The sequence below is a fragment of the Oncorhynchus kisutch genome, linkage group LG3 (assembly GCF_002021735.2).
Source record: "Oncorhynchus kisutch isolate 150728-3 linkage group LG3, Okis_V2, whole genome shotgun sequence".
Lineage (NCBI taxonomy): Eukaryota > Metazoa > Chordata > Actinopteri > Salmoniformes > Salmonidae > Oncorhynchus > Oncorhynchus kisutch.
Window position 1 is genome coordinate 55,910,781 of NC_034176.2, and position 121,896 is coordinate 56,032,676.

At 42.8% G+C, this 121,896-nt stretch overlaps 1 protein-coding gene across 4 annotated transcripts; it reads left to right on the top strand.

Moving 5' to 3' along the window:
- The first annotated feature begins 17,114 nt into the window (after positions 1–17,114).
- ambra1a (autophagy/beclin-1 regulator 1a) lies at positions 17,115–119,852 on the top strand. Of its 4 annotated transcripts, none has more exons than XM_020477178.2 (19): positions 17,115–17,519; positions 18,184–18,381; positions 18,475–18,533; positions 18,645–18,828; positions 20,654–20,826; positions 20,976–21,042; positions 21,128–22,641; positions 27,873–27,959; positions 38,097–38,279; positions 41,985–42,065; positions 42,742–42,845; positions 57,746–57,856; positions 75,815–76,003; positions 79,334–79,488; positions 85,641–85,780; positions 98,388–98,498; positions 98,815–99,014; positions 108,204–108,338; positions 112,578–113,265. In XM_020477178.2, the coding sequence occupies exons 2-19, from the start codon at positions 18,250–18,252 to the stop codon at positions 113,210–113,212; spliced, it is 4,260 nt and encodes a 1,419-aa protein (XP_020332767.1). In that variant the 5' UTR covers positions 17,115–17,519; positions 18,184–18,249; the 3' UTR covers positions 113,213–113,265. The 4 variants fall into 4 exon arrangements, with proteins under 4 accessions (XP_020332767.1, XP_031664661.1, XP_031664682.1 ...); XM_031808801.1 differs by having other exon boundaries at positions 17,118–17,519; positions 21,125–22,641; positions 112,578–119,852; XM_031808809.1 differs by lacking the exon at positions 17,115–17,519 and having other exon boundaries at positions 17,529–18,381; positions 21,125–22,641.
- The last annotated feature ends 2,044 nt before the right edge of the window (positions 119,853–121,896 follow it).

Below are 121,896 nucleotides of genomic sequence, written 5' to 3' on the forward strand. Positions count from 1 at the left end.
ACTCAATGATAAGCAATGAAAGAAACAGTCTCTCTTGAGGATTGTCCAATAGTGTGCTCCATCATTCTTGCCAATGCAGATTAGACAAACAAGTTTGAGTTTAGTGTTGTAATACTGTAGCAACTATTTGACAGAAGGTTGTACGAATGGGGCTTTAGAGTAGAGACATGGTAAGTAGTTAAACCATGCCCTCTCAACCCTCCTGTCCAAAGTCCTCCGTGAACTTCCTGACCTTGAACACGTCCGCCATGTTGACTGTGGGCCTCATGGAGGATAGTGAGCGCAGCATGTCAGTCTGGAGTGCAGAGGGACACACCGAGAGGACGAACAAAATCATGAGCATGGTTCAGCAATTACACAAATGTGAGAGTCAGTTTGCAATACCTGGACGTGTATATTGAAACAGCATGTTCTAGTATGTTTGTGAGCAGTGAATGTGAGTGAACATGTTAAGTGTGTCTGTGCTGTGAGTGTGAGATTATCACCATGCAGATAATGGGCATCAGCAGCTTGTCGCATGGCACATCCATCCAGGTCAATTCTATGGCAGCCGGGTCCCCAGGCGAGCACCGGGTCAGTCATCCACTATCAATTGACTGTTGGCACGGGATGGCCCTCACCTAGAGTACCATCACACAAACAAACTCTCCTCAATAGTAGAGAAAGCGATACACCTTTAGTGTGGTGTACAAGAGTCAACTACAATAGAGTTCCTACATCATGTGTATAAGTTACCTTTTTGAAGTGTGTGACTGCACTTTCCTGACAGGCTGCATGAGCGCATCTCATACAAATGATGCTAATGTCAGCCCCAGGGTAGCCTGTTGTCTTTTTGGCGAGCTTACACAGGCCTGCGTCACTCAGGCTGTGGGTCAGGATGCCCAGGTGCAGCCGGGAAACATCTGGGTCCTTGTGGGCTCCTCTGGGTGAGGGATGTAGATACGCTTCTCAAACCTGACAGTGACATAATGCACTGACGAGAATGATGTATTGTGATGGAGACGGAGGGGATGGCTGCCGTCTAATTGGCTCTTAACCAACCATGCTATTTTGTTCGTTTTTTTTCACATTGGTCGTGACTTTTACATAATGTTGCTGCTACCGTCTCTTATGACGGTAGCAGCATCAGAACTGGGACATCAGAACTAGGATTACTCATCTCAGATTAGAAGAAGAGTGTTTCCTCATTGAGTCGGATGGGAGGGAGACCCGACACCGGACCAGGGCCCAGATCCCCGTCATTCACTGGAGAAGGAAACTGAGATTTGGCGGAAAAAGATCAGGATGCCTTGTAAGGATCAGGTGACGAGTGGCAAATACGAGAGGAGGGAGGGGGGGGGTGCATACAAAGCTCTCCCTCGCCTTCTGTTTGGCAAATCTGACCATAACTCTATTCCCCTGAGTCCTGCTTACAAGCTAAAATTAAAGCAGGAAGCACCAGTGACTGGATCTATTAAAAAAAAGTGGTCAGACGAAGCAGAAGCTAAACTACAGGACTGTTTTGTTAGCAGACTGGAATAGGTTGCGGGATTCTTACAATGGCATTGAGGAGTACAGCACATCAGTCATTGGCTTTATCAATAAGTGCATCGAGGACGTCGTCCCACAGTGACCGTCCGTACGTACGTACGTACGTACATACCCCAACCAGAAGCCATGAATTACAGGAAACATTCGCACTGAGCTAAAAAAAGGTAGAGCTGCTGCTTTCAAGGAACAGGGCTAACCCTGAAGCTTAAGAAATCCCACTATTCCCTCCAACAAACCATCAAACAGGCAAAGCGTCAATACAGGACTAAGATCAAATCGAACTACACCGGCCACGACGCTCGTCGCATGTGGCAGGGCTTGTATACTATTACAGACTACAAATGGAAGTACAGACGAGAGCTGCCCATCGACACAAGCCTACCAGACGAGCTAAATAACTTATGCTCGCTTCGAGGCAAGTAACAAGCATGCATGAGAGCATCAGCTGTTCTGTGATCACACTCTCCGCAGCCGATGTGTGTAAAACCTTTAAACAAACAGGTCAACATTCACAAGGTCACAGGGCCAGAAGGATTACCAGGACATGAACTCTGAGCTTGGGCTGATAACTGGCAAGTGTCTTCACTGACATTTTCAACCTCTCTCTGTAAGACCACCATAGGTCACCTTAGTGTTCTTGGGCACAGCGACTGCCTAAATGACAACCGACTGGTATCCCTCGTCTGTAGCCATGAAATGCTTTGAAAGGCTGGTCATGGCACATCAACACCATTACCCCAGAAACCCTAGACCCACTCCAATTTGAATACCGCCCTAACAGATCCACAGATGAAATCTCTACTGCATCCCACACTGCCCTTTCCCACCTGGACAAAAGGAACACCTATGTGACAAATCTATTCATTGACTACAGCTCAGCGTTCTACACCATAGTGTCCTCAAAGCTCATCATTAAGTTAAGAGCCCTGGGACTAAACACCTCACTCTGCAACTGGATCCTGGACTTACTGACTGTCTGCCACCAGGTGGTAAGGGTAGGTAACAACACATCCGCCACGCTGATCCTCAACACGGGGGCCCCTCGGGGGTGCATGCTCAGTCCCCTACTGTACTCCCTTGTTCAGCCATGACTGCACGGCCAGGCATGACTCCAACACCATTATTAAGTCTCCCGATGACACAACAGTGGTAGGCCTGATCACCGACAACGATGAGACAGCCTATAGGACGATCAGAGACCTGGCCGTGTGGTGCCAGGACAACAACTTCTCCCTCAACGTGATCAAGACAAAGGAGATGATTGTGGACTACAAGAAAAAGAGGAACGAGTACGCCCCCATTCTCATCGACAGGGCTGTAGTGGAGCTGGTTGAAAGCTTCTAGTTCCTTGGCGTCCAAATCACCAACAAACTAACATGGTCCAAACATACCAAGATAGTCGTGAAGAGGGCACGAATGAAAAAACCTATTCCCCCCCAGGAGAATGAAAAGATTTGGCATGGGTCCTCAGATCCTCAAAAGGTTCTACATCTGCACCATTGAGAGCATTACCTGGTATGGCAACTGCTCTGCCTCCGAACACGAGGAACTACAGAGGGTAGTGCGAACGGCCCAGAACATCACTGGGGCCAAGCTTCCTGCCATCCAGGACCTCTATACCAGGAGGTGTCAGAGGAAGGTCCTAAAAATCATCAAAGACTCCAGCCCCCTAGTCATAGACTGTTCTCTCTGCTATGGCACGGCAAGCGGGTAATCTAGGTCCAAGAGGCTTCTAAACAGCTTCTACTCCCAAGCCATAAGACTCCTGAACAAATAACCAAATGGCTACCCAGACTATTAGCATTGCCAAAAAAAGAAAGGGAACACTAAAATAACACATTCTAGATCTGAATGAATGAAATATTCTTATTAAATACTTTTTTCTTTACATAGTTGAATGTGCTGACAACAAAATCACACAAAAATTATCAAATGGAAATCAAATTTATCACTTGGAGTCACACTCAAAAGTAAAGTGGAAACCACACTACAGGCTGATCCAACTTTGATGTAATGTCCTTAAAACAAGTCAAAATGAGGCTCAGTAGTGTGTGTGGCCTCCACGTGCCTGTATGACCTCCCTACAACGCCTGGGCATGCTCCTGATGAGGTGGCGGATGGTCTCCTGAGGGATCTCCTCCCAGACCTGGACTAAAGCATCCGCCAACTCCTGGACAGTCTGTGGTGCAACGTGGCGTTGGTGGATGGAGCGAGACATGATGTCCCAGATGTTCTCAATTGGATTCAGGTCTGGAGAACAGGCGGGCCAGTCCATAGCATCAATGCCTTCCTCTTGCAGGAACTGCTGACACACTCCAGCCACATGAGGTCTAGCATTGTCTTGCATTAGGAGGAACCCAGGGCCAACCGCACCAGCATATGGTCTCACAAGGGGTCTGAGGATCTCGGTACCTAATGGCAGTCAGGCTACCTCTGGCGAGCACATGGAGGGCTGTGCGGCCCCCCAAAGAAATGCCACCCCACACCATGACTGACCCACCACCAAACCGGTCATGCTGGAGGATGTTGCAGGCAGCAGAACGTTCTCCACGGCGTCTCCAGACTCTGTCACGTGCTCAGTGTGAACCTGCTTACATCTGTGAAGAGCACAGGGCACCAGTGGTGAATTTGCCAATCTTGGTATTCTCTGGCAAATGCCAAACGTCCTGCACGGTGTTGGGCTGTAAGCAAAAACCCCACCTGTGGACGTCGGGCCCTCATACCACCCTCATGGAGTCTGTTTCTGACCGTTTGAGCAGACACATGCACATGTGGCCTGCTGGAGGTCCTTTTGCAGGGCTCTGGCAGTGCTCCTCCTTGCACAAAGGCGGAGGTAGCGGTCCTGCTGCTGGGTTGTTGCCCTCCTACGGCCTCCTCCATGTCTCCTGATGTACTGGCCTGTCTCCTGGTAGTGCCTCCATGCTCTGGACACTACGCTGGCAGACACAGCAAACCTTCTTGCCACAGCTCGCATTGATGTGCCATCCTGGATGAGCTGCACTACCTGAGCCATGTGTGTGGGTTGTAGACTCCGTCTCATGCTACCACTAGAGTGAAAGCACCGCCAGCATTCAAAAGTGACCAAAACATCAGCCAGGAAGCATAGGAACTGAGAAGTGGTCTGTGGTCACCACCTGCAGAACCACTCCTTTATTGGGGCTGTCTTGCTAATTGCCTATAATTTCCGCCTGTTGTCTATTCCATTTGCACAACAGCATGTGAAATTTGTCAATCAGTGTTGCTTCCTAAGTGGACAGAAGTGTGATTGACTTGGAGTTACATTGTGTTGTTTAAGTGTTCCCTTTATTTTTTTGAGCAGTGTATTATCTATACATAGTCACTAATAACTATACATGTACAGCTTACCTGAACACCGGTGCCCCCGCACATTACCCATGAAATATAGCCCCGCTATTGTTATTTACTTATTATCTTTGTTATTCTTATCTCCTACTTTTTTGATGTTGGTATTTTTGTTTAAACTGCATTGTTGGTTAAGGGTTTGTAAGTAAGCATTTCACTGCAAGGTTAACATGCTGTTGTATTCAGCACATGTGACAAATATATATTTGATATTGACTATTGTATCCTTTCATTTTGTTTTTGCTTGAACAGTACAACACAAAATATTTAATAGCTATTGTTCCAAAAACATTAAGAAATATTTAGCATAGTTAATCAAGAGAAACGTAAATTAACCACCTTCCATGTTCCAACACAACTCTGGAAATCAAAGGTCTGGGTAGTTTTATAAAGATGAATGACAAACCACATGCACACACCCTGCACTCTGTGGTGGAAAGTCTAACTTTGAAAATGACAAGAGACAAAGTCAATAATCAAGCAAGGTATTACTTTTATTAAAGAAATATAGTAAAGGAGGCTGTTGCACCACCCACATAAGTGAAATGGATTGAGAGCCCCTGCACAGAGAGTACAGGAGCATTATACACACACACACTAGTCAAGCTATCCCATGCAAGCATCTGCAAAAACACGTGACCCTATGTGTGTGTGTGTGTGGAGAGACAACTGGGTGAAAAAGTTTGCCTCAGTCTGTTGCAACTGAGTGAGGACAATAGGGGCCAGAATTACAGGAAGTAACTCCAGACATACTTCCTCTAACAGTAGCTCAATGGTTCCCCCAAGTTGGGCAAGCAAGTGCCTTCCACTGTCGGCCCAGATGATGTATGGTCGTACTGTTCACACACAAAACATTAATATTTCGCCCAGAAACAGGCTCCAAACAGAATAGCCCTATCACTGGTGTACAGGAAATAACGTTTACTCTGTCTCCAATCAAGCTAAGAGAAACCAGTTAGTATGTCATTCATGGCTGAGAACCCAGACATCATGGGGTCCTTCGACACACAGCACAATTAGAACAGGCCTTTATAAATGGCACACACTTTATCTTATGTGTTTAAAGAGACTCACAAGCCCAATGTCTAGGCATAAACAATAACTTTAGCACAAGCATTACTAAGGTTTAACAGAAAATTCCCTCACACCTCTGACCCGTGTTTAGTTCTGACCTGCAAGCCAACATTGCTGAAGAGGCGGGTGTCTGCTGCGTTGGCCATCTGCATAAAGGTAGCTCCGCCCCACACGAGAGACTTACTTATAACGAGGGTGAATACGTTGAGAGCCTTCAACCCGAGAAGGCCTGTTGGGTTGATGGTATCCTAACTGAAATGATAAAGTACAGACCACAAATTCCAATTGGCTATACTTAAATTCTTAACATCCGCAGCTCTGGCATATTCCCCAAAATGTAGAAGTAAGGACTGATCACAGCAATCCACAAAAGTGGAGACAAATTTGACCACAACTACTGTGGGATATGCATCAATCTTGGGGAAATACTATGCCTTAACATTACTTGTATATTTCCTCAGCGTAAACAATCTGCTGAGCAAATGTCAAATAGGCTTTTTACCAAATTACCGTAAGACAGAACACGTATTCATGATTTGTTGATTTCAACTCAATTTGGCATGAGGGTCTGCTATACAAATGGATGGAAAGTGGTGTTGGGGGCTTAAACAAAAATCCTTGTAGACAAACAAGTGTACGGTTACAATTGGCAAAAAAAGAACAATACTTCTTCCCACAGGGCCGGGGGGGGGGGGGGGGGGGGGGGGATGCAACTTAAGCCCCACCCTCAACATATATCAATGAATTGGCGAGGGCACAAGTACCGTCTGCAGCACCCGGCCTCACCCTACTAGAATCTGAAGTCAAATGTCTGATGATTTGAGACTTCTGTCCCCAACCAAAGAGGGCCTACAGCAGCACCTAGATCTTCTGCACAGATACGGGGGATTTTCCAGTGCATGGGTTGTGCGTCTCAGAGTGGTGAACAAAATCAATGTGGGCTTGGGGGGAGGCCATTGTGTGTTTGTGTGACTGGGCCATTGTGTGCTTGAGGGAGGCCGTTGCCTAGTCCTGTGATTGTCCTTGGACATGCATTATGAATGCATTATTTGTGTATCGTTGCTATGGTTACGCCACCAATATAATCTATTCCCTGAAGTATGCACCAAGAAGGGGAGGAGACCCAAAGTAAAGCTGGGTGCAGACAGACTAGAAGTAAGATCAGGAAACAATGGCAGCAGAATACCAAAAGATGTGGATCAAAAACAAAGAAGTAAATATGTATGTTGTGTCAAACTGAAATGGTATATAACGTGATCTGAGTCTGGTAGCGGCAGTTGCTCCATGGACCAGCTCGGCTTGTTACTTTGTAATAAAGTCTTGAATTCACAAGCTCTGGTGTCAAATATTTTTAAGAAGTATTTCCACGACAGATTCTGTCAGACCTGACCCGACAGTAAATCTCAGTAAGACAATGGTGTTCCAAAGGTCCAGTTGCCAGGACCACGAATACATATGCCATCTAGACACCATTGCCCTAGGAGACACACACACAAAAAAAACGATACATACCTTGGCCTAAAGATCAGCGCCACAGGTAACTTCCACAAAGCTGTGAACGATCTGAGAGACAAGGCAAGAAGGGCATTCTATGCCATCAAAAGGATCATCAAATTCAATATACCAATTAGGAACTGGCTAAAAAAAAACTTGAATCAGCTATAGAACCCATTTCCCTTTATGGTTGCGAGGTCTGGGGTCTGCTCACCAACCAAAAATGTTGCAATAATATCCTCAGTGTACAACATATAAACACCAAATAATGCATGCAGAATTAAGCCGATATTTGACAATTATCCAAATCCAGAAAAGAGACGTTAAATTCTACAACCACCTAAAAGGAAGAGACTCCCAAACCTTGCATAACAAAGTCATCACATACAGAAGAGCCCCCTAACCAAGCTGGTCCTATGTTCACAAACAGACCCCACAGAGTCCCAAGACAGCAGCACAATTAGATCCAAATAAATCATGAGAAAACAAAGGGAACTACTAGGCACATTGGAAAGAATTTACAACCCAAAAAACCCAGCAAAATCAAAATGCTTGTAACGGAGATGCTGGGAGTCGAGAAGCTGGTGGTGAGTAATGCAAACATGGAACTAGGGATACACAAAAGACCGATATTAGCTAAAAACACCAACATTAGTGTCGGCCGATGTCTAGTTTAACACCAATGTGCAAAACTGATGTCAAATCTGACGTGCATACCTATAATGTACATGACAAAACTCTGTATACTCCACCTCGGCCGCACTGCTAATGCACGCACGTACACACACGACCAGCCCCTAATACAACCACCTAGCTGAATCACAACCATTGATCACTACTACTTTCAAAAGGCTGCAGAACACTGCACATTGTTATAAAACTTCTACAGAACACAAACTGAATTTGTCATGATTGAACTACCTCACATCACATGAAGCCTAGAGTGAAAAGGAGATTCAAAAATATCCACAATACTCACTGAGACATAGAACGGTCTAACTGCTGCTCAGGGTCAGCTGGCTGGCTTCCCTCTGTCAAAGTACTGGACAGCAACATTATAGAGGAAGAAGAGACATTAGATATATAGGAGTAAAATAATGGTAAGGAAGCAAGTTAAGACGAGTCGCAACTCCCTTATCGGAGGAGCAATTCTCTCAACAGCTCGCTTTTCTCTGCAACTCCATCGATCACCATGTCAGTATCCAGGGCCATTAGGATGTCATTCTCGGTGGCCATAAGCATGAAGGCCTCTAGGTGTTCTTGTGAGACAGTGCTCCGGAGTCTGCTCTTGATATACTTTAAGGTAGAGAAACTTCGCTCACAAGTTACTTGGGTAACTGAGAGGGTGAGTAGGAACTTGAATCCAAGGCCAATGATATGGTATGCATCAGTCAGCAGGTTGCACCATCTCAGCATCTGGTAACACAGTGGACATTCTTAGCAGGATGAGCAGCATTTATTTTTCATTTCCACCTCATATTCATTTCCATTAGGGCCATCATTCACTGTCCTGGTCATGTATTCCCCTAATCATGAACTTCTCAGTAATCTTTTCCACTGTACAGCGAGGCTTCTCGGCTATCAAATCGAAGCAAACGTTTGCTGAGCTCTTGAAGGGCTATCTCTGGAAGACCATTGGATGTTATTTGGGAGAGGTTTCTCGGGTCCAGAAGGACTAGGTCAGCATAGTGTCATGTGACAGAAATCACCTGTGGATACTGTGACTGTAGTCATAATTTGATTGTGGACTTGAACTTTATAGGCACTCTCTGCTCCTGTCAAAGCTTCATCTCTCCAGACAGGATTTTTCTTCTTTCTGGCCCTTTTGTGGCAGAGCGGCTTCCATCTCCTCCAGCGCCGTGTCCTCATTCTGTTCTTTAATCTTCTTATTTTGCAAACTGAACAAAACGTGTCTGTAGCTGCCTTAATGGTGTCAAAGTCTCTTGACATGCCTTTCAGGGTTTCCTGTGTATCCACAAGCATTCGATGGGCAGACAGGATGTCCAGCCCACTTGTCTGCAGGTATTTAGACAGCGGTAACGTGTTCTCAAATACCCGAAGAAATATTTGAGCTGTCAGTATCGTCTCATACCAGAGAAGAGCCTCAGTAAATCCTCTTTCCTTCAACCTAACAGTTGTCTTCATGTTGGCCTGTCCTTGTATGGCTGATAGTGTGAGGAGTACTTCAACATAGAGACCCTGGTCTGGTTTTCCAAAGACTTTCATCAAAGCACTATCCTTAGTCCACCAGCATGTTTCTCTGATTGGAGATAGGAGTCTGTGGTCTCGTGTCCTGGCTCTTCTCCCACACATCCATCCTTTGGTAGGATTCACCGAGTAACACAGCAATGTCATTAAGGAGCACAAACAGTCACCCACTTGTTAAGACAATTTCAGTTGTGTCAAAACCAGATTAAGGACATGCGCATAGCACCATGCATGCACTTGATTGAGGTACTTTTGAAGATAACAGAGTAGAGAAGCACATATCTGCCCTGCATACTGGATGCTCCATCCGTAACATTGCCAATGCACTTGCTCATGTCTAATTTTAGTTTATCCACGACATCTGTCAACAACCAAAGTACTGTCCAGTTGATGCCTCACACTTCACAACAGCCACAAGCCTCTCTTGTACGACATCAGTCACATCTCAATGACAGAGCACTGGTATTGAGAAGTTATGTCCTGAGTTGTGTCGATCTGGGCAGAGAACATTCCAGCTTGCTCAATATCACTTAACATGGTCTCTTGGATACTGCTCTGAATTGTGTGAATGAGTGTTGACAGTATTTTTTGAATGGAGTGTGACTAGAGAACCTCTCCCTCTTGCCCCAGACTGATGTAGGTTCTAGCTTTTCTCAATGCATTTGGTGAGATGTTCTTTCAAGCACACAGCATACTTTCCCAGCAGCATTATCATCTCCAAGAAATTACCGTGATCGATACTGGTGTCCTCTAATGTATACGCAGCCTCAGACTGCATCCCCCTGTAACTGAGCCCCCATCTTGCCAATGACTTTCACCATGTCTACGACACGTTCCAGCACCTGCCTTCCACTGCGTACCTGCTCTTTGTGGGCAGACACCTGTCACTGAGCAGACATTGAATGTCTGCTTTGGAGGACCTTAAAACATATGCCTCAGCACTACTTCTGTGCATGTTGCTCTTCTACCCTTTGGGGAACATGTTTCCAATCGGTCATTCCACTCATAAAAATACTGCTGTCAGTAGGCTTCGCAATTGCCATACAAATTGAACAGTAAGGCATAGCTTTCTTTGTATGACAGCCACTTTCGATTGGTACCGTATTTAAAACAGTTTTTTATTTTAACTAGGCAAGTCAGTTAATAAGAACAATGTCAATGATGACCTAGGAACAGTGGGTTAACTGTTCAGGGGCAGTATGACAGATTTGTACCTTGTCAGCTCAGGGGTTCAAACTTGCAACTAGGCTCCCCTGCCACCTCTGTACCACAGAATTTTTTAAATTCCTGCATAGGGTGGAAACTTTTTTTTTTAAGGTCATCGGACTTTGGTCTCTTGAAATAATTGGTCTAGCCTTCCCTGGCTCCCTCTTCCACTGAAACGGACCCATCAACCTGGATATGAATAAAATATAAATTAAATTTAAATATGTTTATTCCATGTGTAACTGTTGTTGTATGTGTCGGATTGCTTTGCTTTAGCTTGGCCAGGTCGCAATTGCAAATGAGAACTTGTTCTCAACTAGCCTACCTGGTTAAAAAGGTGAAATAAAAAAACTAAAAAGGCCCAACTTTGAAAAACTAAAAACACAACAGCAGCCCCACTATTTCATATCAAGTGAATTAATGACAAAACGTTTTTTTTGTGTGACTTTACTCGCCATTTACACCAGACTGTTGGCATGATGAGTTTCAATGCATTGTCTCAAAAGAGGCGAAGTGGTAGGAACCGGTGGCGATGAGGATCATAGTTAGCAAATCACTGTTATCACATTCTCCCCCACAAAATATGAATTTGAAAGGGTAAGGACATGATTGGTTTTACAATATGTACACTATTTGCAACCAATGTTCGCGAAATCTAGGCATCCAGAGCTTTGCTAGGCGTCAAATTGAGTTCTTTACGCTATCCGGTTTGAACACCCGGTTACTGAACGTCTTGACCGCAGTTCTTTCTTGCACATTTACACAGCAGTAGCTGACCAATAGTATTTGCATTCCACTCAAATTCGGATATAACATGCATTTGTAACACATTTAGTGCAGGCGAAGCGGGTAGATATGTGCCCATATTTGGCTTCGCTGTCCTCCGTCTACTCTTCCACCCGCAAACCGGGTTGTGGCATCTTCCTCTTGGCCGGTCAAGCACTTCAATATTAGCGTCTGTGGCACTAGTACTACCACCACCGAATAAGTCGGTTCGTTTTTTTACATTCACTTACTTTTGAGTGAAGACTTGACTCTTAACTTGTCAGCCCCACCCTCACATTTTTCACTCTGCTTTTCCGTTTATTGTAGCTAGTTTTTGAGCTGTCAGTGTTAATGTAAGCGAGACAAAAGGGGCTAAGGTTTGCATAAACGTTCGTTTGGAATCGATCAACGGGCCTGGGGGAAAAGGGTTGGCCAGTGTCGCTCAACCTTTTTCCAACTTGATTAATACATTTATATATTTTACTACTAAAGGCGGCCCACTGGCCCAGAGGTTGACTAGCCCACTGGGAATTCTCCTGGGGCTCAGTCCGCTATTGCTTGGTACCTAGCTAGCTTCATCTGGCTAGCGAGGCACGACCGGACCGGGTTGTGAAGCTGGCCACAATAAGGATAAGGCTCAAATGGAATTTGCTGTTTCCCTTCAAAATAAAAGTATTGTAACGACCCTGCGTTTACTAGCGCGGATATCGACTCCGTATGCTTTTGGGGCACAGTCGATTGCGTGCTGGACTTCGAGCTAGAAAGTCGAGAGTTCGAGGCCTGCTCCCTGCCTGTTTCATTACAGTAAGTAATTGACAGCGATGCAAATATTAGAATTATGCGACACTTATTTTGAACGCTAACCGCACAGTCCACTATTGTGTTTAATCCTTATTGTGGCTAGTTTCACAAATGGGTCAGACACCCATTAATCAAATAACTGTCTTGTAAATTAGGGTTATGACACTTGGCTAACTAAAGCTACTGAAACAGATGTAGTTTTGCTGTGTATTTGGGGAAGAACATTTTTTTTGCAACACATCCATCAGTTTAAACTTTTTCTTTTACGACAAGCACTGTCCAGAGCTTGGGGAAGGGCAGGTGCGCGAGACAACTTTACAAGCATCATAGCATACGTATCGATGAATCGTGAAATACGAGTGATAATTTACGTAGTTACACTAATGAACGTGTTAAATTATTATGTGACGTGCAGTCACAGTCAAGGTCCTGATGATTGGTTCTTTGGTCAACAAGTGTTATTTGACACGCAAACGGAGTTCCATAGAAGTCCTGTTTGAGGATGAAACGACTCTACGAAAACACCAAGTAAGTACAATAAGTAGGTTGATTATGTTTTACTTGCAAGGGGGACATACATAAATGCCAGAAAAATAACTTATTGGTTAGTGGTGTGTGTGTAACCTTTATCTAACTAGGCAATTCAGTTAAGAACAATTTTTTATTTATAATGACAGCCCGAATGATGCTGGGCCAATTGTGCGTTGACCTATGGGAATCACAATCACGGCGGGATGTGATACAGCCTCGATTCAAACAAGAGACTGTAGTGATGCCTCATGCACTGAGATGCAGTGCCTTAGACCGCTGCGTCTGTTTTAACTACACTAGAACACTTTAAAAAAAGCCCAATAAAAAAAATAAAAAAAAATCGGTATCGTTTTTTTTGGCAAGGAAAATATCGGTAATAAGTCACTACATGGAACAGGAGTTGACATAGCGAATAACATCACTCACCAAGGTTGGCCACCAATACTTCTTGGAGATGGAGTACTGCGAGTAAAACCTGGATATCCAGCGACAACGTCACTCCTTGCGGGCGGTTCTGGTTGCCTAGAAAGGAGACAGCTTCCTGATGAAATTGTCACTGCTCTGCCTTGGCTAAGCCAAAAGGCATCAGAGTGACCAGACATCATGCTGAAAGCAGTCTTCCATTCATCTATCTCCCGGGTGAGATTGTATGCACTCCGCAGAGATCCTATTTGTTAAGAACGCGGCCCCGCGGAGCTGTTCGATAGCTGCCGGCACCAACGGGAGTATAACGGGACTTGGTGAGCCACCACACTAGCAGGAGAGGTGGACGTGTGGATGAAACTTTGTTGGATCGCTTCACGGATGTAATCCCCCATGGCCTTAGCCACAGACAGTATAGATGCATCTGCGCCGAGTCCGCAAGCAAGTCAATGGCACAGTCCCAGGGACGATGAGGGAGACTAGTGGCGCGGGTTTTGGGAACCAACTCCCACATGTCCTTGTATACCTCCAGGATGTTGGGCTAAAAGGCAACCACAGGACTCAACCGACATGGAACGGGAAAGCAGGTCATCCAGCAGTCGGGTGCCCAGTCAGTGATTGTCATCCTCCACTAATGAAGGGAAAGTTCTCATGATGGACTCCACGGTGAGTGGTCCCAGATCCTAGTAGATGCACCGATCATCAAGGGCTTGAACTGGAAACAGAGGAGAGCGCCAATTGTGCGCCGCCCTATGGGACTACCAATCACGGCCAGTTGTGATACAGCCTGGATTCGAAGCAGGGTCTGTAGTGACATTTCTAGCACTGAGATGCAGTGCCATAGACCGCTGCGCCACTCAGGAGCCCTCTTGAAACATGAGGGTCAGCCAACTAGTGTGATCGACACACAAAAAAAAGTTTGGTAGATAGCTATGAAAATTGACGACTCACCTCTGCCCCAGGAGGTGGAATATCACATGACCGTCCCTCTGCTCTCGTGGATCCAAAGTAAAAACATACCGGACACTGCTGAAGCTCCCCTTAACGACAACAGGGACAGAGCCCCAGCAGTTTCCGTCACTATGCCGCGGGGAGGTTGTGTGACCCCTACCTCCAAGGGTTCAGGCTCTGATACAGAGTGGTCACTGAGGGAAGGACAGAAGCAGTGGTACCGACGCTCCCAAAGTTAGTTAGACTGATGGCTATCGCAATGAGTGCAGCCAAGGAGGTTGTCATCCCGACATGCAAGTTCCATCTGGACCTCCTCATGCAGTCCTCTTCTGAAAAGCATACAGAGCACTGGCTCATGCCATCTGCTGAATGTTGCTACTGTCTGGAAGGGGAGCGTGTACTCAGCAGCAGTCTTGGCATCCCACCATAGTTGGAGTAGGCACTCGTCACCTCTGCCCTCCAGTGGCTGAGCGAAGATAGCTGTGAATACTGCCATGAACCCCTCATAAGAAGCCAGCGCCTCTTCTCTCCCAGATAGCCGTAGCCTACACCCACCCAGGCATCACTGACCTGGGCAGACTGTTGGATGGGCTGGCTCAACTGGTGGTAGAGTATCATCCACTAGTATCCTCTCAGGTATGTTCGAGATGTTGAAGACCACAAAGAACCTCTTCCATAGCTGTCACCAGTTGCATCAGCTGGTCATGGTGTTGACAAAGTAGTTATCATTGTTCGTCAAACATCAGGGAGATGGCCTGATATTCTGCTGCTTCCCTTTATTGAGGAAGTATTCTGTAACAGAGACACTGGGAGTCAAGAAGCAGGTGGTGAGTTTAATAATGCCGTGACCATTGCACAATACAAACCAAGCATACCATCTGGAAATGAAACACATAACCAATAGTGCCTGGGGGAACAACACTAAGGGAGTGACAGAAATAGGGGAGGTAATCAGTGAAGTGATGGAGTCCAGGTGTGTTTCATGATGAGGCGCAGGTGACCGTAACAATGGTGCCAGGTGTGCGTAATGATGGATGTCAAAGCCTGTAATTAGTAAACCACCCGGAGAGGGGGAGCGGGAGAAGACGTGACAATGCTTTTTGGCCCTAAACAGAGAGTACACAGTGGCAGAATACCTGACCACTGTGACTGATCCAAAATCATGGAAATCTTTGACTATGTGCAAGAGACACATATTTCCCTCATTACACAGACCCACAAAGAATTTGAAAACAAATCCAATTTTTATAAACTCCCATATCTATTGTGTGAAATACCACAGTGTGCAATCACAGCAGCAAGATTTGTGACCTGTTGCCACAAGAGAAGGACAACCAGTGAAGAACAAACCCCGTTGTAAATACAACCTGTTTGTTTAATTTTTTGTTTATTTTAATTCTGTTCATCTATTTCACTTGCTTTGGCAATGTAAACATGTTTCACATGCCAATGAAGCCCTTAAATTGAAATTGAATTGAATTGAGAGAGCCCAGGGGCTCCAAAAGTTTTTGGGGTGTTTTTGAGATGAGGAAGACTGTTTCAGGCCAACCAGAGTTACTCCTAACAATACATTGCTTATCTTTATAGAAAATATTATGATAGAAAATTAACTAATTAGCCTCTTGAATGTCTATATCTGTATACCAGACGTAGTAACCATCTCACATAAAGAAATGCATGTCGGTGTGTGCTTATGTCAAATCAAATCAAATTTATTTATATAGCCCTTCGTACATCAGCTGATATCTCAAAGTGCTGTACAGAAACCCAGCCTAAAACCCCAAACAGCAAGCATTGCAGGTGTAGACAGGTGCTTCTATCTAGCTCTCTGGGGTTAGGCCTAAGCTTCTCTTCTTTCAAATAGGCTATATATATATATTTTTTAATGAAAATGTTAATATTATACAGTGGACACCGTAGCCCCGATACATGTAGTGCTCAAATTTCTGCCAGCTGAACCGTGAGGTAGAAAATTGTTTTTTTGGGGAAGTAGAATAAAAACAAAAAATAGGCTATAAGGTGTGCTGCACATCGAAACACAAGGAATAGTGGTTTTGTCATTTGTTATAGGCAGTTTTTAACGAAACGAAAATGTGGCTCATTTGGCCAAAATCTTCCATGTCATGTTGTCCCGGCGCTAAAATGTTCCGAAACGAAACTCTGAAATCTTGTTTTAAAGAAGATTTTACAATATTCGCAGGAAAATCTGTCGTCAATTGGATGGAAACCCAGCGAGTGTGCTAGTCCAGTGTCACTTTGATCATGTATGCACATCATGGTTCACCAGCAGCCCCAAACATCTAAAGAATAAACTACCAGCCAAACAATCTTGTAAGAATTGTATGTTAACTCCCCTGATACTCATCTGGAGGTTGAGCATTTTTTCATCTCTATCTGTAATTTGTCTGTATCACTGTAATTGTTTATGTATTTATGTTAAAAATAGGGACCAAAATGGAAATAAGTCCCCGACTATATTGTGCAATACCGGTCAATTTTACAAATCTTTGTTTATATGTATTTTTTTAAATGATCAAATCAATCAATCAATCCAAACTGTGCAGAAGCTAAAAATGTTATGCTAGATCAACGTCCAGTGTTTTAGTAGAAAACGTGTTCTCTTTGAGATTAACGTTTTTTCTTATAAATCATTCTAGCACATATGACAAACATAAGGACCATTATTGTATAAACCGTTTGGATGAGGACCAGGATTTTATGGCCCAGATCCCGTTTGGAAAACGCTACGTTGTATAATCATGAACTTATATGTATACATGTTTTCTGTAAAACATATAGAAATAGCGATACATGTAGATTATAAATACATTGCTTACTTTAAAGCAATATTGACCCTTTGTAAGCTAGCTATTTCTTGCACTGCAAAAAAAAAAACTATCGGTTTTGTGGCGCCCACCTATGTTCCTGTGTTCAACTAGTAATGCCTGGTGAGCTGTGGCTGGTCTGGCCAGCTGGCTAATGTTTTGGAGAACATAGCTAATAGCTAGCCTAGCTACACTGCTAGCTTGTTAACCACAGTTGGTCAACACAATATACAAACATCGGAGAAAATATACCATAATTATACGAGATAGTTTCAGTTGCTTGTAAAAGTCGAATATATGTAACTTGCTAAGTCGACAAGAACATTCCAACCGTAGCAGTGGGAAAAGGTAGGGACATGGTCGAGTATCGCTAACGTTAGCTAGTTGTGTTAGGCCAATGCAATGTCTTGATGGGGTTGGTTGTCAACGCCAGTTCTTGCTTGAGTTGGACAAACGCTGGCATGTTAGCTAGCTAGTTAGTTAATTGTGAGACCGGTAGCTACAGATTGTAACACAAGATAATGTGATTTAACCAAAAAATATACTGGTAGTTACAGGCCTGGTTGTACAAAACGTTGTCAGATTTTTCAACTAATAACTAACCTGTTATTGGCGATACTATCTTCGTCCTCCAGTATAATGGCCCACATTTGTTGGGTTAACTAGCATTTTTAAGTTTCATGACAGCCTGTTTTCGTTGTGGTTCTCTGTATTTCGGTTGTTCTTCCAGAACCCACACCACCACAGTTGTTTTGCCATTAACGTTATAATTGTGTAAAACTAACATATGTTCATTATTCATGCCACTTATGGCAACGTTTTCATCAGCACCTCATGGCTGTTAACAAATGAGAACTGCAGTGATTAGGTAACTAATAATAAACATTTTTCTTTTAGCTCGCTAGTTAGCTACAAACATGGTTATGTCATCAACAGCTGGATTTCATCATGCAAGGTAAAGGTGTAGACTACAAGCTAGCCACAGACACACTTTCATATGGCTTTTGCTTAGACCCTTTGGTGACTGAGACCAACAAACACCAGTGTGAAGGAGAGGAATGAAGGCCTGATCTTTGAGATGACTGTCTACCCAAAGAATTCGGTGCGGATCTTATCTGCCCGGGAGCGTGGGGCCCGTGGCCTTGGTTCCCAGCGCCTCCTGCAACAGCTTGTTGAGGAGAAGACCCGGCGGATGAAATGGCAGAGTCAGGTAAGGAGCATCCTTGGTGAGGCATGGATGGAAATCGTGCAATGTAACAAGTTTAACTGACATGAGTGGGTGCTCTTATTTTATTTTCCATAGAAAGTGGAGTTGCCGGACAGCCCTCGTTCTACCTTCCTGTTGGCTTTTAGCCCGGACAGGTCAGAATGTCATCCAATAAAATGTTGTAAACATTTTTTGTCTGGAGGAAATAGAAAGACACCAAGACTGGAAGATTGTATGTTAACTGTTAATGTTTTCCCTTCATATAGGACCTTAATTGCCTCCACTCATGTCAACCACAACATTTATATCACCGAGATTAAGACAGGAAAGTGTGTTCACTCTCTGGTGGGCCATCGCCGCACTCCTTGGTGTCTGACCTTTCACCCTACGATCCCTGGTTTGGTGGCTTCGGGATGTCTGGATGGAGAGGTTCGCATCTGGGACCTGCATGTGAGTGGCTGTCATCTTCTCATGCAAAGGAACCTCAGGGACTACATGTGCTACAATAGACTTAATTAGACGACTCATCTTTGGGATATTCTCCTAGACTCCTCTGTGAACTGGAAACCGATATGTGGTTGAGGACGGTGTCAATTAATTAGTAGGCGAATGGAGGAGTTTGCTCACTTCCTTGATACACAAGAGTATTCCACTCAGCGGCTAGTGCAGAAGTGTTTAAAATCCACCACACCCCCTTTGAATCAGCTGTTTTCTCAAAGGAGAAAGCATGCACACATTTAAAAATTATACGCCACTTATTATTTCATCTGCAAAATGTCTTCCACCTAGCAGTATTTGTTTTTATCACTTTACACATTTATTTTGGGATTTCACCCCTGTAAATGTAATTTGCATTATGGAGCGGAGAGTCTAATTTCATAGAAGCTCATTTGTTTATTCTCGCCGCCGCTCCTCGATTACCTTTGAACATTTTCAAAAGCAGGACAGATGAGTTGAGTAAAACCAAATGAGAATCTCTCATTTTATCTGGCCCATTATGGCACCTGTAAGAGCACGGGTAGCGCCATTGAGGCCATCTCCATTTTGAAGTAGTCTATTTTCATTTATTTTTGTGTTTGAAAATAGCATACAGCGTATATTGGTGTTTTACCGCCACCTGCCGTGCAGGAGTCCTGAACCAAATCTTGTCATTCATTTATTGTGGCCACAAGATGGCGGTGATACAGCTTAAAGCCATTTACAAACCAGGTAATGCGCTGAGCATTGGCTGATCCCTCCCAACCCTTATGAATCCCCATCCAGTTGACTACTTTAAAATGGTGGAAGCCCTCGATAGAGTACCACAATATGAGTCATAATACCCATAAAACCTAGAGGTCAAACAGGGAAATGGTTCCATTTTTTTTTCTCACCATTTCATTTTTAGAAACACTTAAAATAAGGGATGTTTTGTTTAGGCTTTTCCCGGTGTGATGTTTTGATAACTGTAAATCTCTCAAGGACAAAGTGGCTTGTATCAATATATTCGCCTGTATTTATCCCACAAAAATGTAATGCTAATGTGGCTATCATAAAGAACTACAAATGTTATGATGATCTGGACTAGACTGACGAATCGAGGCAAAGGTAAGAATCTCTGGATTAACTATCTAATGTTAGCTAAATCTAGTAATTAATAAATTGGTAAGATTTCTTTCAATTGACAATTCTGTGAACTGTCTTGTGCAAGTTTTACGTTGTCATAATACCTGTTAGCAAAGATGTCCGCTAGAGATAATGTGCAGGAGCTTGCAGGGATTTGTAGTTTTGCATGATGTCTACTTTGATGCTAATTAGCATTTTTTTTCGATTCTGAGCATAAATGTAGCAGAATATATTGATAGAAGTTACCCTGTCTGAGAGCGATTTACACGGTTATCAAAATGTCACACTAGGTAAGCCTACACGAATCACAGCCCTTTAAGTGTTTCTAAAATTCCCTTTGGTCAAAATTAATGGTGGAAAAACATCAGGAACCATTTCCCTGTTTGACTACTAGGTTTTATGGGTACTATGACACCTCCACTGTGAGGCTCTATGGCAGTGTCCATGCAAAAATGGGTTATATCCAACTAGAGATCTCTAACTATCTCTGTGTGTGGTGCTGGTGTAGGTAACCATGTCCTCTCTTGCATCACAAGTTTTATTCCTTACCAATCGATTTCCATGCATTCTCTTAAAAATAGTTGGATGACATTCTGGGTTTTTGTGCATGTGCATAATATTGACACTAATCTTCTTCTTTTGAACATTGTGTGGCCCCTCTGATGCCCAGGGTGGCAGTGAGAGCTGGTTCACTGAGAGCAATGTGGCCATTGCCTCCCTGGCCTTTCACCCTACTGCCCAGCTCCTTCTCATAGCAACAAACAATGAGGTTCACTTCTGGGACTGGAGTAGGAGGGAGCCATTTGCCCTGGTCAAGACTGCCAGCGAGACAGAGAGAGTCAGGTCTGACAAAAGCTCCACCTTCTTGATCTCCCTATCATATTCACAGTGTTCGATTACTTGACTTGTTGAAACTTTGCTGCAATATCTGAATTTGGAAACCGAGTCAAAGCAAAACGTAGCTAATGACACATGCAAATGCTCTGTTGCAGACTGGTGAGGTTTGACCCACTGGGTCATTACCTGTTGACCGCTATAGTGAATCCCTCTAACCAACAGGTGAGACTGTTTAATACTTTACATTATTTAAGGTCAGTTGCATCATATCAAGAACATTGTGTTCCTGTTGTGTGCTTTTCAGCAGAGTGATGATGACTCGGAGGTCCCCATGGATAGCGTGGAGATGCCCCACTTTCGCCATCGATCCTTCCTACAGTCCCAACCGGTCCGCCGTACACCCATTCTCCACAACTTCCTGCACATCCTGTCATCGAGGAACTCCGGCTCACAGTCTGAGGAACAGCATCCTCCTGCACCCGCTGCCAATAGTGCTGCTGACTCTCCTAGTCTTCTCTCTGGACATTATTCTGCCCTGCGGAGTCGCTCCCGACCCCCCTACCAGGGTTGTGTGCAACACCTTGGTATGGTTTGCTTCTGCAGTCGGTGCTCTGCCACCCGAGCCCCTTCACCATCTGGAGAGGACCCCTCTGACCCTGAGAGCCTGGAGGCCCAGTCTCATGCCTCCACCTTCTCCTCTGCTCGCACTGAGCCCCGGCAGCCCTCTGAGCCTCGCTCCTCACACCGTCCCTCTGCCTTCAGCAGTGTGTACGGCAGTGCTAGAGGACACTCTTTACGCACTCCATCTTCAGGCCCTGGCCAGCGCAGCATCCCAGGCCTTATAACCAACCAGGGCCACCAGCAGCCAGGCCTGGAGTGCTCTGGGCGACTGGCAGGAGCAGACTGGATGGGCAGCATGCTCAACATGCGGCCTGAGCGTAGTGGGGGTGTTGGGGTATCTCCACCCAGGACTAGTGCATCCTCTGTCAACCTGCTGTCTGTGCTGAGGCAGCAGGAGGGCTCCTTTCAGTCGCCTGTCTACACCTCTACCACAGAGGGAGGAAGCTTGCCCCCAGCAGTAGTGAGCCCTCACACCAGTGGAAACAGCTCTGTAGATGGACCCAGCACTAGTAGTGGACACCACTCTCTTGGGGAGGGAGGGAGCAACAGCCCCACCTCGATCCGTAACGTGCTGCAGTGCAACTTGAATCGCTACTTCATGGAGTATGATCGCATGCAGGAAATGGAGCAGTCAGGTGGTGCTGGTGGAGAGAGCAGCCAAGAGCAACAGACACGGGAGATGCTCAATAATAACATAGAGTGTGAGCGGCCTGTCACCCCCCATTATCAGCCCCCCAACAGCAGTGATGGTGGTTCTGGTCCCTCCCGCGGCCATATGAACCGCTGCAGGGTCTGCCACAACCTGTTCACGTTTAACCAAGGTACACAGCGCTGGGAACGCACTGGCCAGACCCCATCACAAGAGGAGGGGAGCACCTCATGGCAGCCCCCAAGCCCCAACCCTGCCTTTCACACAATGAGGCCGACGGTGCTACATGTTCCCCAGTCCTCTGACAGGAGACAGTTATTACAGCCACAGCCCAGTGCTGATGAACCTGGAGGGGACACAGCCTTCACTCACCGGGGATCCCCTAGCTCACAGAGAGAACAGGCGGTGGGGTTGGTATATAACCAGGAGACAGGCCAGTGGGAGAGAGTTTACCGACCGTCTGTCAGTCCAAGTCCAGCGGTGAATGTACCACAAGAGGCCTTAAACCAAGAAATGCCTGACGAAAACCACGATGACGATTACCTGAGAAGGTGAGAGAATCAGGTGTTAAGTTCTGTGTTATCGATATTTTGAGCAATTTGTTTAAATGAAAAACATAATTGATGCATAGCTTTTTCCAATATGCTGGAAGTAGCATGAATGGCCTGGTGGCTGAACTCTGACTTTGAGGCAGTACCAGATGCAACATTCAACACATCTTATAAGCTTCCAAGTCTGCCCTACCACAAGACGTACACATCATCCCAAGTCACCCCATGCTTGTCATTAGTCTAATCATACAGGCAGACTTTGCATGTTATGCTTTTGTGCTCATTCAACTGTGCAGCTCACATCAGTATCCCAGATTTTTTTTTTTTATTAAAAAAATATTATATCCCTTATATGGTAATATTTCCCCCTCCTTTTTAAATGCATATTTTTTTTTTTTGATAAAAGGTGTTTTCCAAACTTGTGCAGTCATCAGGGTAATTTTGGACACGCCTTCTCATTCAAGTCTATTTCTTTATTTGTACTATTTTCTACATTGTAGAATAATAGTGAATACATCAAAACTATGAAATGACACACATGGAATCGTGTAGTAACCAAAAAAGTGTTAAACAAATAAACATTTATTTTAGATTCTTCAATGTAGCCACCCTTTGCCTTGATGACAGCTTTGCACATGCTTGGCATTCTCTCAACCAGCTTCACCTGGAATGCTTTTCCAACAGTCTTCAAGGAGTTCCCACATATGCTGAGCACTTGTTGGATGCTTTTCCTTTACTCTGGGGTCCAACTCATCCCAAACCATCTCAATTTGGTTGAGGTTGGGTGAATGAGGAGGCCAGGTCATCTGATGCAGCACTCCATCACTCTCCTTCTTTGTCAAATAACCCTTACACAGCCTGGAGGTGTGTTGGGTCATTATCCTGTTGAAAAACAAATGATAGTCCCACTAAGCGCAAACCAGATGGGTTGGTGTATTGCTGCTGAATGCTGTGGTAGCCATGCTGGTTAAGTGTAGCTTGAATAAAATAAAATAAAATACACTGACAGTGTCACCAGCAAAGCACCATCACACCACCACCTCCATGCTTCACAGTGGGAACCACACATGCCGAGATCTTCCCTTTACCTTCTCTGCGTCTCATAATGACATGGCGGTTGGAACCAAAAATCTCAAATTTACACTCATCAGACCAAAGGACAGATTTCCACCAGTCGAATGTCCATTGCTTGTGTTTCTTGGCCCAAGCAAGTGTCTTCTTATTTTTGGTGTCCTTTAGTAGTGCTTTCTTTGCAGAAATTTGACCATGAAGGCCTGATTCATACAGTCTCCTCAGAACAGTTGATGTTGAGATGTGTCTGTTACTTGAACTCTGTGAAGCATGTATTTGGCCTTCAATTTCTGAGGTTGGTAACTCTAATGAACTTATCCTCTGCAGCAGAGGTAACTCTGGGTCTTCCTTTCCTGTGGCGGTCGTCATGAGAGCTAGTTTAATCATAGCGCATGATGGTTTTTGCGACTGCACTTGAAGAAACTTTCAAAGTTCTTGACATTTTCCACATTGACTGACCTTCATGTCTTAAAGTAACAATGGACTGTCGTTTCTCTTTGCTTATTTGAGCTGTTCTTGCCATAATATTGAATTGGTCTTTTACCAAATAGGACTATCTTCTGCATACCAACCCTACCACCCCCACAACACAATTGATAAGCTCAAAGAAGGAAATAAATCCCACAAATTCACTTTTAACAAGGCACACCTGTGAATTGAAACACATTCCAGGTGACTACCTCATTAAGCTGGTTGAGAGAATGCCAAGAGTGTGCAAAGCTGTTATCAAGGCAAAGGGTGGCTACTTTGAAGAATCTCAAATATAACATATTTTGATTTGTTCAACACCTTTTTTTTTGGTTACTACATGATTCCATATGTATTATTTCATAGTTTTGATGTCTTCACTATTATTCTACAATGTAGAAAATAGTACAAATAAATTAATTAATTAATGAGTAGGTGTGTTCAAACTTTTGCCTGGTACTGTGTGTATGAATTTACTTTTGCAAGATGTCTTTTGTGAAGTTATTACACTGAAAGCCATTGCGTTACGTTTTTGCAAATTGAATACCATTCAAAAAGCCTACAAAAGGCTTTTTTTCCCAAAACTACAAGGTCGACAATGTGTCGCTTTTCATACAGTACTTTTTTTGCGTAGAGATTTCTTTTGGCTGATTGTGATACTTAACAAGTGGGAAGCTCAGACCTCATCTTTCTAAAAGTTTCCAAGTTGGAAATGTCAAAGTTGTGTTGAATGCAGTTGAATTACTCTCAATCCTGTTAATGCTGAGTTCCAAGCAGGGATGCATCGGGTCTCATTTTTAGAGTCTTTGGTGTGACTCGGCCGGGGATCGACTTCCCATCGTTCCAATCAAATGGTGGACACAAGCTAATTTGTAATAGACCTGTAGAAGCAGGACTGTCTCCGTGTTGCTTCAGTTTTCCACTTGGTGGCAGTATGCTACTGACTAAATATTTAGAGATGATTGGCAAGACAACTCTGCCTCTCCTGTGGCAACTACAATTGACAACTTTCTAGAATAGGAGAAGTTAGACCTAGGCTATTAGGATTGGTTTGGGAATTAGCATAGGTATTTGCTGTGAACACTTATAAAAGCTATTTAATGAACAAGCCATTTTATTTGTAGTTGCACAAACTATGAGGATATGATGGGCTCTGCAAAACACGACACAAACTGAATTCTTCCGCTGCTCTATTGTTCGCAACATAATTCAGTCGGAGACTGGTTTTATCTTCATTGATGGCAATGAAGAGTATTAAAGACATTGACGAATTTTCGAAATGCCACTTTACCCATGTGTGCTCTGGCCCAACCCATCAGTTTCTGGAACCAATCAGATGGTCTAGAATGGATTTCCATTCAACAAATCGTCTGGAAGGTACTCAGATCCAGACTCATTGCGGAGAAGAAACTAACATCCTTGAGCGTGGCGTTTGGCTGGAGCAAGGATTTTGGGTACCCAGGCAAGAAAGTAATGCCTATTTTAGGAAACAGTGAAATGGAAAACGTGAAATATTTGATATCTTAATATTTGCATAACATTTAGCTACAGTCATTGAAAACACACACGGTAATGGTTTTTTTCCCCCCTCTCATTTGCCTTCTCGCTTCAATCCCAATCCATCCTCCATGCCCTGGAAGGTTGCAATTAGCCTCTGTTTCAAGGGCAGTGTTGTGAACTTTAACAATGTGAAGTTGCCCTTCCTGCTCAACCCCTCATTATCTAGCCTAATGCTGGGGCTTGTTGTGTGGAGAGCTCTCCAGCACCCTGAGGGTGCTGCTCTACTTTGTCTGACACGAGGCCAAGGCATTGGGTTTAATCTGTAGGCCGTCAAGCGTCTGGAAAGCAAATTACCAAACTGAAGTTTGGTTCTCTGTTATGTTCACGTCTCTTTTAGATTCTAGTCTATCTCATCGACTCACAGCTTCAGGTCACCCTAGATTGAATATGTTCAATGTTTTATGTGACTATATTAATGATATTTGATCTTTAGGCTACTTTGTGTTGTTGAGCCTACATGGGCACAATGGGTTCTTTCTTGTGTCCACATTCTGAAGTTAACCTTCTTTGGGCAAGGCATTGATATAGCAGATTAAAAGTGATTTAACTAAATGAACAGGCCTAGGCTTATATTAGGCTGTATTTATTGCAGTAATTGCTTTTTCTGTCTGGTGTTGGCTACTGTATTCTTAGATATTTTCTGACTTGTTTTGAGCCCAAAAGACTAGAGCGGTTGAGGTTATAATCTAACAATTGAAAATGTAGTGCTTTTTTTGCATACCAAACGTTCCTCAAAACCACTAAAGTATAAAGACCATTGTTATATTAGTTGCCTCACCATCCTCTGTATAGGAATGGCATTCAAGTCCCGGCTCAGTAAAAGACTGGACTAATTTAATGGGTTGTTACACAGGGCTGTGACATTTCACATTACTATAATTCTTTTTACTTGATGTGCTGCCGATAATGGGCAAATGAATGTCCCTTAGGAATTTAATGAGACTTTTTTTAATGACTAAAATGGTGGTTATAAAAGACTATCCTCCAATGAGCAAGCTGGCGAGGATGTAAATAAATGTGAATCTCAAGGAAGGGAATGCTTTGAGTGATTCCAGTAATTTGGCTATTGTATCCCTCACTGTAATGAGCACGTTGTTTTGTGACTTTGGGGTAAGGATTATGGAAGGAGGGTGGGAACTGCATGTTCTGTCTCATTAACATGTCAACCACACAATCATTTACAGACTTGTTTTAATGTTGACAATGTCAGGCTAGCTCTCCAGCCAATCACTTGAAATAGTCTGCACCGCTTGCTTATGTGCTATTTTAGAGCACGTTTTGAATCCAACTATATATATATATATATATATATATATATTAAACTTTGCATTCTAAATCTGAATAAATGATTGCTGCCTTTCCATATTTGGAGTCACTCTTTGTCTTATGGGGCACTAAAATGTCAAATTCAAGATTTGAAATTGTCATGTCTCTGTTGCCACTCACATGTCCCTGAGCTTTTCTATATTCAATCTATTTCAAACGTTTCAGCTTTAATGGCCTGAATAACAACCTAAAGCCAATCTTTCTCTATGATACATCCAGTTTTATCCAAACTCAAAACTGAAAAATAAGAACTGGACTGCTGAATGCAAGTGGTGTGTTGAAATGTTGGCATTGTTCATGGTTTTTGCAACATCCCTAGTATGGGAATACTGGGTCTTGATAAAGGTTCAGCGCGTCGTCGCATGTTTTATTGCCATTATCAAGCATAGTTGATCAGGCTGTTCAGCTGTAGTGCATTGACTCCCATTCTAAATCTATCACCCAAATCAGCTGTCCCCGAACACAGGCGGTTCTAAAGAAGAGCTAGGAGACATTCGTATCCATTGAGGAAGCACCTGATTTGTAGGCTCTCTATGGTGTGTGTGTGTGTTTTTAAATTGTGGAGGTATTCATTCTCTTAATTATACCTCTGAAAAGTAATGAGATAGGAGAGAAACATTGTTTGGTTGCGTCAGTCACAGCTCCTTTTTTCCCGCTGGAAAGCGGTTTAGACTAGTTGGCGATAATGAATATGGAAAATATTTGAGCTGATTATGAAACAACAGGTACAACAACTTTGTTTGTGGTGTTTTCATTAGTGGACATGAAGATCTAACCATCCCTTTTGCTCCGTTTCTCTTTCATAGGAGGCTTTTGGAGTCCTCTCTTATGTCGCAGTCTCGATATGACATATCTGGCTCCCGGGACCATCCTATTTATCCAGATCCTGCCAGGTGAGTCTTGTGGTCAGTGCTATTGATGTCTTACTTGTAATACGTTATTTATGAGAATACAAAAAAAAGTTCCAAGCATACTAGATTAGCATGTAGCACACACTACAAGGACCAACAATAATTTGCCACTTCGATAAATGGGTGTGTCAAACATAGTCGATTTGCCCTCAGGTGATTTGAGTAAAAAGAAATTGAAACTCTGCAGAAATGATATTGGACCTAAATTTATACAATCTCTTCATTTTGTCTTCTGTCTAACAATCACTGAACATAAGGGACACCGTCAGGGAGCATTGACAATTCTAAAAACAATGGATAGAGCACCATTTTATGGCAAATATTGATGCCAAGGAAATATGACACATTTTCAGGTCGGGCCTCGGTGTAGTGCTCTAACAGGTGCAGACAAGCCAGCAAACAAATGGAAAATGGTCCCACTATCAACATCATCCTTTCACTAGCCTCGTAGAGAACCAGGCTTCCCTAATCCTGAAGTCTGGCCTAAATGAGCTTAAAAGGGGTGGAGACTTGGTCTAAATCTGATGCCTCACAACACGTCAAACCAATCCAAGGCCTTGCTTGAGTGGTGCTTAAGACGCAGCACTCCCTCAACAGTCATGTGAGGAGGGTTCTTGGAATGTAACGTCCAATAAAAATGTAGCTACTGGAAGCCAGCGGACCATTCAAACTGTTTCGGCTACTACAAAATTCTTCAGATCTTCAAAGGAGGCGTGACGACAACAACATTTTGGGAGGACTAACATTTCACTAACCTGTGCACACTTGTCTCTGTGTGGTTCTCAGGCAACAGTATGTCATAGCATTGACATTATATACTGTAAGACAAACTAGACAGTTTAGCTTCAAGCATATGATGCTTACATGAAGTATTTGTCAAAGGTAATTTCCCTTTAACATCTGCCAGAAGGCCAACCGTGTAGCAAATATTAACTTATTCTAATGCATGCTGTTCTTTTGAAATTTATTATCACTGCTATAAATGGAATTGTAACTGGTCGTCGTTAAATATAAATGGAACTAGGACATGGTCTTTTCATGGTAATACATTTTTATTCATTGCAGCCCTACACAAGTTGTGATGTTTCTTAGACCTTTGAGCAAAGTGGGGACGTTATCAACATCTATCTGTGTCCCACCTTTCTGATACTGCCTTGCTGAAGAATGATTCATTACACCGGGTCTGCTATGAGCCTGGAGGTTCTGAATTTAGTGTCTGGGATTGAATGCCAGCTGACCTCCAAGGTGGTGCCTTGTGGGGTGGATAGGGCCTAGTCCTCTCAGTAAAACCACATTCATCTAGGGACAGTGCTGCCCTGCTTAGGAACCAAGGTGCTATATAGAAAATCAATGTGTGACCCAGAGCAGGGACATAATGATCAGTACAGCCAATTTTTGTAGAGAGTGGACACTTGACAATTGACTACTCACTCTCTGTCGTCATTTGCTTTGACCTTTGATCTTAAACGCCTTTCTAGTGGCGAGGATAGCGCCGACACTTCCCTCTCACCTCGTTATTCTCTCTCTCATGTATTTATTTCAACTTTATTTAGTCAGGGTGGAGTTCCATTAAGACCAACGTGTCTTTTACAAGGGAGCCATGCATGACTTAACGCTTACACAATCATGTCAGCATAGGCGCATAGAAAGTACAGAACCTTCAAAAACACAATCATAAAAAAACAACCACATTCCTTGGTTAAGAGTTCTTCAATCAGAATTTTCCAAAAGGCATATTCAGACTGAATATAAGGATCCGTTAAAGGTTTTCTACTTTGAAAATCCAAATCTAGTTCCTCTTCCATTTTAATATCCTCAAGCATTCAAGAGTAAGAAGTAGCCTAGGCCTATCTGCAAGAGTAACCGTTACAAATAGTTCCCACATGAAAACATTTCCCATGTGTTCTGGCCATGAACATTTTCTTACATGCTGTCAACCACTCAATACAATGCATTGATACCGCTGAAGTATCGGAGGTGAAAATGGGTCCTTTTTATGGCCAGTTCCTAGAATGCCTTTTCTAGGGAATTACAAAAATAATTTCCATTGAACATTGTGAGAAAGCTAGTGGGGCTTTTTAGGTGCCTTGTCATTTGTAATTTGCCAGTATGGCTTGTATCTAGGACAGAACTACATTAAGAGTAGGTAGTGTCCAAACTCAGATATTCGCTGCTGGTAACCTGTTTCAGCGCTTGACAGTGTCTTTGATAGTGTTTCCTCGTGGGCAGACCCAGATATTCATGGCCACTGCTGTTCACCTCCTGGAGTATTGGGAACTCCATAAAAAATAACACTATGTACCCTGTTACTTTCTCCTCCCTTTGCATTCTGAACTCCAGAGTAGAGATTTATGATTTTAGTTTCTAAGATATCAAAAGATGCTGTAATGGAACCTGCCTCCTTTATTTTGGCCATTTTGAACATGTTTGTCCCCTGTCACATCAAATTCATAACGCTTCAGTGGAATTGATGCCAGATCTGACAAACTCATTTGTAGAGTAAATTTAGTATCACTTTTAATACTTGCCAGGTGTTGATTTATTTCCCTGTACTCGTTTTCATTTCATTTCCAATCCAGTATTTTGAATTGTAATCCAATTACTGACCCTCTGGGTGTCATGCAATAACTTTGATTAATGTTACTCAGGTTTTTCCACCTATTCAAATAATTATCCTGGCAGATAAACTCATTTGTGACATGAATAGCTATACAGAGATTGCATAGCAGGCTACACTATAACTTGAAGAAAAATCATCTTAATACCGAATTATTGCATGCTCCTTGAGCCCTGGTAATACAGTACACTCATTGGGAAAGCTAGACTGAGGTCTGCACACAACTTGACTAGTGATAATTGCATGGATGGGTATTGGTTTTGAAAAACCCTAATCTTCTGCGAGTTAAGTAATCTATTTATATTTGTGGAGTGTCAACATTGACTGTCCCAGACCACCTTGTCGGCAGCAAAAACGAACATATTTACTTTACTGATTTAGCGATATCTCTTCATTCACCTCTTCTGACTCTTGAACTATGTTTACTCAAACCAACATTTTGGATTAAATCTAAATACTGTAGTCTGTGGACCTAGCCCATAACTTTCCAGTTTAGGCTATTATTTATTTAACATCATCAATTTTCCTTGATTTGGGTACTCTGACTAGGCTGTAGATATACCATACAAGCTTTTCAGATTCCCAAACAATTTCTACACAATGTTCGCAGCTTAGCGAAGCCCGATGAAGACAATTGATAGGTTAGCATTTACACTTTACAAAAATGTCTACTACATTTTTACTGAGTCTTTCAATCAGTCAATTGAAGTAAATTAATTAGGCCCTAATCTATGGATTACACATGACTGTGATATATATGCATCTGTTGGTCACAGATACCTTTTAAAAGAAAAAGGGGGGATCAGAAAACCATTCAGTATCTGGTGTAACCTCACGCCTCGTGCAGCGCGACATCTCCTTCGCATTAAGTTGTTGAGTGGAATGTTGTCCCACTCCTCTTCAATGGCTGTGCGAAGTTGCTGGATATTGTCGGGAACTGGAACACGCTGTCGTACACGTCAGTCCAGAGCACCCCTAACAGGCCATGGAAGAACTGGGACATTTTCAGCTTCCAGGAATTTTGCAGAGATCCTTGTGACATGGGATCGTGCATTATCATGTTGAATCATGAGGTGATGGCGGCCAGTTGAGAACAAGTTCTCATTTACAACTGTGACCTGGCCAAGATAAAGCAAAGCAGTGCGACAAAAACAACAACACCGAGTTACACATAAACAAATGTACAGTCAAGAACACAAAAGAAACATAGAAAAATCAATGTACAGTGTGTGCAAATGTAAGGAGGTAGGCAAGAAATAGGCCCTAGAGGTGAAAATAATTACATTTTAGCATTAATACTGGAGTGATAGATGTGCAAGTAGAGCTACTGGGGTGCAAGAGGGTAAGTAATAATATGGGGATGAGGTAGTCGGGAGTGCTATTTACAGATTGGCTGTATACAGGTACAGTGATCGGTAAGCTGCTCTGACAGCTGATACTTAAAGTTAGTGAGGGAGCTATGAGTCTCCAGCTTCAGAGATTTTTGCAATTTGTTCCAGTCATTGGCAGCAGTGAACTGGAAGGAAAGGCGGCCAAAGTAGTGTAGGTGTTAGCTTTGGGGATGACCCGTGCGATATATCTGCTGGAACGCGTGCTACGGGTGGGTGTTGCAATGGTGACCAGTGAGCTGAGATAAGGCGGGGCTTTATCTAGCAAAGACTTACAGATGACCTTGAGCCAGTGGGTTTGGCGACGGATATGTAGCGATGGCCAGCCAACGAGAGCATACAGGTCGCAGTGGTGGGTAGTATATTTATTTAATTTTTTATTTCACCTTTATTTAACCAGGTAGGCTAGTTGAGAACAAGTTCTCATTTACAACTGCGACCTGGCCAAGATAAAGCATAGCAGTGTGAACAGACAACAACACAGAGTTACACATGGAGTAAACAATAAACAAGTCAATAACACAGTAGAAAAAAAGAGAGTCTATATACATTGTGTGCAGAAGGTGTGAGGAGGTAGGCAAATCATTACAATTCAGCAGATTAACACTGGAGTGATAAATAATCAGATGAACATGTGCAAGTAGAGATACTGGTGTGCAAAAGAGCAGAAAAGTAAATAAATAAAAACATGGGGATGAGGTAGGTATATTGGGTGGGCTATTTACCGATGGACTATGTACAGCTGCAGCGATCGGTTAGCTGCTCAGATAGCAGATGTTTAAAGTTGGTGAGGGAAATAAAAGTCTCCAACTTAAGTGATTTTTGCAATTCGTTCCAGTCACAGGCAGCAGAGAACTGGAAGGAACGGTGGCCAAATGAGGTATATGGAGCTTTGGTGATAAAACAGAGAGTTTACAGTCTAACCAGACACCTAGGTATTTGTAGTTGTCCACATTTTAAGTCAGAACCGTCCAGAGTAGTGATGCTAGTCGGGTGGGCGGGTGCAGGCAGCAATCGGTTAAAGAGCATGCACTTAGTTTTACTAGCATTTAAAAGCAATTTCGAGGCCACAAGGGGTGTTGCATGGCGTTGAAGCTCGTTTGGAGGTTTGTTAGCACAGTGTCCAAAGAAGGGCCAGATGTATACAGAATGGTGTCGTCTGCGTAGAGGTGGATCAGAGAATCACCAGCAGCAAGAGCGACATCATTGAGATATATATTTACAGAGAAAAGAGTCGACCTGAGAATTGAACCCTGTGGCACCCCCGTAGAGACTGTCAGAGGTGCGGAGAACAGGCCCATCGATCTGACACACTAAACTCTGAGAAGTATCTGGTGAACCAGGCGAGGCAGTCATTTGAGAAGGCAAGACTATAGAGTCTGCCGATAAGATTGCTGTGATTGAGTTGAAAGCCTTGATCAGGTCGATGAGACGGCTGCACAGTACTGTCTTTTATCGATGGTGGTTCTGATATCCCGATTGCATAGTGGAGAAGGTACGGTGGGATTCGAAATGGTCGGTGATCTGTTTATTAACTTGGCTTTCGAAGATTTTAGAAAGGCAGGTCAGGATGGATATAGGTCTATAACAGTTTGGGTCTAGAGTGTCTCCCTCTTTGAAGAGGGGGATGACCGCGGCAGCTTTCCAATCTTTGGGGATCTCAGACGATAAAAAAGAGAGGTTGAATAGGCTAGTAAATAGGAGTTGCAACCATTTCAGCGGATAATTTTGGAAAGAGAGGGTCCAGATTGTCTATCCCAGTTGATTTGTAGGGATCCAGATTTAGCAGTTCTTTCAGAACATCAGCTGTCTGGATTTGGGGGAAGGGGGGGGTGGGGGCGGATTGGGCAAGTTGCTGCAGGGGGTGCAGAGCTGTTGTCCAGGGCAGGGGGGTAGCCAGGTGGAAAGCATGGCCAGCTGTGGAAAAATGCTAATTGAAATGATTGATTATCGTAGATTTATCGGTGGTGAGAATGTTTCCTATACTCAGTGCAGTGGGCAGCTGGGAGGAGGTGCTCTTATTCTCCGCTTTAGTGTCCCAAACTTTTTGAAATTAGTGCTACAGGAAACAAATTTCTGTTTGAAAAAGCTAGCCTTTGCTTTCCTAACTGACTGAGTTTATTGGTTCTTGACTTCCCTGAAAAGTTGCATATCGCGGAGGCTATGCGATGCTAATGCAAAATGACATGATGTTTTTGTGCTGGTCAAGTCTGGGGTGAACCAAGGGCTATATCTGTTCTTAGTTTTACATTTTTTTGCAATGGGGAGTGCTTATTTAAGATAGAGAGGAAAGCACTACTGAAGAGCAACCAGGCATTCTCTACTGATGGGATGAGGTCAACAACCTTCCAGGATACCCAGGCCAGGTCAATTAGAAAGGCCTGCTTGGTGGTCGTTTGACCGCGGACACATTTCGGACGCAGGCAATGAGGCAGTGATCGCTGAGATCCTGGTTGAAGACCGCAGAGGTGTATTTAGAGGGCAAGTTGGTCAGGATGATATCTAAGAGGGTGCCCATAGTTACGGATTTAGGGTTGTACCTGGTCGGTTCCTTGATCATTTGTGTGAGATTGAGGGCATCTAGTTTAGATTGTAGGACGGCCGGGGTGTTAAGCATGTCCCAGTTTAGGTCACCTAACAGTACGAACTCTGGAGATAGATGGGGGCTAATTCATTCACATATTGTGTCCAGGGCTGAGGAGGATCTATAACAAGAGGCAACGGTGAGAGACTTACAGTGGGGCAAAAAAGTATTTAGTTAGCCACCAATTGTGCAAGTTCTCCCACTTAAAAAGATGAGAGGCCTGTAATTTTCATCATAGGTACACTTCAACTATGACAGACAAAATTAGAAAAAAAATCCACAACCTCAAACAGTCACATTACAAACTCCACTATGGTCAAGACCAAAGAGCTGTCAAAGGACACCAGAAACAAAATTGTAGACCTGCACCAGGCTGGGAAGACTGAATTTGCAATAGGTAAGCAGCTTGGTTTGAAGAAATCAACTGTGGGAGCAATTATTAGGAAATGGAAGACATACAAGACCACTGATACTCTCCCTCGATCTGGGGCTCCACGCAAGATCTCACCCCGTGGGGTCAAAATGATCACAAGAACGGTGAGCAAAAATCCTAGAACTACACGGGGGGACCTAGTGAATGACCTGCAGAGAGCTGGGACCAAAGTAACAAAGCCTACCATCAGTAACACACTATGCCTCCAGGGACTCAAATCCTGCAGTGCCAGACGTGTCCCCCTGCTTAAGCCAGTACATGTCCAGGCCCGTCTGAAGTTTGCTAGAGAGCATTTGGATGATCCAGAAGAAGATTGGGATAATGTCATATGGTCAGATGAAACCAAAATATAACTTTTTGGTAAAAACTCGACTCGTGTTTGGAGAACAAAGAATGCGGAGTTGCATCCAAAGAACACCATATCTACTGTGAAGCATGGGGGTGGAAACATCATGCATTGGGGCTGTTTTTCTGCAAATGGACCAGGACGACTGATCCGTGTAAAGGAAAGAATGAATGGGGCCATGTATTTTGAGTGAAAACCTCCTTCCATCAGCAAGGGCATTGAAGATGAAACGTGGCTGGGTCTTTCAGAATGACAATGATCCCAAACACACCACCCGGGCAACGGAGTGGCTTCGTAAGAAGCATTTCAAGGTCCTGGAGTGGCCTAGCCAGTCTCCAGATCTCAACCCCATAGAAAATCTTTGGAGGGAGTTGAAAGTCCGTGTTGCCCAGCAACACGGACTTTCTAATTTTGTCTGTCATAGTTGAAGTGTACCTATGAACAGCCCCAAAACATCACTGCTCTAGAGGAGATCTGCATGGAGGAATGGGCCAAAATACCAGCAACAGTGTGTGAAAACCTTGTGAAGAAAACATTTGACCTCTGTCATTGCCAACAAAGGGTATATAACAAAGTATTGAGATAAACTTTTGTTATTGACCAAATACTTATTTTCCACCATAATTTGCAAATAAATTCATTAAAAATCCTACAATGTGATTTTCTGGAATTTATTTTCTAATTTTGTCTGTCATAGTTGAAGTGTACCTATGATGAACATTACAGGCCTCATCTTTTTAAGTGGGAGAACTTGCACAATTGGTGGCTGACAAAATACTTTCTGTTTTTCTGTAAAGGGGGATTTTTGAAAGTAGAAGCTTGAATTGTTTGGGCACAGACCTGGATAGTATGACAGGACACTGCAGGTCATCTCTGCAGTAGATTGCAACTATTCCCCCTTTGGCAGTTCTATCTTGTTGGGAAATGTTATAGTTGGGGAAGAAAAATTCTGGATTTTTGGTGGCCTTCCTAAGCCAGGATTCAGATACGGCTAGAACATCCGGGTTGGCTGAGAGTGATAAAGCAGTGACTAAAACAAACTTAGGGAGGAGGCTTCTAATGATAACATGCATGAAAACAAGGCTTTTATGGTTACAGAAGTCAACAAATGAGAGTGCCTGGGGAATGGGAGTGATGCTGGGGGCTGCAGGGCATGGGTTAACTTCTACATCACCAGAGGAAGAGTAGGGTAAGGGTACGGCTAAAGGCTAAAAGAACTGGTCGTCTATTGTGTTCGGAACATAGTGTAAAAGGAGTAGGTTTCTGGGTGCGTAAGAATAAATTCATGGCATAATGTACAGACACGGGTATGGTAGGATGTGAGTACAGTGGAGGTAAGCCTAGGCATTGAGTGACGATGAGAGAGGTTTTGTCTCCAGAGGCACCATTTAAGCCACTGGGCCTCAGGATCTCATCACGGTATCTTTGTGCATTGAAATTGCCATCTTTTTAAAATGCAATGATGTTTGTTGTCTGTAGATTGTGCTTGGCCATACCGTAACCCCACCGCCACTATGGGGCACTCTGTTCCCAGCGTTGACATCAGTAAACCGCTTGCCCGCACAACACCATACACTCTCTCTGCCATCTGCCTGGTACAGTTGAAACCAGGATTCACCCGTGAAGAGCACACACCAGCGTGCCACTGGCCATCAAAGGTGAACATTTGCCCACTGAAGTCGCTTATGACGCCCAACTGCAGTCAGGTCAAGACCCTGGTGAGAACGACGAGCACGCAGATGAGCTTCCCTGAGATTGTTTCTTAGAGTTTGTGCAGAAATCCTTTGGTTGTGCAAACCCACACTTTCATCAGCTGTCCGGGTAACGATCCCACAGGTGACGAAGCCAGATGTGGATGTCCTGGGCTGGCATGGTTACCAGTGGTGGAAAAAGTACCCAATTGTCATACATACATACATACTAAAAGTAAAGATGCCTTAATATAAAATGACTTGAGTTAGTCACCCAGTAAAATACTACTTGAGTAAAAGTCCAAGTTTTTGCTTTTAAATATACTTAAGTATCAAAAGTAAAATTGTTAATAATAAAAAAATCTTAAGTAAACCAGCAAATCATTTTCTTATTTTTTTTTATTACAGTTAGTTAGGTGCATGGTCCAACACTACATATCATTTACAGACGAAGCATGTGCTTATTGAGTCCGCCAGATCAGAGGCAGTAGGGATGACAAGGGTGGTTCTCTTGATAAGTGTGTGAATTTTCCTGTCCTCTTAACATCCAAAATTTGTACAAGTACTTTTGGGTGTCTGGGAAAATATATGGAGTAAAAAGTACTTAAAGAAAATTAGGAATGTAGTGAAGTAAAAGTAGTCAAACATGTAAATAGTGAAGCACAGATACTACTTAAGTAAACATGCTTAAGTACTTTACACCACTGTTGGTTGTGAGGCTGGTTGGACGTACTGCTAAATTCCTAAAATAACGTTAGAAGTGGTTTATTGAACCACACTGTAATTATGGCCATCAGAGTTGCAGTATGGAAGAAGCCTGCTCCATTTTTACCATATGTGGGCTCTGACAATACATGGTCTTGGGTTTGTTGAGGTTTTTCTGGTATTAGGCTTTGCTTGTTTTTATTTGTCAGTTCAAAAAAATACATATCTAGACAATACATACTAAAAGAATGTGACTGGGATAGCACAAAGTCAGACTTATTTCCATTGTGGTCTATTGCTCCTGAGTTATCTGATCACCATTGATTTTAGTTGTGTGTCCTTGCTGTGTTCACAGGTTGTCCCCTGCGGCATATTATGCCCAGCGGATGATTCAGTACTTATCTCGGCGGGACAGCATTCGCCAACGATCACTGCGCTACCAGAGCCGACTGCGGCCTCTCTCATCCACCTCAGATAGCCCAGGAAGCAACCCCTCCCCCTCCGTTGAGAACAACGAGGTGGACTTTGAGGAGTTTGAGTGAGTTGTCATCTACCTACAACATCCAATGCCTTTTGTATCCCGTGACTATTGTTTATGAAGACATTTACAGGACACATTATGATGAAAACATCCTACAATTGTTGAGAGCTTTGGTATTTATTCATGGAACAATTTGCATCAAACCATAACATAGCAGAATGCTGTGATTTCTCTCAGTGGATTTGGTTGTGAAGTTAGTGCCACCATTGCCAATGGTTGAGAGAAATTAATTCCCTGCATTATGCCTCCACACACCCTCGGTATGATCTGGAGTGCATAATGACTAACAAAGCAAACAGCTGAAAAACACTCCTACCACAATAACTTGCGTATCGAATGCCTAATGTGTGACTCTCGAAGGTTGAATTTGTGATGTATTTTTCAAATTGATTTGTTTTTTTTCTTTCCCCCTTCAATATGTAAATGTTAATTGCCTCTGGCCTGACTATGAATGCAGGTGCAGGGGGATGGTGTTGCTTGAGGTCATCAGATTTTGTGCTGTAGCATCTTTGGCCAAATGAGGTCAAAGGAATTCCCCTGGCGCTATTTCCTCTCCAGCATTTGACGACAAACTATTTTATAATGATAAGAACTGTTTGTCAGAATGAACAACTAAGTTATTCGTCGCTCTATCAACTATTTTAGAATGCCTTTTATTGTCCTTTGGGTTGGATTCAGTTACGTCAAAACAGCAAGGACATTTTCCTCGAGCATGTAAACGGTCCAATCACCATTTTGCTAGTTATAACTGGGTCATTGCATTGTGTGGCGTCAGCTCCACATCAGTGCGAGACAGTGTCTATTTTCTTCCGACAAGATTAGACATGTGCTGCCACCCTCTCGTTCATTATTGAACCTGGTGGGATTTAGGGAATTCTAACAAGACGACTTGCCCTTATCTCCAATTCCAGATTTACGCTTCTGCTTACTAATTGTTTTAGATGATTGGCGTGGATCAGAACTTTGCTGCCATAGTGAGTGTAATTAACAGTATGGGGGATGGCTCTATGCATCACAGACACAACGCTGTTGTTAGTTGAAGAGAGGGAGGTCTCAGATTTCTGGGGGTATGACGTTTCTCAACTTTCAATCATGAGTGATTGGCACCATTTTAAAAAACACATTTTGTGGTACTGTATGTCTTTGAGATGTGGAGCCTTGTGCACGTTGGCCGTTTTGCGTTCTGTGCTAGTACCACTGGAAAGATTTTAGGGCATTCAATTTACAGTTAGGTTGATCAATTGCACAGCTAACTATGAGCAATATTTACAGTTAGCGATCTAGCTAATGTGTTTTGATTTCCACTTCCTCAGGTGGTGAATTAGCCCTAAATGAATTAGCCTATTAGCTAGTACACACAATCATGGAGGCAAATGCATCTCAAAACATTTGGTGAAGTCTGGAGCCCTATTGTGAAACTAAAATATAGCAACAATTGCCTAATTGTCAGCTCAAATTTGAATGACAAACTGGTTTGCACATAATTACTTGAATCATGCCTTCCTGCTTGGACATGTTTGAAAAAAACATAGTTTTTAATCACAGCATCTCAACAGTCTATTTTCCTCAATAAAGCACCGCGAATGACTTTAAGATTTACGATTATTTTCTATTGCATTACACAAAGTGTTGGTGCGACCAAATCATTGGGCTGGTGCCACCAACTGAAAAGGTTAGTGGGACCAACACTTTGTCTGAGCTGTGTTATTCTGGAGCAGGATGCTACGCGTGATGAAATAATAATAAATAAATAAAAAAGACCAATTCATTCTTAACACAATACACACTTGATAGGTGTTTTTGTTTGATTTTCACAAAATCATATATTTTAACGTGCAGAATAACTGAGAACAGATTTTCACTTTTTCTTTAAACTGGTCATGATGTGCCAGTTGCACAGTTAAAAGACATGCCCTTATAGCCAGCAAAACCCTATGGTGCTTTTGGAATGATGTAAGAATTCACTCATTGTAATGGAACCAGCAAACAGTGAAAGTAAACCTAGATTACAGTCCTGTGAAAACATATACAGCAGCAGACTCTGACTATAGATGAATCAGGATTATGCTCCCCTTGAACTGCACAGAGTGACAGTATTTGGTATTTTAAAGGGGTGTACTGAAGAAATAATTTTAGAGCTGTGGCCTAATTCTCTTCCAAACGCTCACCTTGTTTTGTAACATGCTGATCAGAGAGAGAGAGTTTAAACATCAGTTTAATAATGACACCACCGATGATGCTCTTGCCACTTTCCACAGAAAGCAGCTGACACTTGACCACTTATTAGCTCTCCTTCTTATCTCCTTTCCCAAATGAATTGTGGCTTAATCTAAATGAGTTATTTTTCTACACTTGCGAAGAATGAGGCTGGACATTTCTTCAACTTACTTATAGGTGCGTCTTGTCCCCATTTTGTTTTTTAGTCTGTTTGCAAGTTTGAAGTCTTCCTAGACAAATTAACTGGTTCCTTATTTGCTGGACATTTATAACATGGCTAGCAAAATAGTTTTACTTTCGACTTGAGCTTCATACATGGAATGAAGTTATACGGCCAGTCGGCCACAGAGTATCATTGCAGTCGAAGCAAACAACATTTTGCCGGTATTAAAATGCAGTTCTGGATGACTGATTTGAGATGGGGCATCTTCAAAGCCAGAATATGACCTCACCGATTTGGTTTATGAATTATTCCGCCAACCTGACTGCCCGACTTAGAAATTAATTGCGGAGGGTATAAGAGTGTTGGCATATTTCATATCAGTTATTAAAATTTATATTTATGAAAGCATCTCTATTTCCGCCTGCTTTCCGATTTAGAATACTTTCAGAGGCTCCACGTTCGTCCGATTTCCTCTCTCTCACATCCTTCACATTGTCACAGTTTTCAGGAAGTGTAAAGCAAATTCTGAATATGAAATGTCCAGTGGATCAGAAATAGGCCGTGTCCTCTCAGCTGATACTCTGATGGAAATATGATGCATATTTAGTTCCTCCTGGGGTCAGTGAATAAATTACAGGAACCAATGTTCCTGTTATGGCACAGTCTTCCTTTGCAAGTTTAGATATTTACATTTTTTGCAGATGCTCTTACCCAGAGCGACTAACAGGAGCAATTAGGGTTAAGTGCCTTGCTCAAGGGCACATCGACAGATTTTTCAGCTAGTCTCCACAGGGATCCGAACGAGCTACCTTTCGGTTACTGGCCCAACGCTCTTCACCGCTAGGTTACATACCGTCCTGATTCTATACAGTGTCTCCTCAGGCTGGAAATATGTTGTCTTTGTTTTTCCTCCTTTTGAATGTGTCCGGACTAGAGTGTTACGATGTTGTAAAAAGGGGCCTACTTATGAGCAGTTTTTCAAACCTGTAAATGGAGAAACATTGGAGCCATAAATAACCATCTTTACCATGAATGACCACCTTTATGCATTGCAGCATTTCAAACTTTTTCAAATCTTCGCTGGAGTTTCTGTTTGGCCGCTTGGTTTTTGAGGCTGCTGGATAATCACAAGCAGTACTGCAACTTTCTCCCTTTTGTCTGGGTCTCAAGCCACTAATAAGTTAGGCTAACATCAAACTTTTAAGTGAGCCTGCACTATATAGTGAGCCCAGCTATAGTCTCTCAGTTAAGCTGAGGCTTTTAATTTGAAGTACTCCTTGTATATGTTTGTCTGTTATCTCCCTCTCTCGCTCTCTTCACAGGGATAACGGGGATCGTGCCAGACACAGAGCTCCACGCAACGCTCGTATGTCTGCCCCCTCGCTTGGCAGATTTGTTCCCCGGTGGGTGGCCCTGATATGATTAATTGATTGATTCTATTAGGAAAAAGATGCACAGAGTACAACCCAAGGGATAACACATTAAAGCGATTCCACTGGTTTCTCTGATGGAATAACACACAATGCAGAGAAAACAAACAAAAACAGCCATCCCTACAATAAAAAAACAGCTTCACACAGCATATAATAAATACTGTAAATACTTAACTAAAAAAAGAAAGATACGGGAAAACAAGAAATAGTCAACCTATCCAGTTGTCCTCCTGGTACTCTGAATACATGACACTTATTGGCTCTTCATATTACAATGGCAGTTTTTTTTTTTGCCAATAATATGAGCTGCCAATGACATAATGGGACTCTGTGTCCCGAGATTTGGATATAGGAAATGTTTGACATATTCTCAAACTTTTTTCATACATTTTTATTTAGAATTTGTCTACCCAAAGCCAGTGGTGAGCATTAGCATAATCATACAGCACAATCATCAATTTGTGCAACAATGTAGAGTCAGTTAAGGCTATTATAAAGACTTGCCTATGCTTTTTAGTCCCATATTTTAGTCCCTTATTACGTGACATGGATGGTCTTCAATTTTCTCATGTCGTCTTCGTTATGGGGTGAGTAAACTCTCAGTTGTGTGATTCTATGCGACTTGATGCTTCTCTGTTTGTTCAAGGAGGTTCCTACTGCCTGAGTACCTGCCATATGCTGGGATCTTCCACCACGAGAGGGGCCAGCCTGGCCTGGCCACCCATTCCTCCGTCAACAGGGTCCTAGCAGGTAGGCAGAGTTATCCCTCGTGTTTTTGTCTCGTTTTCTGTTTTGGTATCTAGGCTGCAAGCAGAGCTGGCCATTCCTATAATATTTCAGATCACGTGGGTGCTTTAGGACCTGGTTGCCCACACAATGTACCATTTTCAGATGGATGAGCAGTTCAGCCACTCATGAGTATTAGTGCAGCAGCACAGGTAAGTGTTTGCGAAGAGGGCCTCTGCGTAATGACTGCCCTGTGCTCTCCACCCACGCTTTTGGAGCACAATCCACATGCTCCAGTGGTATTGATGTGGACGTTGCAGGTAATGAATTCGTCAAAGAGAGTGCTTCAGAACCTCTTTCCCCTGCCGCCCACACTCTTGCAAACATGCTGGAACGCCCACACCAGCCCCAAAGAGCAAACTTACCAAACTATTTTTTTCCCCTGACATGATTCATGTGTAAAAAATGTGAGGTTCTCTGAAGTCGCGTCTCAAGCGTGCTTTTGTATTCTTAATGGTTTCTGACTCCTCATATCCAAAGGTAGAGCACATTCACAGCTCATGTCAAACCAAGCCAAATAGTCCCACTCACCCTTTGCTTCCATTGTCCGACAAGGACCGATAGTCACCGCGAGAAATTAGAGTGCTGCTCTGGCTTCCGTGTTGTTTACGGTGTTGTTTCTGATTGTACTGTATCACTGTCATTGTGCGTGTCTTGCCCACTGCTGAAACCTATGAATATCAAATGTTTTACAATTAGTGTTTCCTTTCAACTTGCATGAAAAGTGTCTCCGTTTGTGTGTGTGTGTGTGTGTGTCGTTGAATTAATCAACGGAGAAATAACACCAAGGTTTCATGCCTATTTAGTCAGGAGAGATGTTCTCCGACCAGCCCTCCATTTGCTTCCTACGCTGATTACTGTGACACCTGTGTTGATGATGGTTTGTAATGTTGCGCTTGAAATGCCACAGCGGTGTATGGGGTGTTTGACTTTAAATGACCTTTCACAGCCATTCAGCATAGCTCCGTTCATAGATGGCCTAGTCTCTTGTTTTTGGATGATGTGTAAATGTAGTGAAAATTGAGAACTGGTATTTTTATATATTAATATTGATCATTTTCACCAGCAGAGGACAGTAGTAACCATATACTTGTATATGTGCCTTTTATGTAAGAGAGAGAAATGCAAATCTTTAATCATTCCAAAAATAGATAATGCTGGTTCACATTTATATAACTGGCAGTTATCTTTTTTTCAATGACAGGGTTTTGTCTTTTAGGGGTTCACTGTTTTAAATTTGTGATCCAAAAAGTGCATTTTAATTTAAACTTGCATAAAGACACGAGGTACAGTGGACATGTCATTCAGAGTTTAAGAGACAGTCTAGACCCGGTTTAGCCTCTCAACTATGTCCCTTCCCATCTTGGTCCCATCAGTGTCTGAGCAGAAAGAGAATCTCTAAATGGAGAAGGTGACCTGCGATGACATGTCATTGTCACCCCAAAGGTTAGGAGAGAAGGGAACAGACAGGGTGATATTATCTGCTCAGTCTGTAACCCTGAGTGTGAACCCACTGCAATTACCAATCCCAGCGGAGAAAAACCGTGGAGAAGGACTGTAATGGAGTGGACAGAGGGGATTACAGGTTCAGTCAGCACACAAAATGGAAATGATCTGATAGAAACACAGACAATGGTTGTTCAGAATATTTTTGGCTCATTTCCCCACGATTTTCATTGTACCAGCAAATCATACATCGTTAGTCTCTACCATCTCCTGTCTATGTCCAACTTCCTTTCGAAAATCTTATTAGCGCCATATTTTTGAAGTGGCAAGTATTGTATTGCGACGCATACTATAGAGAAGCTGCTTTTAGTTCTGCTCTACCTCTCTTGTCACCCTCTGGCGTTTTCTCCTTTGACTGGGCTGGTGGCAGATGTGTCAGCTTTTCCACCCCTCTGTGCATTGACATGTTGGTCGGGGCATTACAGATATGCATGCAACATCGATATTGCTGGAACTGATGGCACCCTTACATAAAGGCCCTCAGCCTTACAGCTTTTAATGCATAACACACAATACTTCACATCTGTACACTGCTATTTCATGCCTCTGTTTTTTGCTTTCTCTATGTGAAAGTTCTGCCCTTTTCGATAAATGTATTATTTTCTTCCGTTTATTGCTCGCAGGCCACAGCTTATAGTCCTGTGAAACTTTGATAATGTGAGATCTTGTTAAATGTTTTGTGGCTGAGTTTGTAACGGCCTATGGCCTGTGACCATAATCTAAATCACATTTTATTGGTCACATACTAATATTTAGCAGATGTTATTGTGGGTGAAGCGAAATGCTTGGGTTCCTAGCTCCAACAGTGCAGTAGTATCTAAAGATTCACAACTATACACACACATCTAAACGTAAAAGAATGGAATTAAGAAATGTATAAATATCAGGACGAGCAATGTCGGAGTCGCATTGACTAAAATACAGTAGAGTAGAATACAGCATATACATATGAGTAAAGCAGTATGTTAACATTATTAAAGTGATAAGTGATTTTTTTGTATATATATATATATATATATATATAGCAGCAGCAGCTTCTAAGGTGCAGGGTTGTGTAACCGGGTGGTAGCTGGCTAGTGATGGCTATTTATTGGCTGCTCTTATATTTTATGAAATTAAAGGCACAGTGTCATCAGCAATAGGGCAGTGGATTTAGCCCAGAGCTTGTATTCTCATCATTGGTTACATGTAGTGCACATTACTCAGAGGTCAAACCACTGGCATGTGTATGATGCAATATGTAATGGTTTGTGCTTTAATCCATACTTTAATACATATGTTATAATTCAATATTATAGTATCAGTCTCGAAGTGCGTGTTCAGATTTGGCAGTGAGAGTATCTGGAGGCATGTTGTATCAGTGAGACAGGAAGTCTTAATTCATTAAGGCAGCTAAGACAGTCCGTCGGTCATGTTGGCTCTTTCCCAGAAGTTGAACAGCAAGGGGCACGATGTTCCTCTTCCCCCACTTGGGTTTGTCTTGGGACTGCCGCCAAACATAAAAATATGAATTTCAGGGAAATCACATGTGCAGCCAAGTGGAGAGAGGATATGCCAGGTGTATTTTATTGTGTGACGCTCCAGCTCTCTGACATACTGTGAATAGAGGGGCTTGTCACTCTCTTGTCACTTTGCCCTGCTTCAGTCCCCTATAACCTCATTCCCCTTCGGGTCTGTGATCAGTCTCTTTCTCACTCGGTTTGCCTTCTCTTCACCCCCCACCCTGTGTCTGCTTCACCCCTCTTCCCTCTCCTCCAACCCTCCGCTGTTGTCTTTCCAGCTTATCCCTACGCTCTTTTTCTCTTCAGTTCCTCCGTCCTAAATCCACCTCTCCTCCAAAGTAAATCTCTTGAGCTTCTCTTCTGTAAGGAGCCACTTCTTGCTGATGTGTAGCAGAAAACAATTCCCTCCTTTTGAATGTTAACCCTTTGAATAAGTCATAATTTATTCTCATGTACCTTGGAATGTGCAGTAGCAGCTCCCATGCTGATAACAGGTGGGAGGGTTGAGAACCGCATTATACATGTTAAAGAGCACTTCGTGTTTTTCTTTGATAGCTTCCTGGCAAAAGTAACAGAGGGCATATTTTGAGATGTAGCTTATGTACACGAGCAAGTCCCAAACTGATGTGTGTACAGTGTACCGCCTCCTCATTTCCAACACCTCTTCCCGATCACTGCTTCAATTGTTTCTCTGCTCAAGTTATTTTCTTTAGCTGTGCAATTGTGGCCCCTCATCAGGAGTTGATATTTGTTTGTGCCTCCCCCCACCACCACCATCCTAAGTTGCCCATCCCTTTTCGAAGTACACCATCACCCAGTTGGCTCATGCTCTGTCAAACCAACTCTAACCGTCATCCCCATGTACATTGTATTGGGAAAGCTGTTGAATATGTATTCCCTGCACTTTGTTAGCCCTCCAAAAATATATGTGTCTAGGCTATCCCCCAAAGCCCAATGGGAAAACTGAGCCTCCGATTAGAAGTTTTTCCTGTTGAAATGCATTAGCGAAGAGTAAACCATACTGTTTAAATGTTCATATAAAATTTAGTTTTTGTCATTTGCATTTTTCACATGCATTTGCTCTTCACAATAACAAGATGCGGTTTGAATCAAAGCGTCCCGGCTGGGGTTACTGAGTGCTTGAGTGGCTGCGTTAGAATATCTTAGCGGGTCCTGACTCCGTAATGCAGTAGTCTCTCTTTATAGATGGAAGGGCAACTACCTTTTTTATTTCCATTATGGGAGCTCTCTTGGAGGCGTTTGACGCTGTGGTTGATGGACACTCAAACAGAGCAGTGTAGTGGTTTTATTTTGGGAGAGCCTGCCAACATCATGCCTGTCATTTTAATAGGTGTAACTGTTGAACCCCCTCTTATAAGGGTGGAGTGGATTGTCATGGTGTTGAGCAGAGATCTCCAGTATGGCTGATTGCATCCCCACTCCTGCTATTTACCTCCTCTCTTTTACGTTTACTGTTTGGGTAACTTTCAGCGGATATAGAAAGTGTGTAATGCATTCGGGTTCCTCTCTGTTGTCTTGTTTCCCATTTACAATTTTTATTGTTCTCTTGTCAATGCTCTTCGGTTTTGCTGAAGTTTTGCAGAGGTTGTCTGATAATGATGTTCCGACTACGGTCAGGGAGGGTTATGTAACAGGATGATAACAATGTTAGAATATCTGAATGTTCTTTTCTGTGATCAGACTGCAGATCGGGCTGTTACTAGCCTAAATGCTGACTGGATACTGACGGCCTGCTGTCTGCTACCCGGTTGTCACCACTGAATGCTTATGTGCACTCACCATAGAAAAGTGGAAGTTTCCAGCTGTCAGCATTAAGCTCAATACATTGGGGATTTAGGAAATGTCCTGCTTTTGGACTAATTTCTCCATTGCCAGACGGGCAACAGATTTTCTGTTGTGCAGTGTGTCATATCCCAGGACGTGTACCCAGCTGAATTCTATGTGCACAGGGCCTGCACAAGATGTTGTACCCTCCTAAAATAACCCTAAAATATCTAGGATATTATTAGACTATCATTTATTCTCAATGTTTCATCAGGATGCAATAAAGCAAGACTTTAGAGCAGGCGGTCTTCAACCTTTTCTTGCCCAGGGACACATGCCTAGGTAAACCTGGCGACCAAGGGACCCCCATCATATGTTAACGCAAAACAAATGTTCTCGTCTTTTCTTATCAGGTGAATAGCAAGGAGAACTAATCAACATTTATACATTTTTGTTGTTTGTATTTTGACCCACTTTTTTTCTCCCAATTTCAATCTTATCTCTGAAACTCCCCAACGGGCTCGGGAGAGGCAAAGGTGAAGTCATGCGTCCTTCGAAACATGACCCGCCTAACCGCACTCCTTAACACCCGCCAGCTTAACACGGAAGCCAGCCGCACCAATGTGCCGGTGGAAACACCGTTCAACTCGCAACCAAGTTCAACTCAACTCAGCCTGCAGGCACCCGGCCTGCCACAAGGAGTCGCTAGGGTGCGATGAGCCAAGTAAAGACTCCACCGGCCAAACCATCCCCTAACCTGGAAGACGCTGGGCCAATTGTTCGCCGTCCTAAGCTGTACCACGGCCGGTTGTATCACAGCCCGGGAATGAACCCGGTTCTGTATTAACTCCTCTAGCACTGTGATGCGATGCCTTCGACCACTGCGCCATTCGAAGGCCAGTAAATCAATATTTTTTAATTAATAGTTTTGATACATTGTTTTTTTATTCTGACCTCCCCATATTATAAATGGAGTAGGAAGTGTGAACTCTAACATAGCCTATTAGATAGAAACGTAACTCCAAACACATTTTCACAAATAGCAGCAGTCAAGAAAGCCTACCAGTGGCACTTGCCGCGACAATATCAGATACTCCAGTTTGTGTATTTGGCTCCAATGAGTGTAATTTGCTCAATATTAGGAGTTGAGAAATAAAGTTTACATCATTTAGAAATTATATTCCCTTTTCTACTGAAGGTATGTAATTCAAAATGTTTATTTTGTTGTTGCTAGCAATATTCATAACATTGAAATACATGCTTTTTAGTTGTTTGTGTATTCTTTTTTTATTGAACCCCCTGCCGTACCTATGGGTCTGTGAACCCCCGGGTTGAATACCCCTGCTTTAGAGGCTATGGTGTATTGTGCATGTTGTCTAGGAGTAGTGTTCAGCTGTGGAGCCAGTGATGGTGGCCATTAATTGAAGATGTTTCTCAACCCTCCTAGATCTTATGAAGGAGTGATATTTTATGGGGATAATTCAGGATGAGCTGAGTCAGGGTCTAATGCAGGAACACACCAGTGCTCCCTCATACTGTTATGGGCTCTTGAAAATCTTGCCTGGAAATTCCCAAAGGATATGCATTTGGATTTTGTAATACTTTTCCTGAGAGCTGTGTCGGACAGCTGGCAGCAGCTTTCTCCTCACCAAATTATTTTTTTAAAAGTACCTACTTACTCCATGAAATATTTTTTTATGAAGTAAGTAAGTGCTAAGTGTCGTCAGAGGCCCAGTGGTTAGAATAGAGTGTGTCTACAGTATTATATTAAGTTATTGTTCAGAGATAAAGTAGCCATACACGATCCCTTTTGAAAAATTCCCTCGACAGAGACCATCTCCTCTCTGCTCTTCGATATTAAAAATGGGTTTCAGGAAGGCATTGGTAGTCACTCTGCTTTGCTTTAGGCTCACTTCCACTTTTGAGTAAAGCACACTGGCAGTGGCAGATAATCCTTTTTTTTTAGTAGACGAATGGTTTGTTGATTTGCAAAACACAGGTAATGCTGGCTCAGTCAAACCTTTACTTGGCGGAGTCTCACAAAATTGAAGAACGCTCAAGCAGCAGTTGGACACTGGACTCTAAAAGCTACAGCTCTTCTGCCGAAAAGTTTTCATGGCCTCTGCATAATTCATTCATCGTTCTGCTGTTTATGGTACCTTCAAAATGTGTACTTGGATGAGCCCGAAAGCACATCTCTTTGCAGGCTGTGCTAACGGCCAGTTACAGCCTATATGGACTTTGAGGATGAATAATGGGTATAGACCTAATAGTTTGTGGTGGAGCTACTCTTTCAGACACATGTTCACATTGACTCAATCATGCACACGCACACACAGATCTAAACCACATTAGGCTCGTTTTGACTATTGTAACATTTTGCTTGCTTTCGGATTCTGTCAGGAATGGCCGACCTAAAGGTATGTGGTTGAAGTTCGAAGTGATTGACTTTTCTACTGGCAAAATTTAAACCGTTTAAACTGTCAACAGAGACTGACTGTCGGTCTGATTCCATTTCTATAATGCCCCATCTTGTTGCATTCCTTACATTATTTCATAGTGTGGCAAATGAGATTATCATTGCTCTTGTATTAGGGCTGTCATAAATATTCCCTGGTTTTATTTGGAGTGTTTTAATCCTGTTTTCACCTTTTAAACATTATTTGAATGATTTTATATTCAACATATCATCTTTGCCTCGTCTCTACATTGTAGATGCACTGTGGATGTAACCACAGCAACCAAATATTTGGTGATTTATTGCTACTTTGATAAGATAGTGATTACTCTGTTGGGCAGTTGTCACACCTCAAACTCTAGCTCCACTTGACGTGCTTCCATACTGCTACAGCACTACATTATGTTTTTCATGTGTTAGTGGACCCACTGTGATTGAGTTTATTTTCGTGTATTGTCCCTATTTTCTCTGCCTTGAACAAATGCACTCACACTGCATAGCTTGAAGCACTTACTGAACAATTGTAGCTCAGCCATAAACAAACACCACTAGCTGTATCCTGACAAAGAAAGCCATAAGCATCTAGCAAGCGAGCTTGCTGGAGAAATGTCATTTTCATGTACAGAACAAGATGTGCAGTAGAGTTTATCTGGTTTATGGGATGTGGGGATATGAGTGGCCAGGAAGGGTCCATTATTTCAGACCTCCCTATGAACCAAATACCAACAGTAGTAGCCATTCAGACCCCAACTGGTATAAAAATAGCTGTGGGGAAAAAGCAACAAGAGACTTGTGCCTCCTTCTCCTTTTTAAAGTGCAAACAAACCCCAGCAGAGACATTTCTAAGTGATGTTGGAAAATGACTGTCCTTATTCTGGCTAGTCTGATCTTACTCTCCTAATAGTACGTAATAAAATGTGTGTTTTCGAAAATGCGTTCATGTACTCGTTTTTCTCATAAGAGACTCATAAGGCCAGTGGTTGCGTACGCATGACTCAATATAACCCAGGGTGCTTGATCCTCATATGGCTGATCCTCTGTGTATTATAGTGTGACTAACAGGGTCTTCTCCCTCTGGTCTAATAGACTGTAGCTACAGTTGAATTCTGAAGTTTACATACATTTAGGTTGGAGTCATTAAAACGACTTTTTCAACTATTCCACAAATTTCTTGTTAACTATAGTTTTGGCAAGTTGGTTCGGGCATCTACTCATGGGGAAATCAGCCAAGATCTCAGTTAACTTGTAGACCTCCCCAAGTCTGGTTCATCCTTGGGCGCAATTTCCAAATGCCTGAAGGTACCACCTTCATCTGTACAAACAGTAGTACACAAGTATAAACGGCATGGAACCATGCAGGCGTCATACTGCTCAGGAAGGAGACTCGTTCTGTCTCCTAACGATGAATGTACTTTGGTGCGAAAAGTGCATATCAATCCCAGAACAACAGCAAAGGACCTTGTGAAGATGCTGGAGGAAACAGGTACAAAAGTATCTATATCCACAGTAAAACGAGTCCTATATCGACATAACCTGAATGGCCACTCAGCAAGGAAGAAGCCCTGCTCCAATCCCCCATTAAAAAAGCCCGACAACGGTTTGCAACTGCACATGGAGACTCTGGTCTGGTGAAACAAAAATAGAACTGTTTGGCCATAATGATCATTGTTATGTTTGGGGGACTTAATAATAAGTACATGTAGGTAGAGTTATTAAAGTGACTATGCATAGATGATAACAGAGTAGCAGTGGTCTAAAAGGGGGAAGGGGGGCAATGCAATAGTCTGGGGAGCCATTTGATTAGCTGTTCATGAGTCTTATGGCTTGGGGGTAGAAGCTGTTTAGAAGCCTCTTGGACCTAGACTTGATTCTCTGGTACTGCTTTCTGTGTGGTAGCAGAGAGAACAGTCTATGACTAGGGTGGCTGGAGTCTTTGACCATTTTTAGGACCTTCCTCTGACACCGCCTGGTATGGAGGTTCTGGATGGCAGGAAGCTTGGCCCAATTGATGTACTGGGCCTCCGACCAGAAGCCTCTTGTGTAATGACTTGCATTCGGAGGCCGAGCAGTTGCTATACCAGGCAGTGATGCAACCAGTCATGCTCTCGATGGTGCAGCTGGAGAACCTTTGAGGATCTGAGGACCCATGCCAAATCTTTTCAGTGCCCTGAGGGGGAATAGGTTTTGTGCCCTGTTCACAACTGTCTTTGTGTTCTTGGACCATGTTAGTTTGTTGGTGATGTTGACACCAAGGAACTTGAAGCTTTCAACCTGCTCGGCTGCTATGCTGTCGACGAGAATGGGGGTGTGCTTGGTCCACCTTTTCCTGTAGTCCACAATCATCAAGCCTTTGTCTTGATCACGTTGAGGGAGAGGTTGTTGTCCTGGCACCACAAGGTCAGGTCTCTGACGACCTCCCTATAGGCTGTCTCGTCATTGTCGTTGATCAGGCCTACCACTGTTGTGTCATCTGCAAACTTCATGATGGTGTTGGAGGCGTGCCTGGCCTTGCAGTCATGAGTGAACAGGGAGTACAGGAGTGGACTGAGCATGTACCCCTGATGGGCCCCTGTGTTGAGGATCAGCTTGGCAGATGTGTTGTTACCTAACCGTACTACCTGGGGGCGGCCGTCAGGAAATCCAGGATCCAGTTGCAGAGGTAGGTGTTTAGTCCCAGGGTCCTTTAGCTTATTGATTAGCTTTGAGGGCACTATCTGTGGATCTGTTGGTGCGGTATGCAAATTGGAGTGGGTCTAGGGTTTCTGGGATAATGGTGTTGTGAGCCATGACCAGTCTTTCAAAGCACTTCATGGCTACAGACGTGAGTGCTATGGGTCGATAGTCATTTAGGTTCTTAGGCACAGGCACTGTGGTGGTCTGCTTGAAACATGTTGGTATTACAGACTCAGACAGGGAGAGGTTGAAAATGTCAGTGAAGACACTTGCCAGTTGGTCAGCGCATGCTCGCAGTACACGTCCTGGTAATCCGTCTGACCCTGCAGCCTTGTGAATATTGACCTGTGTAAAGGTCTTACTCACATTGGCTGCGGAGAGCGTGATCACACAGTCTTCCAGAACCAGCTGGTGCTCTCATGCGTGTTTCAGTGTTATTTGCCTCGAAGCAAGTATAGAGTTAGTTTAGCTCGCCTGGTAGACTTGTGTCACTGGGCAGCTCTTGGCTGTGCTTCCCTTTTGTAGTCTGTAATGGTTTGCAAGCCCTGCCACATCCGGCGAGCGTCAGAGCCGGTGTAGTTCGATCCTATCTTAGTCCTGTACTGATGCTTTGCCTGTTTGATTGTTCGTTGTAGGGCATAGCGGGATTTCTCTTAAGCTTCCGGGTTAGTGTCCCACTCCTTGAAAGCGTCAGCTCTACCCTTTTAGCTTAGTGCAGATATTGCCTGTAATCCATGGCTTCTGGTTGGGGTATGTACATATGATCGCTGTGGGGACGACGTCATCGATGCACTTATTGATGAAGCCAATGACTGATGTGGTGTTCTCCTCAATGCCATCGGACGAATCCCGGAACATATTCCTGTCTGTGCTAGCAAAACAGTCCTGTTGCTTAGCATCTGCTTCATCTGACTACTTTTTTATTGATCTAGTCACTGGTGCTTCCTGCTTTAATTTTTGCTTGTAAGCAGGAATCAGGAGTATAGAGTTATGGTCAGATTTGCCAAATTGAGGGGAAGGGAGAGCTTTGTACGTGTCTCTGTGTGTGGAGTAAAGGTGGTCTAGAATGTTTTCCCTCTGGTTGCACATTTAACATGCTGATAGAAATTAGGTCAAACTGACTGAAGTTTCCCTGCATTAAAGTCACCGGCCACTAGGAGCGCCACCTCTGGACGAGCGTTTGCCTGTTTGCTTTTGGCGGAATATAGCCCCTTATGTGTGGTTTTAGTGCCAGCCTCCGTCTGTGGCGGTATGTAAACAGCTATGAAAAATACAGATGAAAACTCTCTAGGTAAATAGTGTGGTCTATAGCTTTTCATGATGTACTCTACCTCAGGTGAGCAATAGCTCGAGACCTCCTTAGTTGTCGTGTACCAGCTGATATTTACAAAAATACATAATCCGCCGTCCCTTGTCTTAACAGTCTGGGTTTCAACTGCTGTTTGTCATTAACTAGCTAACTACGGTGCTCGTCTTGATACTGTAGTTTGTAATGTTTGCCACGGATGATTCTAAGTGTGATTTTCCAAAGATGATTTATCAGAGTTTCTAAACCCTGAAATTATTAGAAATGTTTAGCTTATTGAGTGCCATCTGCTTTCAAATGTAACTAACATTTGTCATAAAACATGTAAGGGTTGTTCGATCATGCATTATATTTCTTGTGTATAGGCCTAGTACATGTGAAATCCACTCTTTAAGATCCATTTTGTTTCAATCAGTCAAGTGCAGCCAGTGCACTACAGATGGTATCTTTAGTTATAGCTCCCCTCTTCCTCTGAGAATAGGTAGTTCGTTATATATTTATTTTCCTCAATCTAGCAATCATCTGTTGTAGATAATTCTGCCATGAGGTTTTTGGGCATTGTAGACAATGATGCATGGAAATACAGTAAGACGGTGGCTAATTAGATTTTAAAAAATATATAAAACGAAATGGGGTGAATAGAGCATAAGGGCAGATAACTTCCCAGATGAAACATAATCAAATGTAATGTGCTGTATGTAGGGGCCCTTTTAATTGCAAATAAATTCATTAAAAATCCTACAATGTGATTTTCTTTTCTTTTTTTCTCATTTTATCTGTCATAGTTGAAGTGTACCTATGATGAAAATTACAGGCCTCTCTCATATTTTTAAGTGGGAGAACTTGCACAATTGGTGGCTGACTAAATACTTTTTTGCCCCACTATATGCACCTGACTATGTACAAAGCCTGCATGAGTCTAGGCCCCTTCTCCCCCCTCTGACATGAGCCATGATGGGTCTGTCAGAAATTAATGGAACAAGTGCCCCTCTACATGTCATTTGCTCCAAAACTTCAGTGACGTTATAAATGATGCTCTCTTAATGACTTAAATAAGAGCAGATGGCAGACAGCGTACCATATGTAAAGTCCATCATACTGTAGTTCTGTATGGCTGCATTGTTGACCACATACCGTAGAGGCAAATTGCAACTGTGTGTAAGTACAAATTGTAACATTTAAGCTAACCAATCTAAGTTTGCCACATTACAAAGAGGGTAATTTCTTTCACGTTCGTGAAAATGTTAGTTGCTCAGCAAACTTGATGTATTCCTGTAAGAAGGGAAAGTGCAGCCTTGAAAGAGGTTTAGCCCATTACCATGGCGCAGCAGATAAAAACATTAAGCACTTAATCCCTCACACTGCAGTTTCAGTAATTTTTTGATAAAATTGTGTCATGTAAGCGTAGCTAATTATGGCAAACTTGATCGGTTTTTAATCTACTTTGCTTTTTGAACACCTTGAAAGTAGAAGAAACACTCAGTATAAACAGCCATTGTCTCTTGTCTTTATCATTAGTTTATTTTGCAGTCAAGTCAATACAGCAACTTTATTTTGTCTCACAAGCCTGAGGCCTTTATCTCCATTTCAAATTAACTGTGAAAAAATGATTGCGGTTGCAGACAGTTGCAGTTTGTAAGTGGCCTAGACTCTGACTTGGGGAGTGACTTGTACACATTCTGCCACAGACAGAAAATGTGTCAATTGTGTAATAATTTGTGGCATTTTAACATAGCATAAGGGCAGTTTCTATTGATGTTGCTGCCTCTGGGTCAGTTACTACAGACATTTTACAATGTACTGACTGATGTAAGTTTGTTCTGAAATCAAATTAGAACCAGTAAATGCGTTTGCATATATGATTTAGGCCTATACCTCATAATTCATTAGGACCTTGCAATTTGCGATATTGCAGTATTATGAATGCATTTATCATATATTTTACAGCATTTTAGAGCAGTTCTTTGCCTCTTAGGTTTAGACAATCTTATGAATAGTATTTGTACGAGATTGCCCATTTTGGTATAACAGCGTACAGACGCCAGTACCCTTTTTTGATGATTATTAAATGGTTTTAGTCTACTATAGTTTTTCACCAGCACCCTTTTTGATTTGCCATTAGTCCCACACTGACATAAGTGCACCTGGTCAGGATTCCATTATCATCAGCCACGTTTATGTGCGTCCTATTGTAGCGAGGTTCTTATGTACCACAGGAGAACCAAGAAATGAAGAGCGACACCACGGCTGTCTTTTAGGCTTTTATGTTGATCTGCAATAGTATTGTGAAAAGACAGGACAGGAACACATCAGTCTCCAATGCACCATCTGACAAGGTGTTCTCTCTCTCTCTGTGTTTTCTCGGACTCACACAATCACACTCATACATAAAGCCATAATGTATACTATAAAATAATAACCAGTCCTTAATACAAAGAATGTATAATCTTAATTCTTAGACAATAGAACCATACCTGCAATAGTATTGTGAAAAGACAGGACAGGAACACATCAGTCTCCAATGCACCATCTGACAAGTTGTTCTACACAGGAGCATGAAGAAAGGTAAAAACACATATCCTGTTTCACATCACCAATACATAGTTAGGTGCTTTCAGTGTTGACTACCAAAATAGAACAACTCATGTACAAAAACACTGCAACATAAACAAATTACAATGTGAAATCGCCTCTCTTCCATTCAGACCGTTGAGGACCAAACTACATCTCCCATAATGCAACGCCAGCACCGGTCGGCAGCTCAGCTAACCGTCTACATCACAGAAAGGCATGCTAGCTAGCAACAGCAATACTTTTAGCACTCTGTAAACTATATTAATAACAACAATAAAACTCTCAAAGTTACATGTTTCAATAGTCTCACACTCCCTTATAACAATATCTACAGCATTAACCTTGGGATGTTTAATTTATTTCACGTTATGGACTACAAAGGAGTAATCTGCAACACATACCTTTCTCTGTGTTTTCTCGGACTGAGGAGAACGGGAGCTACGGGTAGTACCAGGGTGTTAGTAGGTGACACAAGCACCCAGATGAAATAAAATAAATTTAATGAAACAAAACCCGAAGATGTTATCATTCAGCTACTGTAGCTCTCTACCTAACATCAACAGGCAGCACCAGTAGCGCAACAATTAAAAATAGACACCAAAAGTAAAGTTCCTGGGGATCATAGCGATCTGACTCCCCCCTTCTGTCTGAACTTGGCTTTGGCCACTGACCCTCAACCTGGTTGTTCTGTTCTGCATTGTGTACTATTCTAATAATTTGAAGTTTGATGGAATAACCATTTTAAATCTACTACACTATTAACATAACACTCCAGGAAAGCGTCAACATAATGGACTTCAAAAATATTTTAAAAACAGGGTTTACTGAGAATGACTGGGCAGACAGGAAAAAGCGTGGGCCTGGACCACTGCTGTTATCCCTAATTTTGGATGACCGCTCAACAAAGGCTTGACTGAATTACAAAACTGTATAATAGAAAACACTTTTTCCCCCCATAACCTAAGTACATATTATAGAAATTAAGTGACTTGTGCAGTTTTTTTGTTTTTGCTCAGCGGGATAAAGCTACATGATGACCTTCTCTGTTCTCTTCTCCTAGGTGCGGTTATCGGTGACGGTCAGTCAGCTGTGGCCAGTAACATCGCCAACACCACCTACCGCCTCCAGTGGTGGGACTTCACCAAGTTTGACCTACCTGAAATCAGCAACTGTGAGTGGACCAACATTGTTGAACTTGAACATTGTTGATTTGTTGGGATGGAACGAGAAACTTAGGCCTACTCATACAGATCTGCCCTGCCTTTTTCCATCTTTCATTCCTCTGTGGGGATTGTTTCAGATCCAAGCCTAGCACTATTCTAGGATGCCTTCTCTCTTTCTATCTTGCCTGCCGCTGGTCTTAATGGTCTGGTTCATTTCACAGTAGTCTCCCTGCAGGACCATGCTGAGTGCATTCTACTTTAGTATTTTGAGATTCAGTGGCTCTGTTTATCATCAGGCTCACAGTGTCGTGGTCTGGTTGTTACTCTGCTTCAGGCCAAGTTATTCCTGACGTCAGGTCACAGGACAGAGAACAGAGAACAGAGCACCACCTCTAAATATAAAACCCACTGGGTTATTCTGCTTTAATCCATTCAGTGCCCAACCAAGCACTTTTTCTGGGTTTAGTTTTCTTTAAACATATACTGTGTTTGACAAACTGTTCTTATAGAGGTTGTAATATGATATGTAATAGTGTCTATTTAAATAAAATAATTTGGTCCAGTGACTGTTACTGTAATGTACACCTAGCGGTTCAGTACATCATTATACCCAGCACCTACAATAGACATTGGGGAAGGACATTATCCTCAAACTACGCCATGACTTTTATAGATGATTTCACATTTCTGTGCGTACCTGAAGGTCAGTAACTTTTGAGTGTTGGGTCCCCATGCTAGTCGTCCAAACTTGAGCAATGTCAAAAGATTGTTATTTTGGGGGTAAAACTCATTCCAGAATATAGGAAGCAGAAGCCTATGGTATTCCCTAGACCAGGGATCAACAAAATGTTGCCGCAGGATGTTTTTTGTTGTTGTTGAGAGTCAGAGGGCCAGAACTTAATTACAAATCATTTGTAGACTGAAAATTGACCACAAGAAGCCCAAACGGATATTATATTTGACTAAGTAGTAATAATAATTTCAAACCTTGCTTACAACGATCACATATACAGTGCCTTCAGACAGTATTCATACCCCTTCACTTATTCCACATTTTGTTACAGCCTGAATTCAAAATGGATTAAATACATATTTTTATCACCCATCTACACATAATACCCCATAATAACAAAGTGAAAACATGTTTTTAGAAATGTTTGCAAATGTATTGAAAATGAAATACAGATATCGAATGTACATAAGTATTCAAACCACTGGGTCAATACTTTGCTGAAGCACATTTTGGCAGCGATTACAGCGGGGGTCTTTCTGGGTAAATCTCAAATTGTGCAACATTTTCCCATTTGTATTCTTCAAGCTCTGTCAAATTTGCTTATTGGTCATTGCTAGACAACCATTTTCAGATCTTGTCATAGATTTTCAAGTCGATTTAAGTCAAAATTGTAACTAGGCCACTCAGGAACATTCACTGTCTTCTTGGTAAGCAACTCCAGTGTAGATTTGGTTTTAGGTTATTGTCCTGCTGAAAGGTGAATTTATCTCCCAGTGTCTGGTGGAAAGAAGAATGAATCAGGGTTTCTTCAAGGATTTTGCCTTTGCTTAGCTCCACTCCATTTCTTTCTTATCCTGAATAACTCCCCTTGGCCTTAATGATGACAAGCATACCCATAACAGCCACCACTATGATTGAAAATATGGAGAGTGGTACTCTGTAATGTGTTGTATTGGATATGCCCCAAACACAACTTTTTGTCATGAATACTAAATGTTAATTGCTTTGCCACATTTTTTTACAGTATTACTTTAGTGCCTTGTGGCAAACAGGATGCATCTTTTGAAATATTTTTATTCTGCACAGGCTTCTTTCTTCGCTCTGTCAATTAGGTTAGTGTTGTAGAGTAACTACAATGTTGTTGATCCATCCTCAGTTTTCTCCTATCACAGCCATTAACTCTCAAACTGTTTTATGGTGAAATCCCTGAGTGGTTTATTTAGGCTTGCCATAACAAAGGGGTTGAATACTTATTGACTCAAGACATGTCAGCTTTTCATTTTTCAACAAACAAACACATTTTTTTGTAAGAATGTTAAAGAACATAATTCTACTTTGATATTATGGGGTATTGTGACAATGTCCAGTAACAAAAAATATAAATGTAATACATTTTTAAATTCAGGCTGTAAAACAACAAACTGGAAAAAGTCAAGGAGTGTGAATACCTTCTGAAGGCAAGTCTTTGAATGAATGTGCTTGAGTGGCCCAGCCAGAGCCCGGACTTGAACCTGATCGAACATCTCTGGAGGGAACTGAAAATAGCTGTGCGACAACGCTCCCCATCCAACCTGACAGAGCGTGGGAGGAACTCACAAAATACAGGTGTGCCAAGCTTGTAGTGGCATACCCAAAAAGACTTCAGGCTGTAATCGCTGCCAAATGTGCTTCAACAAATTAAAGGGTATGATTACTTTGGTACTTTTTTCTTATTTCTTTTTTTATATACAGTGGGGGGGTAAAGTATTTAGTCAGTCACCAATTGTGCAATTTCTCCCACTTAAAAAGATGAGAGAGAGGCCTGTCATTTTCATCATAGGTACACTTCAACTATGATAGACAAAATGAGAAAAAAAAATCAAGAAAATCGCATTGTAGGATTTTTAATGAATTTATTTGCAAATTATGGTGGAAAATAAGTATTTGGTCACCTACAAACCATCAAGATTTCTGGCTCTCACACACCTGTAACTTCTTCTTTAAGAGGCTCCTCTGTCCTCCACTCGTTACCTGTATTAATGGCACCTATTTGAACTTGTTATCAGTTTAAAAGACACCTGTCCACAACCTCACACAGTCACACTCCAAACTCCACTATGGCCAAGACCAAATAGCTGTCAAAGGACACCAGAAACAAAATTGTAGACCTGCACCAGGCTGGGAAGACTGAATCTGCAATAGGTAAGCAGGTTGGTTTGAAGAAATCAACTGTGGAAACAATTATTAGGAAATGGAAGACATACAAGACCACTGATAATCTCCCTCGATCTGGGGCTCCACGCAAGATCTCACCCCGTGGGGTCAAAATGATCACAAGAACGGTGAGCAAAAATCCCAGAACCACACGGGGGGGACCTAGTGAATGACCTGCAGAGAGCTCGGACCAAAGTAACAAAGCCTACCATCAGTAACACACTACGCCGCTAGGGACTCAAATCCTGCAGTGCCAGACGTGTCCTCCTACTTAAGCCAGTACATGTCCAGGCCCGTCTGAAGTTTGCTAGAGAGCATTTGGATGATCCAGAAGAAGATTGGGTCATATGGTCAGATGAAAACAAAATATAACTTTTTGGTAAAAACTCAACTCGTCGTGTTTGGAGGACAAAGAATGCTGAGTTGCATCCAAAGAACACCATACCTACTGTGAAGCATGGGGGTGGAAACATCATGCTTTGGGGCTGTTTTTCTGCAAAGGGACCAGGACGACTGATCCGTGTAAAGGAAAGAATGAATGGGGCCACGTATCGTGAGATTTTGAGTGAAAACCTCCTTCCATCAGCAAGGGCATTGAAGATGAAACGTGGCTGGGTCTTTCAGCATGACAATGATCCCAAACACACGCCCGGGCAACGAAGGAGTGGCTTCGTAAGAAGCATTTCAAGGTCCTGGAGTGGCCTAGCCAGTCTCCAGATCTCAACCCCATAGAAAATCTTTGGAGGGAGTTGAAAGTCCGTGTTGCCCAGCAACAGCCCCAAAACATCACTGCTCTAGAGGAGATCTGCATGGAGGAATGGGCCAAAATACCAGCAACAGTGTGTGAAAACCTTAAGACTTACAGAAAACGTTTGACCTCTGTCATTGCCAACAAAGGGTATATAACAAAGTATTTAGATAAACTTTTGTTATTGACCAAATACTTATTTTCCACCATATTTTGCAAATAAATTCATAAAAAATCTTACAATGTGATTTTCTGTATATATACATTTGCAAAAAAACTGTTTTTGCATTGTCATTGGGGGGGACTATGTAATAAATTTTAGAATACGGCTGTAACATGACAAAATGTGGAAAAAGCCAAGGGGTCTGAATACTTTCCGAATGCACTGGGTCTCTCGTGTGGAAATACTTTGGAATAAATTTCCTAAATTAAATCACTTGGAGCTGATTTGCTGGTGTTCTTAATGTTTTTATATCCCAAAAAAATAAATATTATATGTTTTACTCAGAAAACCAAATAAAATCCCTGCCCTAGGCATTATTTTATTTTTTGCCCAGCAATGTACCTCAGGTTGGTGAGATGTGACTCACCTACTCTAAACAACGTGATTTTTAGCTCCGCTGTGTGGGTTTGTATAGCGATTTCGGAGGGCTTGCAACTCTTATCTCCATTTACCAATGATTTGAATTGACAAAGTAAACAGTTTTGGGTTCTATGCTCGTTAATCAATATCTGGTGTTTTTGTTGGAGCATTTTGAGCCTGCAAAGCCTGTTATTGAGTCTTTATACCAAATCAAATTTGATATCTCAAAGTGCTGTAAAGAAACCCAGCCTAAAACCCCAAAGAGCAAGCAATGCAGGTGTAGAAGCACGGTGGCTCGGAAAAACTCCCTAGAATAGCCCAAATCTAGGAAGAAACCTAGAGGAACCAGGCTATGAGGGGTGGCCAGTCCTCTTCTGGCTGTGCCGGATGGAGATTATAACAGAACATGGCCAAGATGTTCAAATGTTCATAAATAATAATAATAATCACAGTAGTTGTCGAGGGTGCAGCAATTCAGCACCTCAGGAGTAAATGTCAGTTGGCTTTTCATAGCTGATCATTAAGAATATCTCTACCACTCCTGCTGTCTCTAGAGAGTTGAAAACATCAGGTCTGGGACAGGTAGCACGTCCGGTGAACAGGTCAGGGTTCCATAGCCGCAGGCAGAACAGTTGAAACTGGAGCAGCAGCACGGCCAGGTGGACTGGGGACAGCAAGAAGTCATGGTCCAAGGGTTCAGGTCCTCTGAGAGAGAGAGAGAAAAAAAAAGGACAGAGAATTAGAGAGAGCATACTTAAATTCACACAGGACACCAGATAAGACAGGAGAAGAACTCCAGATATAACAAACTGACCCTAGCCCCGTGACACATAAACTACTGCAGCATGAATACTGGAGGAGGGGTCAGGAGACAATGTGGCCCCATCCGATGATACCCCCGGACAGGGCCAAACAGGAAGGATATAACCCCACCCACCCACTTTGCCAAAGCACAGCCCCCACACCACTAGAGGGATATCTTCAACCACCAACTTACAATCCTGAGACAAAGCTGAGTATAGCCCACAAAGATCTCCGCCACGGCACAACCCAAGGGGGGGGCGCCAACCCAGATAGGGATGATTTGTCAGATTCCGAGTGTTAAGTAGTCACATGTACAGGGTTGCAGGTGTGATTACAGGGTACAGTGAAAATATTAGGGTCCGAGCTCCAACATGCAGGACTAAGTGAAATAAAATAATGAAAATGGTAATAAAAAAACAGCAATCGAAATAGTGCTATATACATCATAACATTTGTAGGAGTGATGGATAAATAAATGTCCATTGAGGTGGAAGCAGTGTAAAGATTGGAGGGGGTGCAGCATGATCATTGAGGGCGTGTAGGGACCAAGTGAAATAAATACACATTAGCAACAGTGATGAATGTCATTGGAGTTGGGGCAGAGTTAAAGTCAGTGGCTGGGGGGGGATTGGATAGCTGACTAGTGGTAGCTATTCTGCAGCCTGATGGTCTGAGGGTAGAAACTATTTGCCAGTTTTCCGGTTTTTGCCATGATGCATCTGTACTGCCTGCGTCTGAGTGATTTGAAGCGGGGAGAACAGGGCGTGGCTGGGGTCCCTACTGATCTTCTTGGCCTTCCTGTGACACCTGGTGTTATAGGGTTCCTGTAGGACAGGTAGTGTGCACCCAATGGTGCTTTTGGCTGCACGTATCACCCTCTGAAGCGCCCTGCGGTCCACGGCAGTGATGCAGCCCGAAAGTATACTCTCGATGGTGCTCCTGTAGAACACTGTGAGAACCCCCGGGGACAGGCCGACAGAGTCGCTGTCGTGCCTTCTTCACCACGGTGTCCGTCTCGTTAGACCATATCAGCTTCTCTGAGATGTGTACGCCAAGAAATTTGAAGTTATTGACTTTCTCCACGGCAGCCTCACTGATGAAGATGGGGGCATGTCCAGCCTGGGTCCTCCTGAAGTCCACAGTCCGCTCGTTTGTTTTGCTGGTGTTGAGGGAGAGGTTGCTTACCTGGCACCACGTCTTCAGGTGCCTACCACCTTCCTGTCGGCTGTCTCGTCGTTGTTGGTAATCAGGCCTACTACTGTTGTCGTCAGCGAACTGCATGATGGAATTGAAACTGAGAGGCAACGCAGTTGTGGGAAAACAGGAGGGGACTGAGGACGAACCCTTGTGTTGAGAATCCATGTCAAAGAGGTCATGTTGCCTGTCTTCACCACCTGGGGGCGGCCTGTCAGGAAGGTCAGGACCCCAGTTGCATAGGGAGGAGCTCAGACCCAGGGCCGTGAGCCATGTAATGAACTTAAAAGGTCACTGTGGTATTGACATCTGCTCTGAAAAGCTATTTTTAATACTGATACGATATAGAACTCAAGCAAGGATGCCCTGAGTTGAAGTCAACAGTTCTGACCTATGCATTTCTAATAATAGCTCAACACCTACAGTACATTCAGAAAGTATTCAGACCCTTTGACTTTTTACACATTTCATGTTACAGCCTTATTCTATAATGGATTAAATTACTTTTTTTGATCTATCTATACACAATAAAAAACTTTTTTTTTTAAACATTTGCAAATGTATTAAAAATAAAACACCTTATTTACATTTGAACCACCAAGACTCTTCCTAGAGCTGCCCCCCCCCCCCCCCCCCCGGCCAAACTGAGCAAACGGGGGAGAAGGGCCTTGGTCAGGGAGGTGACCAAGAACCCGATGGTCACTCTGACAGAGCTCCAGAGTTCCCCTGTGGAGATGGGAGAACCTTCCAGAAGGACAACCATCTCTGCAGCACTCTGCAAATCAGGCCTTTATGGCAGTGGCCAGACGGAAGGCCCTCCTCAGTAAAAGGCACATGACAGCCCGCTTGGAGTTTTCCAAAACACACCTAAAGGACTGTCAGACCATGACAAAAAAGATTCTCTGGTCTGATGAAATCAAGATTGAACTCTTTGGCCTGCCACGCGTCACGTCTGGAGGAAAGGTTCACCTTCCAGTGACCCTAAGCACACAGCCAAGGCAATGAGAGGCCCAGCTGGAGCCCGAACTTGAACCGATCTCTGGAGAGACCTGAAAATAGCTGTGCAGCGACGCACCCAATCCAACCTGACAGAGCTTGAGAGATTTGCAGAGAACAATGAGAGAAACTCCCCAAACACTGGTGTGCCAAGCTTATAGCGTCATACTCAAGAAGAGGCTGAGGCTGTAATCACTGCCAAAGGTGCTTCAACAAAGGACTGATTAAAGGGTCTGAATACTTGTGTGTGAGATTTCAGTTTTTTTTTATGTATTTGAAAAAATGTCTAAACCTGCTCTGCCATTATGGGGTAGTTTGTTTAGATTGAGGATTTATTTTATTTTGAAAATACATTTTAGAATAAGGCTGTAATGTAACCACAAAATGTGGCAAAAGTGAATGGGTCTGATGGAAAAAACACAAGGTAAATCTCTGGAATGAATGTAAATCATTTAAAAATAATAATAACTCTGCCTCCTGATACGAACTTCATTTCAGAACGCTGGCACAGCAGATGTTCCTCCTCTCTGTGAGAGTAAGTTGTGAACAGTGTGATGTGTCTAGCTCTCCACTAAGCTCCACAGACAGACTTGGCTATGGGCCCTCTCCGGAATGCTGCTCATATATAATTGATGTGGGTGGTGCCTTTAACAATGAACTGTAACAGCTGTTTAGGAAAGAGGAAGAGATGCGTTATCCGGGGTGGGTGTGTGGAGTGAAGTGGAGCTTCTCAGCAATGATTAAAAGCAGAGGGTCTGAAATACAATCGCAAACAATGCAAATGACTCTCCCCATCGTGATCTTGAAGTTCATGCCAAATCGAGACTGACTGATATGCTAATGCACATATTCAGCGAGACTTATTGCAAAGAGAAAGCTGTGCAATTAAAAACAGTGTGGGATGTTTCAATTTAAAAACCTTTGTATTTGAACTTAACTCTACCATAATCTTATTTGTCACATGTGCCGAATACAACCGGTGTAGACCTTACAGTGAAATGCTTACTTACAAGCCGTTAACCAACAATGCAGTTTTAAGAAAACACACAAACACAAAAATATATAAATGAGAATAACAAGTAATTAAGGAGCAGCCGTAAATAACAATAGCGGGGCTATATACAGGGGGAACCGGTACAGAGTCAATGTGCGGGGGGGCACTGGTGTCGAGGTAATTATGTACATGCAGGTAGAGTTATTAAAGTAACTATGCATAGATAATAACAGAGTAGTATCAGCGTGGGGGGGAGGGGGGCGTGCGTGCGTGCAAATTGTCTATGTAGCCATTTATTAGCTGTTCAGGACTCTTATGGCTTGGGGGTATAAGCTGTTTAGAAGCCTCTTGGTCCGAGACTTGGTGCTCCAGTACCGCTTGCCGTGCGGTAGCAGAGAGAACAGTCTATGACTAGGGTGGCTGGAGTCTTTGACCATTTTTAGGGCCTTCCTCTGACACAGCCTGGTATAAAGGTCCTGGATGGCAGGAAGCTTGGCCCAAGCAGTTGCTATACCAGGCAGTGATGCAACCAGTCATGCCAAATCTTTTCAGTCTCCTGAGGGGTATAGGTTTTGTTGTGCCCTCTTCACGACTGTCTTGGTGTAATTGGACCATGTTAGTTTGCTGCTCCATTACAGCCCTGTCGATGAGAATGGGGGGCGTGCTCGGTCCTCCTTTTCCTGTAGTCCACAATCCTTTGTCTTGATCACATTGAGGGAGAGGTTGTTGTCCTTGCACCACACGGTCAGGTCTCTGACCTCCTCCCTATAGGCTGTCTCGTCGGTGATCAGGCCTACCACTGTTGTGTCATCGGAAAACTTAATGATGGTGTTGGAGTCGTGCCTGGCCTTGCAGTCACGAGTGAACAGAGATTACAGGAGGGGACTGAGCACGCACCCCTGAGGGGCCCCATGTTGAGGATCAGTGTGGAGGATGTGTTATTACCTACCCTTACCACCTGGGGGCGGCCCGTCAGGAAGTCCAGGTTCCAGTTGCAGAGGTAGTCCCAGGGTCCTTAGCTTAGGGATGAGCTTTGAGGGCACTATGGTGTTGAATGCTGAGCTGTAATCAATGAATAGCATTCTCACATAGTTGTTCCTTTTGTCCAGGTGTGACATGGCTGTGTGGAATGCAGTATAGGGATTGCATCATCTGTGGATCTGTTAGGGTGGTATGCAAATTGGAGGGGGTCTAGGGTTTCTGGGGTAATGGTGGTGTGAGGCATGACCAGCATTTTAAAGCACTTCATAGCTACAGACGTGAGTGCTACAGGTCGGTAGTCATTTACGCAGGTTATCTTAGTGTTCTTCGGCACCGGGACTATGGTGGTCTGCTTGAAACATGTTGGTATTACAGACTCAGACAGGGAGAGTTTGAAAATGTCAGTGAAGACACTTTCCAGTTGGTCAGTGCATGCTCAGAGTACACGTCCTGGTAATCCGTCTGGCCCTGCAGCCTTGTGAATGTTGACCTGTGTAAATGTCTTACTCACATCGGCTGCGGAGAGCATGATCACGCAGTCGTCAGGAACAGCTGATGCTCTCATGCATGTTTCAGTGTTACTTGCCTCGAAGCGAGCATAGAAGTAATTTAGCTCGTCTGGTATGCTCGTGTCACTGGGCAGCTCTCGGCTGTGCTTCCCTTTGCAGTCTAATATTTTGCAAGCCCTGCCACATCTGACGAGCGCCAGAGCCGGTGTAGTTTGACTCGATCGTATTCCTATATTGACACTTTGCTTGTTTGATGGTTCGTTGGAGGGCATTGCGGGATTTCTTATAAGCTTCTGGGTTAGAGTCCCGCTCCTTGAAAGCGTCACCTCTACCCTTTTAGCTCAGTGCGAATGTTGCCTCTAATCCATAGCTTCTGGTTGGGGTATGTACGGACGGACGGTCACTGAGTCTGCTAGCAAACAAGTCCTGTAGTTTAGCTTCTGACCACTTTTTTATATAGATTGAGTCACTGGTGCTTCCTGCTTAAATTTTTGCTTGTAAGCAGGAATCAAGAGGATAGAGTTATAGTCAGATTTGCCAAATGGAGGGTGAGAGTTTTGTATGCGTCTCTGTGTGTGGAGTAAAGGTGGTCTAAAAATGTTTTTCCTCTCTGGTTGCACATTTAACATGCTGATAGAAATTAGGTCAAACTGACTGAAGTTGCCCTGCATTAAAGTCCCCAGCCACTAGGAGCGCCACCTCTGGATGAGCGTTTTTCTGTTTGCTTTTGCCAGAATACAGCTCCTTATGTGCGGTTTTAGTGCCAGCATTGGTCTGTGGTGGTATGTAAACAGCTACGAAAAATACAGAAACTCTCTAGGTAGATAGTGTGGTCTACAGCTTATCATGAAATACTTTACCTCAGATGAGCAAAACCTCGAGACTTCCTTAGATATTGTGCACCAGCTATTGTTTACATATATGCATTGGCCCCTGCCCCGTGTCTTACCAGAGGCTGCTGTTCTATCCTGCCGACAGTGTATAACCCGCCAGCTATATGTTAATGTCGTCGGTCAGCCACGACTTGGTGAAACATAAGACATTACAGTTTTTAATGTCCCGTTTGTAGGATATACATGCTTTCAGTTCGTCCCATTTATTTTCCAGCAAATGAACGTTAGCTAGCAGGATGGAAGGCAAGGGCAGATTAGCCTCTTTCCACGAAACGTACGTTTCCTTTTCCAGCGAATCACGTAGTTTTGGGCCTGGTCGGGTGTCTGTAGTATATCCCTCGTGGCCGACTCAATGAAGAACAACTCCTCATCCAATTTGAGGTGAGTAATCTTAGTTCTGATGTCCAGAAACTCTTTTCGGTCATAAGACGGTAGCAGCAACATTATGTACAAAACAAGTCATGAACAACGTGAAAAAAAGAACAAAATAGCCTGTTTGGTTAAGAGCCGATATGACGGCAGCCATTCCCTCCAGCGCCATTTTTTCTCCAGGCGTTGCTGCATTATTTAGCCATAATCCTATCCTAGATCTTTATCTACTTGGGCAACCAGTAGCAGGCCTGCCAACATGCACACATTTTGCGTATCAACTACGCAATACTCTGTCCATTTACGCAGGTACGAGATCCGAGTTAAAAGTACGCAGAAATTAATAGGGCCTGATTTGAAATTATGTATGCCCTACAAAGAAAGGCTAAAACACCATATTCTTCTAGCTAACAGTGTTCAGATTCCCTTTGCGGTAGCCAATTTAAGCTTTGTGTAGCCAGTTTGCGGTCTCTGTCGATGCGATCATTTGTTTTTGTGTTTTCAAAAAGATTTATTATGTGTGTATTATTGTAATTAATTTGAACAGAATAGAAATTAGCCTGTTAAATTGAAACAAAATAAAGTATAACGATGTTCTTATACCAACAAGACAGGTTTTTATTGAAAATCAAAACATTGCCTGTTGCATCTGCATCCCTGCTGCAAATCATAATTGAATATAATTTATACTTTATCAGGCTACCGAGTGGCGCAGCAGTCTTAAGGCACAGCATCTCAGTGCTAGAGGTGTCATTACAGACACCCTGGTTCAAATCCAGGCTGTATCATAACCGGCCGTGATTGGGAGTCCCATAGGGCGCCGCACAATTGGCCCAGCATTGAACGGGTTTTCCGGTGTATGCCGTCATTGTAAATAAGAATTTGTTCTTAACTGACTTGCCTAGTTAAAGGTTACGTTTAGAAAATGTTTTATAGAACATTTAAAAAACATTTGGCCTAGAAGAACACGTCACCTACACAGTAATAAAACACATCCTTCAAAATATATTTGTTTAATATAATTTGCGAATTATATTTCCTATAGGCTATTTGTATGAACATTTTAATAAATAACAAAAAACAGCTGTTTTCAAATACAATCTAGACCTCTAATACAATCCAGGCCCAATAAATAACAAAAAAATGGCTGTCTATGAACACCAGGGTCATGGCTAGAAGCGATCCAGCTTTTGTCAAATAAACATCAGATTTGACTTTTCGTTGCTGGTTAGGAGAATTTTACCTGGAAAATTAGGTTAAGGTTAGGAAAAGGTTTAGGGTTAGGGTTAGGATTATCTACACTCAACAAAAATATAAACACAATGTAAAGTGTTGGCCCCATGTTTCTTGAGCTGAAATAAGAAATCCCAGAAACGTTCCATAAGCACAAAAAGTATATTTCCGCTCAAATTTTGTGCTGGGGACAATAAAATGTGCAGTTTTGTCACACAACACAATGCCATAGATGTATCAAGTTTGAGGGAGTGTGCAATTGGCATGCTGACTGCAGGAATGACCACCATAACTGTTGCCAGATAATTGAATGTTAATTTCTCTACCATAATCCGCTTCAACATTGTTTTAGATTATTTTGAAGTGCATCCATCCGGCCTCACAACTGCAGACCATGTGTATGGTGTCGTGTGGGCGAGCGGTTTGCTGAGTTCTGAACAGAGTGCCCCATGGTAGCATAGGGGTTATGGTATGGGTAGGTATAAGCTATGGACAACAAACACAATTGCATTTTATCATGGTAATTTGAATGCACAAAGATCCCGTGATAGGATCCTGAGGCCCGTTGTTGTGCCATTCATCAGCTGCCGTCCTCATGTTTCAGCATGATAATGCACTGCCCCATGTCCCAAGGTTCTGTACACAATTCCTGGAAGCTGAAAATGTCCCAGTTTTCCATGGCCTGAATACTCACCAGATGTGTCACCCATTGAGCATGTTTGAGATGATCTGGATTGACGTGTACAACAGCGTGTTCCAGTTCCCGCCAATATCCAGCAACTTCGCACAGACGTTGAAGAGGAAAGGGACAACATTTCACAGGCCACAATCTACAGCCTGATCAACTCTATACAAAGGAGATGTGTAGCGCTGCATGAAGCAAATGGTGGTCACCAGATGCTGACAGATTTTCTGGTGTCTGTGACAAACGGATGCATATCTGTATTCCCAGCCATGTGAAATCCATATATAAGGGCCTAATTCATTTGTAAATTTACTGATTTCTTTATTTGAACTGTAACTCAGTAAAATCTTTGTAATTCTTGCATGTTGCATTTATATTTTTGTTCAGTATAACATGCAAAACAATTGAACCTTTGACATTAATTTGACAAGCTGGACCCGTTCTTGCCGTGACCAGGCTGGCCCTCCCCATTCCCGCTGCGATTCAGCACCACAGCAGTGGAAAGAGGACACTCTAGGTGGCCACAAAATTATCAATTTATTAAACTGATGTTGTACAATCCAATTTTCTTTTACTTATTTCTCTAGGCAAGTCAGTTAAGAACAAATTCTTATTTTAGGATGACGGCCTACCCCGGCCAAACCCTCCCCTAATCTAGACGACGCTGGGCCAATTGTGCACCGCCCTATGGGCGGTTGTGATACAGCCCGGGATCGAACCAGGGTCTGTGGTGACACCTCTAGCACTGAGATGCAGTGCATTAAACCACTGCCCCACTCGATATGTAAATAAACTATATTTGTTAAGGTTGGTTCATTGAGAAAAATCTTATTTTACAATGCTCTTGTAAAATGAGTCCCGTGCCATGCATTTCTGAAAGTACTTGTTTCCAAATTTTAAATGATATCTCTCTTTTTACAGTTCTACTGATGTTAATAAATGTTTTATTGTAATTTGAGCTATCATGGGATCGTGACTCATGTCATGTGTGATATACATGTTTTAGTGATAACAACTCTGTTTCCTGCTATAGGCAGTTGGCTGCCTCGTGATTGCAACATTGTAATTCTTCAATGTGAGTACTTGGCGACAATGTTTATTTTCCAAGTGCTACTAAATAAACTCAACTGAAATGCACCAATTGCGCATGATACATATAATTTCTCGAGTCTATCAATCTACTCCAAATCTTTGTACTATTCATGACACAGAGGCGGCGTATGTTGTTCTTGCCTTGGGAGGCAGCTGAACTGCTAGGACTGTGCCTGACGTACACAATCATTTGCCTCTAATTTACCTGCGTTTGCGGCAGACCTTGGCCTGCTCAGTGAGCCGTTGCTGTTGGGAAATCAAAGCTGTCCTTCTCCTTGCAGCAGCTTGTGATGCATATCAGCCTCGTTACTTTGTCCTCAAGAAGGCGTGATCTTGAAGCCGTCTTTACTCTGTTTTGAAGAAGGAATCCCCTCTCGGCGGGCACACTGAACACGGGGATAATCAATATAATCTTTGCCAATTTTGCCCAGTCTGGATACACTTAGCTGAAGTCCCTTATGAGAACCTCACGTCTTTTGCAGAAGTAAAAATAGAAACACACACACCCGACACTGATTTCCAAGCAGCTTGTGGATTTATTAGCCTATGAAGTATATTTGCCTTTGACGTTGGAGAACATCGACTAGTATTTCCATCAATGGAAAAAAACATTATTTTACAATGTATTTTTTTCTTCCAAACAATTTTATTTATCGACTTTTCATTAATTTTATCGGCCAAAAGCCGACATTTACCGGCTAATGGAAATCCTGCCGGGACTATACCAGTATTAGTGTTGTTTTCCTTGCCAAGATACTAAGCGGATTAAACTTCTTTAGGAAAAAAGCCCTAATGTTGATATTCAGTTTTCCAAGCTATTAGCACACAATATTTTACATGCAGCAGGTTTTTAAAGGACCAAAGAGTTTGGTGTCGTTTGTGTTTTAATTTTTGCCACCCCAAAAATATTGAGATACTGCTATCGTCACAGACTTAGTTCAGATGCTAAGATTGCGTGATGTATTTTCATGCAGAGTAATTGGTGGTTACAAGCAGATTGCATTAAGTGTGGAACCATGCCGATAAAGTGGAACATTTTCAAAGGCCCCGCTCTCTATTCTCTTGCTAAATCAATTGTTTTTTGGAACAGTGCGTTCACATCAAGACTCTTGCACTCATGGAAAGCTAGCCATATTCTTACAAAAAGTGTAAAACCAATGTGTCCTCAGATGTCTTGTAGAGTGGTTGGGGCATGGAGGAAGTGGGATAGTAAATGTCCAAGGAGCGATTACATTGCCCATCCGCTGATGTAGTTATTTTCCCCTATTAATGACATTTGGGATGGAAAAGGTGGCACCTCTCTTCACTGTTACAGTGAAAGTGATAAAAGTATTTTATTCCCCTGCCATTTCTATCACAAAGTTGGTACCAGACATGCTTTTCATGCAGTGTTATAACTTTGTTGTTTTCAGTTGAAATCTGTCTGGTACTTTTTGACCTTGCTTGCATAGACTTATTTGTTCTGTGACACACATTGTCTGCTGTCTTTCGCAAATCCAACCCATATGCCTGCTGGGGGAGTAGAGATCACAAGTCAGCATCCTCCAAAAAACTCAACTGAATGGCCAGGAAGCTCCCATCTTCTCCTCCCAGACCTGTCCTAGATTAGGAAACATAAGGGTGGGGGCACAAATATTGCTCTCCTCTCATCCCGACTTAGTCAGAGCTTTGCACCATTACTGGCAGAATATCCCGCCTGAGAGTGGCTGAAGGGGAAAGCTAATTTGTAGTGTGACACAAACTGCCAGATCATGTTTGGAGAGAGGGCGAGGGAGCAAGAGGAAGCTGGCAGAGGGGCATCCTCTGTCCTCAACGAAAATGTGATTTTACCAGTCTGGGAGTTGAGTAATGAGTGGTTGAAATTGTATGGCCATGCCGGACGAGTGATGTCGATTTGATCGATGACATGATATGGCACAACGGAGTGCCTTTAAAAAAAAAAAACAGGTCAGCTATAATATTCACGAAGCCGAGAACAGTTTAAGAAAGAATGTCCATAGTTCCATCACCTGACAAAGCCATCCGTCCTATGGATGTTTGCCATAGGACTGTTCTCTTAAAATGCAAATCACAGTATGTTGGCAGCGATGGCAGGAAGCTGGGCCAATTTTATTGCCCGAGAGGCTTTGAGGTTTAATTTCGCAGTAAATAAATGTATTAGTTTAGCATTTGAATGTGAAAGTGAAAGCGTATTGACAATATAAAATATCCCTTTTAATTTTGACAATCATCCACTTATCCCACATTCTGTGTATGAGACAAATAAATAAATCTTACGCAACACACAACATTTTGATTATTGTTGCTTTAGATTGTTGTTTGTCAGAAAGGCCAGCCATTCATTTTAATTAGGCTACTTAATAGTAAGTAAAAATGTAATAATGGTTTCTTGCTACTCCACTTTAGCTGTTGTTGATATTGTTCTTGTTAATACATTTTCATGCTTGGACAGTGTAAGTCATGGGAATTGTACTGCTTTTTGGTAGTATTTTTAGTGTTTTTTTAAATGTAGTCTACATGTTTTAATTTATACGGAGCCACAAGCGATAACTGAAATCTGGAACCGTGTAGACAAATGTTATCTGGAGGCTAGTGAACTTTCTCAACATTTGAATCGACAACTGTGCTCAACTCTCTCAATTACTCATACATTGCACATTGTGTACCCTGTACAAGTTAAGTGTATTTGTTTGTGAAAGCACCAATGGACTTACACAAGTCGCTGCTTCACGCCTACTCTGTCCATTTAGCTTTGCTTGACGGATTGAGCTCATAAAGCTGAGAGGAAAACACCCGGGTCTGCCCCCAAGGCCCCGGCCCTACATTGCTACTACTTAATTAACATGGCCCACCTTAAATCTTCCCTACAAGCAGCTGTGATCACCCCTTGTATGGGCCATACACTATGCAGTGTCCACCCCTCAGCCATCACCATGGTCCTCACTGGACTCAAGTAGACCCACTGGTATTGGTTCCATGACAGACATCCTTGGGCTAGGTTATTGGAAGGAGAACTGCTCCCTCAACCAAGATGTACGCAGGGAATGACCAGCTAGAGGAACTGGAGCATTGTCTGCTTGCAGCGAACTGACGATATCCCTCTTCTGCCTGCTGTATGTGACCCATTTGGTCACTTTGACACAGCTTTGCCATAAGGGTACTCTTTCTTTATATAAGAAACACTAACACTTTTATACTCATAATTGGGACCCTTCGCTTTTAGAAAAGCCTTTTAGTTGTTGAATGGATAATACAATATCAATACAATGACATTGCCAATGCACTTGTTGATAGTTTCCCCTCTTTCGCCTATTTCCATCAATAAATACATCAAGTTGTCAGTATAGTCATTACCAGTATTATTTCCCTTCTTACAGTGTCTCAACAATTGGAGGAGAGTTAGGTGTTAATATAGCCACTGCTCTCAGCCTGCTTTGAGAAATGACTTAATCATGTTTTGGATTGTATATTCCTCTAGGGAGACAGGAAGGGATTATGCCGGGTGTTTGAATGTAACATTAAGATCAATGCCAAAATAAGTATTCAAAAGACACACACAAAAAAAACTTTAGGTAAATATTTTGAACAGACTGAAATTAGCATTTGTTTTTTTTTCAATGCTGTCTGGTAGTTTATTGGAAGTGGGAACTATTCTTTTTTTTCTTTGCCGGTGCAGCTGTCTGAGACATGCTAGGTATGTAAATGTATCAATTTACTATGTCAATGCAATGTGGACTAGCTTAGCCCCCTAAGCTAGTCCACATTGCATTGACATAGTAAATTGAATGATAATGTGAACTTTTCTTCTCCTTGCGTACTCCCTCCAAGCTTCTGAGACATTCACCTGTTTACAATGTGGGCTCTTTGTATAGCTGATGTGCACCAGACATGTACACTGTAGGACATGTGTGAAACTGAATGGTCATATCACATCAGTGCCTCTCCTCCTGCCACTGCAGCCTCTGTCAACGTGCTGGTGCAGAACTGCAAGATCTACAATGACGCCAGCTGTGACATCTCTGCAGACGGGCAGCTCCTGGCCGTGTTCATACCCAGCAGCCAGCGGGGCTTCCCAGATGAGGGCATCCTGGCTATCTACTCTCTGGCGCCTCACAACCTGGGAGAGATGCTCTACTCCAAGAGATTCGGTGAGTCATTGTCTCTCTAAAGCACGTGTCAAACTCATTCTACGGAGGGCCGAGTGTCGCTCCTCCCGTGTACTTGATTGAAATTGAAAGGGAAAAAACAAAACCAGTAGACATTAGGCCCTTCATGGAATGAGTTTGACACCCCTGCTCTGAAGTAACATGGTGGTCCATGAGCCAGGCCACTGAATTTGGGTCGTCAGGCTCACGTGGGCTGTCTCATAGTGATGTTTTGAAGGTCTGTGTCCCTGGAGTTGGAAAATGGGTGTTAGCAGTAACTTTCTGTGTGTTGTTACTCTTTAACCCCTCCATCCCATTCATTTTTCCCATAGGGATTTTACCCCATGACAGTCAGTATACAACACATGATTAGTAACTTATACCCTTTAATCATTGGAAAGCTTAGATTCACCGCTGTCTATCAGAAACATTTTCAGAATGTTCGGGTCAACAGAACTTTGACCTTTTTAGGGTACATGTCAGAATTACCTGTATTAATGGCTTTAAAAAGGAAACTTTGTTTGACAGGTGGTTTTAAAATGTCATGCAATTACATTTTATAATATAACCAACTTTGAAAGCACCAGCTACAACTATTGTCCATATGCCACTGACATCAGAATGTTGGAAGTTTAGCCATAAAATTATATGTAATGGATAGGAATTGGCATTTGAAATTGTAACTATTTGCATAATATACATGTTTTAACGACGTTATTTCTAAAAAATTAAGATTAAATTAAAAATACAATTTAAAAAATTTTCAGTGGGGACTTGCTCGCGTGACTCAGGAGAAGTGGTGCGCTCTGCTTATTGTTTCAGCACAGAATGGTGGGGGAGGGCGGGAGAGGAGCAGGGGCTGGTGTGTCTGACACAGAGAGGAAGAAAGTAGCCAAACCGACTCGCACAAATTAGACAAACTTGTTGCTGTGATAGGTTGTCTATCATCTCATCTGGATGTGTCTGTCTTGACTTCATCAAATCTATTTAAAGAAGCTAGCTAGCAATGATAATTGATGCTATTTTGCTGTGATCCTCGTCCTTGTCTACAACAACTCTATATTAAACAGCCTACCTGTTGGCTGATCATTGTAGCCTACTCCTCCTCATTTAGCCAACTTCATTCTGTAATAGTAATTCCATTTTGCGTTGATTAGAAATCTCCCACTTCACTTTCTGCACATGGAGCCGATGACTGCTGCTTTGATTGACAACAGCAAGTTACACTCTTAAAGTGTGTAGCCTAGGCTACCGGATTTTTTTTTTGATGGGGTGGACATAAAAATAAAAAAAACTTTTGTTTTATAAAAATGTTTAATGTCAAGGTCTGTCCTTGTATGTTGCAATGGCACATTTATAATAGCATTTTAGACAAAGCCTTTCATTAAAATAGGCGTATGTTTTTTCTCTCAAATGAAATATTAACGGCCGTTTTGGATTTTCGAGTATTCAAATAACTGTGTTCATCCCTAGTAATAGGGCCGCTATGTTTTTGGATTGTAACTTTGGTGATCGAGTCAGCAAATTGAACACACAGCAAGAAAAAACAGGGTTTTGTAGATGCTGGGCCATCACAGAATTCCTGCATTAACTCCATAGAAGCCTTTTTACAATATGGCCGCCAAACAACTCAATGGGATCTTCTTGGATAATTTCACATGACCATACCTATATGAAATATAATTGTAGCAAGCCCAAAAATATCTTCACATGTTCATAGTGATGTAGAATACACAACCTCGTGAGCCATCTATATGAACATGTTAAATTACACACCTAATTCTGGCAAGAATTTGCCCAAAAACCTGTCTGAATTGCTGATTTGGGAAGATATTATGGTCAATAATGGCAATATTTAATCTTCAAACATGACAAATGGATATGAAAAGTACATGTGAATAGTTATGGATGTGAGCTGATTACAATTATATACTATTAACTGTTAACATAAAACAGAGGACCAGAAACTTGACTCGTACATTTAAAATTCCATAGGAATGCCAATACGTTTTCACCTGATGATGAGAGCAGCAAACCATTACACGTAGTTACTCTAAATGAAGATGTATTCTTACTATGGGGCCATAGCAGATTGGTCTGTTACTAGAATAGTAAAAGTAATATAATTGGCCTCAACAGGCCCAACATTGGATTTTACATCATTGTAATGGAATGTATGGGGCAGGTTTATAGTTCTCATAATAAAAGCAGTTACTAGGATAACATTGTATATCATTTTAATCAGCTCTCATCCTATGACTATTCACATTTTATAGTTTTTATTTTATTTAACTAGGCAAGTCAGTTAAGAACAAATTCTTATTTACAATGACGGCCCTGACAACGCTGGGCCAATTGTGCGCCGCCCAATCACGGCCGGTTGTGATACAGCCTGGAATCAAACCAGGGTCTGTAGTGCCGCCTCTAGCACTGAGATGCAGTGCCTTAGACTACTGCGCCACTCGGGAGCCGAGTAAAAAGTACATATCCATTTTACGTGTTTGAAGATGAAATATAAAGTCTTTATATTTTGTAAGTATTATATTAATTAAGGCGTATTAAGCATGAAGATGGATAAAGGCAAATTAAAGCTTTAATCTAGGCAACACTTTTTTGGTGGTAAGTAGATATGGGAATGTGGGAGGCCTACTTATTTAACCTAGCCATAAATACAAAACAAATGATTTTGAGCAGGTCTGTGTCCAAAGTAGCTGTGAACACTGTAATTTACAGTTCAGCTACTCTCACGAGCAGTACAAACACTTACCAGTCATTTAAGACTAGGCAATAGCTTAATCAAGTACACAAATATAGCTTTTAGATTAACAGGTGCAGGCTGCATTCAACAGAGGGAGACTCCATTTTGGATATACTCCAGATTCCTAACTGGATAATAGCATTGGTTTCCAAATGGTTGCCTTTAATGAGAGAGTTTGTTTTACTTTATGTTTCTCAAGTGGGAACAAACATTCAACTGTCGTCAAAAAAACATGAATTAAGAAATACTTAACTGGTTTGTTAGGAAATTCTACTGACTTGCATTAACCTGCTTGTACAGTATCAATCTAAGGCATCAGAGAAGGCAGGAAAGTTTAATTTAATGGTTCCTGTTGTCTGTTATTTATAGCTGCTGAGTCAAGAGACATTCAGAATGCAATCCCAATTATCTATAAAGCAATTTACAGTATGGAGTGTTTCAGTCAGACTTTTAAATGCTGTTTTTAGGCCCTCATGTAAAACCATGACAAAAGGTGTTCAATAGTTGCTTTAAGTTTATATGCCAAACACATCCATGCTCAACATAAGTAGCCTAACCATCTGTTCTTTGTCTAGGTCCTAATGCCATCTCTGTCAGCCTGTCCCCGATGGGCCACTACGTGATGGTGGGCTTGGCCTCCCGCAGAATCCTGCTCCATCACACTACAGACCACATGGTAGCGCAAGTGTTACGCCTGCAGCAGCCCCATGGTGGAGAGACTTCCATGAGGGTGAGTTTGGCCAACGTTAATCCTTTGGAATTTCATGGAAAAACAACAGTATTATGCCATTTATTTGTGCTTTCATCAATGCGTCTTGATTCAGCTTTATTTGAATTGAACTTGAAAATGCCAGCAAGAACCTAGACCCAAATCACCTGTGAGCATCCGCAGGGTGACAGTAACAAAATCAAACCGCCCACATCTGGAGGTAAAGGAGATTGTAAATGATAAGCTACTTCTGGCTGGCAAAGAGTACGACTCTTTATAAATAGCTACTTTAACTCCATCAGTTTTGGGGACGAACAATAGATTTTCACCCCATTATCTAACCGAGGAGGAACGTGAGACACAGACATTACAATTCAATACAGCACAGTAGCTCAATAATACCCTCGCAGCTCCAGCCCTCTCACAATGGCCAGCCAGATTAGCAACCCCAAACAAACAAACCAGCGATGGCAGAGCCTGCATTGACTCTACTTTAACTGGATTCTGAAGGTACTAAATATCTTTATTGATCTGCTTTAGAATGTTTTTGCTCCAACAATATTGGAATAGAAAATGGGCTTACAATCAATGAGAGTATTTTTCACATGCCTCCAGGTGACTCTAGCCTTTTATATTCCAGCTGTACAAAGTGATCTTATGTAATGGAGAAACTTCTTTGGCTAGACCCCAAGTAGAATCATGGTTATGCACATTTCATTTAGTCTTTAATCTACCCCATGATCTCTCATGGCCCTTTGGCAGACCACAGTACAGTGTTTTCCCTTTCCTCTTTCAGAGGAACTTGTCTGCTGATGGTCTTGATGATCTGAGATCAACAGCACTGTGAAACATTTCATTCTCCCTTTTCATTTGTGTTTTTTATAGTCATGATTACTGTTTAGAGAATGTACCACACCGTTTACACAGTCTCACAATGGTCCACACTTAAATAGTAATGAAGAGTATTTGAAAGTGTTCTGTGTTTGGTGGCTCAGTATGTGACTCTGTTTTGGCTGGACATGTATCAGAATGTAGCAGGGGATGTGGTAGGTGGTGTGTGAAGGATGAGGGGTAAAGTGTTTATGATGCAGGGCTTGGAGCCAGGGTTCCATCTGTGACATCCCAGTGACCCAGAACACAGCCCAGTATCCCATGGCCACCCCAGATCCAGCCCTCAGAGGGCCTGATGAAAGCAGGAAGCAGGACCCACTGCCTGGGCAGCCTCTAATGACTTGGCTGAGTAAACAACATCAGGGTGCCACTTTGATGTTGTCTTTCTGTCTCTCCCACTGCCTCTTGCTGTTAGTGAGACTGTTCTCCGTCCCACCCCATTTTTGAAGATGCCATGCAGCCCTGGCAAACTAGGCTAAATGATAATTGAGATGACGTTTAAACTTTTTTGGGGGGGGGGGTGCAGCACCAGTGGCTTTTCTAACTCCAAACTTCTCACATTGCCAGTGGTGAAATTGTTGTGACATAAGTTTTCTAACTGAACAGTTACATAGTCTGAGGAGAGCCGTAATTAGCCAAAATCTAATAGAACAAATTGGGAATGTTTTTGTTTTGTAAATTTTATCAAAGCCTATTGGATGATAACTTGTTTTAGGACAGAATCATTTATAATGGACTTTTCCCCATCATAACATAGGTACATCAGATCCCATTATTGAATGGGACACTTTTAAATGTGCCTTTAGAGGCCATGCAATTCAGTACTCATCTATAAAACAAAAGCAATTTAGGTCAAAAGAGTCCATATTAACAAAGGAAATGGAAGGACTAACAGCACAGATAGATAGCAAGAAAAACTGTACCATAGAGGGTCACAAGTTAGAGGATAAACAAAAAGAAATGGAGGAACTTATTCAAGAAAATGTATGATAAGAAAAGCAAACTGGATGGAATATGGCGAAAAATGCAGCATTTTTTATTTATTTTTATCTTCAACATAGAAATGCTACCAAAAATAATTTACTGAAACTTGTTACAAATGACTGAGTCACCCATGATTCACCAAACAATATTTTGAAAGAGGAAGTAAAGTACTTTAAGCATATGTTTTCGTTTCAGTTTTCATCTCCCATTAACTAATTGTATGGATTTGTCTTTCAATTAATAATGTAAAATGAACATCTGTACAGAACGACTCATGTGAATGCCAAATTACAGAGGAAGAACTTATTGATGCTATTTAAGCCTCTAAGTCTGAGAAAAAAGTCTGGGCTGAATGGCATACCAGTGGAAGTATACCAAACCTTTTTTGATATACTCAGAGGACCGTTATTAGCATGCTTTAACCACTACGATATGTATGGTAGATTATCAGACACACAAGGTCAGATTTCATTATTACTGAAATAGGATCCAGGTTGTAAATATTAAAGATCCTGTCCATTTGAAATATTGGAGGCCCCTTACACTTCAGTGTTCTAGCAAAATGCTTAACGCGTAGAATTAAAAGGTATTGCCGGAAATTATTCATCCTAATCAGTACTGGAAACAATATAACACTATGAAAAATCTGGGAAACCATGCCTGTTAATCATAGCTTACTTTGAAAAGACCTTTGATAATGTACAACTGGAGTTTATATATAAATGCTTGGAATATTTCAATTTCGGAGAATCTCTAATGAAATGAGTTAAAGTTATGTATAGTAACCCTATGTGTAAAATGTAAATAATGGCTACTTCTCTGAAATAAGGTTGTCCACTATCGGCATATCTATTTATTATTGCAATCAAAATGTTAGCTGTTTAAAACAGATCCAACAATAATATTGAGGGGTTAGAAATTCAGGGCTTAAAAACATAAGTGTCGCTGATTCATGTTTTTTTTTTTTTCACAATTTGGATCCCTCCACAGCCTCATAGAGGATCTAGATACTTTTTTCTAACTTCTCTTGATTAAAACCAAATTATGATGTGTACTTTATTACGTAATGGACCACAAAAAAATACAACTTTTACATTACCGTGTAGTTTACCAATACAATTGTCTGATGGGGATGTGGACATACTCCCGTAAGAAAGAAATTCTCACTCCAATGAATTTTAATAGAAAGTAGATAAGATCTTGCTACCATGGAAAGGAAAATGCCTGTCTATTTGTGAGACAATCACCCTAATTTAACTCTTTAGTGATATCACAGTTTACCTATTTGCTTATGGTCTTACCTACACCTAGCGACCGTTGTTTTTTTTATATGAGCAAAAAAGAATAATTCTGTTGCCCCTGCATTAAAGACCCAAATTGGTTGAAGAAAATTGTGATAAATATACCAGTTTCATTTAAGGACCAAACAATTGACACCTGTGCCGTATAGATTGCAAAATAGTTGGGAAGAGATTTTCGATGTACTGATTCCATGGCACATGGTTTATGAACTGATACGCAAAACAACGCTGAATTCAAAACAACGCAGAATTTTTCAATTTAACTAAATTCTTGCAACCAATAGAATGTTATGTACAGTGCCTTTGGGAATGTATTCAGACCCCTTGCCTTTTTCCGCCAGACTGCTTAGACGGAAGCCGTCTGGCCACTCTACCATAAAAGCCTGGTTGATGGAGTGCTGCGGAGAATGTTGTCCATCTGGAAGGTTCTCTCATCTCCACAGAGGAACTCTAGAGCTCTGTCAGTGACCATTGGGTTCTTGGTCACCTCCCTGACCAAAGCCCTTCTCCCCCGATTGCTCAGTTTGGCCGGGCGGCCAGCTCTAGGAAGAGTCTTGGTGGGTCCAAACTTCTTCCATTTAAAAATGAGGCCACTGTGTTCTTGGGGACCTTCAATGCTGAAGAAATGTTTTTGTACCATTCCCCAGATCTGTGCCTCAACACAATCTTGTCGCGGAGCTCTGTGGATAATTCCTTCGACTTCATGTCTTGGTTTTGAGCTGACATAACCTGTCAACTGTGGGGACCTTAGATAGCTGGGTGTACCTTTCCAAATCATGTCCAATCAATTACTTTACCACTCCAAGTTGTAAAAACATTTCAAGGATGGTCAATGGAAACCAGATGCACCTAAGCTAAATTTCGAGTCTCATAGCAAAGGGTATGAATACTTATGTTAATAAGAAATTTAAAAAAATAGCATAATTGCTTTGTCATTATGGGGGTATTGTGTGTAGATTGATAATATTTCATCCATTTTAAAATAAGGTTGTAACTTAACAAAATGAGGAAAAAGTAAAGCGGTCTGAATATTTTATGAAGGCAGTGTATTTAACAGGGCTGGGATTTAACCTTCCCAGCCCTGCAGATTATGCTGCGAAGAGGCAGAATCATTAGATCATTTATTTTGGTACTGTCCATATGTAGCTTGTTTTTGGTCACAGATCCAGGAATGGCTGAAGAATTGCAACATTTACCTAGAGCTAACGCTGCAGATGGCAATACTGGGTGATTTGAAAATTAATATAATACTTTTAGCAGAAATATTTCTCTTTAATTTACAGTCTGTGGAAAATATGACAATAGAAAGGTTCAGAACTTTTGTGAAGCATCACTGTACAGTTGAAAAATCCAATATGAATGGTGTTAAGAGATAGATGGGAGGGGTTGAATGGAGCTGAAGGGTGGGACTAATAACAACAAGATAGCAAATGTAAAATATTCTTTGTCTGTAACATGTATAACTTTTGTGAAACGGCACAGTTAAAAATATATGGCAAATATACAGTTGAAGTCGGAAGTTTACATATACCTTAGCCAAATACATTTAAACTCATTTTTTCACAATTCCTGACATTTAATCCTAGTAAAAGTTCCCTTTCTTAGGTCAGTTAGGATCACCAGTTTATTTTAAGAATGTGAAATGTCAGAATAATAGTAGAGAGAATGATTTATTTCAGCTTTTATTTCTTTCATCACGTTCCCAGTGGGTCCGAAGTTTACATACACTCAATTAGTATTTGGTAGCATTGCTTTTAAATGGTTTAACTTAGGACAAACGTTTCGGGTATCCTTCCACAAGCTTCCCACATTAAGATGGGTGAATTTTGGCCCATTCCTCCTGACAGAGCTGATGTAACTGAGTCAGGTTTGTAGGCCTCTTTGCTAGCACACGCTTCTTCAGTTCTGCCCACAAATGTTCTATAGGAATGAGGTCAGGGCTTTGTGATGGCCACTCCCAATACCTTGACTTTGTTGTCCTTAAGCCATTTTGCCACATCTATTTTGTGAAGTGCACCAGTCCTTCCTGCAGCAAAGCACCCCCACAATATGATGCTGCCACTCCTGTGCTTCACGATTGGGATAGTGTTCTTCGGCTGAAGGTTTTCACTCAGGCCTATCATCTTTTTAAGTGGGAGAACTTGCACAATTGGTGGCTGACTAAATAATTTTTTTGCCCCACTGTAGCAATCGGGGAATGTGTTAGATGTGTTCTCAATTTGTAAGTTGAACATTTTGCATTCTCTGCGAGCACATCTGACACACTGCCCAAGTTATGGCAGCATAGACTGTCCAATAAGGCTCTCTGAGCTGACAGCTCTTATGCAGATCCCCAATTATGCTGTCTTGCTCCTACGTTTGGAGATGAAGCAAACAGCTTTTACCCTCCTCCTTTGTTATTTCTCCGTATTTTGTCTCGGAGTGGTGTAAAATGTATGCAGGTGTAGACAGACGGGTAAAATGTGGTCATTCGTCTCCGCTTCACAAGGTAAGAGGCAGACAGTAGTACCCGTGTCAGTCACCTGATATGGCTGTCATAGCAGCAGTTTTGGCCAGTCATATTGAGAAGTGGCGTGACAAGCCACGGTGACTGCTCTTGAATGGGCACTCCCAACAACGTCTCTTCTGAACTTGATTCATTGAGGGAACAGCCAACCGTTAAGACAGGGAGCTGCTCGACTCAACAACTCTAATCAGCATTTCAGCAGACAGACTAAAGTTCTAACATTGTTCTGCTATTCCCGCACTAGAAACAGATTATGTCTCAGGTTCTGAATTCTCGGGTTAATTGATAACCAATATATTAACATGAAATTAATGAATAAGTTATAACATGCTAATCTAACGTGAAAGATAAAGCTCATTAGAAGACTGCGCTAATGCAATAAAATTATTTTTAGTATTTTTGTTGTTAGGTTGTATCATATCGGGACAAAAGTGGTACTCTTTGCTCTGTCTGTAATCTATTTATTTCCGTATGTCCCCATTCCCCCCTAGAGAATGTTTGATGTGGTGTACCCCATGGCTTCTGATCAGCGGAGACACGTCAGCATCAACTCGGCCCGCTGGCTCCCAGAACCTGGCTTGGGGCTTGCATACGGTACCAACAAGGGAGACCTAGTCATCTGCAGACCTGTGTAAGTCTGCACTACGCACTCTATATACCTCTGTTTCTCTCTTTCTTGCCTTCCCTCTCGCACAGTGCAATCTGCCCCTGGCTTAGAGACCTAAGTTTGTCCTCACTACCTCTTCTCTCACTACCACAGTATGTTTAAATCAGGAGTGGCCTGTGGCTAGATTTCTCCCTAAGCACATTTCTCTATATGTCAGGTATTTGTTTTACATTTGTACGGAAACAGTTAAAAACTAATAGCCAATTAGTGTGTATTCTATCCCCGCTCTAGATATCTGTTTATGTTGAGGACAAGAATCCCCTCATTTGTGTGGTTACCTAATGGCCCTTAAGAGGGTCCCAGTGCTCATGGCTTTAAAGCCTTTGGCATTCGGGAAGGCAGGCAGCAGCTCCCACCCACCCACGGCAGGCAGGCAGGCAGGGCAGGAAGAGTTGGATCGATGGAGCGCCCACTGACTTATTCAGCCAGCTGTCATCAGCTAAGTCAAGTCAGAGGAGCGTGTTCTCACTGAAGTTCAAAAAGTTTTTCAGTTATGTTTTTCTCTGTTATGTCTGGCTTTCTGAAATAAATTGTCTTGTGTTACAGAGGAAGGATGATTTGTTCTCCCTAGCCCCCGGGCCTGCATTGTTACTTCAAAGAACAAAAACTATAACCAAGTTATCCAACACCAGTAAAATGCGCATTATGACCAAACAGGATTTTCTACACATAAAAATTACAAACCTTACTAACAGCGATAGTTAAGTCTAGACAAATAATGTTATGTGATTTTGAAGAGGGAAATGTGGGAATTTTTAAACGTACCTAAAGACATAGCAATTCATCAACAGCCAAATTGTCTCTAATTTATGTTAGTCATTTGAATGATCCAGCCATAATCATACCTTTACCCAGAGAGTCACTGTACATGCAAGAGACACTTAAAACCGCATCTGTATCGTGAAGCCCTAATTGTGGTCTAACAAATACATGAATAGCGTTCCTACATACAGCACCACAGGTGCATAATAACTAAACAAACATCACAAGAGGATGAACACACACAGTGCTCCCCATGGACATACTGTACAGTATACCACTGCAGCATAGACTCCACATCCCTATTGGGCAAAGCCTATTATATGTGTGTTTACTAATGGTAGAAACAGTTGTGCTGCAATCAGTGGCTCATCTCCTACTACACTATTGAGCAGGGATCATTAAAGAGGGAAATAAAGACCAGAACCCCAGGATGTGTTTATGTTCTCTGGTCTCTTTTAATTGCCTGCGTTGTGTAAATTACATGATCAAACATGTCTACACGGGTCTATAGAAGGACCTTGTAAATGGCCGGACCTCGTATAGCAGCACTACCAACAGCAACAATGCACACGGCTTCTTTCCTGCAGAAAGCTGCATTTTAAGCTGCATTTGAATATCTGGCATCTCTCACATGTGTTGGCACCGTGAGAAAAATGTTTTCTGATTTGCCCACAGGCAGGCTTCTGAGGTGAAGAGGCAGCTTCCTCGCTCTGCACATATTGACGAGAACCCTGAAATCTTCTTCAATCAATTTAGTTTTTTCTTTTCCTACAATATTACATGTTCTGCTTGGATGAAAATCCTATTTAAGGCTGCTTGTTTAACTCGGAAGTGAACTTTCTTTATCCACATTTCAGTTTTACTGGTGATTTCCCTCCTAGCCAAAACAGCCGATCGATGGTGGCTAACTGCGTTCAGTTTGACATTTGAATCAGAGCAAACAATGATCATCAGCCATTTTGGGTGATCAACTGTTTAGGGGATTAGTCATTCAGTCTACCCTTTCTTTGATGATGACCATTAAATATGTGTTTCAAGTACAGTCTACAGGTTTGTACTGATAGCCACCTTTTTACCTTGACCAAATACCATTTGAGTGAAAAAAGTGGTCGCTTGCCCCACAAGTGGAGTACGGTCTAGCGGCGTTCTGTTGGTCATTGTGTGGTCAAAGTGACCTCTTTAGCGACAGAAGGCACTGGGACCAGTTGGGTAGCCTAATCAACCCATGAAAGCCTAATCGAACAGCGGCGTTCTAACAGCAGCCTGTCAAACTCGGCTGTTACCCAGACGTCTCACCGTCTCTGGCTGTCTGATTTCTCAAGTTTGGTGGTCATCCCACACCAAAATATCTCACATTCCATTGTCTTCCATTGTCCTGGTTTCAGGGGATGTGGGTACCACTTGTTGTGGTTGTTTTCTATCGTGGGATTGATTTTTCAGCCCCGTAATTCAATTTTGCAAGCCTGGCTGTTGCAGCCTTTCTGTTTTATTATATATAATAACAGCATGAAAAATAATGCAATGTAACTTTTTTTTAAATCAAGCATGCTGTGCTATAAGCAGCTTTGCTTCGGAGCAGGGACGTGTTGTTGCTGATGAAACTGAAATGAGATCAGGACAGCGAGAGATAGTGGCCTTGTTTGGGAAATAGTCTCATAAAATAATAACTTTCCCCCTCTTGGTCCTAATACTGTCGATTATTTCTTTATCTATCTCCTGAAAGTTTGACCCAACTCCCACTATGTATTCTGCTATTGGCAGCTTTTCTTGGATTGTATTCTTGAACTTCCTTTCAGATTCACAGCTAGTGTGCTGGGGGTCTAAAATGTAAGCTTTTCACGTGCCAAATACTCTAATGGTACAGGTAGGAATTATGAATCAAATCTAAATAAATAAAATCAAATCAAATTGTATTTGTCACATGCGCCGAATACAACAGGTGTAGACCTTACAGTGAAATGCTTACTTACAAGCCCTTTACCAACAATGTAGTTAAGAAAAACACCAACAAAAAAACAAGTAAGGGATAAGAAAAACAAAGAATTAAGGAGCAGCAGTGTAGTAACCTGGTATTTGCTGCTAATGAAATAACTGATCCATACTCATAAGCGTTGTCGGTGCACAGATGTACAGCTTAATGAGAGACCTGTTGAGTCCAGATAAACCAGGAGAAAAGTCATTCATAGATTCAGTCGAGCTATTAAAAAATCACTTCAAACTCAGTGAGAGAGTACAAAGATTCAGGTTTGATTCACGCATGAGAAAACCTATCGAATCAGTGGGGTAATATGTGGCTGAGTTGAGAAAACTAGCATTGGACTGTAGCTATGGGAATACATTATCTCAAATGCTAAGCGATCGGCTGGTGTGTGCGATTAACGATGACAGGATTCAAATACACTTGTTATCAGAGCCTAATCTCATGTTTGAGAATGCACTCAAACTGGCCCAGGCCATGGAGTCTGCGAATAGAAATGCACTGGATTTGCAGGCAAGGGGCGCAACTGCTTGTCAGCTCGGGGATATGAACTTGCAACCTTTCGGTTACTAGTCCAATGCTCTAACCACTAGGCTACCCTGCCGCGCAGAGCAAGCATTCTCAGTGTACAGGGGGGCGAATATGAAGATGGCGAAGCCTTTCATTGTGGAAATGGGAATAAATGGATTGAAGGTAACGTTTGAACTCGACACAGGATGTCTAGTCACGCTGATGAACTGGTCTCAATTCTCTATGAAGTGGAAAAATGTTGAAGTGCCTAAACTGAGTTACACCCCCATTAAACTCAAAATGTACACAGGGGAGAAGATCACTGTGATTTGGAGTTGCTGATGTTCAAGTGGATATCAAGGACAAAAGACAAGTCTGCCTCTCTTAGTAGTGGAAGGTACTGGCCCCAGCTTACTAGGAAGAGGGTGGCTGGAGGAAATAAAATTGAACTGGGATGAAATCAAACATGTCACCACAGAGACATTGACACTACAGCAGGTGCTTTCAAAGCATGAGTGTGTTTTCAAAGAAGAGCTAGGGACATTAAAAGGGGTCCAAGCTACCATTCATGTTGCTGCTGATGCTACTCCCAGATTCTATAGGCCAAGATCAGTTCCATATGCCATGAAGCCTAAAGTGGATGTGGAAATTGACAGACTCCTAGCAGATGATATAATTATACCTGTTTTCTGAGTGGGCAGCACCAGTTGTTTATATACTAAAACCAGATTGTTCAATCAGATTATGCGGTGACTATAAACTGACTGTAAAATAGAGTTTCCTCTGGAGAAGTACCCCATACCCAAAGTGGAGGATTTGCTTTCAACGTTAACCGGAGGGCAACAGTTCACAAAACTGGACATGAGTCACGCATATCAGCAAGTGCTAATGGATAAAGCTTCACAGAAGTACCTTACCATAAACACTCACAGAGAGATGTTTACCTATAAACTTCCAAAGAACAATGGAGGGAATTCTGCAGGGGATACCCAAGGTAGGGGTTTACCTCGATGACATTCTTGTCACGGGACTCACGAAGGAGGAACATCTCAGAAACTTAGAGGAAGTTTTGAGGAGGATGAAGGACGCCGATTCCCGGCTGAAGAGGAGCAAGTGTACACTGTTAGCTAATGAAGTGCAGTACCTGGGTCACAAGGTGGATGCCAAGGGGTTACACACTGTCAAAGCTAAAGTGAGGGCTGTTGTGGAAGCTCCAGCTCCGACAAACGTTTCAGAGCTGAAAGCCTATCTAGGCTTACTGAATAATTATTTATAATCGCTTCCTCCCGAACCTCTCTACCCTCTTAGCTCCTCTACATCAACTGTTAAGGAAGGACGTGGAGAATGGTGCAGAGAAACCTATTGGGTTCATGTCAAGAACATTGTCGCCAGCGGAGAAAAAAAGTACTCTCAGCTGGACAAGGAAGGACTGGCTGTCATATTCGGAATACAGAGATTTCAAGTGTTTATACATAAGCCTCTGATCTCTCTGTTCCATGAACAAAAGCCAGTACCACAAATGGTCTCTCCAAGAGTTCAATGTTGGGCTGTGTGGCTCAGGACCTACGAGTACAGAATAATTTACAAACCAGGTAGATACCATGGGAATGCTGATGCTCTGAGTCGGCTGCCCGTTCCAGAAATCATCATTCAGGAAGAAGAAAATGACCAGGTTTTGATGATCGATGTGTTGGATGATGCACCGGTGAACACAGCACAAATCAGACAATGGACTTCAAAGGATGTGACGTTATCACAAGTGCATGAATTTATTCTGAAAGGATGGTCTACAGTGACAGAGCCTCAGATCATGCCTTACTACACTTGCCGCTTGGTATTGAGTGTTCTAGATGGATGTGTTCTGTGGGGTTCAAGAGTAGTTATCCCACCAGAATTGTGGGGTATGCTACTGAAGTTGTTGCATCAGTCGCATCCAGGCATGTCGAGAATGAAAGGCCTAGCGAGGTCATACGTCTGGTGGCCAAAGATGGCCCACAATGTGGGAAATGAGGTTAGCCGGTGTGCAGAATGTCAGAGTAACAGGAAGTCACCCCCCACCCCACCGCGCCATTACATCCATGGGAATGGATAGAAAAACCATTGGCACAACTACATGTGGACTACGCTGGACCTTCCCTAGGAAAAATGTTCCTTGTGGATTCCAGCTACCATTGAGGATTGCTCAGGACCAGTATCCTATACTGTGATCATCGGAAGTAGACAAAGACTAAGGAGACACGTGGATCAGATCTGAGCTCGAATTCCAGTTCCATCCGGGGATCTGAATCAATTATTAAACCAACAGGACATTACATTGGAACGTTCCCCAGAGTTGCAGTTGGACAAACCACCTGAGACCAGCAGTCCGGGACGACCTCCTCCTGTGAAGTCTCCACAAAAGGACTTTGTTTCACCATCAAGGGGTGAAGATCTGGTGGCACCAGCTACACCACCTCTGAGACGCTCTATTAGAGAGAGATGTCCGCCAGACTTTTTCAGATCAAATGTTTGACAAAATGTAAACAAGAAAATAGCTCAAAGGAATTAAGTTGGGTTAGTAGCTTTAAAGGGGGGGGGGGGAATGTAGTAACCTGGGATATTTATGTTTACCAATAGATGGCAGTATTGACTCAAGACAGGGTTTGCTTCCCGCTATCCATAGCTATTTTTGATGTCTGCCTATATAACTGTGATTAAGAAAGCTTCAGGTAGCTTAAGCCAGGTGCATTAGAGAATATAATTCTAAGTTACAATTAAATACTAAACCGTACTTACGTCTCATTATTCATCAATCTAAGAAGCCTCTAAGGATACTACAAGCAGTAAATAACAATAGTGGGGCTATATACAGGGGGTGCCGGTTCAGAGTCAATGGGTCAATGTGCGGGGGGCACCGGTGTTGAGGTAATTATGTACATGCAGGTAGGGTTATTAAAGTGGCTATGCATAGATAATAACAGAGTAGCAGCAGTGTGGGGGGTGCAAATAGTCTAGTTAGCCATTTGATTAGCTAGTAATTAGTGCAGGAGTCTTATGGCTTGGGGGTAAAAGCTGTTTAGAAGCCTCTTGGACCTAGACTTGACGCTCCGGTACTGCTTGCCGTGCAGTAGCAGAGAGAACAGTCTATGACTAGGGTGGCTGGAGTCTTTTTTTAGGACCTTCCTCCTTTTTAGGACCTTCCTCTGACACCGCCTGGTATAGAGATCCTGGATGGCAGGAAGCTTGGCCCCGGTGATGTACTGGGCCTTACGCACTACCCTCTGTAGTGCCTTGCGGTCAGAGTCCGAGCAGTTTCCATACCAGGCAGTGATGCAACCATGTTGATGCTCTTGATGGTGCAGCCGTAGAACCTTTTGAAAATCTGAGGACCCATGCCAAATCTTTTCAGTCTCCTGAGGGGGAATAGGTTTTGTCGTGCCCTCTTCTCGACTGTCTTGATGTTTTTGGATCATGTTAGTTTGTTGGTGATGTGGAGACCAAAGAACTTGAAGCTCTCAACCTGTTCCACTACAGCCCCGTCAATGAGAGTGGGGGCGTGCTCGGTCCTCCTTTTCCTGTAGTCCACAATCATCTCCTTTGTCTTGATCACGTTCAGGGAGAGGTTGTTGTCCTTGCACCACACGGTCAGGTCTCTGACCTCCTCCCTATAGGCTGTCTCATCATTGTCGGTGATCACTGTTGTGTCATTGGCAAACTTAATGAATGTGTTTGAGTTATGCCTGGCCGTGCAGTCATGAGTGAACAGGGAGTACAGGACGGGACTGAGCACGCAGCCCTGAGGGGCCCCCGTGTTGAGGATCAGAGTGGAGGATGTGTTGTTACCTACCCTTACCACCTGGCGGCGGCCCGTCAGGAAGTCTAGGATGCATTCGCAGACGGAGGTCTTGAGTCCCAGGGTCCTTAGCTTAGTGATGAGCTTTGAGGGCACTATGGTGTTGAATGCTGTGCTGTAGTCAATGAATAGCATTCTCACATAGGTGTTCCTTTTGTCCAGGTGGGAAAGGGCAGCGTGGAGTGCAATAGAGATTGCATCATCTGTAGATCTGTTGGTGCGGTATGCAAATTGGAATGGGTCTAAGGTTTCCAGGGATGATGATTGTGGTGATGTTAGCCATGACCGGCCTTTCAAAGCATTTCATGGCTACAGACGTGAGTGCTTCTGGTCGGTAGTCATTTAGGCAGGTTACCTTAGTGTTCTTGGGCACAAGGTCTATGGTGGTCTGCTTGAAACATGTTGGTATTACAGACCCAGACCGGGAGAGGTTTAAAATGTCAGTGAAGACACTTGCCAGTTGGTCAGTGCATGCTCGGAGTACACATCCTGGTAATCCGTCTGCCCCAGCGGCCTTGTGAATGTTGACCTGTTTAAAGGTCTTACATCGGCTGCGGTGAGCGTGAACACACAATCATCCGGACCAGCTGATGCTCTCATGCATGTTTCAATGTTACATGCCTAAAAGCGAGCAATTCCTTGCTTGTTAGTACAGGGTCTATGTCAGGTTAACTGCGGACTTTGATTGGTTATCTGACTGGAACCAGGGTTTCACATGTACAGGTACCTGAGGAAATCTATCCTCAAATTGATTATCCCGCTCCTGCTTCTCACTTTACACAGTGGATTTCTTACATTTGAAGCAGAAAATGTAGGGACTTGTAAAACCAGATGCACACTCATGATATCCAGCACCTTCTCTCTCTCTAGTACTGTATGTGTATCATCATCATCATCCATCATCATCACACATACACATTGATATCCCATAAAAGCCTCTAAATGTAGTGAGGTGGAGTGGTTTTGTGCCCGACGGAGTTTGGAACAGCTGGAGGAGAACTGGCCAGTCACCCAGAGACTGCTGGGTAAAAGAGCCCTGAGGAAGAGCTCTCATTATCCCTTTTATGGAGGCATTTTAAGACCTTTGGCAAAACAGTTGATGCTTCAGCTCTTGAGCATTTTAGTCCCAAACATCTTTGTCCAAACTGTCTCTATTCCAGTTCTTAGTGTTGTTCTAAGTGTGTTAAGGAGTTTCTAGCAAATCTGCACTCACTACAGCTGGATGTGGTACTGTACTTGCTAATGAACTTCATCTGCTACATATTATCAAAGACAGTGATGAATAAGCAAGCAGTTCCCATACCCAATTTCTGTCTCAGACACAGGTTTGAGTCAAAATAACAGATGCATAACTTATGCATGTGTCTGTTTAATCTTCCTGGTGATATTTGCCGAGCTCAATTATAACACCCCCTGGATTTACACGTACACACAAACACACTTTAGGTTGGAGAGGCTGGAGCAGAGGGCAGCCGCAGTGCCCGATGAGCAGTTTAGGGGCTTTAAGTTCCTTGCTCAAGGGAACATCAACGGTAGGTGGCACCTGAAGTATTGATGCCAGCAACCCTCTGGTTGCAAGACTTGCTCCCTGCCATCAGCCACGCTGAAGAAGCATCAGTGTCGGATTCATGCAAATGAGAGAAGACATGGATTGTCTTCCTCCTTTGGTGATTTCAGCAGGTCTCTTCTTCTGCCTGGTGTGCTTACTGTAAAGAGCCAAGGTAAAGCAGACAATCTGACAGGATTTGAAAGCAGTAGCATGTCAGGGGCCGCCGTTCCAGCGATTTAAGTGTCATGCATTCAATTTGTCTCTCAGATTATATTATTTTTGCCTGAGGGAGTGAGTGAAAAAAAATATATCCCCTTTCTCTCTCTCTCTCTCATCCATTTTTCCTTTCAGCACACCAGTCCATCAACTGCACTGGCTTACACACCAGAATATGGTCTTTGGAAATATACACATACTGTTTATCTACCCACCGGCGTGAGAACAGTCCTTAAAAGATATCCACTTTTGTGCTATTGAAATTAATATCTTCCCAGTTTAATGCCTGCCAGCAGTTTTCCTAAATCCATGGTAACTACCCCAAAAAGAGTGCCATTGCTCAGTTTCTTATCAAGTATCTCATTTCCCTGTATCACACTTATTTTGATAAACGGTTGTAGCGGAAGGGTCGTTAAGTGTACATGATTTATCAGTGTCTCTCACAGGCTGCTGATTCGCTGACTCTGCTGTCTGTCCACTGATGCTGGGGATTAATGGAACATGGAAACTATTTTCCTCATTTCCTTCTAAGATATAGCTGATGGACACATTTGAATGGTGCTGTCTTCACAGAAACCAACTGCTTGACTATCTCTTGCTATTCGATGTAACCTTGGTTTATGGAGCAGCTTGCATTCTCCCAACATTCAGGCCACATTACTATGTGGGTGTGACTTAAAGACATGCTCTGCAACTTTGGCGACGACAAAGTATTTTTTTAAACCTCTCGTTTAGGTCTGAATGTGACAATGTGTAGTTCATACATGCATAACCTATGAGCAGAACTACTGTTTTACCTAAATTAGCCACACAATCCCAATTTGTTTGAAAGCGACTGTTTTTCTGGAAACTGTGCTGTGCCCTTTTCCCTACATTTTCCCCTACGTGGGCCAGCCTCTTAGCAATTCGAGTTCTAGCCAATGAGCTTCAGCCCCTCGCCATTTGAGTGTCAGCTAGCAAGATTCCCTCACAGCAAAGCAAGAGAGTGCAATGTCCGCCATTTTCGCGACCAATTTTGGCTCGTGAGCGCTACTTTCAGAACTACTGGATAGCAATTATACAAAAGAGCCGGAGAATGTCTTTCAATCGAGTTTATAGGAGTAATAACACGTAGTGCTTTTCATTACTGTGTTATCACATAGATCTACGTAGGCAAAAATAATACATTTTAAAAATACAATAAAAATATACTTTTAGAATCAAGGCAGGAAATAGCAGTAGTAGGCTAGGTGCTAAAAGGACTTTCCAGGTTAGGACTATAAGAAAGACTATAAGAAAGAGTCTGTAGAAATGTGTTTTTAAGGCCCATATTAAACATTCTGATTGCACTGTTCAGATAAGGCTGCATGAGGGCATGCGTTTTAGGGTGGTTGATGGTTGAGAACAGGATTCTGAGTTTAGCCTCGTTGTCAATCATGGTGGCGTAGAAGGTTGATCGTGCTGCTTTTAGGGCAGCAGAATAGCTTGCTTTGGTGGTCTTTGTAGGCCAGTAGTTGGGTCGTGAAGCCGTCCTTCCTCCCAACGTTTCTCAAGCTTAAGGTCATGAGTCTTCGTTCTGCACAGTTCATCAGTGAACCAGGGTGAAGAGTGTTGGAAGGTTACGGGAGCAATGATGTTCAGGGTATTACTCAGAGTGCTGTTGTACAGGTTGACCATGTCGTCGAGGGTCGCGAACTTGCGTCAGACTCAAAAGTGGGCTGGATGTGTTAAGTTTCCTTAAATTGCAGAATTGAATGGCCCCCATTGGGCAGTGGAGCAGCGTGGGAGCATTCAGACCGTGTCACAGACTTGTGGTCAGATATACCAAGTTCGAGGACATCCCAAGTCAGAGGCAGGGACATCTCCAGTGATAATGTATTGTGTGTTGATGGTTGTGGGTGGGGAACATTTACATGTTGCACATGATTTAGACTGCAAGTTGAGGAAGTCAGCAGCCATAGAGCACTTGGGTGAGTCAACATGGATTTTAAAGTCACCCAAAATGATAGTGTTGGAGAGGGTGGAGCATACAGAGGTTAATAGTTTGCAGAACTCAGGAATAAAAGATTTAAAAAACTGCTTGTCTGGAGGGGATTGGGGGCTGTAAACAAGGATAACAAGTGAGAGGATTTGGTTGTTTACATTTAAAAGCAAGGCACTCAGACTGAAAATCAGCAACAGTCTGTGGGTTTTAAATAAAGCACTCTTTATAAAACAGTAAGGTCTCCACCACGGCCGTGGCTGTGTGCCTTTTCAATGTATTTATATCCAGGCGGCACTGAAGCATTTACATTGTGAAAGTCCCCCTCTTTGTGCCATTTTTCAGTGATGCAGATCATGTCAAAATCATTGTCCGAGATCGTCACACAAAAGAGGCGACTTGTTAAGAATTGAAGATGTAGAGTGCACGACGTCTGAAAACATTGGTGGAAACACTTTCATTTCATTTTGGTTGGTCCTCTGCCCTCTGTATGGACTGTATTGGCTTGGGAGTGGGTGACGTAGTTTGCCTGAGGGTCAGCCTGCAGAAATGGCCCTTTATCACCTAAGTCCGGTACTCTCATTGTGAGTGCATTACAATAGACTTTAGTTTGTTAATTAGTCTCCTACCGCCTCATCGTCCTCACCATGTTGTCCGTAGGAGCCCGTATTGAAAGAGGCTGTTCTTCTGAGGATTTCTTCTGTATAGTAAATGAAGGTTGCTGCCATTTCAGAATCTTTTCATCCAGCCTTCGGTCGAGGAGACGAGGATCTAGAAAGATCTAGTTAGGCTGGTATTTGAATCCAAACAATTTGCAGGTTCTAGCCAAATCTGTTAACTCATTTAACGTTGCTGATAAAAAAAATAATGAGGTTCTTATGTTCTATACTTGATAAGCTATCAAAAAATTGAAATGCTTCTCTTTAATTACTTGTTACTTATCTCTTATTCTTATCCATATTTTTTTGAAACTGCATTGTTGGCTCGTAAGCAAGCATGTCACTAAGGTCTACACCTGTTTTATTCGGCGCATGTGTCTAATAACATTTTGATTTGTTAAAAACAATGCGCTTAAACACTTAACAAAGGATTAATATACCAAGGCTACCTCTAGGTGCCATGGCAACCATGGAACTCCAGTGCCATTCTGTCTCTGCTTCATAAGATTCAATCCAATCCTGCTGGACAGGAATGTTTTCGATATGAATTTGAAGGTCTTCAGGTTATTTTATGGTTCAACACCAATTGAACAGACACTTATTGGTAAGATTCTCAGACCAGAGCAGTATTATGAAAACAATCTCAACTGTTCCACTGCAATTATTTAAATTGTATTTATACTCTACCCCGAAGATAGCCGGAGTGCATGCCCTGAATTGATTTTTTTTATCAGATTAAATCATAATTGTGGATGCATCCAGGTCTGACAACCTCCCTCAGTCAACATGAGGGACTACAGATTTGTCATCTTAATGCTGGGGACCATTGTGAGGAGTCTGCTTGTACTGTACATCCTTTTTTGATTGGTTTGAAATACTGTAACTTATTGAAAGCTTTAGCATATCCTGCTGTATAGGTCTGACATGACGAGTGGAACATTGTAACTTAACGTTTTTAGTTCTCTGATTTAACATACAAATATGACCAAATGATGAAGCATGAGCAACAACATGACAATAATGACTCATTGTACAATGTCCCTCTCTCTTTCCTTCTCTTTGTTTCTTTCTCTCCCTCTCTCTCTACTTCATCTCTCCCCTCTAGAGATGCCCAGTCAGACGGAGACGGCCCCGCTGAGCACAGTGAGCCCATATTTGCTGTCAACAACAATCGAGGCAGTGGTACCGGTGGGAGCCGCGATGGAGAGCGACCAGGGTGAGAATTGGCTGGGGCAGGCCTTTGAGGATGGTGTGTGTGAGAACACTAGTTAGGCATATGTGGCTTTCAGAGAAGGGGGATGTGCAAGTAGTTTAAATTTTTTTCTTCAATGGAGATATGAAAGTCTCCTGTCTAGCAGGCATTCTCTGAACTGTTTACACGCTAGTTCTGTGTGTTGACATTGGACTCTCCCCTTTTGCTCACAACAATACCTTTATTTTCAACAAAATGCAATGCCAACGCTAGTCTCATACACACACACTTACATCCATGTGGCCTTTATCAACATGTGCCATGTGGCTGTGTTTTGCAGGAGCAGCAGGGCCCCCTTGAGGTCTGAAAGGGACATGAGACTTATGAACGCCATCGGTCTCCAGCCCCGTCACCCTACCCCCGTTGTGACCTCACAAGGCACACAGACACCCGTCCTCCTACGTCTTCAGAATGCCGAAACACAGACTGACCAAGAGCCACAGGTTCCCAGCACCTCCCGGGCCTCCCAAGCAACAAACAGTACATCTACCTATATCTATACCCATCTCGCTCTCCCTCCAATCCCTCCAGTATTTACCGTCACTACTAGATCTACAATGCCTTTGGAAAGTATTCAGACCCTTTGACTTTATACACATTTTGTTACTTTACAGACTTACTCTAAAATGGATTAAATAAATAAAAATCCTTAGCAATCTACACACATTATTACCCCATAATGAAGTCAAAACAAGCTTTTCAAATGTTTTGCTAATTTATACAAATAGAAAAAACAGAAATACTTTATTTACGTAAGTATTCAGACTCTTTGCTATGAGATGTGAAATTGAGCTCAGGTGCACCCTTTTTCCATTGATCATCCTTGAGATGTTTCTACAACTTGGAGTCCACCTGTGGTAAATTCAATTGATTGGACATGATTTAGAAAGGTCCACACCTGTCTATATCAGGTCCCATGGTTGGCAGTGCATGTCAGAGCAAAAAACAAACCATGAGGTTGAAGGAGTTGTCCGTAGAGCTCCGAGACAGGATTGTCCGAGACATAGATCTGGGGAAGGGTACCAAAAAAATGTATGCAGCATTGAAGGTCCCCAAAAACACAGTGGCCTCCATCATTCTTAAATGGAAGAAGTTTGGAACCACCAAAACTCTTCCCAAGAGCTGGTCACCTGGCCAAACTGAGCAATTGGGGGAGTAGGGCCTTGGTCAGGGAGTTGACCAAGAACCCGATGGTCATTCAGACAGATCTCTAGACTTCTTCTGTGGAGATGGGAGAACCTTCCAGAAGGACAACCATCTCTGCAGCACTCCACCAATCAGGCCTTTATGGTAGAGTGGCCAGACAGAAGCCACTCAGTAAAAGGCACATGACAGCCCGCTTGGAGTTTGCCAAAAGGCACCTAAAGACTCTCAGACCATGAGAAATAACATTCTCTGGTCTAATGAAACCAAGATTGAACTCTTTGGCCTGAATGCCAAGCATCACACGTCTGGAGGAATCCTGGCACCATCTCTACTGTGAAGTATGGTGGTGGCAAGCGTCATGCTGTGGGGATGTGTTTCAGCTGCAGGGACTGAGAGACTAGTCAGATTTGAGGCAAAGTTGAACGGAGCAAAGTACAGAGAGATCCTTGATGAAAACTTACTCCAGAGTGCACAGGACCTCCGACTCGGGTGAAGGTTCAACTTCCTACAGGTCTACGACCCTAAGCGCACAGCCAAGACAACGCAGGAGTGGCTTCGTGACAAGTCTCTGAATGTCCTTGAGTGGCCCAGCCAGAGCCCAAACTTGATCCCCATCAGACATCTCTGGAAATAGCTGTGCAGCGACGCTCCCCATCCAACCTGACAGAGCTTGAGAGGATCTGCACTGAAGAATGGGAGAAACTCCCCAAATACAGGTGTGCCAAGCTTGTAGCGTCATAACCAAGAAGTCTCGAGGCTGTAATCGCTGCCAACTGTGCTTTAACAAAGTACTGAATAATGTGTCTGAATACTTATGTAAATGTGATATTTCAGTTTTTTTTAAAGTTTTTTTATTAATTAGCAAAAAAATCTAAAAACCTCTTATTGCTTTGTCGTTATGGGGTATTGTGGGTGGGTGGGTGGATTGAGGAAAATGTTTAGAATAAGGCTGTAACCTAATAAAATGTGGAAAAAGTCAAGGGGTCTGAATACTTTCCGAATGCAGTGTACATCGTTTTTACTGAGCTGTTCAAATATGTAATGTCTTAACGGGTAAGTCTGGTTAAATCGGCATCAAATTAATCCCAGAACTATTTAATATTCTAAACACAATATGCAGAGAGCCCAAGGCTCCCCTCAGGCATATTTTAAGGACTTTCACAAATGAGTAATTGACAAATTTTCAGGATGATACTTTCATTAATTGAGCGAGTGAACCGTGGAAATCGGGTTCCATTTTACTGCACAACACAACAGTACTTCTACAATGGCTGTTTTTTTTTCATTAATGGGGAATTTGTTCCCTGTTGCTGTCAGGAAATACAACCCGGCAAATTAGTAGCGTCATAATTTAATGAACTTTTTATGGAATCCTTTTCATTTGGCATTTAAGACTAATTGCAATCAGTGAACAACCTCCTTGACCTCATTCCATACAGAGCTAGTTAGAGGTACATTTAGTTAGAGGTACATTTCACAATTTTTCAACTTCATATTCATAATCTCCAGCACCACCCCAACATCAACACACTGTATGTGAAAGTGGCGTTTCTATATTTTGGGGTCAAAAAAGATAGAGGAAGATGCTGTGTTTCCAATGACATCATCAACCAATTAGTAGGCAATGCCTTCTCATAATTGGTTAAATTCACATGATGCACATCAATGATGTCATTGGAAATATGTGTACTTCCTCTCTTTACTACAAAACAGAAACGCAGCATTTTCACACATGTTGGGGTGGTGGTGGAGACAATCAATGTGAAGTAAAGAAATTGCCCTTTTAAGACACAAACCTCTTAATTGCCCTTGGTTCCTAAGTCAGGTGAAGTGGATCATTACTTGTCTGTTGTCCCAGTGGTAATATAGCAATACCAATTATCCCCCATCTCTGCATTAACTGTCTTAGTAACAGATCACAGAAATAGATGTTGTGATATTGGGTCTCGTCCAAAACCCGTCTCTTGGGGCACTGAAATATAATTTTCATTACTGTATCTTCATGTTTCCCAGTGGCACATCTGGGAACGTGAGTGCTATCAGAGAAAATAAGACCTTCATAGTACACTTTTGTGTCTCTGGGCTTTATAAGGTTCTATCTAAAGGGGTTTAGACTCAATTTCATAGAAGTCAATATCCACAAACAGAGCACCAGAGTCCATTTTGGCTCAGCTGGAATGTTGTACACAATACATTAGGTTGCGAGAGCATTAGCACAACTCCATTATACTAATTACAAATGAATGATTGAAACAATAAACACCTGGCGAGAAATCGAAAACGGGCTCTCATGCCCAGCCTTTGCAATCAAGGCCCTTTCACCTTTCATCCAATCGGATCCAGCACTTACCATTTACCTCTGTTTCTACTCCCCTATTGTTGTTGTTAATGTACCAATGACTGGTATAGTGATTATATAGCATAGTAAGGGGATAGAGAGACACTCTGCTGTATGTAGGAGTGTACTAACTGTACCTCACTTGACCTCACTGACCGTGTGTATTCATTCTGTCATGGTCCTCGTCATACAGGTTGAGCTATGAGAGGATTCTCTGACAGGTGTCCAGGAGTTAGATGGTAATAAAGGTTGATTACTTTGACTCCAACCCGCTGCCCTTCAAAAATGGACTGCTCAGACTCCACATTTCTCCAGTGAAAATGTGCCTATTTCTTGAAGACTTGACTCTTTTTTTACTTTTATTTAACCTTTTGTTTAACTAGGCATGTCAGTTAAGAATTCTTATTTACAATTATGGCCTACCCCCAGCCAAACCTTGACTATGGTGGGCCAATTGTGTACCGCCCTATTGGACTCCCAATCACGGCCGGATGTGATACAGCCTGGATTCGAACCAGGGACTGACTCGGAAGCCCAAATATATAAGAAACACTGAAGAAGGTGAAACACTTAAGAGATCTACTTCCTTACTCAAACCTGAAGTTAGGTTTCATAATATCTAATATTATCTGATATATAAATTCAGCAAAAAAAGAAACATCCGCTCACTGTCAACTGTTTTATTTTCAGCAAATGTAACGTGTAAATATTTGTATGAACATAAGATTCAACAACTGAGACATAAACTGAAATAAGATCCACAGACATGTGACTAACAGAAATTGAATAATGTGTCCCTGAACAAAGAGGGGGTCAAAATAAAAAGTAACAGTCAGTATCTAGTGTGGCCATCAGCTGAATTAAGTACAGCAGTGCATCTGCTCATGGACCGCACCAGATTTGCCAATTCTTGCTGTGAGATGTTACCCCAACCGGTCCCAGATGTGCTCAATGGGATTGAGATCCGGGCTCTTCGCTGGCCATGGCAGAACACTGACATTCCTGTCTTGCAGGAAATCACGCACAGAACGAGCAGTATGGCTGGTGGCATTTTCATGTCAGGATGAGCCTGCAGGAAGGGTACCGCATGAGGGAGGAGGATGTCTTCCCTGTAACGCACAGAGATTGCCTGCAATGACAACAAGCTCAGTCCGATGATTGCTGTGACACACTGCCCCAGACCATGACTGACCCTCCGCCTCCAAATCGATCCCGCTCCAGAGTACAGGCCTAGGTGTAACGCTCATTCCATCAATGATAAATTCGAATCCGACAATCACCCCTGGTGAGACAGAACCGCGACTCGTCAGTGAAGAGTACTTTTTGCCAGTCTTGTCTGGTCCAGCGACGTTTGGTTTTTGTGCCCATAGGCAATGTTGTTGGCGGTGATGTCTGGTGAGGACCTGCCTTACAACAGACCTACAAGCCCTCGGTCCAGCCTCTCGTGGACAGTCTGAGCACTGATGGAGGGACTGTTCGTTCCTAGTGTAACTCGGTCAGTTGTTGTTGCCATCCTGTACCTGTCCCGCAGGTGTGATGTTTGGCTGTACTGATCCTGTGCAGGTGTTGTTACACGTGGTCTGCCACTACGAGAACGATCAGCTGTCCGTCCTGTCTCCCTGTAGCACTGTCTTAGGCGTCTCACAGTACAGACATCTGCAGTCCTCATGCCTCCTTGCAGCATGCTTAAGGCACGTTCACGTAGAGGATCAGGGACCCTGGGCATCTTACTTTTGGTGTTTTTCAGAGTCAGTAGAAAGGCCTCTTTAGTGTTCTAAGTTTTCATAACTGTGACCTTAATTGCCTACCGTCTGTAAGCTGTTAGTGTCTTAACAACCGTTCCACAGGTGCATGTTCATTAATTATTTATGGTTCATTGAACAAGCATATGAAACAGTTGTTAAACCCTTTACAATGAAGATCTGTGAAGTTATTTGGATTTTTCTGAATTATCTTTGAAAGACAGGGTCCTGAAAAAGGGACGTTTCTTTTTTTGCTGAGTTTATTATCCAGGCAGTTTTCAGAATGGTAGATGGACGTATTGTATGCACGTTGTGTATTTGCCAATTTTCCCCTAAAATGATGGCGGTACAAAACACCACTATCAGGATGCCTAATATTACTCATCACATAGAAAAGGCTTTTAATTATTAAAACCTGAATTTATTCATCATAATAATATTGCTGTGGGTGGAAAATAACTACATCATAAATAGTCCCCAACAAATGGACAACTTTGCAATTGCATTTGCGCTGTTATACAATGAGCCTGGTGCAAAGGGAAGTTTATATTTACGTATCATTCTGATCTGAATCATCCATCCTCATACTGTGGGCTGGCTGGTTTGACTAATCGGCATCTCCATGGCTGTGATGCCTTAAGTGACTCTTCAGCCGCCCTCTCCAGCGCATGGCTGATGGAGTGTTGCCGTTGGGAGAGAGAGAGCAGGCATTGGGAACGCGCCTCCGCACATCGCATTGAATTCGTAACGGCACACTCCTCAGGCCCAACTCTTGTTCAGCAAGTTGTATTCAAGCATTGCTCGACGTGTTCATTTGAAATGGATTAGCAGCACTGTTGTGAGAAGATGCATGTTATGACTATAGAGTCACTACACACCTACAATATTTATGCCTTGGCAGTCGAGCCTTTGTACTTCAAATAACACCTGGCTCAAAGAACACTCGGCATGACTCTTGCCTAGTGTCTTACTTTCACTTTTGTGTAAGGCCTAATGTGTCATTTTAGTTAAGTAATTCTCATTTAGCGTATTCCCGAAAGCCCGCTGTATTGAAGGATCACCAAAAAAGAATCCAACCAGCACCTCTGTTACACCCACCCACCTGGCAAAGTGACTTTAGCCAATCTTCTGTTTGAGTTGAGTCCCCTCCAGCTAGCCAGACACCCTGCGTTTTGTGTAGAGGAGAGTGTTAAATACAAGGTGACACTTCCCACATGCTTTCATTAAGGCAGCGACACACCTCGGAGAGCCCTAATGTCCCGCTGGGGTCATGTAAATCAGCCGCCCTCAATCTGGCAGGACAGTGATAAAGCTAAAGCACCTGAGTTGCATTATTAGGCCAAGTTATAATTGATCCCACGGAGAGAGAGAGAGAGAGAGAGAGAGGAGAGCCAGAGACACTATAGGAAATGCTCAGCGCTTGTCCTCCTGATGTACCTATAGAGGCTGTGTCGTTACGGAGGCGACTTTCCCTCAACACCTTCGGTATTTATGGGCCACGCTTGGGAGATGACACAGGGCAGAGCAATAAAGGAGACGCTCTCTTACTCCACGTAAAGATGATTTAAATGGAGCCTCCCGCTGTTCGATGGGTATATGGACTAGATATTTGACTAATCAACAGTAGCAATAGAGGACGCCCAGGACTTTAGCATTTACTATCAGGGTCCTCAAGAAACCCCTCCAGTTTAATGACTGGAAACTTTGTTTATTGAAAAGCTTGTAATAATTACACAGGTTATACATGTGTGGGGTGAGGGATTTTAAATTTTTATGGTTTGAATGAGAATCATCTTAGATCTGAAACTTCCCCGTACAGTTTTTGTAATGTACATTGTTTATTTATTTGTGGTTAACCAACCAAGGCTTGTCTGTCATCTACTTATTAAGAGGAAGTGTCATTAAGATATATGGGTGGAATCCATCACTGAAGACATCACTTCTAAGGCAAAAATCTTAAATGGATTTGTGTCTGTCAAGCTACTGTGGGAAAACCTCCACTCTAAAAAGGTTCTGCAGTTCAGTGTGCAGGTGGACAGGTGACTGACACAGAGAGTGCTACTCTCACAGCCTCTGGCCTTGTGGTGTCAAACAGTCAGATAGAATGCCACCCACTGACAGGTCTTATATCCAATTCCCTGATGCCATACGAGTTTCAGTATAATCCCCTAGCCTTGTCAGTCTCTGGTTTGATTGGATCTAGAGGTGAAAATAGTCATGCCAATATTCACCTTTTGATGTCACAATCAGATATCCATTATTTTGGTGGTGTGAGAATACATTTTACTAGTCCAATTTGACATATGATGGACGTTGTAGCGTTTTATTTTACACACTCCTCGCCCACTCTCCTCACCAGGAGACGGGCAGCCACCCAATGCAGGCTTTCATCTCTCCACCTCGCAGATGGAGCAACAAAATACTGCACTAATCCGATTCCTCTCCCCCTCACTGAGACTAAACATTTCTTTAGGAAGCATGTTTGAGGGATATGGTTCAACATAGAATAGGTTTCTCCTAAATTCTATTTACTCAGAGTAAATCTATATTTCTACAAATATATCATTGTACAGAGTACTACACTCAGTACCGATCTCCAGTATCTCTTTGAGGTATGTTTTTTTTTGGTACAGATCACCTTGAAGAATTCCCTTAATTCACAATGAGCTTGTTTTTGGAGGATTTTAATGAGTTTGAATGTTTACCTGGGTCAACAGTTGTAATCTGACTGGATGTAGTTTTTCTCTTACATAATGAACATAAGATTCTGTTGGTGTCACCAAGTCACGCATGTTTTCTGAAGTACACTGCTCCAAAAAATAAACGGAACACTAAAATAACACATCCTAGATCTGAATGAATGAAATATTCTTATTAAATACTTTTTTCTTTACATAGTTGAATGTGCTGACAACAAAATCACACAAAAATGATCAATGGAAATCAAATGTATGGAGGTCTGGATTTGGAGTCACTCAAAATGAAAGTGGAAAACCACACTATAGGCTGATCCATCTTTGATGTAATGTCCTTAAAACAAGTCAAAATGAGGCTCAGTAGTGTGTGTGGCCTCCACGTGCCTGTATGACTTCCCTACAATGCCTGGGCATGCTCCTGATGAGGTGGCGGATGGTCTCCTGAGGGATCTCCTCCCAGACCTGGACTAAAGCATCCTCCAACTCCTGGACAGTCTGTGGTGCAACGTGGTGTGGTGGATGGAGCGAGACATGATGTCCCAGATGTGCTCAATTGGATTCAGGTCTGGGGAACGGGCGGGCCAGTCCATAGCATCAATGCCTTCCTCTTGCAGGAACTGCTGACACACTCCAGCCACATGAGGTCTAGCATTGTCTTGCATTAGGAGGAACCCCGGGCCAACCGCACCAGCATATGGTCTCACAAGGGGTCTGAGGATCTCATCTCGGTACCTAATGGCAGTCAGGCTACCACTGACGAGCACATGGAGGGCTGTGCGGCCCCCCCAAAGAAATGCCACCCCACACCATGACTGACCCACCGCCAATCCGGTCATGCTGGAGGATGTTGCAGGCAGCAGAACGTTCTCCACGGCGTCTCCAGACTCTGTCACGTCTGTCACGTGCTCAGTGTGAACCTGCTTTCATCTGTGAAGAGCACAGGGCACCAGTGGCGAATTTGTCAATCTTGGTGTTCTCTGGCAAATGCCAAACTTCCTGCACGGTGTTGGGTTGTAAGCACAACCCCCACCTGTGGATGTCGGGCCCTCATACCACGCTCATAGAGTCTGTTTCTGAGAGTTTGAGCAGACACATGCACATTTGTGGCCTGCTGAAGGTAATTTTGCAGGGCTGTGGCAGTGCTCCTCCTGCTCCTCCTTGCACAAAGGCGGAGGTAGCGGTCCTGCTGCTGGGTTGTTGCCCTCCTACGGCCTCCTCCACGTCTCCTGATGTACTGGCCTGTACCCTGGTAGCGCCTCCATGCTCTGAACACTACGCTGACAGACACAGCAAACCTTCTTGCCACAGCTCGCATTGATGTGCCATCCTGGATGAGCTGCACTACCTGAGCCATGTGTGTGGGTTGTAGACTCCGTCTCATGCTACCACTAGAGTGAAAGCACCGCCAGCATTCAAAAGTGACCAAAACATCAGCCAGGAAGCATAGGAACTGAGAAGTGGTCTGTGGTCACCACCTGCAGAACCACTCCTTTATTGGGGGTGTCTTGCTAATTGCCTATAATTTCCACCTGTTGTCTATTCTATTTGCACAACAGCATGTGAAATTTATTGTCAATCAGTGTTGCTTCCTAAGTGGACAGTTTGGTTTCACAGAAGTGTGATTGACTTGGAGTTACATTGTGTTGTTTAAGTGTTCCCTTTATTTTTTTGAGCAGTGTATATAAAATTGAAGTAGATGCGAACAAGGTCTCAACACATGCTGTGTTTTATTTTCTTCCTCTCCAAGTCGGTGGACACATAAGGGACCTTCATCCAGGCAGCAGCACAGAAATGGTGCCTGAGACACCCCCGCACACACTGCAGGAGGATGGCGAGTCAGCCGAGGCCTTCACAGAGGCCAGCACCACCTTGGCTAACCCAGGTAACCTCATCCGGTCGTCCTCCACACCTGATTCTCAGTGTAAATAGACTCTCAATTTGACTGGCATTTTTGTGGGATCATTTATATGCCACAAAATAGTGTTAAAAGTCAAGACAACCTTTGCCTGAGAGCAAAATAGCTGACAAATAGGAGACATAATGTAGCTCCAGGTGAGCCAAAGAAAACCCACATCATGAGGTCTTCTCAGTTCTATATCTATGATCACAACACCATTCCACCACCACCATCATTAGCAAGACCATTCAGTCCACGGGAGTGGTTGACTGTGATAAATGAGTTTGGTCCTCGTCTGAGGAGATGATCAGTACTCACTGTCTCCTTATCTCTGGGTTGGAGGAAATGCAGGTGGGGGGGCTCCTTCCTCATATTCCCCCCACAAGAGCACCTCCTCCCAGCTGCCCACTGCACTGAGGCTAGGTAACACGGTCACCACTGATAAATCCATGATTATCGAAAACTTCAATAAGCATTTCTCAACGGCTGGCCATGCCTTCCGCCTGGCTACTTCAACCTCGGCCAACAGCTCCGCCCCCCCCGCAGCTCCTCGCCCAAGCCTCTCCAGGTTCTCCTTTACCCAAATCCAGATAGCAGATGTTCTGAAAGAGCTGCAAAACCTGGACCCGTACAAATCAGCTGGGCTTGACAATCTGGACCCTCTATTTCTGAAACTATCTGCCACCATTGTCGCAACCCCTATTACCAGCCTGTTCAACCTCTCTTTCATCTCGTCTGAGATCCCCAAGGATTGGAAAGCTGCCGCAGTCATCCCCCTCTTCAAAGGGGGAGACACCCTGGACCCAAACTGTTACAGACCTATATCCATCCTGCCCTGCCTATCTAAGGTCTTCGAAAGCCAAGTCAACAAACAGGTCACTGACCATCTCGAATCCCACCGTACCTTCTCCGCTGTGCAATCTGGTTTCCGAGCCGGTCATGGGTGCACCTCAGCCACACTCAAGGTACTAAACGACATCATAACCGCCATCGATAAAAGACAGTACTGTGCAGCCGTCTTCATCGACCTCGCCAAGGCTTTCGACTCTGTCAATCACCATATTCTTATCGGCAGACTCAGTAGCCTCGGTTTTTCGGATGACTGCCTTGCCTGGTTCACCAATTACTTTGCAGACAGAGTTCAGTGTGTCAAATCGGAGGGCATGCTGTCCGGTCCTCTGGCAGTCTCTATGGGGGTGCCACAGGGTTCAATTCTCGGGCCGACTCTTTTCTCTGTGTATATCAATGATGTTGCTCTTGCTGCGGGCGATTCCCTGATCCACCTCTACGCAGACGACACCATTCTATATACTTTCGGCCCGTCTTTGGACACTGTGCTATCTAACCTCCAAACAAGCTTCAATGCCATACAACACTCCTTCCGTGGCCTCCAACTGCTCTTAAACGCTAGTAAAACCAAATGCATGCTTTTCAACCGGTCGCTGCCTGCACCTGCATGCCCGACTAGCATCACCACCCTGGATGGTTCCGACCTAGAATATGTGGACGTCTATAAGTACCTAGGTGTCTGGCTAGACTGCAAACTCTCCTTCCAGACTCATATCAAACATCTCCAATCGAAAATCAAATCAAGAGTCGGCTTTCTATTCCGCAACAAAGCCTCCTTCACTCAAGCCGCCAAGCTTACCCTAGTAAAACTGACTATCCTACCGATCCTCGACTTCGGCGATGTCATCTACAAAATGGCTTCCAACACTCTACTCAGCAAACTGGATGCAGTCTATCACAGTGCCATCCGTTTTGTCACTAAAGCACCTTATACTACCCACCACTGCGACTTGTATGCTATAGTCGGCTGGCCCTCGCTACATATTCGTCGCCAGACCCACTGGCTCCAGGTCATCTACAAGTCTATGCTAGGTAAAGCTCCGCCTTATCTCAGCTCACTGGTCACGATGGCAACACCCATCCGTAGCACGCGCTCCAGCAGGTGTATCTCACTGATCATCCCTAAAGCCAACACCTCATTTGGCCGCCTTTCGTTCCAGTACTCTGCTGCCTGTGACTGGAACGAATTGCAAAAATCGCTGAAGTTGGAGACTTTTATCTCCCTCACCAACTTCAAACATCAGCTATCTGAGCAGCTAACCGATCGCTGCAGCTGTACATAGTCTATTGGTAAATAGCCCACCCTTTTCACCTACCTCATCCCCGTACTGTTCTATTTATTTACTTTTCTGCTCTTTTGCACACCAATATCTCTACCTGTACATGACCATCTGATCTTTTATCACTCCAGTGTTAATCTGCAAAATTGTAATTATTTGCCTACCTCATGCCTTTTGCACACATTGTATATAGACCCCCCCTTCGTTTTCTACTGTGTTATTGACTTGTTAATTGTTTACTCCATGTGTAACTCTTTGTTGTATGCTCACACTGCTATGCTTTATCTTGGCCAGGTCGCAGTTGCAAATGAGAACTTGTTCTCAACTAGCCTACCTGGTTAAATAAAGGTGAAATAAAAAAAATAAAAATAAAATTAATGGCCTCTCCCTTGTAGGGGCAGCAGAGCATTATTATGGCTGGGATTATTACAGCCTAGTTGTCGACGTGCGCACACACGTGTAAGATAATTTGTGATCTATAACCACAAGTTATCGTAATTTGTGTATTGAATACAGTAGCCATAAACTGTGGAGTGGATGTGACTGTTGCCAGCAAACATGGTGTGAAAAATAAAGGTGGTGATTATGATATTGGACATAGTAAGCAGTAACTCTTTTTGAATGTTTTTCCAATGTACAGTAGTAGCCTCATCCATAAGAATAATATAACTGCCAGGGCCACTGTCCTGCTGGCACACCCAGTGGTATTCTGCTGATTAACAGTATAATACCGTTGTTCATAAACTTTTATGGTTGCTTGGAGCCCAATTCAAATGAAGAACAACATACATAAAGCCTGTTTTTACTCCTCCAAATTGACACATTTCGTTCTCTAACTATTTAAGTGCCTGACAAACAGATGCAGTTACCTCCTGTTTTCAGTAGAAGGGACAGCCATAAGTATAATAATGTTTTTTTTTTTTTTAAGTACTATGTTCATATCCCAAATGCCTGAAGTTTTAGATGCTTAAGTTGCCATGTTTCCACCTTACAGTACTGCCATTGTTTTTTCCCCCCTCTGTGTGCTTCTGACTGTGGCTTTGTTTTTAACACAAATGACATTATGAATTTCTTTGCGGAGTCCCAGGAGAGTTCGTGACTGACGGATAACACACAGCACTCTGATCTGTCAGTCTGGCTTCTCCATGCATCGCTAGAGGACCGCCTCCTGACTCTCTCATTTTCATTCTCCGCATCACATTAAGTGCGATTGCAAAACATTTAGGCCGTTGACGTTCCCTCAGTAACCTTCATATACATTTTATTTTGCCTGTAGAGGAATATAAAAAATGTATGTATGGGTATAAACAGCCAATCATGTTGTGGCAAAGCCAAATAACTAGGTGTACCTGACAGGTAGATGTAACACTGAGTTGCCCCATGTTCATACTTCACTGATGTTACAGTACACAGCTGTCTAGTTTCAAAGGTATATTTGGCTGCACTTCCTCCGAGATGTTGCTTAATATATTTTTTTTTAGGCTCGTAAAATAATATTTGATTTCCTTTCAGTAGGTGATTGGGATAAGTTGAACTCTACACCAACAGCAGCTGCCTGGGTAATATGATTACAGTATGTGGTATTATAGCAGGATCTGGATGCTAGAGCAGACTGGTAATGCTGTTTTAGGACTGGCTTAATCCAGGCTAGTTGGACACTAAGACATTTAGCCAGCCTTGTAAGTAACTATATTCTTCCCCTGTCAGGTAATGTGGGCTTCATTAGGGCTAGCGCTACGGCTAACGCAGATATCACTGTGCCGTGCCAAATCGCAGAGAAGAGGCCCACTTCGATCACGTCATGCTTGCCACTTCCACCTTCCCTCAAATAGTTTATACTGTCTGGTTACATTTATGGAGGGAGTTTCTCAACCGCCAAGCAGAGGACATGCATCTGTGTAGAAGTGGAAATTGTTTTTGTTTTTCATGTGTGTATTGTAGTTTGGTGCAAACAACATGTTGAGCAAGTAGAACATTGCGAAGTAAATCCAACATTGAGGAAGTGAATGGAACCAAGTGACCAACTACAACCTATTGAAACTGTTCCTACTGTATGTTTTACAAAGCTCTCCTTGTCTTTTCCTCCTCTCCCCAGGGGAATCTCAAGAGCAGGGCAGTGGGGAGGATGCCGTTTCTCGGCTTCGAAGGCTGATTGCCGAGGGTGGTATGACGGCCGTGGTCCAGAGGGAGCAGAGCACCACCATGGCCTCCATGGGTAGCTTCGGTAACAACATCATCGTTAGCCACCGCATCCACCGCGGCTCCCAGACTGGGACAGAGGCTCAGGATAGGGGCAGAGACACTCAGGGCAGGGGTCAGGGTCTTGATGGAGGTGGTTGGACGTCCTTCTCTCCATCCCACCGCGGCACTCTGTCGTTTACAGAGCCCACCTCTCGTATTCTGACCCACCACAGCATGCAGCTGGGCGAGAGCTCAGGCTTCCTGTTAGAGCCCTCTGGGGCCCATAGCCGAACAGTAGCACCTCTCCCCTCCCAGTACATCACAGTCTCTTCTCATCTCAGCCCTCAGGGGCCCATTGGGGTGGAGGAGGGGGCCGATGGGACCCCTATGGACACAGACGATGCGTTTGAGGGTGTGGGACTTGTCGATGATCTAGATCTACACTTGCCCTCTGCTTCCTCCTCCTCTTCTTCAACCCTGTCCCCTGTTGTCTCCCCTCTTGACAACAACTTCAGCGCCAGTTACCATGGAGACCCCTACAGTCGATAGATGGTTATGTGCTTTCCATACCCATCTGATCTCTACCTAGAAGACTCTCCTCCGTCTAGCCTTATTACATTGACTACTGTTTTTTCTGGAGGCTTTCGAATCCCGACATTGCAATTAGGCACTTAAAATTTCATCCCACTCCTCCATTGCCTGTTCAGTTTTCTATCCAATAGTAGGCTGGATGAGACCTACCTTCAACCTAGGATTAGGCTCGGTCTCTTTCTTGGATGTGGTGTTCCTTTGCGTTCCCTGACCACTTTCATACTTTTTTGTCATTGCCTAATTGAGAGCAAGAATCCAAAGCTACAGTTTGACCATTCCATTGGAGAGAGGTGGACCTGAATGACTCTTTTACAATCAGGGTTCAGATTGGTGGTTGTCGAATGCCACCTGGGACCAAATTCCATGATCAAATTGCAACGTTCTTGAAAACGTGTTAGGACTCTGCCCCTTGCTCACTATTAATTAGCAAGATGCTGGTATAGTAGAAGCACATTTTATTAACCAATCACATTGGTACAATTTGATTGTGAAACTGGATGATTCTGTCTATAAGTTACATTTATTGTGTGTGTGAGAGAGGATGTTCTATGTCACCCGTGGTAGTTACAAAACGTTTCATTCTAGTCGTCATGGTGGATTAGTGGTTTGCAAAGATGTAGTTGACCCAAGATAACGATGAATCTCTTGTACTACATAGGAGAGCAGCATTACATTACAGAGTAGAATTTAGGGAGACCACATCCACAACATGCTATTCCAAATATGAGCGATGTTCGTTATTATCGCCGTGCGCTGTTCATGACAAAATAATTCCAGACTTATTATTTTTTTGCTTATTTATGATATCACAATCACCTTCTCATTTAGACTTCTTTTGAAGACATTGATACTGCCTGACTGATAAACTGCCCGTTTTTGATTTGGAAAGTTCAAATAGGGTACGCACAATGCCGTCAGGAGAACACCTAATCGTTTTTAATTTTTTTTAATTACCCCTTTTTCTCCCCAATTTGATGATATCCAATTGTTTTTAGTAGCTACTATCTTGTCTCATCGCTACAACTCCCGTACGGGCTCGGGGGAGTTGAAGGTTGAAAGTCATGCGTCCTCCGATACACAACCCAACCAAGCCGCACTGCTTCTTAGCACAGCGCGCATCCAACCCGGAAGCCAGCCCCACCAATGTGTCGGAGGAAACACCGTGCACCTGGCAACCTTGGTTAGCGCGCACTGCGCCCGGCCAGCCACAGGAGTCGCTGGTGCGCGATGAGACAAGGACATCCCTACCGGCCAAGCCCTCCCTAACACGGACGACGCTAGGCCAATTGTACGTCGCCCCACGGACCTCCCGGTCGCGGCCGGTTACGACAGAGCCTGGGTGCGAACCTAGAGTCTCTGATGGCACAGCTGGCGCTGCAGTACAGCGCCCTTAACCACTGCGCCACCCGTGAGGCCCCCTAATCGCTTTTTTATTTAAAAAAAAATTCTCACATTTTCAAACAGTACATTTATATTTTCCAACGGGGCTATACATTTAGGTGAGTTTTTTTCTCTCACTTGAGTAGCCTCGTTTCACTGCCAAAAATACAATTAAACCATCTAGTGTTGAGTGAAATGACAACACAATGTCAAATGCAGGTTGCCTAGTCAAATACTTAACATCCAATCACATTAACCGTTACTCTCTCGCGGGAAACCTTCACTCTCTTGTGCATAGATTTAGAAACTAAACATGACCATTTGAAAAATAAGCCACAGGAGTTTTTCGAGCGAGAATCAAGACGACGTTCAAGTAGTAAGACATGTATAAAAGCAACAGGTACATTAATAAGAAGGGTCTAGAAGCGTCTTATATTGTGAGCTACCGAGTGGCTAGGACAGGCAAGCCCCATACTATTGTGGAGGACTTAATTCTTCCTGCTGCCGCGGATATGGCTGGTACAATTCTGGGGGGAAAGGCCCCAAAAAACTATACTGACAATGACTTCATCAAACATTCACTGTTTTACAACGCATCAGTGACATGGCATTGTTTTGAAGCAATTACTGCTTCGGAATACAAGCCAGTGAATTATATGCATTACAGCTGGATGAGTCAACAGAAGTGGCGGGCCTGGCACAGCTCCTGGTATATGTCCGTTACGTTTATGGGGGGTCAATTAAGGAAGACATCCTCTTCTGCAAACCACTGGAAACCAGGACAACATGGCTTTGGTGGTCAAGATGTGTTGGTATCTGTACTCATGTAGCAAAAGCCATGACAGGTAGACATAGTGGAGTGGTAACGCGCGTGCAAGCAGTTGCTCCCGACGCCACTTGAGTACACTGCAGCATCCACCGGTAGTCTCTTGCTGCCAAGGGAATGCCTGACTGTTTTGAAAGACGTTTTGGACACCACAGTGAAAATGGTTAACTTTGTTAAAGCAAGGCCCCTGAACTCTTGTGTATTTTCTGCATTATGCAATGATATGGGCAGCGACCATGTCAACATACAGAGGTGAGCGGGTTATCAAGGGGCAAAGTACTGACAAGCTTACATTTTTCTTTACTGACCATCATTTTCACTTGTCTGAACGTTTGCATGATGACGAGTTTCTCACACGACTGGCCTATCTGAGTGATGTTTTTTATCACCTGAATGATCTGAATCTAGGATTACAGGGACTCTCCGCAACTATATTCAATGTGCAGGACAAAATGGAGGCTGTGATTAAAAAGTTGGCGCTTTTTTCTCTCTGCATTAACAAGGACAATACACAAGTCTTTCCATCATTGTATGATTTTTTTGTGTGCAAATGAACTCAAGCTTACAGACAATGTCAAATGTGATATAGTGAAGCACCTAAGTGAGCTGGGTGCGCAATTACGCAGGTACTTTCCCGAAACAGACGACACAAACAACTGGATTTGTTATCCCTTTCATGCCCTGCCTCCAGGCCACTTACCGATATCTGAACAAGAGAGCCTCATCGAAATTGCAACAAGTGGTTCTGTGAAAATGTTATTTAATCAGAAGTCACTGCCAGATTCCTGGATAGGGCTGTGCTCAATGTTTCTTGCCTTGGCAAATCGCGCTGTTAAGACACTGGTGCCCTTTTCAACCACGTACCTATGTGAGAGTGGATTATCAGCCCTCACTAGCATGAAAACTAAATACAGACACAGACTGTGTGTGGAAAATGATTTAAGATTGAGACTCTCTCCAATACAATCCAACATTGCAGAGTTATGGGCATCCTTTCAAGCACACCCTTCTCATTAACCTGTGGAGAGTTCTTCACACTTTTTGATGAACAAATAAGGTTTTATATGTAAGATGGCTAAATAAAGAGCAACATTTTTGATTATTATTTGTGCCCTGGTCCTAATAAGAGCTTTTTGTCACTTCCCACGAGCCGGGTTGTGACACAAACTCACACTCATTCTTATGTTTAATAAATGTATTGTGTAGTGTGTGTGGCAGGCAGGCATACAATGATGGTAAAACACAACATTTGAGAGTGCGCTGACCCTGGTGCTAGAGGGGCTACGCAGCTGGAGGTTGAATGTTTGAAGGGGTACGGGACTATAAAAAAGTTTGGGAACCACTGGTCTAGCATATCTCAACCATATCGTTGATGGCAAATATTGCCGATATTCGAGATTTGTCGTATATTAAGCCAAGCCGAGTAGCATTACAAGATGTTGCTACCAGGAAGTTGCCAGATAATACCATTACCCTTTCCTCCCCGGTGTAATGCCTGTATCAGGTGTTCAGTATGCAGTTGGATGTGTGTGCAACAATGGTTCATCTGTTCCATAAAGGAAAACTAACATTCATCATGATTGATTATTTATTTAAAAGGTTGATTTAATAATAACAGGGTACAGTACACATGCGCTACCGGCATTTAGATCATCAGCCCTAGATCCACAGCCTCATAACTTCCCAAACTTGTCTTGAAAACACCCACATGCTGTGCCAAGTATTTGAAGTGAAGCATTTTGACAATGGTGTAACTCTGCTACGCTGTCAAACTGTCACCCCATGACTTGTGGCGGTTGTCTTTTGTACAGTAGGATTCCTTCTCTAGATCCACTGTGGTATGTTGAGCCCAGTCATCTAAGGCTAACTGGAATTTGAAAAAAGGAGATACTACATAATGTGTTGGACATCCAGAAGGCTCTCTTTAAAATGGCCAGTTTGCCTCCCACTAGCTGCCCCGGGTGCCTTGAGGGTTGTTGTTGTTGTGACAGAGAGGCAGTTGGAGGTGCACAGTGGTGACGATGCGTATAGCATTCCGAGTCACCACAGGGGCAAAGCTCTCTAGGTTGAATGGACTTTGTCCTTCAAACAGCTTTGTCAGGTCTTAGTCCTTTTTAAAATTGGTTTGCCAATCAGCAGTAATCTGAATTTTAAAAAATGTACATTTTATTTATTGTTTTTCCTAGCAAGGTGGTGGGTTTTGACAGTGAAATAAACTGTGTTGAATTAATGAATTTGGAACAGCTTACTGCAGCTCCATGGTGAGTGGGTTACTTTTTTTGATCTTTCGATGTGAAAAGTAATTGCATTACGAACAGGTTTTTGTCTCTCAGCCACTGTTGGTCCAGCCAACTGGCAGTGCTTATCGCTCTCTCAAAAGTATATTGTGATTGTATCTGTTGAGTTTATTTATGTTTTAAAGATAATAGTTCTAGAGGAAGATATGCCAATTTAAGCCATAACGTAAGGTTGATCATATTTTTTCATATAAACTCACCAGTTGCAATAGTCATGTGATCCTTGCCGCAGCAACTGATCAATGCACCATTTGTCGGTTCATATGCTGATCTTACTACAAACATCTTCAGAATTTTTCATTGTCAAAAAGATAAATATATTTTGTTATTCATTGTTTATCCTATTGTGAAATTGTTATCTTCCCAGTGTTTTCCTATACTGTATGACTGATCATTCACTTCTACAATGCCGATCTTCATTTTAATTTGTCCTCAATTAAGGGGTCCCATTATGGCTTGTAATGACTCCTGTAAGGTTATGGTAAATACTAGATTACCCCTCATAGCGTCAGAGTCTGAGTGAAATTAGATTTGGACAAATATATGCTTGTTGTTTGAGCCTGAATGTGTTTAATGTTAGCGTTTGATCTATGAGACACAATATCCTTCTGAATTTCTACAAAAAAATAATCAGTTTACAACCACTTCTAACTGTCGACCCTTGGAAAGAGCAGAAGGCCCGAGGCTTATTTACGGCACATGGACTTGGGATATCGGAGTGATCTGGGTAGGAGTAGAAGGGGTGGAATGGGATACAGTGTTTGCAACAGACAAACCAAGAGACCCATCAGGCATCAGAATGGTTCAGACTAACCCAGATCTGTCAGACTCTCTGCTCCTGAAAAGATCCCCCTCCCCTTTGGAAACTGGAGCAGACAGCTGACACAGTTTTTTCTTTTGTTTCCCCTTTGATTTCTTTTTGAGCACTCTCATTTCATGTTTTTGTTGTTTTTGGTTTTTGAACTTGTGGAATTTACTGTTTTCTGTTGTATTTGAAGAGGATATGATTGACTGCATTCTAGTGTCCTGTTGGTCAGGAGGATAATGGAAAGGATGGGTTTTTAAACAGAAGGCAGGAGCTTAGTGGCTTCGTGGTGACTGTTGGGTGAGATGAAGAGAAATTGAGCAGTAGAGCTGAATGCTGATCCCTGTGGGTTCCAGTCCTGCTGGGTTTTAATGTGGGAGAAAAACTGTGAGCAAACGGCAGCATTGGATTTGGCCACCTTGATCCTCATACAGCATTGTGTTAGATAAGCTCATCGGTTTCAGCTTTCACCTTCTATCTGTGCTTTTTATTACTTGGTTCACCAACATACAATAATCAGCAGCTTGTGTATCAATTCAATCAAGACAACAGTTAAATAGTGTAACTACAGTTTATACAGTAGAAATCTCCACATACAGTTCCCCAGTTTTTCTACCGATCACTTTCCACAGCCAAGGACGTTTTGAGACTTCCAGGGTTTTTATTTTCTGTGCAATTTAAGGGCAATATGTAATCACATGACATACTCAACAGATTTAGTTATACTGCTTTACACTGACCACACAACAATAATCAAACTGCACAACTGTTCACAGATCATCTCAAAATCATTGTAAAGACATTACACTGCAATATTTTCGTACAGGTGATAATCACATGTTTGTGCTTCAGAATAAAAATGTCTGTGACCTTCTGGATATGATTGAAATTTGGATCAAATCTGTTTATTTTATTTTTTATATATATTTGTAAGTCAGAAATGTGTTTTATAGAATGAGTTTCCTAAACAATTACTTTATGGAAAATCCTAAAGGTCACAAGTGTATTTGTTCTGTTGTCACTGACTCACCATAGTGTCTTTTTCTCACATGTATCAGTATGTGATCTGCTGAGTGTACGTGAACTCAACAAGGAAGTGTCTTCAGTGGACCTGCTTTTGTTGTTGTAGGAGATTGTGATTTGAAGGGTTTTCTATCTACTTTAAAGGGTAAAATGCAGTATATTACAGTAGTCGATGTGCAACTAAGTGCTGTGAGAACACCAAAGATCCTAGAAAATATATGTTGATCATAAACAAATAAAAATACAAGTGTAAAACCTGAAACAATACATTTTTCTTTTTTTTATTCTCTCAAGGGTGAAAGACGATATCATACATTTTTCTTCCACTGTGCTGGTAAGAAGTGGTTATTTTACATGGTGAGCTGTTATGACTGGTTTGAAACCTTGTCAGTCTCTCCCTCTTGCTATTTTACAGTATGAGAAGAATTTGTCTTATAAATAAGGCATTAATTGATTGCATAACAGCAACATATCCTGCCAGCTCTTTATAATCCTGGAACATTTTGTATTCAGTAATTTGAACAATACAATGTCATTGGGGGCAGTCATGTTCACAGTACAGAATACTGTGCACAGGATCTTCAAGACTGACCTCCTACTCTTGAGAGCTTGGACCTAGTGGTAACATTGGATGGAAATAATGATCTTTCTATGGATATTTTTGCTTCCTCCCTTTTATTTTTATCACATCTTTGTGGGTTTATTCATGGCAAATGGTTCTGGTAAACAACCCACATCCCCTCCTACAGAAATACTCACTTTTGGCCAGCAAAGCCAGGCCTTGAGCAAAAATAACGAGAGCAATCAAAATGAACAAATATTAGGATTGTTTTTCCGCTTGGGGGTTTTCATGTCTTCCAGAATCATTTGCTTCTTGAGAATTAAGTTTCTTTATCATGAAACTGCATCCTTATTTGTTTAAAAAAAAAAAAAAAAGCATAACCATTTCTAATCTGCTGAATTATTCATATTTTCTTAACTCAGGGGAGATATAAAATCAACCGAATCATTGGATTCCTCACTCCTCTGCTGTATCAGATCTGACCAAAAGGTCCCACAATGATCTGACACATGGATGCCCTGGGGGTTTAAAGAGGTTGAGCTTTATCTAGTGTTGGTTCACCTGATCAACTGACGGTGTATGTGTTTATACTAGAGATGACGATTCAGACCGGTGCAAAGAGGTAGAGGGAAAACAAACAAACAAAGCCGTGCCTCTATATTAACTGAGATAATTACATAACAGTGTAAATGGATAGAAATTAGAACTGGGAAATTGATGAAAGCATTGCACTTAACTTCATAAATTACACTAGAGAGTGCTGCTGGGAGTGACCTAGGACCTGGCACAGCTGAGCAAGTGGTTGGCTACAGGGCCAGTCTGATTGCCCATAAAATCCCTCCCTTTGCCCCTGTCAATGTTGCTGAGGTGGAGTAGGCACAGAACAGAGAACTTACATAACTACAGTATGCTCCTCTGTGAATGGATACTCCCTCTTAAGCACCTACACAGACTAGCCTCTGACCCAGCGCAATCATCAGAATATTCAGTCCGATAGGTGGCGGAACTAATTGGATGCTAGAGCTTAAGTTACAGCACTCTTGTTGCAGTAGCCACCTTCCAGCCCCAAAATGTTCTCCCAGGAGTCCAACTCTGAGTTGCGGTCCATCTGCAGTGGCTTCTTGACGAGGAGAGGTTTCAGTGGGGGAGTCGATGTGTTTAATTGTATGTCAGGTGCTCTGGGGAAATGCTGCCACAAAGTAAGATGTTTTTAGGAGAAAAGGCCTCCCACTTTTATTTCCTCTCTTCTTTTGTTTGCTTCCTTTCCCTGTTGCTCTCTCCAGCCAAGTTTTTCTTCCCCCTCCCTCGCCCTCTTCCTTCCCACCTCCCCCCACTCTGTTCTACAGATGCTCTCTTTCCTCCCTCTCATCACCCCACCCATGGTCTCTCCACTCCCATTATTTCTGCATGCCCCTCCGCCCCCCTGCCGTGTCTCCTGTGAATAAGAGCCTGGCACTTCAGTGTTAGAGGCCCTGTCACTTCAAAGCAATGCTTTTAATTAATCCAATTTGGTGAGAGGCAGTTCTAGGAGTGCACCTACCGTTCAGGAGAGAGGGTAGCAGGATGGATGACGGGTGTCCTCAGAGGTGGTATGGAAAAAGAAAGCCATTACCCATACTCCACCACTCCATAAGTGGGGCCTGGGGACGTTCGGGTGAACTCTTCACTTTGCGTGTCTGTAAAGACACCAGGTACTTGCAATACTTTAGTAATCGATGTGTGTGACTTATCTTTAACGAGTTCATGCAT

Excerpts from the sequence above, each read along its gene's own strand:
- ambra1a (XM_031808801.1), top strand. The coding sequence starts at position 18,250 with ATGACTGTCTACCCAAAGAATTCGGTGCGGATCTTATCTGCCCGGGAG. Across the intron at positions 18,382-18,474 it reads GGATGAAATGGCAGAGTCAG|AAAGTGGAGTTGCCGGACAG; the intron begins GTAAGGAGCATC and ends TATTTTCCATAG. Across the intron at positions 38,280-41,984 it reads GTGGACTTTGAGGAGTTTGA|GGATAACGGGGATCGTGCCA; the intron begins GTGAGTTGTCAT and ends CTCTCTTCACAG.